We start from the raw sequence: 143,013 nt of genomic DNA, 5'->3' as shown, positions 1-143,013 counted from the left end.
CCCTAAACAACCTCCACATTTCCGTTGTGCACTTCCCCAAGAACATCATAATATAAAATAAAATCAGAAAGTGCTGGAAACCCTAAGCAGATCAGGCAGCATCTGTGGAAAAAGAAACAGTTAAAAGTTTCAAGTCAGAGATCCAAGGGTCTTTGATCTAAAATGTTAACTCTGTTTCTCTTTCAGTGGTGGAGTTGTACACCACAGAAACAGGTCCTTTGGCCCATCGAGTCCATGCCAACCATTCTTACACTAATCCTATCCTAACCCCATTTTATTCTCCCTACGTTACCCTTCACCCACACACTAGGGGCAATTTACAGTGGCCAATTAACCCACCAACCCGCACATCCTTTGCATGTGGGAGGAAACCGAAGCACCCGGAGGAAACCCGCGCAGACACGGGGAGAACGTACAAACTCCTTACAGACAGCGGCAGAATTGAACCCCAGTCGTTGGCGCTGTAATAGCGTAATGCTAACCGCTACACTACCGTGGCGCCAAGGTCAAGAGTCCATCTTATCATACCAGAGGTTCGTTCAGTAGTCGTGTAACAGCGGGATAGAAGCTGTCCTTGAGCCTGGTGGTATGTGCTTTCAGGCTTTTGTATCTTCTGCCTGATGGGAGGGGGGAGAAGAGAGAACATCCAGGATGGGTGGGTCTTTGATTATGTTGGCTGCTTTACTGAGGCAGCGAGAGGTGTAGACAGAGTCCATGGAGGGGAGGCTGGTTTCTGTGATGTGCTGGGCTGTGTCCACAACTCTCTGCAGTTTCTTGCGTTCGTGGGCAGAGCAGTTGCCGTACCAAGCCGTGATGCATCTGGACATGATGCTTTCTATGGTGCATCTATTAAAAATTGGTGAGGGTCAACAGGGGAAACGAAGGCTCCGTTTGCCCTCTCAGGTTGGTAGCAGTTTGGTTTTTATTTTGCACCTCTACCTTAAAACTAAGGGAAATGTGGTTAATCCGGTCATTGTGAGAGTGCGCCTGTGGGATCTTGCTATGCGCAGCCTTACCTGGTTTCCCCACATTCCTACAAATTGGAGGTCACAGGCAGAGGGTTGTGGACTCAGCCAGCTCCATCATGGGCACAACCCTCCCCACCATCGGGGACATCTTCAAGAGGCGGTGCCTCAAGAAGGCGGCATCCATCACTGAGGATCCTCACCATCCGGGACATGCCCCCTTCTTGTTACGACCGTTGGGGAGGAGGTACAGGAGCCGCAAGACCCACACTCAATGATTCAGGTACAGCTTCTTCCCCTGCGCCATCAGATTTCTGAACGGTCCATGAACACTACCTCGTTATTCCTCTTTTGCACTATTTATTTCTTTTTGTAACTTATAGTAATTTTTATGTCTTGCACTGTACTGCTGCCGCAAAACTACGCATTTCACGGCATGTGTCAGTGATAATAAACCTGATTCTGAGGTTGGGGCTATTGGTCAGGGAGCTGATTGTCCTGTGGTGACCTGCTCTGGAGAGTGCAATGGATACTTAAGGGATTACATTGTTTTGCAGTCCTTCCCTGTCTGCTCCACCTCCCTACGCATGGTACCTCAACTGAGGTTCGGGTCCGCTCTGCAGACTAAACTGGTGTGCATGCACAGGTGAAGGGAAGGAATGCAACTCATTGCATTGCCAATCCTGCAGCTTGCATTCACTCCAAGAGACAATGCAAGAGAGAGAAAAGCAAACAAGAGCAGCTCTTCCAAGAGTTGGAATGAGCTGGCTGAATGCATTAGGCTGTGGGGTGGGAGGAGGGACTAATGTATCTGCCTGTGAAGCCATAAACCTGTCTGTCAGCCTAGGAGCAGAGAAGATGACAAGTTGGTCTTTTAAAATTAAAATACTCTTGTTATTTCAGTGCTGCACCCACCCCCCCTTCTCCACACCCCCCCCCTCCCTTTAATGGGCTGTAGACAGCAGATGTGCTACACAGGAGTGTTTGGTCTTGAAGTGGAAGGTGCCATGGAGAGAATCGTCCCCAGATTCCCGCATGGAAGCCAGGAGTTCGATATCTGGAAGGACTACCTGCAGCTGTCGATGAAGGTCGAGGAGATCTGGCGGCCTGGCGTCGACGAGAGGGAGACGGCTCCGTCGGCCGAGCCCAGCCCGCTGGCCCAGGGTGCTCTCTGCCCGTTGGTGGTGGGCGCATGCCCGCCCTCGCCCGCGGGGCCCGGCGGACAGCCCCCGAAGAAGGGGGGCGGCATCTGCACCTTTTGCAAGCACAACGGCGAGTCCCGCAAGGTCTACTCCTCGCACGTGCTGAAGGCGGAAGGGGGAAGGGTGTTGTGCCCCATTCTGCGGAACTATGTCTGCCCCCTCTGCCACGCCACGGGGGACTCTGCGCACACCCTGAAGTACTGCTGCTTCAACCCGGACAAACAGTCGCTGTATCGTAACAACGGACGCAACTCAGTGGGCAAGAGGTCGAGGCGCTGACCCCTCTGCTTAACGTCAAGTGAAAGAGAGACTTTCTTTTAAAAGTTGTAAGATAAACAGTGGTCTTGTAGATAGCATCGATGACACTCATAATGTTCAAGATAAGGACAGGGTTTGTGTCGAATTGGGAATGTTTTTACGTTCGTTTATATTTATGATGTCGGACTGCTAAAGTCTTTGTTTTAGTCTTGGCTTTATAGGAGTTGTAAAATGTCTTAAAAAGAAAGTTTTATCTTTGCTCTGGAAACATTGTACATTAAAGCGCGTTTATCTTTGTGAATTCTGCCTTACCTCTCTCTGTGGTAGGCTTGTGTGGACATTCCTGAGTATGGTTTGTCTCTAACTGTGGTACCCAAGGTTGAGGCCAGGCGCAGGGTTGGAGGAACAACACCTCATATTCCGCCTTGGGAGTCTCCAACCTGATGGCCTTAACATTGATTTCTCTAACTTCAGGTAACCCCACTCCTTTTTCTTCCCCCCCCCCAACCACCGAACTCCTTTGTCTTCCCTTATTCCTGTGGCTCCCTTCCCCTGCCTAGATGACCTGCCCATCTCCTCTCCTCCCCTCCTCCATTCCATGGTCCACTGCCCTCTCCTGCCGGATTCCTTCTTGTTCAGCCCTTTGCCTCTTCTACCGATCACCTCTCAGCTTCTTACATCTTCTCCCCTCCCCCACCCACCTACCTTCCCTCCTCACCCGGACTCACCTCTCCCCTGCCTGCGTGCGCTCCTCCCCCTCCCCCCACCTTCTTATTCTGGCTTCTGCCCTCTTCCTTTCAGCCCTGATGAAGGGTCTCAGCCCGAAACGTAGACTGTTTATTTCCCTCCATGGATGCTGCCTGACCTGCTGAGTTCCTCCAGCATTTTGTGTGTTGCTCCAGATTCCAGCGTCTGCAGAATTTCTTGTGTACCTAAGGTATTGCGATACACAAGGTGCTGGAGGAACTCAGCGGGTCGGGAAGGGAATAGACGCAGTCAACACTGAGGAGTGCTGCTCCGTCAGAGGCGCCATCCTTCACATGATAAGCAAATCTGAATTCAGGTTGGTCCTTTTCTACTTGTTCAGTGGACAGGCAAAAGCTTCAACAACCAAGAAGCTGGAAGAACTTAGCAGGTCAGGCAGCATCTGTGGAGGGAAATGGACAGTTGATGTTTCGGGTCGAGACCCCTCATGTGGACTGAAGGATAGAGGGGAGGCAGCCAGTGTAAAGCAGTGAGAGGACGGGGTGGGGCTAGAGCTGGCGGGTATAGTTGGATCCAGGTGAGGAGGGGTGATGGGGAGATGGAGGAGGGGGGAGTGGAAATAGCGATGGAGGCTGGGAGGTGGTAGGTGGAGGTGACGAAGGGCTGCAGATGGAGGAAGGTGGAGCATGGAACCAAACAAGGGAGGCGGGGAGGGCAGGTGGGAACAGTGGGAGGAGGGGACCCAGTATGTGGGTGATGGGCAGATAGAGTGGGAGGAGGAGGGGAAAGAAAGAGGGTGATGGGGTGAGTGCAGGGAGAACTGGGTAGGTCAGGAGGAGAGATTCCAGTATCTGCAGTCTCCTAAAACATTGCAATTGCCTAGGTACACCACGCAAGCAGAAGGGAGAGGCTACTTGCAATGCAAACCATTTAAATGCTAAATTTGTGGGCTTAGCTCCCACTGCAGGATCTGTTGTGAATTCCTCCCCCATCAAAGTGGAGAGAGAACACTGGGATTGGCAACCTCGAATCCCTGCGTTAGGGGCACACAGAAGCCCAGTGTGAACCATTATTAACAGACGAGATACCCTTATTAGTCACATGTACATCGAAACACGCAGTGAAATGCACCTGTTGCGTGGAGTGTTCTGGGGGGCAGCCCGCAAGTGTCGCCGCGCTTCCGGCGCCAACATAGCGCACCCACAGCTTCCTAACCTGTACGTCTTTGGAATGGGGGAGGAAACCGGAGCCCCCGGAGGAAACCCACGCAGACACGGGGAGAACGTACAAACTCCTTACAGACAGCGGCGGGAACTGAACCCGGGTCGCTGGCGCTGTAAAGTGAATAGTAAAGAAAAATGGGGGGGTTTTGTAGGAGGGAAGGGTTAAACAGATCTTGGAGCGGGATAAAATGTTGGCACAACATTGTGGGCCGAAGGGCCTGCACTGTGCTGTGTCCCAATAGCCAGTGGCAAGGAGAACTACAATCACCAGAATGCAGTGCGCGACGAGGCCGGCGCAGACCGGAAGTGGATGGAACCCTGGCCCGGGGGCGCTCCGGGGAACCAGAGGCCCTGGCAACGGGTGCGCGGCTGTCACTCAAAGTGCAGCGACCCCGCTGCATCCGTCTGCAACGGGACAGCCCGAAGAGAGGTGAGGCTCGGCCGGGGGTGGCCTTACCTCGCAGCGTTTTATTGCAAAGGGCGGGGTGGGGGGAACCCACACTCCCGGCGAGGACGCCTGATGGCATCGGGTGGATGGGCCGAACCGCCTTGCACGCCGCTGCGGGGTGCACGGGCGGTTGCACCCGGTGTATGGCAGGGCAGCCACGCTGCCCCCTCTGCCCCCTCTGCAAGGGGTCTTTCCCTCATGTCTGTCCCGGGTTGGGATTTAGTTGCTGATCTCCTCCGGGCTGCAGTCCGTGCATCGCTGGGACCCACAAGGTGGTGGGCCTCCCCGCCGAAGATGCAAGGGGTGCTTGTTTGGGCGGATTGGTTGACCCATGGCAGAGACGGGGTGGGTGGGTGGATGGGTGGGGGGAATTGTTTTGGACGCAGGTCACGGGGCGAGACCACCAGGAAATTGACAAGTCAGGGCAGGTAACCTAATTTGCTCCTCTCCCCTATTTAACGCTCCTTTCCCTTTATTCCCACACCACTACCCTACCATTGCCCTGACAATGGCAGTTGCACGCCTCTGCCCACCCCACCATCAGCTGAGCCCTCCAACCAAGGAGCCCACATGGGATTGCAAAGGTTCCTGTGGTGTCCTGAACATCTCCTTACTTCCCTCTCTCCCTCTGTGACTGCTGGTGATCTAGGTGCTTTGTGCTTTGTGGGATTTTGCTGTGTATGCCATGCCACGCTTGCCTTTATCCAAGTACCTGAAGTCCCCAAATAGCTGAAGACATTTGGAGTATTGTGTACAGTTCTGGTACAGGAAGGATGTGATTAAGCTAGGGAGGGTGCAGCAAAGATTCACAGGCATGTTGCCTGGACTGGAGGGCTTGAGTTATAAGGAGAGGCTGGACAGGCTGGGACTGTTTTCTTTGGAGTGAAGGAGGCTGAGGGTTGACCTTGTATATAGAGGTTCATAAAATTGTGATAGGGTAGATGATCACAGTTTTTTCCCCTCAGGGTAGGGAAGTCTAAAACTTGAGGGCATAGATTTAAGATCAGAGGGGAAAGATTTAAGAGGGACCTGAGGGGCAAGTTTTTCCGCACAGATGGTGGTGGGTATGTGGAATGAGCTGCTAGAGGAAGTGGTAGAGGTGGGTACAACTGCAATGTTTAAAAGACATTTGGACAGGTACGTGGATAGGAAAGGTTTGGATGGATATGGGCCAAATGCAGGCTAAAGGGACGAACACACAAAAAGTGCTGGAGGAACTCAGCAGGTCAGGCAGCATCCATGGAGGGAAACAAACAGTCGACGTTTCAGGCCGAGACCCTTCATCAGGACTCCAGCACTTTTTGTGTATTGCTCCAGATTCCAGCATCTCCAGAATTTCTTGTGTCTCAGACAAATTGGCTGGTGTGGACTAGTTGGGCTGAAGGGCCTGTTTCTGTGCTGTATAACTCTATGAATTGATGAATCTCATCTATTACCTGTGGGTGGCACTGCCAATAGAGCTGCTGCATGCAGCATCAGAGACTCGGGTTCAGTCCTGACCTCGGATGCGCTGGTTTCCTTGCACGTTCCAAAGACGTGCGGATCGGTGAGTTATTTGACCGCTGTAAATTGCCCCTAGTGTGCAGGTAAAGGGTAGAATCCAGGGGGGGAATTGATGAGAATGTGGGAGGATTTAAAAAAAAGGGATTAATGATAAAAGGGTTGACAGTCCACATGCACTCGGGACGAAAGGTCTGTTTCTGTGCTGTATGACTCTGCTTTGTGTTAGCTTTTTAAAGGGCTATAATGTGATGCAGATCAGCAATTGGCCTTTCAAGGTATCTTCAAGAATGCGATCCAATTAATTCCAAATGTGCAGTTTTCCTGTGGAAATTCCAAATTCCTGGCCCTGCATTTTGAGCATATATCAGACTTTTTTATTGGAGGTTCCTTTTCACTCTGTCTCCTCCACTGTTGCAAGCACCACGTTCCAGATCACAGTTAGTTATCCTCCACCTTTTATCTTAAATCTGCAATCTCTGGTTGATGAATTTGTTAGTTTCTGTGTTCAGTGTCATATAGGGAAAAAAGTATGGATATTTGAATCTGAAATAAAAACAGAAAATGCTGGAAACACTCAGCAGGTCAGGCAGTGTGTGTGCATAGAGAAGCACAATCAACGTTCCTTCAACCTTTAATGTTTACTCTTTCTTTCTATGGATGTTACCTGATCTGTGTTTCCAGCATTTTTATTTTGTTATGTCGAAACGGGAGTGAGGTAGGAACCTATTACAGACACGAGACTGCGGACGGTGGAATCTGGACCAACCCACTAAAAGCTGGAGGAACTCAGCGGGTCAGGCAGCATCTGTGGAGGGAAATGGACAGTCAACGTTTGGGGTCGAGACCCTTCATCTGAACTCGTCTCATCTCGACCCGCAATGTTGACTGACCATTTCCCTCCACAGATGCTGCCTGAGCCCCTGAGTTCCTCTAGCATCTTGTGAGGAACCTGCTGAAACCTGGGTAGGCTCACCTTACCGGAATTCTTACAGGCCATTGTAAATTGTCCTGGGTGTGTGTGGGTGAGTCATTTGTGGTTGCAGTTGGTGTTAACTTGTCCCGGTGCAGGGTCTTGACCTGAAACGTCAACCAGCCCTTCACCTCCATAGATGCTGCTTGACCTGCTGAGTTCTTGCAGTGGTCTATTTTTTTGCTAAGTTATTTCTGCTTGACAGTTATAAGAACATAGAAGAAGTTTGCAATTTGCCCTTTTGTACCTCTTATCTCCCCGTAATCCATTCTCTCTCCTACGCCCATCAACCAACCCGCCCCCCCCCCCCCCCCCCCCCCCCCCCCCCAGATTCTTCTACTACCCATCAACGCTTGGATGATTTACAGTGGCCAATTAACCCACCAACCAGTGCACAACTCCCCGTGACCACACGAGATTCCCTCCTGCCGCAAAAAGACCTGTGGGTCAGTAGGATAATGTAACTTGTCCCTAGTGTGTAGGTGGTAGGACCTGGGGGGAGTTGAAGGCAATGTAGGGAGAATAAGATGGGGTTAGTGTAAATGGGCGGTTGCTGGTCAGTTTGGACTTGATGGGCCAAAGGGCCTGCTTTGAACTAGTCAGTTGCATTAAGGGGTAATTTACAGTGGCTGATTAACCTTCCAACATATCTTTGGGATGTGGGAGGAAACACGAACACCCGGGGGTGGGCGGGGGGAAGGGGGAAGGGTGGGGTGGTGGTGATACACAAAGTGTGGTAGGGAGAACGTACAAACTCCACACAGACAGCAGCGGAGGCCAGGATTGAACCTGGGTCGCTGGAGCTGTGAGGCAGCGGCTCTGTCAGCTGACAAGAAAATAATGGTGGGGTGGGCAGAGGCGTGCAACTGCCATTGTCAGGGCAGTGGTAGGGTAGTGGTGTGGGAATAAAGGGAAAGGAGGATTAAATAAGGGAGAGGAGCAAATTAGGTTACCAGCCCTGACTTGTAAACTTCCTGGTGGTCTCGTCCCGTGACCTGCGTCCAAAACAATTACCCCCCACCCATCCCGTCTCTGCCATGGGTCAACCAATCCATCCCAAACTGAAGCACCCCTTGCATCTTTGGAGTGGAGGCCCACCTTGTGGGTCCGAGCGAGGTACGTGGAGAGGAAGGGGACAGAGGGGTATGGGTCGAATGTGGGCACAGGGGATCACTGTAGATGTGCTTCACAGTTGGCAGGGACGAGGTGGGCTGTCAGGGTCTTACTGTACGTTTCTATGATTCCTTGGCAGCCACTCTGCACACAGCAAGCTCCCACAAAGAGGAGGGAGGGGCGGGGAGGGAACGGGTGCGGGGGGGGGGGGGAGCGGGTGCAGAGGAGGGAGAGGCAGGAGAGGTAGGGTGTAGGAGGGGGTGGGGAAGGATTGGGGAGGAGGGAGGGGTGGGGAGTGGGAGGGAGGAGGAGGGAGGGGTGGGGGGAGGGGGAGGGAGGGGTGGGGAGTGAGAGGGGAGGGTGAGTGGAGGGGTAGGGGGTGTGGAGGGAGGAGGGGGGGAGGAGGATTTGGGGAGGGAGGAGGAGGGGGGGATGGGGAGGGGTGATCCTGGCCCACGGGCCTTGAGTCACCAGGCCGGGCACGAGGGGCCACTTCTAACGGCGCGGCCTGTGCTCTGTTGCAGGGGATGGGCACCCACAGCGAGCATGTCCTGCAGCAGCTCTGCTCCCAGCTGGAGTACGGTTTCCTGTGCGACTGCTCCATCGCTGTGGGCGACGTGCGGTTCCGGGCCCACCGGGTGGTGCTGGCCGCCTGCAGCTCCTACTTCCACAAGCTCTTTGTCAACCAGCCAGCCGACTCGTCGTTGGTGTCACTCAGCACACAGGCTGTCAGCCCCGACCACTTCGACCTGATCCTGCAGCTGATGTACACTGGCCGCCTGGACTCATCGCCCGCCGACCCCGAGCGCTTCCGGGCCTCCCTCCGCTTCCTCAAGCTCTACAATGCCGGGCGTTTCCAGGGGGACCGGGAGGCCGAGGAGGGCCCGCCTCCGGCCACGGGGAAGCCCCTGGTCTTTGGCGTGCAGCTGTACCAGGAACGGGCGGGTGGGGGCGGGGGCGGTGAGGGTCAGGAGCCTGCGGCCTACCCTCAGGCCTCAGTCTCGGTCAAGGCCGAGAGCCCCGAGGAGGCCTCAGATCCCCAGGCCTACCTGTGCCACCACTGCGGCCTGGCCTTCGAGGAGCAGCGCGGCCTGAGGGAGCACCTGCGGCTGCATGCCGAGCGACCACTCCACTGCCCGCTCTGCTGCCTGGCCTTCGAGCGGGCCCAGGGACTGCAGGAGCACTTGGGCAGCTGCCTCGGCCGCCCGAGCAGGCCCGATCCGGCGGTCAAGCGGGAAGATGAGGCGGAGAGACCTGGGCCGGATGGCAGGCCTCGGGAAGGCGGCAATGTCAAGGCCGAGGTGGGAGGAGGAGGCCGCAGGCCTTGGGCCCCGGAGGGTGAGGCCGAGGACTACGAGCTGGAGGAGGGCGAGGTGCGTTTCCCGGGAGACGATGACCTGGTGCTGGAGAACGCCACCGATGACTCCTTCAGCAGTTCGGAGAGCAGCCTGGAGGGGGACGGCGATGGCTCAGCCCGGACGGAGCCCAGTGAAGATGAAGGGGGAGCCGGCGGGCCTAGCGGTAGCTCTGCTGGCGCCGCCTCCTCCTCCGCCGCCAACCAGGCCCTTGCCCCGGGCCTAGGCCGTGCCTCCTGCCAAGCGGCCCGGCGCAAGGGCAAGGCCTGGAGGTGCCGGGCCTGCGAGGGCTGCTGCCCAGCCGAGGAGCGCAGCTGGAGCCGGAAGAAGAAGAAGCGGCGGCGGAGGAGGAGCGAGGAAGGCGAGGAGCCGGCATCCTCCTCCTCCCCCTCCCCGGGCCTGCTGCTCCGCCTCCAGCAGGAGGCCGAGAGACCGTGGCCGGCCTCCAAGTTGGCAGCGGGCCCCGGGGCGGGGGAGGCGGCGGCCCTCAGCGAGAGGCTGGCCTGCCCGGCCTACGCCCGGGCCTTCCCCCGGGAGCTGCGGCTGCAGCTGGCCGGCAGGCCCGAGGGCGGTGGCACCCGCTTCGAGTGCGCCGTGTGCGGCCATCGCAGCCGCCGCAAGCACCCGCACCTGCGGCACCTGGCCTCGCACCTGGCACCGGGGCAGGCTGTGTGCCAGGTGTGCTTCGAGATCCTGGGCAGCAAGGCCGAGCTGCAGAGGCACCTGGAGAGCCACCTGTACTCGTGCGGGGTGTGTGGAGAGAAGTTCAGGCTGAAGAAGGACATGGTGGCTCACGCCAACAGCTGCTGGGCGAGGAAGCTGCACGGGGGCGAGGCGGGCAGGTTTGGTCCCAAGAGCAAGGACTGAGGCCAAGGCCGGTGCGTTGAATTGGAGCCGCAAGGGACACAAACTGCTGGAGGGACTCAGTGTGTCGGGCAGCATCCATGGAGGGAAGTGGACAGTCCATGTTTCGGGTCGAGACCCTTCACCTGGACTTCAGGGACGCAGCGGGTTGATCAGCATCTGTGGAGGGACGTGGACAGTCTGTACTTTGGGTCGAGGCCCTTCACCTGGACTTCAGGGACTCAGCTGGTCGGGCAGCATCTATGGAGGCAAAGGGATGGTTGACGTTGTATTCATTCAGTGAGGCTAAGACAGAGTGATGCGTTTATATTCGTTCAAGGGATGTGGGCTTCGCAGGCTGAGCCAGCAGCTGATTGCGCGTCCCGAGTTGCCCTTGAGAAGGTGGTGATGAGCTGCCTGTTTGAACGTCTGCTGTGGTGGGTTATTACACCAATGACTTGCTGGACCATTTCAGAGGGAAGAGTCAACCACATTGCTGTGGGTCTGGGGTCACCGGAGGAACAGCACCTCATTTTCTGTCTTGGAACCTTGCAGCCTAACGGCATGAACACAGAATCCTCCCACTTTAAGTAATCCCCACACCCACCTGCAGTCATGCCTCTTCTTCCCTTTCCTAGCCCATCTCTCTTCTACCCCCCTTTTTTTCCCTCCTCACTTTTGACCCATCCCCCAGTGGATCTGCTCTCTCCTCCCCCGCACCTGCCTATCACTATCTTTTGCCTGCATCTATCACCACCTTGCACCTACCCCACCTCCCCTCTTTTGTCCACCTATCACTGCCCTGCTTTTCCCTCCTATATATTGGGCTTCCCCTTTTCCTATCTTCAGTCCCGAAGAAGGGTCTTGACCTGGAACGTTGACCGCCTGCTTTTCTCCACGGATGCTGCCTGGCCTGCTGAGTTCCTCCAGCATCGTCGTGCACGTAGACCTAGTAAGGGTGGGAGATGACCTCCCCTGCAGGACATTAGTCAATCAGATGGGTTCTTTAGGACAGTCCCCAGTGGTTTTCATGGTCTTCATTGGACTTTTTAATTCCAAAATTCAAATTCGTCACCATCTGACATGGTGGGATTCAAACCCAGGTCCCCCAGGACTTTGCTCTGGGTACCTGGATCATTTATCACATATACCATTGCATCATCACTTCTGCCGTCACTGAGGCAAGGTCTTAACTGGAAATGTTGACCACCCTTTTTTCCTCCACAGATGCTGATTGACCCCTCCCCCCCACCCCCGAGTTCCTGCAGCAGTTTCTTTGTGTCTTGTGTTAATTGGACTGATTCTCCCAATGCAGTGAAACTCCAATTGTTGGAAAATGTTTTGGTATCTGGCTTGGTATTAGTCTGGAGTGTAAGTGTGGTATCTGGCTGGGGTCTGTACCGACGGCAGGGTATCCGCTCAGAATCTGGGTTGGGTTTGGTAATGTCGGGGTGAGTCTGGAACATGGAGGGGGGGGGGGGGTGGTTTGCTGCTAGTGCCCGGGTCATTTGTTTTGACAAGCTGAAACTCACAGGGACCCTTTTCCCACGTTCCCTTTAAACTGGCCAGGCTCACTGGAAAATTCATTATACTACTGTGTAATATATAAAAAAGTGAACAGAAACTGTTGGGTATTAATGTGAGGAACATGCAATAGTCCAGAAAATCTGCCAGTCTGGTGCACTAAGTACGTGAGAGTGCCAGATTATTGAGGGTGTTATTGTCCGTGGGGAGCACAGGACTTGGGGGTGCCACGTTTCAAAAAAGAAATCCTTAAACCAAAGCCCCATCTGCCATCATGGGTGTTCATACTCAACCAGTGTTACTAATAAGCAGATGATCTGCCCATTGTTACGTTGATGTTTCTGGGAGGGTGCCAAGTACAAGCAGGGCTTTCCATTTCCCCATCCTATTGGGTCAGCCTTCCCCATTTGGATCATAGCTTCTCGGAGATGGGACTGTCCACTTTGGGCCAGAGAGTACATATCTCCCTTGGGCCACCTCTGTAAAAACACCCTGGGGTGAGAGGTTGTAGCCAAGAGGTCACTGGGCTTTCTCGGTGAACATCAGTGAATCTCAGTCCCGATGCCCAGGTCCTGCAGTCTGATGTAGAACAATAATCAAGACCTTGTGGGGATTTGGAGGGTGGAAAGTTGGTGAAGTTAAAAGAATCAGTGGTCAAACTGGGTGTCCCTCTGACTCCAGTCTTGGCTTTAAGGATGAGTAGGAAGGTAGTGGGAAGCAGCTACAGGCCACTGTGGTGCAGCAGGTAGTGTAGCTGCCTTGTGGCTCCAGAGACCCGGGTTCAATCCTGCCTTTGGCTGCTTTCTTCTCTGGAGTTTGCACATTCTCCCTGTGACTAGGTTTCCCGAGTGCTCCGGTTTCCTCCCACATCCCCAAAAGAGGAGCGAGTGAGTTAATTGGCTGCTGTAAATTGCCCCTTAAGTGTAGGTAGAGGCAAAAAAAGAATCAAAGGGGAGTTGATGGGTGTGTGAGAAAGAGGGTATGGATTGCAGAGGTACAGGGAAATAACGGGGGGGAAGTTACACCGCTGGGTGCCAACATGGGCCCAGTGGCCTCCTGTATTATATTAGGGAACCCCTGTCCCAGCAATGATTCTGTGTTGGCCCAGCAGTAAGCGCCTGGTACCATAACTCTTGGCTGTTACCTGGTCTTGTTGGCAGATGGGAGCTGATGGTTTGAAACCAAGAGCAGTTTTATGTTGCACTGACTGGAAAAAAAGTTTTTTAAAAAAATTGTTCATAGACCATGTCTTGTAAATAAATTGTTGATTGGAGAGTCTTGAAGTTTATCTGATTAAAATATTAAATATTAGGCAATGTTCCTTTTGTTCTTTGCCAACCTGTCATCAATAACTTGCTGGAGCCAAGATGAGTTTGCAGCTCGTCACTAGTGATCCCTCTCCCAGTGTGACTGAGATACAATCTGGCTCTCCCATTGTCATTCAGTAATCTCTTTCCCTGATTATCTCCGCTGATGTTCATTCACTTACTCCCACTCTCCACATTGTTTCTGTCCTTATTGATCATAATTCAGTGCACTAACACTTGTTTGTTGGCCCCTTCCCCCATCACCCAGTGTTACTGACCTCTACTGGTGATAATGACCACCTTCCAGTAATCTTAGCTCAAATATTATTAACCTGTTAGTCAATTGTCAGATGCAAGGCAAGGATTTCTGGCCCATTCTTAATTTACTTTGAGAGGCTGGGGTCTGAATCTTTCCCGTACACGGGTAAGGTGTGGAGTACATTGTCCTTTCTCAGGACTGGGACAGCACGTGTTTGTGGAGATAGCTGACTCCATCAAAGTGTACTGTAGAACAAGGGGGACGCCATCTGAGAGAGGGCCTCGTGTCCCTCTGCTTTTGCTGGTAGGGAAGAGATGACAAGGCTAAAGGCCTCACTGATACAGGTTGGTGACTGGATACAGAACACTGAGAGGGAAGAATAGACAGTATAATCACATGGGTGGGTCCCAAAGTTTAGGGAGACTTGGACTCTTTCCATCTTTCCCAGAATTTCCTCAACCATCTGGCAGTGAGGAGAGTCTTTAGTTTTCACCTCTCTACACAGGGACCCTTCCCCCAACCCCTTTTTTTCCCCAAATAGGAAACCTGGATTAGAGCATAATCCACAGGTTCATGGATTTAAATTTCAGTTTATAATTTGTGTCCTGGACATTCATGTTCCATATCTGTGCAGAATGTTGCTTGAAGGGAGGAGTGCATCTGGAAGTTTTAAAATTTTATTTACAGCATGGTAACAGGCCCTTTTGGCCCAACAAATCCGTGCCGCCCATTTTAAACCCCCAAATTAACCTACCCGTACGTCTTTCAAATGTGGGAGGAAACCAGAGCACCTGGAGGAAACCCACGCAGACATGGGAGAATGTACAAACTCCTTACAGACAGCGACGGGAATCGAACCCCGATCGCTGGCACTGTAATAGCGTCGCGCTGCTACGCTACCATGCCACCTTCTGGCAGTATTTAAGCCCCAGGTGTATGTGTGTGAGAGAGGGGTTGGGCAGGCTGGTTGGGAGACTATATCAACCAGTTCATTGAGCTGGACAAAGTTGTCATTCAGTTCCCAGCAGTGAACTGGATGTTGAGGGATGCATCCATTGAAATTGCCTGCCCCTCTTCTGATTGTGGCTGCGTTTCCCTGGAGCAGGAGTGCATGGTGTTCACTGGTTCGAGGGCTTCCACGAGCAGTGGTTGGAATAATTCTGGACACGGTGGACAGCATTCCATCTTTTTAATAAAATAATTTTAACACAAAACATGGAAGCCTGAGCAGAAAGACCCAAGAAAGGATTTAATACAGTACAAAGCTCCCCTCCACACCATCGCAATCAAACACTCTTGCAGCAGGGTTAGAAAATAAACCAGAAACAGGTTATAAACTTCCTGTCCTGTCACAGGGTAAACAAAGAATAAAGTCTACACCTCACAGACTCCAATAGCAGTGACAGCAGAGGGGTACAGAGCAAAGCTCCTGCCTATAAAATTCCATTGTAGTGAAATGGAATCTGATCTAATCCATCTTGGGCAGGAGGGCTGATAAATAGAAGATACTGAAAAGATTTTTAGCAACTGACAAAACCAGAGAATAGGCAAGGAAAGTGTTTTCTCAATGCAGTGAGCTGTCATGATCTGCAATGTGAGCCCAAGCATTTAAAGAATAAAGATTTGAACAGTTTGGGGAAAGAGGTGGGGCTAAATGAATTATTCCTTCAGAAACAGTTCAGGTCAGATGGACAGAACACCTCATGTGTGGTTCTACATGGGATCAAGAACAAGGAGGGAGACATTCAACATTCTTCAGTGACCCCACGTTCAGAAGAAAATTGGCTACAGGGTGCCCACAATAGATAACTTCCAAAGCATCTACTCTATGCAGAGAGGTTCCACTGATATGCTGCCACCTCCAATACACACATCTTGGTTTATGTGGGAAGGAACACAAGAACATGGCAGGCCATTCAACCCCTTCCACTTATTCTATAACTCAGGTAACTGCCAATCTGCTTCAACTCCACTGCCTTGCCGTAGGCACATGACACTTAGCTTGAGAAAATGGCTACTCAGGAGGTATTAAAATCCCTTATACCTGGCGAGAGGCATTCCTAGAGTAGAAGGCAACAATTCACCAGTGCCCCAGCTAGTAACACCCGCACAAGAAGTTTAACGCTAAATTTGGGGGGGGGGGGGGGGGGGAGGAGGTCCTCCACTGTACCCAAGATGATAATGCAAAGGCAAGTTCAGTCACTGAAAGAACATTCACCACCCAGTTCAGGAGAGCAATGGAACAAGGTGCAATCCTACTCTGCTGGGTGGAGAGTCTCTCATAATTGGTGCCACTGAGACCCCATTTGTGACAGGATACCCGATCACTGGCAGGGAGTTACACCATTTGTTGACACTCAACTCTTATCCTTCTTCTTCTTCTTCTTCTTGTGTCTGCAGTCTGATTCACGGGGCACAGCCTCGTGACTCTCACCTTTGCTCCTCTTCTTCCGCTTTCTGTGCTTGGGCTCCGTTTCTGGATCTGACGCTTGGAAGACACCCTCCTGCCGCTCCTTGCTCCTCTTCCTTTTCCTGGAGCCGCCCTGTGTCTCAGGATCCGCAGCTTGGTGGACGGTTTCGAGCCCCCCGTTCGCCGGCTCCTCTCTTGCCCGCCTCTTCCTGCTGCTCGGCGCCCGCTGCTGTTTCCTGGGTGACCAGCCGGGTGGGCCCACCCCGAAAGGCTGGAACCGGAGTTTCAAGTCCAGTGGGATGCCAGGAGCAGGGCTGGTGGGGATGGAGCATGGCTCACAACTGCTGCCTGTGCCCTCCCAGTTCTCGTCGATGGTGATGCACCCGGCAAAATCAGAGTAGCTATCCGTCCTGCCCTCTTCTTCCGAGGGGAGGATCAAACAGACGTCGTCTGCATTGCCCGGTGTGGCAAACACGTTGTAAACTTTGTCCTCGCACGTTTTAGACCGGAGAGTGTCAAAACCAACCAATGGGATCTTCTTTCCAGAGAAACTGAAACAGAAGATCGATACATTGAACCATCCCTTAGTTAGTAGAACAGTCTCACACACCATAAGATATAGGAGCAGAATTAGGCCTTTCAGCCCATCGAGTCTGCTCTGCCAATCATGGCTGATTTTTTAAAAAACATTCATAGAACAATACAAGCCCTTTGGCCCACAATGTTGTGCCAACCTTTAAACCTCACCTAAGACTATCTAACTCCTTCCTCCCACATATCCCCCTATTTTATATTCCTCCATATGCTTATCTAACAATCTCTTGAATTTGACCAATGTACCTGCCTCCACCACCACCCCAGGCAGTGCATTCCATGCCCCAACCACTCTCTGGGTAAAAAACCTTCCTCTGATATCTCCCTTGAACTTCCCACCCATTACTTTAAAGCCATGCTCTCTTGTATTGAGCATTGGTGCCCTGGGAAAGAGGCGCTGGCTGTCCACTCTATCTATTCCTCTTAATATTTTGTATACCTCTATCATGTCTCCTCTCATCCTCCTCCTCTCCAAAGAATAAAGCTCTAGCTCCCTTAGTCTCTCCTCAATGCATATTCTCTAAACCAGGCAGCATCCTGGTAAATCTCCTCTGCACCCTTTCCAACGCTTCCACATCCTTCCTATAACGAGGCGACCAGAACTAGACACAGTACTCCAAGTGTGGTCTAACCAGAGTTTTGTAGAGCTGCATCATTACCTCGCGGCTCTTAAACTTGATCCCTTGACTTATGAATGCTAACATCCCATAAGCTTTCTTAACTACCCTATCCACCTGAGGCAACTCTCAGGAATCTGTGGATATGAACCCCAAGATCCCTCTGCTCCTCCACACTACCCAGAATCCTGCCATTAACTTTGTACTCCGCCTTAGAGTTTGTCCTTCCAAAGTGTACCGCCTCACACTTCTCTGGATTGAACTCCATCTGCCACTTCTCAGCTCAGCTCCACATCCTATCAATGTCCCTCTGCAATCTTCGACAGTCCTCCACACTATCCACAACACCACCGACCTTTGTCAAACTTGCCAACCCACCCTTCTACCCCCTCATCCACGTCATTAACAAAAATCACCAAAAGTAGAGGTCCCAGAACCGATCCTTGTGGGACACCGCTAATCACAGCCCTCCAATCTGAATGCACTCCCTTCATTCTCCTGCTTTCTCCCTGACTCCCTTTACCACTCAACCAATCTCTGCCTTAAATACACCCAATGACTTGGCCTCCACAGCCCTCTGTGTCAACGAATTCCACATATTCACCCTCTGGGTCTTCTTGTAGATTCCTCTCAGTCCCAAAGCCAATAGAGTCACAGCTCGGAGACAGGCCCTTCAGTCCACTGAGTCTGTCCCAACCATTGAACGCTTTACAGAATCCCTTTTTTTTCAAAAAACTCTTCCCCATTCCCATCCACAGGGAGAACATGTAAACTCCATACAGGCAGCACCCGAAGTCAGGATCAAACCTGGTTTCTGGCGCTGTGACGCATCAGCTCTACCACTGTGCTGCAGCTAGACAAGCCTGAATATTTAAAATATACAGGCTTTCAACTCAACATTTTTATCTATTTCAAAACTTCAGAATGTGTGTCGACAAGCAAGGGTTGAAAGTCTCAGCAGCCTTAGGTTAGGGGTTGGGGATTAAATCCAAACTGGGTCCACACCACTCTCAGCAAACAGTAACAAAGAAGGGAACATGGTTGCTCTCAAGCGTGATGCCCCATGCAGTTGAATGACTGCGGATTCTGACTTGTGTATGATACTAAAATAGGTGGTGTTGTAGATAGTGTAGGAGCTTATGAAAAATTACAGTGGGATCTTGATCAGCGAGGATTGGCAAACAGCTTTCAATCCAGATAAATATGAGGCATTTCATTTTGGGAGATCAAACCAGGGTAAGACTTATACAGAGGGGCCCTGGGGAGTATTATGGCACAGAGAACCAAGGAGTGCAAGTGCATAGTTTGCTGAAAGTGGCACAGGTAGATAGGGTGGTGAAGGTGTTTGACACGCTGGCTTTCATCAGTCAGGGCACTGAGTATAGGACGTCACGTTGCAGTGTGGCCACACTTGGGAGTATTGTATAATCCTTGGGGGGGGGGGAAAGGGGGGGGGGTGAGGATGGAGTGGGGGAGGAGGGGAAGGGATGGGGGGAGGAGGGGGATGGAAGGGATGGGGGGAGGAGGGGGATGGGAGGGGTGGGGGGAGAGGGGGGAGAGGAGGGGAGGGGGAGAGGGGGGGAGGGGGAGAGGGGGGGAGGGGGGGAAGGGGAGAGGGGGGAGGGAGGGGGAGGAGGAGGGGTGAGGGGGGGAAGAGGGGAGGAATGAGAGGAGAGGGGAGGGGGGGGAGGGGGAGGGGAGAGGGGGGAGGGGAGAGGGGAGGGGAGGGGAGGGGGAGGAGGAGGGGTGAGGGGGGGAAGAGGGGAGGAATGAGAGGAGAGGGGAGGGGGGGGAGGGAGGGGAGGGGGGGGAGGGAGGGGAGGGAGGGGAGGGAGGGGAGGGGGAGGGGGAGGGGGAGGGAGGGGGAGGGGGGGAGGGGGGGAGGGGGAGGGAGGGGAGGGGGGGAGGGGGAGGGAGGGGAGGGGGAGGGGGAGGGGGGGAGGATGGGGGGGGGGAGGATGGGGGGGAGGGAGGGGAGGGGGAGGGAGGGGAGGGGGAGGGAGGGAGGGGAGGGGGAGGGAGGGAGGGGAGGGGAGGGGGAGGGAGGGGAGGGAGGGGAGGGGAGGGGGAGGGAGGGGGAGGGGGAGGGAGGGGGAGGGAGGGGGAGGGGGAGGGAGGGGGAGGGGAGGGGAGGGGGAGGGAGGGGGAGGGAGGGGGAGGGAGGGGAGGGGGAGGGAGGGGGAGGGAGGGAGGGGGAGGGAGGGGAGAGGGGGGACGGGAGGGGAGGGGGAGGGGGAGGGAGGGGAGGGGGAGGGAGGGGGGAGGGAGGGGAGGGGGAGGGAGGGGGGAGGGAGGGGGAGGAGGGAGGGGGAGGGGAGGTGGGGAGGGGGGAGGGAGAGGGAGGGGGAGGGGAGGTGGGGAGGGGGGAGAGAGGGGAGGGGGAGGGGAGGGGGGAGGGGGGGGAGGGGGGAGGGGGGGGAGGGGGGAGGGGGGGGAGGGGGAGGGCTGAGGGAGGTGAGGACCCTGCGCCCCCCCATCACTGACCTGCGGGGCTGGAAGCCGGCCGGCGCTTTGATCAGCCACAGCTCGGCCGAGGGGTCGCGGAGCCCCCGGGGCGCCGCCTGCGGACAGGCCTGGAACTCGGGCGGGCTCTGGTACCGGGCTCGGCCGCGCACCCCGGCCCCGGGCGGCGGCTCCATCCCTCGGCCCCTCCGTCCGCCCGCTCCCCGGACCGTCCCACGTGACCCCAGGACCCACGTGCTGCCCGACCTCGGACCCGCCCCGGCACAACCATCCCTGGAGGGAGGGGGGTGTAACACTCAATCATCCTTCTCACTCTTCCACAAATCCCGACTTTCTACTCGATTCGCTGAATGCATAAAGCTGTTACCCTTTTATAAATTGTGTTAGTACAATAGAGTTGGGTCCTGCGGCTTGAGAAAGCTTCCTTCACTATTCGACAGATCCAGTTCACCCCTTCAATCCCAATGGGAGATTCCCAATCGAGACTCGTCCACCAACAAGCTGGAGGGGGGGGGCGAAACACATTCTCACCTCTCTGGGAAATCCCAGGCTTTTGCAGTGCTGCAGGCAGACCGGGTGGGTTAATCCAAGTTTATTTATAATATCATATAAATCAAGATTTTTTGAAGTGAATTTTCAATGTATTGCTGTAAATTCTTAAAATATGTACCATCCTCTGGTGTAATGGGTAATTCCTTAAAGGGAGGTGGTCCGCCCAGTCTTTTTAAGTTCACCGACAGTAATTGGAAGGACAGCAGGGGGCGCTGTTTGCCCAGGATTGGCTGCAGAGTGAAAGTCAAGTTGATTGTAGCAGCTTCACAGGCACAAAGCATCATAGAGGCAGCATTCACAGTAAAAACATGAATTAAACATAAATTAAATTTGCAGAGAATGTGGGTGAGGTTCTGAATGAGTATTTCTTGGTATTGGTATTGGAATCGGTTTATTATTGTCACTTGTGCCGAGGTACAGTGAAAAACTTGTCTTGCAAACGGATCGTGCAGGTCAATTCATTGCACAGTGCAGTGACATTGAGTTAGTACAGAGTGCATTGAGGTAGACTATTGAATGGTTCCCTTATACAATGAGATGGACTCTGACCTCATGATCTACCTTGTTGTGACCTTGCACCTTATTGCACTGCACTTACTCTGTAGCTGTGACACTTTACTCTGTACTATTATTGTTTTTACCTGTACTACATCAATGCACTCTGTACTAACTCAATGTAACCGCACTGTGTAATGAATTGACCTGTACGATCAGTATGCAAGACAAGTTTTGCACTGTACCTCGGTACAAGTGACAATAATAAACCAATACCAATAGTACAGAGTGCATTGATGTAGTACAGGTAAAAACAATAACGGTACAGAGTAAAGTGTCACAGATACAGAGAAAGTGCAGTGCAATAAGGTGCAAGGTCACAACAAGGTAGATCATGAGGTCAGAGTCCATCTCATTGTATAAGGGAACCATTCAATAGTCTTATCACAGTGGGGTAGAAGCTGTCAAGTCTGGAGGTATGTGCCTTCAGGCTGTCTTCAGTATTTACCCAGGAAAAGGACATACAGGACGCAGAAATTGGAACTGAGTGTGTAAACGTTGGGCATTTAGAGGTCAAGGAGGAAGTAGTGTTAGGTCTCCTAAACTGTATTAAGGTGGATAAGTCCCTGGGGCCCTAATGCCTTACCAAATGCCTTGCTGAAGTCCATGTGGATGACATACACAGCTCTGCCTCCATCAATCTCTCTCGTCGGCTTGTCAAAAAACTCAACCAGGTTAGTAAGACACGACTTTCCCCGCACAAAGCCATGCTGGCTTTCCCGGTTTCGATCCTGACCTCAGCTGCTCTCAAGTCAAGTCAAGTCAAGCTTATTGTCATGTGCACCAGTATGGTGAGGTACCAGGTACAATGAAAAACTTGCTTGCAGCAGCATCACAGGTACGTGAATACAGAATATAAATTAGACATAAATTATACAAGACAGTGAAGAGAAAAAAAACTGCAAAACAAAGACACATTCAGAGGCAAGTCTATGGTAGTGCAAGAGGTGGTCTGTTGCGTCCTGTTGCTGAGTGTGGAGCTTGCATGTTCTCCCTGTGACTGAGTCGTACCACCATCGACCAGCTTTTTACACCATTCCTGCATTCATTTGTTAGAACATAGAACACAGAAAAATTACAGCACAATTCAGGCCCTTCGGCCCACAAAGCTGTGTTCTTCCCACATTCTCAACAGCTCCCCCCAGATTCCACCACTCACCTACACACTGGGAGCAATTTACAGCAGCCACTTAACCCACCAACCCGCATGTCTTTGGGATGTGGGAGGAAGCTGGAGCACCCGGGGCGGGGGGGATCCCATGCAGTCAGAGTGACAACGTGCAAACTCCACACAGACAGCGCCAGAGGTCAGGATTGAACCAGGGTTGTTGCAGAAGCCCTGGACAAACCAGGAGATTTGCAGTCTGTTGAGGGCTAGATCTGTGGCATTCAAGACCGGCGATCCAGAACCCTTCCAGGTCTGACCTGTGATGAAGTGCTTTGAGAGGTTGGTCATGGCTAGAATTAACTTCTGCCTGTTTAAGGACCTGGACCCGCTGCAATTTGCCTACTGCCACGACAGGTCTACAGCGGACACAATCTCACTGGCTCTCCACTCGGCTTTGGAGCACCTAGACAACAGCAAAACATACATCAAGCTGCTGTTTATCGATTACAGCTCAGCGTTCAACACCATCATCCCCTCAGTACTAATCAACAAGCTTCAAAACCCGGGCCTCTGTACCTCCCTCTGCAACTGGATCCTCGACTTCCTTCTCGGGAGATCACAGTCAGTGCAGATCGGTAGCAACATCTCCTCCTTGCTGACAACACAGGTGCACCTCAAGGATGCGTGCTTAGCCCACTGCTCTACTCTCTCTACACTCGTGACTGTGTGGCTAGGCACAGCTCAAATGCCATCTATAAATTCGCCAGTAACACCACTATTGTTGGCAGAATCTCAGATGGCAGTGAGGAGGCATACAGGAGTGAGATACGTTGGCTGGTTGAGTGGCGTCGCAACAACAACCTCACACTCAATGTCAGCAAGACCAAGAAATTGATTGTGGACTTCAGGAAGGGGAGGTCGGGAGATCACACAGCAGTCCTCATTGAGGGGTCAGCGGTGGAAAGGGTGAGCAGCTTCAAGTTCCTGGGTGTTAACATCTCAGAGGATCTGTCCTGGGCCCAACACATTGATGCATGCCAGCGGCTCTACTTCGTTAGGAGTTTGAGGAGATTTGGTATGTCACCAAAGGCTCTTACAAATTTCTCCAGATGTTCTCCATCCTGGCTGGTTGCTTCACCACCTGGTATGGAGTCCCCAATGCACAAGATCGAAAGAGGCTGCAGAGGGTTGTAGACTCAGCCAGCTCCATCACGGGCACAACCCTCCCCACCATCGAGGACATCTTCAAGAGGCGGTGCCTCAAGAAGGCGGCATCCATCACTGAAGACCCTCATCACCCGGGACATGCCCTCTTCTCGTTACTACCATCAGGCAGGAGGTACAGGAGCCTGAAGGCCCACACTCAATGATTCAGGAACAGCTTCTTCCCCTCCGCCATCAGGTTTCTGAACGGTCCCTTCTGAACCCTTGAACACTACCTCGTTATTCCTCTTTTGCACTCTTTATTTTTGTAATTTATTGTAATTTTTGTCTTGCACTGTACTGAAAACAACAAATTTCATGACTTATGTCAGTGATAATAAACCTGATTCTGATTCACCTGCACATCCTTGGGATGTGGGAGGAAACTGGAGCACCCGGGGGAAACCCACGCAGTCAGAGTGAGAATAAGCTTCACACAGACAGCACCAGAGATCAGGATCCACCTGGGGTTGCTGGTGCAGTGAGACAGTGGTTCTACCTGCTGCTTCACTGTTATACCCTATACTGCCTTTTGCAACTTCAGGACATCCCAAACTGCTTCACAGCCAATCTGGTTCTTCTTTAATGAAAACAGAAAATACTAGAAACACTCAGCCAGTCAGGCAGCATCTGTGGAGAAACGTTTCAGTCTGGGAACCCTTCATCAGAACTGGGAAAGAGAGAAAACAAGTGAAGTGTTCAGTAGAATGGTGAGGAGGGCTGTGCCCATGACGGACCAGGCTGTGTCCACAGATCTCTGCAACCTCTAGCATTGGAACTGCCGTAACAGGCCATGATGCAACCAGTCAGGATACTTTCTACCGTGCACCTGTGGAAGGTTGTTAGAGCGTTCAAATACTTTCTCACAATTCCGACCTGGATATACAGTGCAGCCGCAACTTTTTGGAGTTTTGCCTGCAGTTTACTGAGGGCCTTGATTGTATCATCCTTACTTTGATTTTTCCTTCTCTGACCAGACAGTCTGAAGGGATTGTCCCATCTTCCAGCGTAGCGGTGGACGATAGTGTGGGGTCTCCTTCTGTGCCCTGTTTGCAGAGAGCCTTTGTGTGTTGTTGCACTGAGCTCCAGCCCATCTCGCTCCAACCCGCATCTGTCAGCGGGGGGGCTGTCGGCTGAGGAGGAGATGATACTTCAAGTGATAGATATTTATTTATTAGTCACATGTAGATAGATAGATATATAGATATCTTTATTAGTCACATGTACATCAAAACACTCAGTGAAATGCATCTTTTGCGTAGAGTGTTCTGGGGGCAGCCCGCAAGTGTCGCCACGCTTCCGGCGCCAACATAGCATGCCCACAACTTCCTAAACCGTACGTCTTTGGAATGTGGGAGGAAACCGGAGCACCCGGAGGAAACCCACGCAGACACGGGGAGAACGTACAAACTCCTTACAGACAGTGGCCAGAATTGAACCCGGGTCACTGGCACTGTAATAGCGTTACGCTAATTGAGACACAACCATGCTGCCAAGAAAGTGGCGCCCAACGTGGGGCTCGAACCCACGACCCTGAGTTTCATGCTGTACCGTACAAAAGGAAACTTATACGGTGAAGCTAATTTCGGTGACACAGTAGAGTTACTGCCTCACAGCACTAGAGACCAATGTTCAATCCCAATCTCCGGTGGTGTCTGTGTCTGGAGTTTGCACCTTCTCCCTGTGACTGTGTGAGTTCTTGAACCAACCGGCACAACCCTAATCACTACAGTTCGACAAGACTCTGACTGTTTTGATCACTTTGCACTAAAATGAACATTTTTTTGCTCTACTTGTGTTCTTTCTTGTAAAAACTGTGTGTGATTTATATGTAGTTTATGTTTTTCTTGTCAATGGTGCTATGTGCCTGTGATGCTGCTGCAAGTAAGTTTTTAACTGCACCTGTGCACACATGGACTTGTGCAGATGACAATAAACTCGACTTTGACTTTGGGTTTCCCCCGGGTGCTCCGGTTTCCTCCCACGTCCCAAAGACGTGCAGGTTGGTGGGTTAATTGAACACAGAACATAGAACACTGCAGCACAGTACAGGCCCTTCGGCCCACAATGTTGTGCCGACATTTTATCCTGCTCTAAGATCTTTCTAACCCTTCCCTCCCACATAGCCCCCTATTTTTCTGTCATTCATGTGTCTAAGCTTCTCTTAAATGTCCCTAATGTATTTGCCACCACAACCTCTGCAGGCACTGCGTTCCACACACCCACCACTCTCTGTGTAAAAAACTTACCCCGACATCCCCCTTATACCTTCCTCCAATCACCTTAAAACTATGTCCCCTCGTGTTAGCCATTGTCGCCCTGGGAAAATTGGCCGCTGTAAATTGCCCCCCAGTGCAGGCAGGTGGTCAGAAAAATTAGAGAGGAGTTAGAGGGCATGTAGGTAGCATGGAATGATGGGCCAAATAGACTCCCTTATGTAGTAAGGATGAAATGTAGGTTTATCATTGTTCTCATGGAGTTATAGAGAGTTACAGCATAGAAATAGGCCTTTCAGCCCATCAAATCTGTGCCTAACTTCAAGCACCCATTTTTATATGAATTGCAACCTAACCCATCTTATTCTCTGACATTCCCATCAACTCGCCCCAGATCCGACCACTCACCTGGGGGCAGCTTGCAGTGACCAGTTAACTGACCAACCCACACGTCTTTGGAACGTCGGAGGAGTACAGATAGGGAAGGTTTAGCGGGATATACGGCTGTATGCTAGCAAATGGGATGCTTAGATGGGCATGTTGGTCGGCATGGATGAGTTGGGCCGAAGGGCCTGCTTCCGTGCTGTATTACTCTGTGGCTCGCACTCCCCTTTGGTTCTCTCTATTACTTATCTACACTAAGGGGGTAACTTAATGAATTAACCTACCAGCTTGTCTTTGGGATGCGGGAGGAAACCCACACGGTCACAGGCAGAGGTCAGGATTGAACCTGGGTCTCTGGAGCTGTGAGGCAGCAGCTCTACTAGCCATGCCACTGTGCCACCCTTGTGGGGTCTGAACCCCACAACCTGTCTACTCATGACACTAGGCTGTGGGAACGATAGCCCACACACTGCCATTGCCACACCTCTACAAGTCTAATAGTAACCAGCACACAATTGGCTAAGCATCCGACTATAAAACAATGATTTTGTTCGGACGTTAAAGAGAAAAGTATTTTCTCAGCCTCTGGGAAGAGATAAAAATATTGGAAAATTAAGGTAATAAAATGATGGGAAGAGGCTGAGAAAGTGTAAACAGTTCTGGACTGCAATAACAAGAAGGATTTCAAGGATTTTGATGCATTTTATTGGGATCATGTATGCTATTTGTGTTCACCGCAATGTGTCTTTGTTTCACCATGATGTACTAGTGATAAAAGTAAAGATGTAATTCTGGTCCAGTAATTGCGAGCATGGGGAATGGTGACTTAATAAAGACCTGTGCTTGTGTTGTTCTTATAACAGTGTGTGTGTGTGTGCGTGCGTGCGTGCGTGTGTGTGCGCGCGTGTGTGGAGTTGTCCTTGTGCGTATGGTGATGTACATCTGCTTGTGTGTTATGTACAGTTGGAGTTAATGAGGCACTTCACACCATGGAAGCAGCCCCTCGCTCCTGTGGTGAGGATGCACCACACGCATGTGCACAAACACAGTCATGTAAATGTAGCCCAAACACACAGTCATGTGTGTACACAAATACCACATGTATCACAAGTACAGACGTAAGCATGCACACAAATGTACCGCAAACACAGTCACATGCACACACGCGTGCATGAGCACAATACACATATGCATCACATACATGCATAAGAACGCATACACATGCATGCATAAACATACATGTATGCAATCACACACACACATTGCACATGCTCATAGACACACATGAATTAGCAAGGCTTTTGACAAGGTCCCACACGATAAGCTGGTCCAGAACGATAGGGCATGTGCGATCCAGGGTGTTTTGGGAAACTGGATCCAAAATTGTCTCAGGTGACAGGAGTCAGAGGACGGTTACTGGGAGTCTGTAATCAGTGGTGTACCACAGGGATCGGTGCTGGTACCTTTGTTGTTTGTCTTATATAAATGACTTGGATGAGAGTGTCTGTGGTCTGATAAGTAAATTTGCTGACAAGACAAAGATTGGTGGGGTTGCAGGTAGGGAGGATGGCTGCCTATGGATACAGAGGGACATAGAGCTGCTGGAAAATTGGGTGAAGCAGCGGCAGATGGAATTTAATCCAGACGTGTGAGGTGATGTGCTTTGTGTCACCTAATACTGGACGGGCAGATACAGTAAACACAGGGACCTTAGAAGCATTGATGTACAGAGGGACCCGGGGTGGAGGTTCATGGCTCCCTGAAAATGGTGACACAGGAGGATAGGGTGGTGAGGAATGCATTTAACTTGCTGGCCTTCATAGGCAGGGCTATTTATAAGGGCTGGGATAGAACATAGAACACAGAACAATTACAGCACAATTCAGGCGTTTTGGCCCACAAAGCTGTGCCGAACATGTCCCTACCCTAGAAATTACTAGGCTTACTCATAGCCCTCTATTTTTCTCATCTCCATATACCTATCTAACAGTCTTTTGAAAGACCCTATTGTATCCGCCTCCACCACCGTCTCCAGCAGCCCATTCCATGCACTCACCACTCTGTGAGTAAAAAACTTACCCCTGACATCTCCTCTATATCTACTCCCCAGCACCTTAAACCTATGTCCGCCTGTGGCCACCAATTCAGCCCTGGGGAAAAGCCTCTGACCATCTACCCTATCAATACCTCTCATCATCTTATATACCTCTATCAGGTCCCCCCTCATCCTCCGTCTCTCCAAGGAGAAAAGGCCAAGTTCCCTCAACCTGCTTTCATAAGGCATGTTCCGCATTCCAGGCAGCATCCTTGTCAATCTCCTCTGCACCCTCTCTATGGCTTCCACATCTTTCCTGTAGTGAGGCGACCGGAACTGAGCACAGTACTCCAAGTGGGGTCTGACCAGGGACCTATATAGCTGCATCAATACCTCCCGGCTCCTAAATTCAATTCCCCGATTGATGAAGGACAAGGATGTGCCCATTGCAGCTGCACAAGACATTGGTTGGGCCACATTTAGAATGTTATGTCCGTTTATGGTGACCACACTGCAGAAAGGATGTGGTGGCATGAGAGAGACTGCAGAAGAGAGTCACCAGGATGTTGCCTGGAGCGGAGGGCTTTAGTTAGAAGAAGAGTGTACAAGATGATAAGAGGCATAGATTGAGTGGACAGTCAGAGACTTTTTCCCAGGGCGACAATGGCTAACACGAGGGGACATAATTTTAAGGTGATTGGAGGAAGGTATAAGGGGGATATTTTTTTTACACAGAGAGTGGTGGGTGTGTGGAACGCACTGCCTGCAGAGGTTGTGGGGGCAGATACATTAGGGACATTTAAGAGACTCTTAGACGCATGAATGATAGAGAAATGGAGGGCTATGTGGGAGGGAAGGGTTAGATAGATCTTAGAGCAGGATAAAATGTCGGCACAACATTGTGGGCCGAAGGGCCTGTGCTGTGCTGTAGTGTTCTATGCACTATGTTCTAAGAGATCGGACGGGCTGGGACTGTTTTCCCTGGAGCATAGGAGGCTGAGGGGTGACCTGATAGAGGGTTACAAAATCTTGAGGGATATCGATAGGATGGATAGTCACCATCTGTTTCCCAGGGTAGGGGAGACTAAAACTAGAGGGCACGGATTTAAGGTGAAAGGGGAAATATTTAAAGGAGATCTGGGTTTTTCACGCAGAGGGTGGTGGGTGTGTGGAACGAGCTGCCAGAGGGAGTGGTAGAGGCAGGTACAGTTACTGTGTTTACAAAGCACCTGGGCAGGTACACGGATAGGGAAGAAACAGGGTGATATCAGCCTAATGCAGAAAAATGGGATCAGCGTAAGTGGACGTCTCGGTTGGCGTGGACAAGTTACGCGGACTGAGCACATACAGAAACCCACACACACACACATACATGCAAACACACACACGTGCACACAGACATAGGCATACATGCATACACACAGACACACACACACACACACGTGAACACACACACAGATACATACACAGACACACAAACACACACTGACACACACACACATGCACACACACATAGATAGACACACACACATATACACACTGACACACACACACACACACACACACACACACACACACACACACACACACACGGATCTGTCACACGGATATGATTGGCCCAGACACATCACCTCTCTATCTGCCAGCTGTTGTACTGCAAGCTGCAACAGCTGGCGATTGGGCACTTCCAGCCGGGACAGTGTTGAGCAGAGGACAGGGTGCAAGCTGAGTGTGGGAGCAGAACAAAACTGCTTTAAGATAACCTGCAGACGCTGTGGCTGACCGCTGTTGCTTCAGCGAAGACCAAGGCTGGACAGGGAATGGGAAATGTTACCATTTCTAACAACCAGAGTTAATGTCAAACACTCCCAGGGCAGGGACAGCACGGGTTAGACACAGAGTAAAGCTCCCTCTACACTGTCCCGTCACACACTCCCAGGGCAAGGACAGCACGGGTTAGACACAGAGTAAAGCTCCTTTTATATTCTTTCATCACACACTCCCAGGAGTCTTCATTGAAATGGGAATTTTGATCAGACACAAATGAAATGAGCTTAGAAATTTCCATTGTTTTCTGTTTTATTTCTAACCTTTGACAAACCCTGTTCACCCATTTCACTAACCTCTGGCTCCCAGTCCAGAAGCTCCTGAATACTTTCCCGGTTTCCCCTCGCTCCATCACTGTCAACTGTGCCTTCAGCTGCCTGGCTCCCGAGCTCTGGAATCCCCTCACCAAACCTCGTGGCTCCTCCATCTCTCTCTCTTTCCCTATCTGGGGAGATGCTCCCCAGAGCTATCTTTTCCCCAAGTCACTTGCTCTAAATGTCCTATGAAACTTAGTGTCAATTTTTATTTGATAACATTCCTGTGAAACCCAGTCCTGATGAAAGGTCTTGACACAAAACGTCGACTGTCCATTTCCCTCCACAGATGCTGCCCGACCAGCTGAGCTCCTCCAGCATTTTATTTGTTGCTCCAGATTCCAGCATCTGCAGTCTCTTGTGTCTCCTGTGAAAAGCTTGGAGTGTTTCACTATGTCGAAAATGTCCTGTAGTCGGATATTGTTGATGTTATTTCAGATGTTCAGCAATTTTCAGATTTTTGTCTTCCTGTTATTCCTACTTGGCTCAAGAGACAGTGTTGTAACCTCTGTCTATGATATCTGTGTGCGTGTATTGTCTGTGTGTGTATGTTGTCTGTATGTGTGTCCATGTGTGTATATATGCCCGCACTTGCCTGCATTTTCCCAACCCTGGGAAAAAGACTGGGTGCATTCCCCCTGTCTATGCCCCTTATGATTTTATACACCTCTGTAAGGTCACCCCTCATTCTCCTACAATCCAACGAATAAAGCCCCAGCCTGCTTATCCACACGCAGAGGGGAACAAATGACAGTGAATTAATCTGCTAACCTGCACACCTTTGGGATGTGGCAGGGAGACTGGAGCACCCACTGAGTTACAGGGAGAACCTGCAAGCTCCACACAGACAGAACAGGAGGTCAGGATCGAACCTGGGTCTCTGGACTCCTGAGGCAGTTGCTCTGCCACCTGCGCAACTGTGCCACAGTGTTCCTTTATCACTCTGGGTCTCAAGTTTATTAAATACTCTGCTGGAACAACTCAGTGAGTCAAGTCGCAGACTGACATGCTGAGTTCTTCCAACAGATTGTTTTGTTGCTCCTGATTCCAGCATCTGACGTCTCCTGTGTCTCCAAGTTTATATACTCTGGAACTCAATGTCCGGTCACTGCACACAGCTTCTTGGGGAATAGGAGAGAGAATTGGAAGAAAATTCGTCACTTAAACAGAGAAAAAGTACAAAATGGGGGTAGAGAGAGTGAGAGATGCAGAGGGCGAAGGGGGAGAATGAAAGGCAAAGGAGAGAGATGTGGAAAGTGGGATTGAGATAGTTCAGGAGGTGGGAGAACATGGGATAAGGAAATCTAGAGGAGTGGGGTGAAAATTGAGGGAGGGTGGGATGAGAGAGTAAGAAAGAGAGTGTAAGAGAGGAAAGGGAAGAGGGAAAATGGGAGGCAGAAGAGAAAGAGCGAAGGGAAAACGGGGAAAGATTGAAGGGAGAAAAAGGAGAAAGAATAAATGAAGACAGGAGAGAGAGAGCGAAGAAGAATGTTATAGAAAGGGGGCGAGACATGGACAGTAACCACGCCAGCTTAATGATTTGTTCCCATTAGTGTTTTGCATAAATATTTAAAGTAAGGTAAAATGAAACCTGGCATCAAACACAACAGCTTTGAGCCACAGGAAAATTTGACCCTCCGTTCAGTAAACATTCTCTGATAGCTGTGCTGTCCACTAAACTATACAAACCGTTACGGGTGAGCGGAAGGTCAGAATTGTATTAAAGTTACTTGAAAACCACAGTGTAAAGAGATAAATGTCAGTAAATCTTAAGGCAGGGAGTGTTGGTGGTGGTGGTGCTGTGGGTTTTAAGTTAACCCAGTTCTGGAGACAACTCATGAAGAAGATGGAAAATTCTGCATTTGTTCAGACATATTGTTGCTAACACGTAGCATCTGCCCTATTTTTTCTTTCTCTGTCTTTTTTCTTTTGTACGTCAATATATAAAGCAAGGCATCAAAATCTCGATATTTACAGTCCAAACAGAATTTTAGTCTGTCTCTATTCTATGCCGTCCCTACCCTGGGAGTGTGAGACTGTGACGGCATAGAGGGAGTTTGAATATGAATCTAACCCTTTTTTTGGCCTTTAGGCCCCCACTTTCTTTCTGTTTTTTTCTTGTTTTTGTTTTAAAATAACTTTATTAAAAACAGCCACCACAAAAATCTTTAAGTTCTCTGTGTTCTGGATGCACTCCAGCCCTTGTGGTGTGTGTACTGGTCCCAGAAAACCTCCAGTGAGTCCATGGACCCCACATGTTTCCTCATGCAGGGATGCCGGGGCAGAAATGTAACCGCGGAAGAGGAGCAGACACTCAGCACGGACAGACCTGTGAAAGGCCACCTCGACCAGGAAAGCTCACCAGCGCCGCTACTTCCTCAGGAGGCTAAAGAAATTTGGCATGTCCCCTTTGACCCTCACCAATTTTTATCAATGAACCATAGAAAGCATCCTATCCGGATGCATCAGGGCTTGGTACGGCAACTGCTCTGCCTGAGACCGCAAGGAACTGCAGACACAGCTCAGCACATCACGGAAACCAGCCTCCCCTCCATGGACTTTGTCTGCACTTCTCACTGCCTCGGTAAAGCAGCCAGCATAATCAAAGACCCCACCGACCCCGGATGTTCTATCTTCTCCCCTCTCCCATTGGGAAGAAGGGACAAAAGCCTGAAAGCACGCACCCCCAGGCTCAAGGACAACTTCTATCCTGCTGTTATAAGACTATTGAATGATCCCCGGTACGATAAAATGGACTCTTGACCTCACAATCTACCTTGTTATGGCCTTACACCTTATTGTCTGCCGGCACTGCACTTTCTCTGTAACCGTAACACTTTATTCTGCATTCTGTTATTGTTTTCCTTTGTACTACCTCAATGCACTGATGTGATGAAATGATCTGTATGGATGGCAAGCAAAACAAAGTTTTTCACTGTACCTCGGTACATGTGACAATAATAAACCAATTTACCAAGCCCAGAAGCAAACTGACAAGGTAGTCTTCTGGCCCAGATGAAAGGTCTCGACCCAAAACGTGGACTGTTCATTTCCCTCCACAGATGCTGCCCGATCCGCTGAGTTCCTCCAGCAGTTTGTTTTTGGCTCCAGGTTCCGGTATCTGCAGTCTCGTGTGTCCGTAGAGTTACAGAGTTGGTTTTTAGGCAAAGTGCAGTCTTCCGTACACTGTTGAGACAGCAGTGGTGGCTGAGGGGCCGAAACCCACCATTGCCCTTGCAGAGGCCTCAGTGTTGTATTGGTGGGGAGGTGTGTAACACTTGGTGCTACGTGCACAAGAATAGTGGACACAGCCCAGTCCATCAGGGGCACAGCCCTCCCCACTATTGACAACATCTGCAGGAGGCGCTGCCTCAAGAAGGCAGCATCTATCATCAAGGACCCCTACCATCCAGGTCATGCACCATCGGGCAGGAGGTACAGAAGCCTGAAGTCCCACACCACCAGGTTCAGGAACAGCTACTTCCCTTCAACCATCAGGTTCTTGAACCGACCTACACAACCCTAACCCGACCTCAGCAATGGAACACGACAGACCACCTCTTGCACTGCTGTGGACTTTCTCTAATTGTGTCTTAATTTTTTTTACTCTGTCTTGATTTTGCATGGTTTTGTTTACACTGTATGGTATAATTTTATGTATAATTTATATTCTGTGTGTTGTCTGTACCTCTGTGTCTGTGATGCTGATGCAAGCAAGTTTTTCATTGTACCTGCACCTCACCGTACTTGTGCACATGACCATAAACTTGACTTGATGACATGAGGAGCAGCTGCAGTTGCCAGAGCTGTGAGACGGCCCCATAACGGGGGGAGAACAGAGTGTCCGTGAGACATGTTCACCTAAGGGCAGGCACGGTAGTGCAGCGGTTAGCGTAAGGCTATTATAGCGCCAGCGACCCAGGTTCAATTCCCTCCACTGTCTGTAAGGAGTTTGTATGTTCTCCCCATGTCTGCGTGGGTTTCCTCCGGCCGCTCTGGTTTCCTCCCACATTCCAAAGATGTATGAATTAGGAAGTTGTGGGCATGCTAAGTTGGCACCGGAAGCATGGCGACACTTGTGGGCTGCCCCCAGAACACTCGATGCAAAAGATGTGTTTCACTGTGTGTTTCGATGAACATGTGACTAATAAAGATACCTTAAGCTCGAAACAGTCACATATGGTAAGGGTAGAGAGAGGAGTGAGGATCCGGGAGAGCTGGGGGGGGGGGGGGGGGTGGGGGGGGATGGAGGGGGGAGCAGTTAGGAGAAGTCCAAGGATGTTGACTTCGACTTTGATGGAATTACAAAATCTTTGCGATTCATCATCAGCTGGGGGAGGTGTCTTCACCCAGGTCAGCTGTTCCCTGCGTCTTAACAAAGTCTACGCATTTTCTTCAGCCAGGCTACAGTGGCTGACTTGGGCCAGGTGATTGTGGGGAGGGAGTTTGTGTGAAGGTTGGAGAAACGGAGGTCTCCCCTCCCTGTGGAACTGGTAGCCCTGCCCCTGTGATACAGCAGTCCCTTCTGCAGCTGTCCAACAGTCTTTATGTAATTTCCTTAAACTGATAATGCAAAGGATGTTCTTTTTCAAGAATAAATCTCCTCCTTTTTACTACAAGAAAATGTTGTTAGAAATCAGTCTCTCTCTCAACCTCCATTGACCCTGCACTAGAAGTCCTTGATGCATCAGATAGGGGAAGCTTTACTCTGTGTCTAACCCATGCTGCCACTGCCCTGGGAGTGTGTGATGGGACAGTGTAGAGGGAGCTTTACTCTGTATGTAATCTCCATGTACCTGCTCTGGGAGTGTGTGATGGGAACAGTATAGAAGGAACTGTACTCTGTATCTAACCCATGCAGTCCCCCCCTGTAGGGACACTGTAGAGGGAACAATCATCTGCAAAAATCAAAGAGCTTCAGATGTTGGAAAGCTGAGATTAAAAGAGAAAAAAGTGCTGCAGATAAGATATCTTTATTAGTCACATGTACATCGAAACACAGTGAAATGCATCTTTTGCGTAGTGTGTTCTGGGGCAGCCCGCAAGTGTCGCCACGCTTCCGGCGCCAACATAGCACGCCCACAACTTCCTAACCCGTACGTATTTGGAATGTGGGAGGAAATCAGAGCACCTGGATGAAACCCACGCATACATGGGGAGAACGTACAAACTACTTACAGGCAGTGGCCGGAATTGAACCCGGGTCGCTGGCGCTGTAATAGTGTTACGCTAAACGCTACACTACCGTGCCTGCCCATTGCAAAACCCTCAGCAGATCAGGCAGCAGCTGTCAGTCTTCTGCTGAAGGGGGCTTCGACCTGAAACACGAGCTTTCCTCTGTATCTAACCAATGCGGATGCTCCCCTTGAGAGTCTATGGGTCAGTGTAGAGGGAGCTTTAGTTTGGGTTTAACCTGTATTGTCCCTGCCTCGGGAGTGCATGATGGGACAGTGTAGAGGGAGTTTTACTCTGTATCTACCCCATGCCCTGGGAGCGGGTGATGAGATAATATCGAGGGAGTTTTACTCTGTCAAGCTTGTGCACTAACTGACAGGCACGAATTAATACTTATAACTGATTCCTGAAATTGAAAGGGTTCGATTCCCAGCAAAGAGTATAACCCTAACCCAATCTTTCTTCATAGATTTTCATTTCTGAGAACATCTTTGTAACTGTCCTCCGCACCCTCTCCAGTGCAATCACATCTCTATCATGAAACGTCGACAATTCCTTTCCTCCCACAGATGCTGCTCAACCCATTGAGTTCCTCCAGCACATTGTTTGTTGTTCCAGATTCCTGCATCTGCAGTCTCTTGGATCTCTCTATAATGAGGTGACCAGAACTACGCTCTGTATCTGTGACTCAATCTGTGACCTAAGTTGTATGATGCTTCCAGTGTAACATCTCTGGTCTTGTATTCTACAACCTGACTACTGAAGGAAAATATCCTATTTGAATTTTTATCTACTTGTCATAGAACACAGAACATAGAACATTATAGCGCAGTACAGGCCCTTCGGCCCACAATGTGTGCCGACATTTTATCCTGCTCTAAGATCTATCTAACCCTTCCCTCCCATGTAGCTCCCCATTTCTCTATCATTCATGTGTCTATCTAAGAGTCTCTTAAATGTCCCTAATGTATCTGCCCCCACAACCTCTGCCGGCAGTGAGTTCCACGCACCCACCACTCTCTGTGTAAAAAACTTACCCCTGACATCCCCCTTATACCTTCCTCCAATCACCTTAAAATTATGTCCCCTCGTGTTAGCCATTGTCGCCCTAGGAAAAAGTCTGACTGTCCACTCGATCTATGCCTCTTATTATCTTGTACACCTCTATCAAATCACCTCTCATCCTTCTTCTTGCCAAAGAGAAAAGCCCCAGCTCACTCAACCTATCCTCATAAGACATGCTCTCAAATCCAGTCAACATCCTGGTAAATCTCCTCTGCACCCTCTCCAAAGCTTCCACATCCTTCCTATAATGAGGCGACCAGAACTGAACACAATACTCCAAGTGTGGTCTAACCAGAGTTCTATAGAGCTGCAACATCACCTCGTGGCTTTTGAACTCAATACCCCGACTGATGAAGGCCAACACTCCATACACCTTCCTAACAACCCTATCGACCTGCGCAGCAACCTTGAGGGATCTATGGACGTGGACCGAAAGTTCCCTCTGTTCCTCCAAGTAAGTGTCCTGCTGCCTTTTAGGAGCTGCGGGCACTTACTTGGAGAATGAGAAAAGCTGCGGATCTGGAAATCCAATGAGGGGGCTTGACTTGGGACGTGAGCTCTTGCTTCTCTCTTCACAGATGCTGCCTGACCTGCAGAGTGTTTCCAGCATTTGTTTACTCCAAGGAGCCTCAGTTCCTCCACACCATTCTGCCATTTATCATGTGCCCTTGCTTTATGGCATCTCCCAAGTGCATTACTTTACACCCACGTATCTGCCTCCTTCCGTCCAACTGATCACACCGTCTGTTGTATGAAGCTTTCCTCCTCCACTGTTAACCATAGAGCTAACTTTTGTATCATCTGGAAACTTGCATCATTTCCCCCGACATCTGAATCATTAATACAGTAAAACTCTGTGATCCAACTAATTAGAAATCCCAATGGTTCAGCACCTGTCTCACCGGGTGATGTTCGCTGCTCTCCTCAGCCATTCACAGGGGCCCTCGTTCTTGCACTGACTCGAAACTCACCTGGTCTTGCTTCTCATCCTTCCTTGAAATCCTGTTTCCTACAATTCCTTAAAACTCACCTCGTTCTGCTTCCCAACTTTCCTTAAAACTCAGAAGTGAACGGTGGGGGCCTGCAGAGTGTTGCAGAACAGAGGGACCTAGGAGTAAAAGTACGTGGTTCTCTGAAAGTGGTGTCGCGGGTAGACAGGGTGGTGAAGAAGGCTTTTGGCGCACTGGCCTTTGTCGCTCAAGGCACAGAGAAAGGAAGTTGGGATGTTATGTTGCACTTGTACAAGACGTCAGTGAGGTCGCATTTGGAATATTGTGTTCGGTTTTGGACACCCTGCTACGGGAAAGATGCCATCAAGCTGGAAGGAGTGCAGAGGAGATTTACGAGGATGTTGCCAGGACTTGAGGGACTGAGTCACAGACAGAGGTTGAGCAGGTTGGGACATTTTTCATTAGAGCGTAGGAAAATAAGAGGTGATTTTATAGAGGTGTATAAAATCGTGAGGGGCATAGATAGGGTGAATGCACACAACCTTTTTGTTGGGGTTGGGGAATCAAGAACTAGAGGGCATAGGTTTAAGGTGAGAGGGAAGAGATTTACTAGGAACCTGAGGTGGCCCGTATATGGAACGAGCTGCCAGAGGAAGTGGTTGAGGCAGGTACATTAACAACATTTGAAAGATACTTGGACAGGTATGCAGATGGGAAAGGTTTAGAGGGATATGGGCCAAACACGGGCAAGTGTGATAAGCTTAGATGGGAATCTTGGTCAGCATGGACCAGTTGGGCCAAAGGGCTTGTTTTCGTGCTGTATGACTCTATGACTCACCTGGATCTGTTTCCAATGCTCCCTTTAAATTTACCGGAAAAAAATTACTATTCTGCCATGTAACATCTTAAAAAAAAGTGTTTTGGAGTAGCAATAGAATAACATCTGATACTCCGGAAAATTTTCTAACCCTGCCCCACCAGGCATGCTGGATTATTGGGGTTTTATTGTACATACAATGGAGAGCAAGGTGTCAATGGTTGAGCCTTGTGAAGCCTCACTGATGACAGCCTATCACAATCAAACATGGCAATCATTGTCCTCTGCCTCCCACTTCTGAGACAGTATTACATCCAATTTTTAATACCTTCAATTTCCTTCACAGGATTCACTTAATTCAGGTTCCCAGAAATTAATCTCGAATTCCTGAAAAGTTGAGGGCTTAGAAATTCGATAGAAGTTACTCCCTATTTCTGGAGGGACATGTTAATCTCACGGTGAGCTCTGTAGATGACTATGCTTGATTTTTAAACTGCTTCTTGCTCTTTTGACCCTGTAGACATTGAACAAAAGGGCTATAGTCTGTCTTAAAAATAGTTTTGACATGTTTGTGGGAATCTGCATAAAAATAACATTTACTTCAATAGGTGAAATGTCAGCTAGTACTAATCCTCCCTTTGGAAAAATATAATTCGATAACATTTAGTTTGTTCCAGTATTTGGATTAAATCCTCACAGCTCAGAGTACTCAACCCTTTTATCACCTGGGGATTAAAAGAGCTTGCATTTTTATGGTGCCTTTCGCATCTCAAAATGATTGGCAAACTAAGTGCTTTTGAAGATTGTTCACTCTTATAATGTCGGAAATCGGTGGGTGGATTTATACACAGCCAATATCCCACAATCAGCAGTGAAGATAATCTGCTTGCGGTGTTGGTCAAGGCAAACATTCTCTCTTGCAATGTAGAGCGATGAGACTGTTGTCCTATCATAAATGGTTCCCTTATTTAAGAACAGGTATACCAGCATTGGAGGCAGTCAGAAGAGACTGGGAAAGTTCCTGGGATGAGAGAAGCTAAAAAAGTTTAGAAGAATGGGGGGTGATCTTATTGAAACATGTAAGATCCTAAGGTGTTTGGATGGGGTAGATGTTGAGATGTTTCCACTAGTGGGAGAGTCACGAACAAGGGGACATAGTTACATGATTGGCAGGAGCAGTCATTTAAAACTGAGGTGCATAGGAACTTTTTCTCCCTGAGAGTGGTGAATCTCTGGAATTCTCTGCCCTGGATGGTTGTGGGGGGTGGATCAGTGGAGGTGCTTGAAGAGGAGGTGGATTGGTTTTTGAAAGATCGGGGAATTGAGGGTTGTGGGGAAGTGGCACAGAAGAGGAGCTGAGGCCGGCATAGATCAGCCATGATCATACTGAATGACAGGACAGGCTTGAAGGGCCGAGAGGCCTACTCCTGTTTTCTTGTGTGTTATTTGTGCTGGTCCTTACTGCTTTCCAGCAGGATTCCCAACTCTGGAATCTCCAGGAATTGGAAGGTTGCTCCTGCTAACTGAGGTTGAAATGGTTGAGAGCTTCAAGTTCCTAAGAGTAAACATCACAAATAGGCTGTCCACCAATTAGCCAACCATGTAGACACCATGGCCAAGAAAGCATACCAGTGCCTCTACTTCCTCAGGAGGCTAAAGAAATTCAACATGTCCCTGTTGACCTTTACCAATTTTTATAGATGCACCATAGAAAGCAGCCTATCCGGATGCATCATGGCTTGGTACGGCAACTGCTCTGCCCAGGACCGCAAGAAACTGCAGAGAGTTGTGGACACAGCTCAGCACATCATGGAAACCAGCCTCCCCTCCACGGACTCTGTCTACACTTCTCACTGCCTCGGTAAAGCAGCCAGCATAATCAAAGACCCCACCCACCCCGGACATTCTCTCTTCTGCCCTCTCCCATCGGGCAGAAGATACAAAAACCTGAAAGCACGTACCACCAGGCTCAAGGACAGCTTCTATCCTGCTGTTATAAGACTACTGAATGGACCTCTTATATGATAAGATGGACTCTTGACCTCACAACCTACCTCGTCATGGCCATGCACCTTATTGTCTGCCTGCACTGCACTTTCTCTGTAACTGTAACACTATATTCTGCATTCTGTTGTTGCTTTTTCCTTGTACTACCTCAATGCACTGATGTGGTGAAATGATCTGTATGGACGGAATGCAAAAGAAAATTTTTCACTGTACCTCGGTACATGTGACAATAATAAACCAATTTAAAGGTAGAAGATCACTTGAAAGGTCATCAACCTGAAACAGTTATGCTCTTTCCCTCCATAGATGCTGCCTGACCTCTTAAGCATTTCGCAGCCATTTTATGTTTTTATTTTCGAATTTCCAACAACTGCAGTATAGCATTTGTTTTTGATATTATTAATCTTGAGGTTCACGTTCTGAGCAAAGCCCTGAGACAAAATCACAGACATATTAAAAAATAGTTTTGTTTAATATTATTCTTCTTGAACACTTTTGTTTATAGGCTGTGAAAATACTGGAGATGGGAAACACATTTGCTTCACTTAATGATGAAGATTAATGCAACTGGGCTTAGTAATAATTAAGTATTAGACAGGATTCTGCCTGGTCTTATTGTAGAATTGCTGGAATTTTCAACACTTGGCCCATCCTGTCTTGCTTTCTAAAAAGGATTTTTTGTTTAATCCCATTTCCCAGCTCTCTGTCTGTAGCCCTGTAGGTCACGGTTCTTCAAGCACACATCCAAATATGGTTGAAGTGTGGGGAGGGCTTCTGCCGCTGTCGCAGTCTCAGGCAGGGAGCTCTAGACCCCCATCGCTCGATGAGTGAAATCATTTTTTTCCCCCTCATCTCCCCTCTAATCCCTCCAACCCCTCCTTGTCTACTTCCCCCATTTTGTTCTGCCTGCGTAGAGCTCGATGTTTTTCAAGTTCCATGATGATCTGGGAAGAGGTATTCATGCTCATCGAGTCAATACTGAATCTCAGAACTTTCCCAGCAATCCCGTTCCTCCACTTATTCCCCTGTAACTGATTCTTTTTCACATCACCATCAACTCCTCCCAGACTCTACCACTCACCTACTCACGGGGGGGGGGGGGGGGGGGGCAATTTACAGCGGCCAATTAACACCCCGGCCCCACACGCCTTTGGGATGTGGGAGGAAACCGGAGCACCCGGGGGAAACCCACGTGGTCACAGGGAAAATGTGCAAACTCCACACACAGACAGCGCCGGAGGTCAGGATCGAACCTGGGTCGTTGGAGCTGTGAGGCAGTGGCTTTATTTGCTGTGCCACTGTGTCATGTCAGTTAACTCTCCCCTCAATCTCCTCTGCTCCAAGGAAAACAACCCAAGATGGGACAATCTCTCTCCACAACTGTAATCTCTCAGCCCTGGACAACATCTTCACAATTCTCCTCTGCATCCAGGGTATCACATCTTCTTTCAAAGCGCTATGGGATCTTTCCATTCCTCGTGAGGATAGATGCAGCCCCAGTTTAGTGCTTTATCAGAAGCACATCATTGGCTGTAAAGTGAAAAACACGATGATGCTGGAGGAACTCAGCAGGTCAGGCAGCATCCGTGGAGAAAAGCAGGCGGTCAACGTTTCGGGTCAGGACCCTTCTTCAGGCCTGTAGATAGGAAAAGGGGAAGCCCGATATATAGGAGGGAAAAGCAGAGCAGTGATAGGTGGACAAAAGAGGGGAGACGGGGTGGGCACAGGGTGGTGATAGGTAGATGCGGGTAAGAGATGGTGATGGGCAGGTGTGGGGGAGGAGGGGAGAGCAGATCCACCGGGGGATGGGGCAAAGGTAAGGAGAGAGAAAAAAAATGGAGGCTGGGAAAGGGAAGAAGAGAAGAAGCGTGGGGGGTGGGGGGGGTGGGGGGGTCGGGGGTTGGGGGGGGTTGTGGGGAAGGGGGGAGGGGATTACCTAAAGTGGGAGAATTCAATGTTCATGCCATCAGGCTGCAAGGTTCCAAGATGGAAAATGAGGTGATGTTCCTCCAGTTTGCGCTTGGAATTCAATGGAAAATGAGGTGATGTTCCTATCGTATTGGCTGTAAGGTGCTTTGGGGACAGTCTGAGACAATGTGAATGTCTGAGATAGCACGCAGGTCTCCATACAGCTCAGTGGCACAGAGCTGCTGCCCACAGATCCATGACCTGCGTTCAATCCTGACCCACGGTGCTGTCTGTGTGTGGAGTTCGCACGTTCTCCCTGTGACCACGTGGGTTTCCCTCGGGTGCTCCGGTTTCCCCCCACATCCCAAAGACGTGCAGGTTGGTAGGTTAATCGGCCGCTGTAAATTGCCCCCCGAGTGTGTAGATGAGTGGTAGAATCTGGGGGGAGTTGATGAGAATTTGGAGAGAATAAAATGGGAGAATGGGTGCCTGATGGTCACTCTGGTCTTGATGGGCTGAAGGGTCTGTAATGACTGAGGGAGTGCTACACTGTCAGAGGGGTCTCCTTTAGGATGAGATGTTTAAGTGAGGCCATGCCTGTCTTCCAGACAGTTTAAATGTTCAACAGCAGTGTGTTAACACCATTGTGTGTTAAAAATGTTGAGTAAAGAGTGGATATTGGCTCCCAATCTCGGAGGAAGGGAAGGAGTATCCTGACCAATATTTGGTCTTCGCTCCATGTTGCCAAAACAGAAACAACAAACAAAATGCTGGAACTCAGTGTCCGTGGAAGGAAATGGCCCCACCTCCCTCCATTTCCTCCACGCTCCATCCTCTCCCATCAGATCCCACCATCTGCAGCCCGTTGTTGCCCCCACCTATTGCCTCCCAGCCTCTTGTCGCTACTTCCATTCTCTCCCCCTGTTGTGTGAAATCGTTCTTTTAACTGTCTTAAGGATCAAGGACTCTGGACTCAAGCTTTGTAGACCAAAACTAGCTTGATCACAAAGGCAAGCACGGGACAGAATGGATGGGAACAGACACACACTCACTCACGCACAGGATACCACAAACACGAGAGGGGAAGTGCAATTGGGGTAAAGTACACACAAGCACACAGTAACAATGTACAACTTCAGGATATAACACTTCAATGCCCGTCCCACACTAGCATCGGCCCTTAACGCTCCCTGACCATGTGGTGATGCACTCTTACCAATGATCTCTGCAGCATTGTCTCATTACTCCTGGGGTTGTCAAAAGAGGAAGGGCTAGGGGAGGCAGCCCCTTTTTATGGTGCTAGGAGGCTGGGCGGAGCCTCATTATCGTGGTTTAAAGGAGCCAGTGGTGTGGGAGTCAAAGACAAAGGTTCCTGCCTCAGCCAATGGTCAGGCAGGTTCAGATGCAAAAGGTACTCCTACACCTGAGGGGTGGGTGGAGCTGCACCTTGATTGACAGTAGTATCACTTCCGATCAGAGGAGCAATGCTGTCCTCTGGTCAGCGGGGGTCAGTGTCGTTACTGTCACGTGACAGCCATGTGGATTTCTCACAACATCCCCTCCATCTGCCTATGACCCCTCCTCACCTGAATCCACCTATCACCTGCCAGCCCCACCCTTCGCCCTCACCTCCTTATACTGACGACCTCCCCTCTATCTTTCAGTCCAAATGAACGGTCTGGACCTGAAATGTCGACTGTCCGTTCCCCTCCACAGATGCTGCCTGACCCGCAGAGTTCCTCCAGCAGTAAGCTTGATTGCCAGAACAGGTTGGCTTTAACACATTACTGTTTGAGGGGGCTTGCAGTGGACAAATTAACTCCGAGTTTCCAACATTATGACAGAGATTACACTTCAAAGAGTGCCTGTAAAATGTCTTGGGATGTCTTGAAAGGGACGTGGGATTACAAGCCTTCTTTTGCACAGGCGTCCATGGTTAATCACATTGAAGCATGTGGAGTGTTCTTGACATTTTCCACTTAATTAGTTGAAGGAAGGTTTGGGCTGCACCACTGTGTTGGCAGCTTGGCATAAGAATTTCTCTTATTCACCTCCACTTCTGCAGAGTGATGTGCGCTTGATAAACTACAGAGAAATGTCAGACCGAAGCTCTCAGACTCTGCACCCTCTGCTTATGTCTTGGTCTGCAAAGCAAATCAGGGAAGGATTGGAAACACACAGCGGGAGTCAAAGGTCACCAGGCGCCCAGAGCAATTATAGAGGGATCTGCTGAGCAGGAACACTCTGTCTACAGAGTAAAGCTCCCTCTACACTGTCTCGTCAAGGGCAGGGAGAGTGTGGGTTAGGTTCAGGGTGGCACTCCCTCTACATTGTCCTGCCGCACCCTTCCAGGGCAGGTACCGGCCATGCTCAACTTTCGAAGGTGGAAGGGGCCCTGGATTGAACTGAAACAAGAACAGTCTCACATATCACACAGAGAGGTTGGCTTTTTCAGGGGTGGTGATTGTATCTGCCTCTTGAATATGCAGGCAGAAGGGATTAGGTAACATTAGCTTAATTAGTTCGGCACAACATCGTGGGCCAAAGGGCCTGTTCCTGTGCTGTATTGTTCTATGTTCTATGTTCTAGACCCATTTAGATTCCCATTCCCTGTGGCTCCTCATTCATTCTCTTCTCTGCTGCTTCAGACATGTTTATTTTCTATCTCTACCTAGTCCCGATGAATAGGGTGAGATGTGACTTGTGCAGTTATAGAACATAGAACAGCACAAGAGCAGACCCTTTGGCCCACGATGCTCGTGCTGACCTTGATGCCAATTTAAGCTGGTCCCACCTGCCTGCACACGGTCTGTATCCCTCCATTCCCTGCCTGTTCACGTACCTGTCTAAATGCCTCTTAAATGTTGATGTTGTATTTGCTTCCACCATCTCCATTGGCAGTGGGTTCCACTCTAGTAAAAAACTTGCCTCATAGATCTCCTTTAAACTTTCCCCCTCTCATCTGAAAGCTATGCCCTCTAGTATTTAACATTTCCATCTTGGGAAAAAGACTGTCTACCCTATCTCTGCCTCTCATAGTTTTATAAACTTCTATCAGGTCTCCCCTCAGCCTCCGACACTCCAGAGAAAACAATCTAAGTTTGTCCAAACTCTCCTTATAGGTAATACTCTCTAATCCAGGCAGCATCCTGGTGAACCTCTTCTGTACCCTCTCCAAAGGCTCCACTTCCTTTCTGTAATTCATCAACCAGAATACTCCATATATGAGCTAACTAAAGTTTTAGAGAGCTGGTTGAAGGTCTTGGAAATGGGATTTGCCCAAAGTCCACTTTTGGTTGGCATTCTCATGATGGGCTGAATGGCCTCCTTCTGTGCTCTAAATTTGTGCAATGTTGATGATGAGTGATACTAATGCCCTTGTATGATAGTGCAGTGGTTAAATTACTGGATTAGTAACCAGAGTTCTGGACCATTAATCCAGAGACATGAGTTCAGCTGGGGAATTTAAACTTAAGTCATTAAGTAAATAAATCTCGATTTTAAAAACAAGACAGTCTCAGTAAAAGTAACTGCTGAACCATTAGATTATCATAAGAATGTATTTAGTTTACTGATGTCTTTCAGGGAAGGGAATATGCCTTTCTTACCCACACTATATGTGACTTCAGACCCACCATTAACTCAGGTGCAGTTGGGATGGACAATGTCACAGGACTGTCCACATTTTGCAATTGAATAAAGAATAAACAAAAACATCAGCAGTAGACCAAAATTATGTATAAACTCTTTACTAATCGAGCGTACCAAACTCTTCAATATCAACGCAATTCAAAAGAGGCTTTCAAGGTATAATCTGCATTCAAAGATCTGGATTCAAGTCACTCTTATAGGCTGCATCGGAGAATCATCATTACAGTGCAAAACAAAATCGAACAATGAATGGATCTTACACATCAGCTGGATGTGCTTAGACATACTCAGTGCTGGAGACTCCATGCTCCCTTCAAACTTCTGTACAAACAAGTAAAATAGTCTCTTCCCTTGACTTCATTTGTTGAGGGTTAGTTCAAAGCCAGGGACTGTCAGTGAAAGATGGCCGGTGATAAATCCTATTGAGAATTCTCAGGAGGAACTTCTTTGTCTTGGATCAGGATAAAAATGTGGGACTCATTCCTAATGGGAGGGGTCGAGGTGGACAGAAGAGATGTGTGAAAGGGGAAGGTGGATAAACTCACAAAGGGGGAGAGAGAAAAATAGAAGGATCTAATTTAGAGGGAGTCAAAGGGGATGGCTCGGGGAACAGAGACTGGTGTTGGTCATGGACACTACAGTGGTCTGAGTGGACTGGCTTCTGTCCTGTAAGTGCCATCGGGAGAGGGTTAGCACAGGGGAGATTGGGATCAGGCCATTAATGGCCTCAGTTTCTGCCCTGGCGATGAGATGGGCCAACATTGGTGTCCATCCATTTGAGTAGACCTTCTGGGTTATTTCGAAATTCCAACCTGTTTTTAGCTAATACCAACTTCGTTCTGAGCAGTCGTTCGTGAGATTCTCAATGCTTATTTATTCACCGGCTTTGTGTATTCACAATCCCCAGTTACCTCCTTTGGTCCTCCCTGTCTGATCCTATCCTAGTTTGGGATTGGTCTGTTGGTTGTCAGCCTCAATTTGATTGAATATTACCCATCGGTGGACAAGTGAAGGAGGGGTGTCCTAACAGGGGAGATTTTGTGTTCGGTGTACTCTGTGTACTTCACACAGGGTTCAAAGCTGTTCAAACCACCTTGGCATTTCAATAGTCCCTGCCTCTTTCAACACTGTGCCCTTACAGGTTATATTCGACACTGTGTGGGCTGTTGGGGTCCCTGGTGTCATGACCAACTGGACCATCACAGATGTGCCACAGACCAATGGAATGTGGGTTGGCTCTCAAACAAGAAGGAAACTGAGGTGACTTTTAGGAAAGAGGGGAAATAGAAAAGGAAGCAAGGTTTATCCTGGTATGGAAGGGTGGGACAAAAGGTAGCAGAGGAGAAAGATCTTAGCTTGGAAAGCCAAGAGGGAGGATTGGGTGATTGGAAGAAACGAAAGACAGAAGTCATTGGTGGGAGATGGCTATGGGTCTCCAAACATTCATGGAGATTCAGTACACCTCAGGAGGTGAAGGTAATAAGAGGAATATAATAACTGTGGGGAACTACATGTAGACTAACCAAATTAAACTAGTGTAGAGGATATGTTCCCGGAGTGTATACTAGAATGTTTCTTTTGGTAGGTTAGTATGTGGAGAAGCAGTGAGAAACAGGCTGTTTTAGTTCTAAGTGAAAAAAAACCCTGCGGATGTTGGAAATCTAAAATGCTGGAAATACTCAGCAGGTCAGGCAGCATCTGTGGGAAGAGGAACAGAGTTAGCATTTTTCAGGTTAAAGACCCTTTGTCAGAACAGTCCTGACCTTCTGATTATTTACAGCATTTTCTATTTTTATTCTAGATCTAGTATTGTGTAACAAGAAAGAGTTAACTGATGATCTGGTAGTTAATTAGTGAACAGTGGTTACAATAGCACAGAACTTCATACAAAAATCAAAAGTAATTTAGATCTATCTGAAACCAGGGTCTTAGATCTGAATTAGAAGTGTTATGAAACATGAGCTGCTTGTGGTAGATTGCAAAATTTCATTTAAAAGTATGTCAGCGAACATTTAAAGAATCAGTACATTGTTTACAAATAACATATATATCCTTTTAAGGCAATAAAAGGCCAAAAGGGAAAGTGATCCACTTTGTAAAAGAGAAGTTAAATAATTTGATCAAAGGAAAACATGTATATTATTGCCAAAAAAAACACTGTCCAAAGATTGGGAAAATTTCAGAATTCAGGGAAGGGGCTCCAAGACGCTGATAAGGAAGGGAATGTCGATAATTAGCTAGTTAGAAATATAAAACAGTCCCTAAGAGATGTGGAAAAAGGAAGAGATTAGCTAAAGTTAATATGGGCCTCTTGCAGACAGTGAGGCAGGAGAAATTATATCGGGGAATAAGGAAATGGATCTATCTGAAACCAGGGTCTTAAATCTGAATTTTTCGGTGGAGACGGACACAATATTTTGTGTCCGTCTCCACTGAAAAAGACACAGGTGACCTCTAGGAAGAAGTGAAGAACTACAGATCTAGAACGAAGGAAAAGCTTTGAGAAATTAGTTTTAGTAAAAAGGTAGTTTTGCGGAAATTAAATGGATTGGAGAGGTGTCAATTCCCAGGACCTGATGAGCTGTATCCTACAGTTTTGAAGGAGGTGGAGAAACGCAGTTTGTCATCTTACAAAATTCCATAGATCCTAGAACTGTTCCCATAGATCAGAAGGTAGCAAATGCGAACACACAATTCAAAGGAGGAGGGAGACAGGGAGACATAAATCAGCAGTGGGGAACTCGTTGGAATCTGTTATTAAGGAACTGGGGACAGATCACTTAGAAAATACTTATAGGATTGAGCAGAGTGAACATGGACATGAAATCATACTTTGGCAGATGTGTTAAGAGATTTTGAGGTTGTAAGTAGCAGAACTAGTTGCCGTGGTTTCAGAAGGTCTTCAATAAGATGCCACTTGAGAAGATTATTGAATAAAATAGAGCTCGTGGTATCCAGAGTAATATAATGGTGTGGATTGTGGATGGGTTAACAGATAGAAAGCAGAGAGCAAAGCTGGGCCAGTTTTGGGTTGGGAGGCTATACCCTGTGGGGTGCTACAGGGATCGGTGTGGGGCCCCCTGCTGTTCACAGTCTATATTCAAATGAGGAGTCAAGCAGCCAGCATAATCAAAGACCCCACCCACCCGGGTCATTCTATCTTCTCTCCTCTTCCATCGGGTAGAAGATACAGGAGCCTGAGGGCACGTACCACCAGACTTAAGGACAGCTTCTACCCCACTGTGATAAGACTATTGAACGTTTCCCTTATACGATGAGATGGACTCTGACCTCACAATCTACCTTGTTATGACCTTGCACTTTATTGTCTACCTGCACTGCACTTCCTCTGTGGCTGTGACACTTTACTCTGTAATTGTTTTTACCTGTACTATCTCAGTGCACTCTGTACTAACTCAATGTAACTGCACTGTGTAATGAATTGACCCGTACGATCGGTACACAAGACAAGTTTGTCACTGTACCTTGGTACAAGTGACAATAATAAACCAATACCAATACCAGTACCAATACCAGGTGTAATATATCCAAGGCTGCTTCTGATACAAAGCTGGGCTGCAGACTGGGTTGTGGAGAATGCAGAGTGTCCTCAGGGGGATACAGATAAGTTAAGTGAATGGGCAAGGACATGGCAGGTGGAATATAATGTGGAAAAATGTGAGATCATCCACTCCACTAGACAAAGACGGGGTACTTTTTAAACAGTGAGAGATTGAAAGGCACTGGTGTTCACAGGCACCTGGGTGTCCTTGGATTTAAATCACTGAATGTAGGTACAGCAAGCAATTAGGAGGACAAATGGTATGTTATTCTTTATCCAATGAGAGTTGTATACATGAGTGAAGACATCTTGCTCCAATTATACTGGGCCCTGGTGAGACAGTACCTGCAATACTATGTACAGGTCTGGTATCCCTACCTAAGGAAGGATATACTTGCTATTGGAATGCAGCAGACGTTCACCTGATGGGTTCCTGGGATGACATGTGTGTGATTAATCAGGTGGGACTACACACTGTTGAATTCAGAAGAACGAGAGAAGATTTCATTAAAATGTTCAGAATTCTCAAAGGTCTTAAGAGCGTGGATGCAGGAGTGAGTTTTATCTGTGGCTGGGCTGTCCAAAACCAGAGGGTCTCAAGATAAAGGAGAGGAAATCTCTTCAGCCAGAAGATGGTGGATCTTAGGAACCCCTCTGCCCAAGAATGTTGTAGAGGCTTAGTCACTATATTCAAGCCAGAGATCGATAGGTCTGTAGATGTTAAGGAAATCAATGGATATGGTGTGGTGGTACTGAGGTAAAAGATCATCCATGAGCTTATTGAATGGCGGACCAGGCACAAGAAGATGAATGTCCTACTCCTGCCGCTGATTTCTTATGTTCTTCAAAGACGGAAAGGTTGGCTGATAAAGCTCCCATTAAAACCATGGAAAGTTTTAATAGAGTAGGTGTGGAGATGATCTCTCCACTTATGGGGAGTCCAAATCTGTCAGCCTTAGATACAAAAGAGACATTAGAAGAACCAACAGGGAACCAAGGAGCAATTTCTTTACCCGGAGGGCAGTGGGAGTGCGCACACCCATTGGGATCACTTCTGAAGTTCGGCTTAGAACCGGATTTTGAACAAGGAGTTGATTTCACTTAAGCTGATGTATCGCACTATGGCCAGCGACCGATTTCTAACCACGGCATCGCACTCTTGGGGACTGAGTAGGAGCCCATGCAGTTGATACAAAGCCCTGGGATCTCCCATTATCCTGGGGCCGCTATTTATCCTCCAACTGATGATCTGGCCGCTTTAATCTTTCTGCACGTAGGAGCTTGCTGTGCACAAACTGCTTGCTGCATTCCCTGCATTAAAGAGGATTCACAAAAAACAAAAACGCTTCATTGGCTTTAAAGCTTTTGGGGGGCTTGCTAAGATGGTGAAAGGTGCTATAGAAATGCAAGTCTCCCACCCCTTTACATTAGGTCCTTATTTCAGTTGGACCCCTCAGGCACCTTTCCTGTCTTTTCCTGTGGCTTTCCTGAGGGTTCAAGGTGGCAACGATTTCAGGAAATAGAGGGGAGAGGGGCAATGCCGATGCGTCTTACTGGGTCTGGTGACGCCAACGAAGGCAAATGGACTTCCTTGCCCTCCGTGTTTCTCGTTGTTCCTTCGATCTACTGTGACCGTTGTAGACACTGAGTCTTGTCGTACCCATTCCTGAAGTCAATCAATGAGAGAAGCAAAGCCATGACCATGGTGGTCACAATGGGTTAAAGGTTGGGTCAGGTCACTGGGAGGCTCCCAGCTCAGCGGCAGTGACAGAACTGGCAGCTGGGAGCCCACCTTTATAATTGACTGCAGGCTGGGGTTAGACCCCTACCTCCTGTAACTGTGCCTTGTGTGACAGCCTGTGGGCTCACATCGCCTGGAATAAGATTCCCTGGAGTAACAGCCTCTTGAGTAACAATCCCTGAGTAACAGTCCCTGGAGTGGCAGTTCCCATAGTAACTGAGCCAGGAGTAACAATATTTGGAATAGCAATCCTTTAGTGTGACAATGGCTGGAGTAACACTGCTGGAATAACATCATCTGAGGAACAAGTCCCTAAAATAACAGGGCCTGGCGTGACACTGTCTGGAGTAACAGGGCCTTGAATAATAGTGCCTGGTGTAAAAGTGCTTTGAGAGTAACAGTGCCTGGAGTAACAGTCTCTGGATAAACAGTGCCTGGAGTAACAGTCTCTGGATAAACAGTGCCTGGAGTAACAGCCTCTGGATAAAAGTGCCTGGAGTAACAGTCCCTGGACAAACAGTGCCTGGAGTAACAGTCCCTGGATAAATGGTGCCTGGAGTAACAGCCTCTGGATAAACGGTGCCTGGAGTAACAGTCCCTGGATAAACGGTGCCTGGAGTAACAGTCCCTGGACAAACGGTGCCTGGAGTAACAGTCCCTGGATAGACGGTGCCTGGAGTAACAGCCTCTGAATAACCAGTGCCGGAATAACCATCCCTAAAGGACAGTATCTGGAATAACAGTGTAACTTTGCTTGGTGTGTTCGTGCTTGCGATACCAGCCCTTGCAGTGGTAGTGTGTGGAGTAGCTCTTGCTGGAGTGACGTTGGCTGGAGTAACAGTGCTTGGAGTAACATTTCCAAAGTTCCATTGGGTTACAGCCCCTGAAGTGGGAGTCCCTCTCGGAACACCCCTAGAACTACAGTTCCTTGAGTAACGACCCCTTGAGTAACATCTTCCACTTGCTCTCACCTGCACCTGTCACAACATTTCCCGGAGTAACAGTCCCTCCAGTTATAGTCCTGCGGGTAACAATCCTGAGTAACATGTTCCATGATAATTTTCCCTGGAGCTAGAGTCTGTGGACTGACAAATTCCCGGAGAAGGAGCCTCTGGAATGACATTTAACAGCATAACATACATTGGAGGAACATCAGGTTGGAGTAACATGCCCTAAGGGACATCCCCTTGAGGGAAGTTAATGCAGCAACATATTCTGAAGGAGTGTGTCAAGGGTGACAGTCCATGGAGTAACAGAAACATTCCTTGGGGGTGACAATCTCCAGTATACAATTTTTATTGTCCAAAGTTTCATAAAAAATGGTTCTTATAGTAACAACTTTTTGGAGGTTTGCTTTGTAGGAACCACGTTCCCTGTGATATTATCGAGTGAAGTTTTTCTTCAGGAACAAGCTCAAACTTCAGTTTAGCTATTTTGGGGAGGGAAGTTTACTCTGTCCAACCCCACTGCTACTGGTTTATGGGTTGCTGGGGACTAACTACCCTCCGTGACTTGGTCTGTGATTAGTCTTTATCCATGACAGCAGAGTTTTGATAAGAATTGGGTTTGATTCCCACAGTCATTCAGTATCCTGGTACATTGCAGCAAGAGGGTCACAAGGAGAGAAAGATTGGTTCTTACCCTCCCACCCCTGTCAGAAAGAACAGGCAAGTGGATGGCATCTGTGATGACTCCATGAGTCAAATAGCTCAAAAGGTATTCAGAACTGAAGAGGGGAAGCTGTCAGAAGCCATAGAAATGAACTCTATGCTTCAAAAGAGAAGACAAGGAAAAATGGTTTAAAAAAATGCCTAGGGGGTCCAACTTAATCTGAAAAACATGAACGGGTACTGTGGTATCACTGATTAATCTCCAGATGTCACCAGTATCTTCAGTAAATGCAGAACATCAGAGTTTAATTTCCAAAGGTTATTACAGCAAGAACTCTTACTCCACTGCAAATTTCCGGGTGGGGGATATTCAGCTTTGGTTGCCGGCACTGAGCACATCCGTGAAGATGTAAGAGTGGGAACAATTAATGTTCTCACACCCACCTTGTGTGGGGGCCAGAAAGTTAAGAGAAGAATGACTACAAAAACCTTGTGCTGACCGGGAAAGTTCTCTGTCGCTGGTTCTGAGTGGATATCCTGATCTCCTTCGCTTTACCATTGGCAGCTTTGTCTTCTGCAGCCAAGTCCTGAACCATGGAGGTACACCCCCCCCCCCAAAGTTCTTGCCTCCTTGGCGGCATGGTAGTGTAGCAGTTAATGTAGTGCTATTACAGTGCCAGCGACCTGTGTTCAATTCCCGCTGCTGTTTGTAAGGAGTTTGTACGTTCTCCCCGTGTCTGCGTGGGTTTCCTCCGGGTGCTCTGGTTTCCTCCCACATTTCAAAGACATACGGGTTAGGAGCTGTGGGCATGCTATGTTGGCACCGGAAAAGTGGCAACACTTGCGGGCTGCCCCCAGCACATTCTTAGCAATGCAAAAATTCGTGTTTCACTGTGTGTTTGGATGTACATGTGACTAATAAATAAATATCTTATCTTCTTCTCTGCCTTGCAGGGACATACACTTCCATGGCCCCTTTCACATCCCTATCAACATGTTTTACAGCCAATGTCACCATTATAATGTAGGAAATATGGTGGCCAACAAGTGCACAGCAAGTTCCCACAATAAGCAATGCGATGACCAGATAATCTGCTTTTGTTATGATGTTTGAAGGATAAATATGACACAATGTAAGTTCCACTACAAAGCTCGGGGTCAGTGTGGGCTGTGAGGAGGACGTAGAGAGGCTTCAGGGGATATAGACGGGGTAATTGAATGGGCGAGATGGATTATACTGAGGAGAAGTGTGACATCGAAATATTTTTTTTAAATGATAAGGAAGTTAAAAGTGTCGGAGTTCAGAGAGACCTGGATGTCCTTGTACACAGGTCACTGAAAGATAATATTCGGATGCAGCAAGCAATTAGGAAAGCAAATAGCATGCAGTCTATTACAAGAGGATTTGAGTACAAGAATAGAGATGCCTTGCACCAATTAGATAGAACCCTGGTGAGATATATTGCACACATGTCCGGGGTCTCTACTTAAAGGAAGGATGTACTTGTGATAGAAGGAACAGAGCAAAGATTTACCTGTTTGATTGCTGGGATGGTGGATCAATTGTGTGAGGGATGAAGCAGATTGAGTCTGTACTCTTGAGTTTAGAAGAATGAGAGAAAATCTCAGTGAAACGTTCGAAATCCTTAAGGGGTTTTGACAGGGTAGATGGAGAGTTGCTGTTTTGCCTGGCTGGGAGTCTAGAACCAGAGACCTCAGTTTCAAAATAAAGGGTCAGCTATTCAGGACAGAGATGAAAAGAAATTTCTTCATTCAGAGGCTGGTGACTCTTTGGAGTTCTCCAGTGAAGAGGGCTATCGAGGGGCAGTCACTGAGAACAATGTTCAATATAGAACCATAGAACCATAGAACCATAGAACCATACAGCACAAAACAGGCCCTTCGGCCCACCATGTTGTGCCGTCCATCAAACCACCCTCACACTACCTAACCCTTTCCTCCCGCATATCCCTCTATCTCACGTAGAGATTGATATGGGTTAGTCCAGGGAAATAGAGCTGAGCTAAGAGGTCAGCCATGAAGGATGAAGCTGTCATAGTCGACTCCTGGAGACACAGGAGACCGCAGGTGCTGGAATCTGGAGCAACACACAAGATGCTGGAGGAACTCAGCAGGTCGGGCAGCATCTATGGAGGGAAATGGACAGTTGACGTTTCGGATCGACTGTTCATTTCGGATTGAATTCTCTAATTTATCTACCCAATCCCTCCTTCACCCTCCCCCCCACCACGTCTACCCATCACCCACACACTCCACCCACTGGGTCTCCTCCCCCCAGCCTCCCCACCTCCCTTATTTGGTTCCATGGTCCACCTTCCTCTCCTATCAGATCCCACCATCTGCAGCCTCCACCTATCACCTCCCGGCCTCTCTATCCTTCCCTCCTCCATCTGCCTATCACCCCTCCTCACCTGGATCCACCTATCACCTGCCAGCTCTTGCCCGACACCTTCCCCCCACCTCTTTATACTGGTTACATCCCCTCTACCTTTCAGTCCAGATGAAGGGTCTCGACCCAAAACGTGGACTCTCCGTTTCCCTCCATAGATGCTGCCTGACCCGCTGAGTTCCTCCAGCATCTTGTTTGTTGCTATAGTCCACCCTTGCTTCTATTTCATATGTTCATCTGTTCTTGGGGAGGGCACGAGGGAAACCACTGTGTATGCAGCTCTGGTCATCCCATTCCAGGAAGGATGTGGAAACTTTGGAGAGGGTGCAGATGAGGTTCACCAGGATGCTGCCAGGATTAGAGAGCATGACGGGAGGTTGGTAAAACCAGGATTGTTTTCTCTGGAATGTTGGAGCCTGAGGGGAGACCTGATAGAAGCTTATGAAATTATGAGAGGCATAGACAGTAGACAGAATCTTTTTCCCAGGGTAGAAATGTCAAACACTCGGGGACATGCATTTAAGGTGAGAGGGGGAAAGTTTAAAGGAGATGTGCGGGGCAAGTTTTTTTTACACAGAGAGTGGTGGGTGCCTGGACTGCGCTGCCAGGGGTGGTGGTGGAGGAGGGTACGATAGTGGTGTTTAAGGGGCTGTTAGCTAGACCCATGAATATGCAGGGACTGGAGGGATAATGATGTGCAGACAGAAGAGATTTCGCTTAATTTGGCACCATGTTCAGTGCAGACATTGTGGGCCAAAGGGTCTGTTCCTGTGCTGTACTGTTCTATGCTCTATGTCCTGTGGTCTGTGTTCTATGTTCTAACACCCCAATGCTGCATTTTACTAATGTAATGAGGCTATATAAATGGAAGTTGTTGCACATTGGGTTAGCCTGCCTCTGCCTTGTTCCAACTGTGGTTTGAAATCCAGCTCAAACTGGGAGCTGCTAATTAGCGACAAGGCAGCGGGATGTGATTTACAATGGTGCAAGGGTAGGAGAGGGAAGAGTGAGTGGGAGTGGAGAGGGAGTGGTGTGTTGGGGTAATGAACCGCCACAATAAAATTGCAGTGACATAACTAGTGCGGGGAGTTAGATTGGGGAGTGGCAGTTGGACAGCTGGTCTCCTGGAGGGATAGCTGGCAGAAAGGCAGGAGAGGCAATGGAGGCAACCCCAACTCGAAAGGGATAGGCAAGAAAACACGTCAATAGATAAAAGCAAGACTTGATCAAATGCAAGACAGACCAAAAGATCCCAAAGTTAAAGCCCGGCTTGTGTTGATTTCATTGAGTCCATCTAATGCCATGGTTGGGAAAGTAGGTATTGTCCAACTGAGAAGAGGGAATGGTGGCATAGTGTTCGGGTTCCTGGACAAATAATCCAGAGCTACTGATCCAATAGTTCAAATCCTATCAGGGTGACTCGGTAATTACAACCTGATTAATTGAATAAAAGCTTCGTATCAGTAATGATGATCTCAAAACCTTTGTTAAAGAGCCAATCTGTCAGTGAGGGAAGGAAACTGACCGACTGGCCAATGTTATAATTCAAGACCAGCGATGGTTTGACAGGCCATCTAGTCAGACAACATCCAGGGACAGGCAATAAATAGCAGCCTTTCCCACATTCCATGAGTGAATAAATAAAACAGAGACATCTATGGTACAGAAGGAGGCCATGTGGCCCATCGAATCCATGCCAGCCCATATGAGTTCTTAAAGCTAATCCCACTTTGGTTTGTTGCCCTGTTGGGTGTGGCAGCCCATGTGCCCAATGAGCCTCAGTCCCCAATGCCATCAAGCAACTAACTGGGGCAGGGGTGGGTGGTGACCAGCCATGCCCTTACCCTTGGGACAGGTGTGGAATGGCAGTCGGGGTGGAAGGACCCCACTCTACTGATGCTAAACTCGCTCCCCAGACAGACAGGGTGTGCGTACAGGGTCACTGGATGAGACGCATGTTCGCTGTGAAGTCCTCGCCCAGCTAGGAGTCAGTGATAACTTTGGGTTAAACTACTTTTGGCTCAGAGCCGGCTTAAGTTGCAGGGGAGGTAGATGGAGATTGTACAATACCCTCCGACTCACTCTAAAACATCGGCCAAATCATGTCAAGTGGTGTAGCAGATTCATCTGGCGATGAGAATGCCCCCTGATCCAGAATGCTACCAGACTTCCTTCACTGCCCTCCCTTCTAACCACTCACCTGGGTTCAGGAATGGGATGCCTACAAGCATAACCCATTCTGTTCCCCCCCCTAAATTAGGCTAGGGGTCTCCAGGGATTGCCAAGTAACCTCAAGGACCTAAACCTTTGGAGGTAATGGGGGCGGGTTGACCGACTTTCAAGTAACAATCTAGCATCAAGGGGCCCTGCAGCCTTCTGATAGGCTCAAGGGGACGCTGTGTTGCCAAGGTGGGTGGCTAATAGCAGGGGAGGGGCAGAGGTCATGTGACCTAACCCCCAGGGATGGAGCCCAGAGTTGGCCACCATGGCATTTCCACGGTGAAAAATAGTCACAAGGGGCAGCAAGAGTGGAATCGTTCAAGCGGTTCATGGGTGCCAAGGTGAATTAAATAAGTTTTTTTTTAACGTTAACGCATAAGGGAATGTTATAAAAAAATACATTTATAAATGTAGCAGTCTCACAACCCTTCCATTTTATACACTCAAAGTTTTCATCTGTATGCAGTCCTCCCTCAACACCACCAGCTCGATGTTCAAGTACTGGGATTTTTTGGAGGACAAGGGTGTGTCTAGAGTGACCGACCGAGCAATATCGGTTGACTTGGAGCTGGTGAAGAACTTGAGGAGTGGAGCCAGCCCCCTGGTTACGTCACTGCGGGCACCCTCATTGACCAGGCAGTAGAGGATGGGGTCAGCCACGCAGTTGAGGCTGGTGAGGGCCAGTGAGACGTGGTAGGCCATGAAGATGTTCTCCTCAAAGCTGCAGCCCTGCGGACTGCTCAGGTACATCATGCTACGCAGCAACAGGATGAGATGGTACGGGGCAAAGCAGAGCAACAGAATAACGATGAGGCTGAGAGCCAGCCTCTTGATCTTCACCTTCTCGCCTTTCTCAGTTGACAGGTTCCCCTTGATTGCCTTAAGGATACCCTGGTAGGAAAAGAGCATGAGCACCCATGGGAAGAGGAAACCAATGAAGACCCTGTAGAGGTTCATCTGGGCCACCCACTTCTCCATGGGATACTTCTCAAAGCAGAAAGTGTGGTTGAAGCGGTCCTCGAAGAGTTCGTTGTGGAAGAGCGGCGCGGAGTTGGCCCCGATCTCGATGGTCCACACCACCACGCTGGTGATGACCGCGGTCTTCACCCTCCGGATCTTGGCGAACCTCAGGGGGTGAGCCACGGCCAGGTAGCGGTCAACTGAGATGCAGCTGAGGAAGGCGATGCTGATGTAAATGTTGGTGTAGAGGATGAAACCAAAGAGCTTGCAGGACTCCTGCCCAAGGATCCAGTTGTCCTGGTGCAAGAAATAATTTATCCAAGGGGGGAGGGTGGCAATGTAGAGGAGGTCGGAGATGGACAGGTTGAGAAGGTAGACTCCCAGCTCGTTCTTCTGCTTGATCTGGAGGTATGCAGCCCAAAGAGCCAGGCAATTGGTTGGGAGGCCAATCACAATGACAAAGATGTAGAGGGTGGGCGGGAAGAGACTATCGAGCCTGGAATCCACGTGGCAGCTGTCATCACTAATGTTACCCATTTTACACTCTCCGCTCAAGACGCCCCAATCTCAGAGCATCCCATGGGAGATAAACCCATCGCCTGGAGCTTGTCACTAGTCAAGAGCCGACACTTGTGATCAGATGACTCGGCCAGTTCAAGATATTCCATTGACCATTGGTAACTTCCCAGCACACCGATGGCCGACTTTCTCTTCCAAGCTCTGCCCTCCTGATCTCCGGCGAGTTAGGTCGCAGCGTGCTGGCGATTTGTCAGCCTGTCGCTTGGACCTTGAGCAGCGTTGGTTACCCCTGAAAAATAAAAGAGTGTTACTTATAGAACATAGAACATAGAAAACCTACAGCATAATTCAGGCCCTTCGGCCCACAAAGCTGTGCCAAACATGTCCCTACCTAAGAAGTTACTAGGCTTACCCATAGCCCTCTATTTTTCACAGCTCGATGTACCTATCCAAAAGTCTCTCAAAAGACCCTAACGTATCCGCCTCCACCACCGTTGCTGGCAGCCCATTCCATGCACTCACCACTCTCTGAGTAAAAAACTTACCCCTGACATCTCCTCTGTACCTACTCCCCAGCACCTTAAACCTGTGTCCTCTTGTGGCAATCATTTCAGCCCTGGGGAAAAGCCTCTGACTATCCACATGATCAATGCCTCTCATCACCTTATACACCTCTATCAGGTCACCCCTCATCCTCCGTCGCTCCAAGGAGAAAAGGCCGAGTTCACGCAACCTGTTTTCATGAGGCGTGCTCCCCAATCCCCTTATCTTTTGTTACGTTGCAATGGATCCACGTGAAATTAATAAGGCCTTGTTATTTCACTCACGAAGCTCTTGGAACGTGCTGGATGGAGATAATCATTTGCAAAGCTCCTTCTTTGCACCCAAGCAAGGCTATTCAACTGTGGTATGACCTGGAGGTTACTGGATGTGCACATTGCAGCTGTATTATTTATTTGAGGAAGCTTTGACTGGTTTCTCAACCCCTCTCCATCTTTGTTCATTGACTTTACGTCCTCTCTGGCAGCACTGTGGGAGAACCTTCACCACCACGGACTGCAGTAGTTCACTTAGGTGGCTCAGACCCGCCCTTGCAATGAGAAATGTGCAATAAGTACTGGCCTTGAAATGATCCCGAAAAGTCTGATCACAGCCGAGGTCTTAATTATCAATTTGAAGAGGACAGAACTTTCATATGACATAGAAGGACCCATTTGGCCCATCCAGTCTATGCTGGCGCTCTGAGTAAGCCCCGTAACCCCTCTCACATGCCCATTAACTTCCCCCAGGTTCTAACACCAACCTACATACCAGGGGGTAATTTACAGAAGCCCACTAACCAACATGTTTTCGGGATGTGGGAAGAAACCGGAGCACCCGGGGGGGTGGGGGGGAACGCACGCAGTCATGGGGAGAACATGCAAACTCCACACAGGCAGCACCCGAGGTCAGAACGGTCCTCGGGGATGCTGGAGCTGTGAGGCAGCAGCACTACCTGCTCTGCCCCTCTTCTGCCCTTGCACAACCTTGGGACATAGAACATAGAATACCACAGCACAGCACAGGTTCTTCGGCCCACAATGTTGTGCCGACATTTTATTCTACTCTAAGATCTACCTAACCCTTTCCTCCCACATAGCCCCCTATTTTTCTATCATTCATGTGTCTATCTAAGTGTCTCTTAAATGTCCCTAATATATCTGCCGCCACAACCTCTGCCGGCAGTGAGTTCCACACACCCACCACTCTCTGTGTAAAAAACTTACCCCTGACATCCCCCTTATACCTTCCTCCAATCACCTTAAAATTATGTCCCCACGTGTTAGCCATTGTCGCACTGGGAAAAAGTCTCTGACTGTCCACTCGATCTATGCCTCTTATCATCTTGTGTACCTCTATCAAGTCACCTCTCATCCTCCTTCTTGCCAAAGAGAAAAGGCCGAGCTCACTCAACCTATCCTCATAAGACATGCTCTCCAATCCAGTCAACATCCTGGTAAATCTCCTCTGCACCCTCTCTAAAGCTTCCACATTCTTCCTATAATGAGGCGACCAGAACTGAACACAACCTTGGGACGTCCCAGAGCTTTGAACAACCAACAGTTGCTTCTCAAAATGTCAGCAAGGTAATCGAGTGAAATGTGGGAGCCAATTTGTATACAGCAACTTAAAAACAAGGAGGTACGTGAAACAGAACGCCCCACGGCCCCGCAAGCCAGCTGTGCTATTCAAGAAGATCTTCAACCCTGTCCATTTTCCCACCTGATCCCTATATCTTTTAACTCTGTTAATGTCCAAAAATCCATCAGCCTGTGACTTGGAGATACCCACATCTTAATGCAAACTAGCCCTGATGTTGATTGAACATTAAGTCACTGTTGTCCCTACAATGGCCCTCATCCCGGTACGTTTACCATCACCATGGACTCCAGCCCCTGTGTCCTCCCAACTCAGCGGGCTCTGCATTCATGGCAGCTAATTGCCCGTGTCGAGGTGCTCGCATCGCCTGCATCTTCTGCAGGGAATGTTGCCGATCTGGACGAGCTACTCTGACGCTCTGCTGGTGCGCTGACACCCTCTCAGTGCGCTCTGGAGCCTTGAGTGCAGCGGAGACTCCCATCCCAAAGGTCGCGCTGTTGGTCGCTGTGTTCTTGTGCAGTGTGGGACCTGCCCGCCTGCGGGATCTTGCTCTACTCTCTGCTGCCATAGAGATGTGAAGGTCCCCAGTACTGGACTGTACATGGGTGCTGTTGTGTTAATGGTGTGGGTTTATCTTATCTATGGAGCACAGCAGGGAAACAGGCCATTCAGTCCAAGTTCTCCAGGCTAAATTTATGCACCAACTTCATCCCACTTCTCCTTACTGTTCTTCTCCCTCATGTTTATCCAGTGTGTCCTTAAATTCATCTTTGCTGCCCCGGCCCGGGAACTCCCCATGGGAGCAAATCTCATGTTGTCTTCACTCTTCTTGTTAGGTGACCAACTAACAGCCCTGAAATGTGGATGTTCTCAAAGGCAGAAAAGCCTTCTCTACGTCCACTGAGTCATAACATTAATGATGTCCACACTTGCTTCTCAACCTTCTTACTGCTTGTTCAATCTTAACCGGTCATTGCTTGGTTGTAGAGGGAATATCTCTGATATTCGCTTTCTCCAATACATCCCTCTCCACCTTCTCTGCAACCTCAAACTAACTTGCTTCCCCTGTTCTAATGAAGGGTCCCAAACCTGAAACGTGAACCGTTTCTCCCTCCACAGACGCTGCCTGACCTGCTGAGTGTTTCCTGCGTTTTCTGCTTTTACTTCAGAGGCTTATTTTTTGATTTTCAGTGGTTGTTTGTCAATGATTCCACTGACGTTGTTGATTTTCCCCCCACACGTTCAGCAGAGAGGTTCTCTGAAACCATAAAGGTGTCTACACATCTGTGGAGATCACAAAATACCCTTTAGTGTGAACCCACATTGGAACACTGCAGAGTATCCTTCAAACATAGAAATATTTGAATTAATATATTGGCATTTTCTGATTCTTTTAAGCCATGGTTCTATTTATATGGTAGGGGCACTGGAAAACCTCTGAATTCATTGTATAACCCTAATTGCCCCTGTACTGAAGTCATTTGTTGGGCAATTTCAGAGGTCAGTTAATTGAAGAGGCAGGGCCAATCAGTGGGTCCGGAGTCACATATAGACCAGAGCAGATAAGTGGGGCAGATTTCCTCTCCTGAGGCAAATGGGTTTTAACAACATTACTGTCTTCATGGCCACCAAAACTGATAACAACATTAAGAGCACATGGTATAACCTTATCAAGCGTTGACTAGGCTACGGCGTTCTCCCCGTGTCTGCGTGGGTTTCCTCCGGGTGCTCTGGTTTCCTCCCACATTCCAAAGACGTACAGGTTAGGAAGTGCGGGCGTGCTATGTTGGCGCTGGAAGCGTGGTGACACTTGTGGGCTGCCCCCAGAACACTCTTCGCAAAAAGATGCATTTCACTGTGTGTTTTGATGTACATGTGATTAATATAGATATCTTATCTATTGTGTACAGTTCTGGTCACCACACTACAGGAAGGATATGGAGGCTTTGGAGAGGGTGCAGAAGCCTGGGTTGGAGCTACAAACAATCTGCTGGAGGAACAGTGGGTCAAGCAGCATCTGTGGGGGGTGGAAGAGAATTGCCGATGTTCTGGGTCGAAACCCTGCATCAGGACTGAGAGTGGAGAGGGGAGATGGCCGTTATGAAGAGGAGAGGGGGGAGTGGTGAGAGAAGGGCCAGAGATGGTTGGTGGACTGAGGAGGGGTGAAGGATAATGGGCAGATCGAGCCAGGTTTAGGGGGGGGGGGGGGGTGGTTAGTGGGAGGGGTGGATTTGGGAGCCAGAGGCAGGTGGGTGATAGATGGAGGCAAAGACACAGAGATGGAAGGTGATAAGCAGCTTCTGCTTATCAACCCCAGCAGCTGGTTCAACCCTCCCCTCCCCTACCCTACCCTCCCCTCCCCTCCCCTACCCCTCCTGGCTCCCATCTTCCCCTCTTTTTGTCTGCCTCTATCTATCACCTCTGGCCCCTGTCTCACCCCTCCGACCCACTTGAGTTCCTCCAGCAGATTGTTTGATGCTCCAGATTCCAGTGTCTGCAGTCTCTGGTGTCTCCAATGCTGCCTGGGATGGAACGTTTCAGTTATGAGGAGGCATTAGATAGACTGGGCTTGTCCTTCCTGGAGCAGAGAAAGCTGGGGGTGAACAGATAGAGGTACAAAAAGCTATAAGGGATATAGATAGTGGGAAATTTTTCCTCATAATGAAGACCAGAGAGCATAGGTTTAAAAAAGAACCAAACTACTGGAGGAACTCAGCAGGTCAGGCTGCATCTATAGGGGGAGATGGACAGTTGACATTTCGGGTTGGGACCCTTGAGAAGTTAGAGAGGATCTGAGGAAAACCCTTTCCACACAGAGTGTCCTTGGAATCTGGAATTCTCTGTCTGAGAACATGGCAGAGGCAGGTACCCTTACCGCCATATCTAGATGAGGATTGGAACTGCCAAGGATAGAAAGCAAAGGACTAAGTGTTGGTAAATGCGATTAGTACAGATGATCAGCATGGATACATTGGGCTGAAGGATCTATCTCTGTACTGTATTAAGATTCCCCACTTATTTCCTGGCACATGAGACTTCTCAGTCTCCACGGAGGTTTATTGAACTCACTCCAGATCCGTGTACGTTGGACTGAGAACATAGCCTTGTAACCACCAAACTAGTCATTATGTTCAAGGAATAAATTTCTGGCTTGATTCAAACCACATTCTGTGATAAGGCCACCCATACCAAATTTCCATCCATCCTCTGAGGTCAACAGCTGGGCTTGGAGAAAGATTGGAGATCAAACCATGACTTTGTTAACCCCGGATGTATCCCTGCGTCCCAAGGCGTGCACATTCCACGATTCCCCAGAGACTGGCTTTCTTTGCCTTGCAAAGTCTTCCCATGCTTGAAATGAACCGCGCCAAACAGAGACTCCCTTGAGACTACAAGCTGCTCAGGCCTACCTTGGAATGGATAGGACTTGGCCTGAGTGCCTTTATTGTGAGGACCACGTTTTCCCCATCATTATTACCTCATACAGACAAACTATTTCCTAAGATAACTGCTTAAATTGGCACAAGAATTAATTACACGTTGGGAACTTATAGGAATCCCTGCTCAGAGATTGATTTAAGATGAAGGTGGATAAACACGAGAGATGAAATTAGGCAGCACAGTGGCTCAGTCTGTAGAGCCGCTGCCTCACAGTTCCAGAGACCCGGGTTCGATCCTGACCTCAGGTGTTGAGTTCATACGCTCTCCCTGTGACTGTGTGGGTTCCTCCGGGTACTCTGATTTCCTCCCACATCCCAAGGACGTGCGGATTGAGAGGTGAATTGGCCGCTGTAAGTTGCCCCTCAGTGCGTAGGTGTAGGATGGAACCTGGGGCAAATCGATGGGGGTGTGGGGAGAATAAAATGGGATTGGTGTAGGATTGGTGTAAATGGGTGCCCGATGGTCAGCAGGGACTTGATGGGCTGAAGAGCCTGCTTCTGTGCTGTATGGCTCTCGGACTTATCAGAGGTGTTGCTTACTGATCCATGGCTCAGTGTTAAGTGAGGAGGTTGTGGGTTCAACTCCCGCACCAGAGAGTTGGAATAACGTCTGGGCTGATACCTTTAGTGGAGTACTGAGGGATTACTGTACGGTTCTTTGGATGAGGAGTTAAAACAAGTCCTGAACTACACTTCTACTTGCCTGGATACACTTAACACCATCCAGGATAAGGCAACCGGCTTGATTGGCACCCTGTCATCTCAACCAGTCATTCCCTTCAACACTAGCGGTGTACACCATCTTCAAATTGCACTGAAGTTACTTGCCCAGGCTCCCTCCAAACCGGCAACTTTTACCTCCAAGAGGTAGCAGAGCAGCAGGGGTAGGGGAACACCATCCCCTGCAAGTTCCCTTCCAAGTCCCACACCATCCTGATTTAGAAATATATCAGCGGGTCATCATCGCACCTAGGTCTAACCCCTGTAACATTCTTCCCGACCGCACTGTGGGAACCACTTCACAGCACAGAGGGCAACAGTTCAAGAAGGTTGCTCACCACCACTTTCTCGAGGGTGAATAGGGTTGGGCAATAAATGCTGGCATGGCTAGTGATGCTCATGTCCTGAAAATTGAATACATTCAGATAAAAGGTCGATATTGAAGTATTTTGCAATGGGATTTACTCCAAAGTCCAAGTCAATAACCATTCCTCAAACACTCCCTAACAACAGTAAATAAAAACCAAAATCCTGCAGATGCTGGAAATCTGAAATAGAACATATAGAACATAGAACATAGAAAACCTACAGCATAATTCAGGCCCTTTGGCCCACAAAGCTGCGCCGAACATGTCCCTATCTTAGAAATTACTAGGCTTACCCATAGCCCTCTATTTTTCTAAGCTCCATGTACCTATCCAAAAGTCTCTTAAAGGACTCTATCGTATCCGCCTCCACCACTGTTGCCGGCAGCCCGTTCCACGCACTCACCACTCTCTGAGTAACAAACTTACCCCGACACCTTCTCTATACCTACTCCCCAGCACCTTAAACTTGTGCCCTCTTGTGGCAACCATTTCAGCCCTGGGAAAAAGCTTCTTTTAATAAATAAAACAGAAGATGCTCAAACTACTCAGCAGGTCAGGCAGTGTCTGTGAATTTGAAACGTGAACCCTGCTTCTCTTTCCACAGATGCTGCCTGACCTGTTGAGTGGTTCCAGCATTTTCTGTTACTGTCTATAAACAGATGATCGATTCAAATGTAAGAAGTAGGAGCCAGTCTATATTGGCATATACAGTCTATACCAGCAGTGGAGAGAGTCAGCAGCTTTAAACTCCTAGGTGTTAACATATTGGATGAGCTGTCCTGGGCCATAGATACCTCACAAGAAAGGCGCGCCAGTGTCTTCATTTTCTTAGGGGGGTTTAGGAGGTTTGGCTTTTCACTGAACATTCTGACAAACTTCTATATATTTACTGTTGAAAGTATCCTGACTGGTTGCATCACGGTCTGGTACGGCAATTCCAATGCGCAGGAATGTAAGAAGCTGCAGAGAGTAGTGGACTCTGCCCAATACATCACGGGTACATCCCTCCCCACCATCGGGAGTATCTACAGCAGGCGCTGCCTCAGGAAGGCAACATCCATCATCAAAGATCCCCACCATCCGAGCCATGCCATCTTCTCGCAGCTACCATCGGGCAGGAGGTACAGAAGCCTGAAGTCCCACACCACCAGGTTCAGGAACAGCTACTTCCCTTCAGCCATTCGGTTCTTGAACCAACCTGCACAACACTAATCACTACATTTTAGCAACATTATGACCACCTTGATCACATTGCACTAAAATGGACTGCTTTTTGTTCTAATTGTGTTCTTTCTTGTAAAAACTGTGCATAATTTATGTTTAATTTATGTTTTTCTTGTGAATGCTGCTTATCTGATGCTATGTGCCTGTGACGCTGTTTTTCACGGCACCTGTACTTGTGCAGATGACAATAAACTCGATTTTGACTTTGACAAGAGTAGGCTATCAGCCCTTTAAGCCTGATCATGGCTCATCTCTCCCCTCAGTCCAGTTTCCTGCTCTATCCCCATACCCCTTGATTCCCTTAATATCTAGAAATCTATTGATCTCTAGTCCCGATTGAACAGTGAATGAGCTCTCCAGGTCAGAGAATTCCAAACATTCACAACCTTCTGAGTGAAGAGATTTCTTCTCTCTGTCCTAAACCACTCATTCCGAGTTGACCTCAGAACATTGCTTTGAAGTGCTCTGATGTGTGCGATCTAATGGGCCTTGGTGATTCAAGTGATTGTCTAGATAAGTGTTGTGAGAATCTTTACTCCGCCACCTTCTCAAGCAGTGTGTTCCAGATTTCACCCACTCTCTGGGTGAAAAAAGTCTTCCTCTGATTCCCCCTAAATCCCTTACCCCTCACCATAAACCTTTTAATTTTCAGACACCTCTGCTATGGGGGCAGGCACGGTAGTGAGGCGGTTAGCGTAATGCTATTACAGCGCTAGCGACCCGGGTTCCTGCCGCTGTCTGTAAGGAGTTTGAACGTTCTCCCTGTGCATGTGTGGGTTTCCTCCGGGTGCTCCGGTTTCCTCCCACATTCCAAAGACGTACGGGTTAGGAAGTTGTGGGCATGCTATGTTGGCGCTGGAAGCATGGCGACACTTTCGGGCTGCCCCCAGAACACTCTACGCAAAAGATGCATTTCACTGTGTGTTTCGATGTACATGTGACTAATAAAGATATCTTAATAGTTTTCGACTACCCCCCCATCCATGTTCCTCATAATTTAGTACTCTGTTAATTCCCCTCTTCAGCCTTCTCCACTCCAAGGAAGATATACACAGCCAATCTGATCTCCCCTCATAACTGAACCACTCCAATCTAGGCAAACGTCCTGGGGGATCTCCTCTGCACCTTCTCCAACACATCCTTCCTATAGTGTGGTGATCAGAACTGTACACAGTACTCAGCTAAGGTCCAACCAATGTTGTACCATTCGCTCCCTCTTCTTATATTCTATGCCCCAGTTTATGTAATCTACCATCCTGAATACATAGAACAGTACAGCACAGGAACAGGCCCCTCGGCCCACGAGGTCTGTGCCGACCTTGATTCCAGACCAATCTGCCTGTACGTGACCCATATCCCTCCATTCCCTGCATGTTCACGAGCCTTTCTAAATGCCTCTTAAACGCCATGGTCATGTCTGCTTCCACTACTACCCTTGGCAGCACGTTCCAGGCACCCACCACAATCCACCACACTACCTTGAACACCGGGTTGCCTTTACCTGCACTCTGGTCCAAACCCCACTGTCTAGAATTCCTCTGTCTCATTAACAGGACTTGACCTTTTGTTTTCTAGCCAATAAAAGCTGAAGAAACATCCCTGTAAACCGACAAGGAACATTTACTTTTATTCTCATCAACAGAACTCTGTGCTGGCAAGAAACCTCAACCATGCAGAATCCACATTTTCATTCATTTTGATTTAAAAATACCAGACGTGGCTTTCAGTAAACCACTGACTAACCCTGTTTGGCTCTGCTTCCGTGTTATCTGGTAGACATTACTAACATTTTTACATGAAAAGTGACTTTGGAATGTGTACATATTGTTATTTCAAGTTCATTGCATTTTACGTTGATGCATCTCATAGTCACAGAGTTGGACAGCACAGAAGTGGGTCCTTCAATTCATTATGTCCATACTGACTGTGGAACCTACCGCTACTAATTCCAGCTCTTGAATGATGTTTTATTGCGTCATAGATCATGTAAACTGCCCACCGTGTCCATGTCAACCAACAAGCACCCCGTCTCATTATTTCCCTCGTACCCCCATCAACTCCGACGCCCCCTCCTCTTCCAGTTTTCCTGCCACTATCCAACATTGGGGACATGGTAGTGTAGCGGTTAGCATAATGCTATTACAGCGCCAGCGACCCGGGGTCAATTCCGGCCGCTGTCTGTAAGGAGTTTGTACGTTCTCCCTGTGTCCGTGTGGGTTTCCTCCGGGTGCTCCGGTTTCCTCTCACATTCCAAAGGCGTACGGGTTAGGAAGTTGTGGGCATGCTATGTTGGTGCCGGAAATATGGCGACACTTGCGGGCTGTCTCCAGAATATTCTACGCAAAAGATGCATTTCACTGTGTGTTTCGAAGTACACGTGACTGATAGTGATATCTCTACCTTAATTGACAGCAGCCAGTCAACCTACCAACCTGCACGTCTTTGGGACGTGGGAGTAAACCCGTGCAGTCACAGGGAGAACGCGCAAACTCCACACAGCTCCGGAGGCCAGGATCGACTCCCCTGAAGCCGCGGGGCAGCGGCACGAGCCATTAACTATCTTAATAAGAGAAGGTACCTGTTTTTGTGGAACGCTCCTGTAGACCTCCTGCAGCTGATGTGAAAACAAAACCCCACAATTCAGGCCCCACCTATAAAAGTCTCAAGAGGTCTTCTTGGAAATATTTTACCTTCTGAGGCAAGTACAGGCAAAGTCACACTACTTATGTCACTTCTCTCTGCCTTCCAGCAGCTTTGTAAATGCTGTAAGAACTTATCCCAATGCCAAAATAGCATTAGTTGAAGTGGCATCATCAGGAATCTGACTCACCCACTGTCTGTGGAATAAAACAAAGGCAAGGACAATCGTTGAAAGGATGGGGATTCTGAAACATGAGTGAGAAAATATACAGTGGGAGTTAAAAAGGAATAAAAGAATGTAACTCTAATTATTTTCCACCTCTTGATATTTATAGTGGCGACATTCCTTTTCTCTCTGGCTCCCTTTGGTAAACATCTCTGTTGGGAAGTTTGCCTTGGCTTCCCGGTATTAAGTTACTTTATCCTGGAACCAACATCTAACATTAGGTCACCAGCTGGCCGTGGGATCTTGCTGTGCGCGCGGACCGTCTGCATTCCGGGCCGCCACGCTTCGGAAAGCGGCTCATTAACCACGAGCCCGCGAGAGATTTTTCCACTCTCTGACCTCTTAATTGCCCCAAAGTCAGCTGCCCCAAGAGTGGTTTCCAACTCCTCCTCCCACACGACCACTTATGTGTCAGTCCTCAGCCTCCTCCACTGCCAGGAGAATTCCAAGCGCGTTCTGGAGGAACAGCACCTCATTTTCCGTCTTGGAACCTTGCAGCCTAACGGCATGAACATTGAATTCTCCCACTTTAAGTAATCCCCACACCCCTTCCCCACAACACCCCCCCCACCATGCTTCTTTTCTTCTTCCCTTTCTCAGCCCATCTCTCTTTTTTCTACCCTCCCCTTTCTCTTCCTCTCTCTCCTTCCCTTTGGCCCATCTCCCGGTGGATCTGCTCTCCCCTCCTCCCCCACACCTGCCCATCACTCTCTCTTACCTGCATCTACCCATCACCACCCTGTGCCCACCCCACCTCCCCTCTCTTGTCCACCTATCACCGCTCTGCTTTTCCCTCCTGTATATCGGGCTTCCCCCTTTTCCCATATTCAGTCCTGAAGAAGGGTCCTGACCCGAAACGTTGACCGCCTGCTTTTCTCCACGGACGCTGCCTGGCCTGCTGAGTTCCTCCAGCGTCAGAGTGCTTTTCATCTGGATTTCAGCATCTCCAGTGGTTTTAGCTGCTGAGCCCTGCATAAACTTCTCCAACTCTCACTCTTGCTCTCTAAGATTCTCCTTCGATCCTATATCTTTGACCGAGCCTTTACACAAACCTATCTGGCTCAGTTTTTGGTCCCACAGTAGAGAACGTGAAAAACAGGAGAGCAAATGAGCCATTTGGCCCATCTCCAACATTCAATACATCGTGGCAGATCAGATATTGACCTCAGCCTTCTTCCTCATAACCCTTAAAGAATAAACATCTGCCTATCTCATCCTTGAATTCACCTGTCTCTGCAGCTCCTAGGCATACAGAGTACTGCATATTTAGCTCAGTGGGAAAGCGCATGCTTTGCATTTATGAGGTCCTGGGTTCAATCCCCGGCATCTCCATGCTGGTGACGGAGAATTTTTTTCTGGCAGGCACGATAGTGTAGCAGTTAGCATAACACTATTAAAGCGCCAGCAACCCAGGTTCAATTCCCGCTACTGTCTGTAAGGAGTTTGTACGTTCTCCCCATGTCTGCGTGGGTTTCCTCTGGGTGCTCCGGTTTCCTCCCACATTCCAAAGACGTACGGGTTAGGAGGTTGTGGGCATGCTACGTTGGTGCTGGAAGCATGGCAACACTTGTGGGCTGTCCTCAGAATATTCTACGCAAAAGATGCATTTCACTGTGTGTTTCGATGTACATGTGACTAATAAAGATATGTCATCTTATATTCACCTCCCTTCAAGCAAAGAACCTCCTCCTCACCTCCATCAAAATGAGCAACCCCTTATTCTGAAACTATGCCACTAGTTTGCCCACTAGGAAATATCTACCTAGCATCCGCCCTGTCAGTGGAGGCTGTTGTGGTTGAGAGGTGCCATATCAATGCAAGTTCTTTTGTACACCTTGCCCATTTTACTTCAGTTGCTCAAACACCCAGCTTCTGTATGTTTATCTGATGGTTTGAACCTCTCCTACTTGTGGGTTAATGTTTTCTGTCTTTATTGTATAAAACCCTCACTGCGTCTGATAGCATTGTCTGGTCGGCCCTACTAACAGGGTAAATTGTTAGGCAGAATGAGGTTTAGTTCTAATAAATAAATAAATGAGATGTCCTTATCAGCCAATTTCCTCCCTCTTTCTTGCCAACAGAAGATTCTTGGATACTTTAATCCTGGCTATCATAGGACCACTGGCTCAAATGGGGTAAAATTATTGGCTTAGCATACAGTTACAGCGATGTGTAATTTCTGCACTCAAAACTTTCCTGCCTGTTCCTCATCACCCCGACTTCCCTATGGACTGACAATCTGCCTGTCCTAGCCTTTAACCCAGCCAATGACTCTACCACCACAGCTCTCTGGAGTAGGGGATTCCAAAGATTCACCACCTCCTAGGGTTGTTAAGAAGGTGTATGGTGTGTTGGCCTTCATTAGTCGGGGTACTGAGTTCAAGAGCTGCCAGGTAATGTTGCAGCTCTATAGAACTCTGGTTGGACCACACTTGGAGTATTGTGTTCAGCTCTGGTCACTTCATTATAGGAAGGATGTGGAAGCTTTAGAGAGGGTGCAGAGGAGATTTACCAGGATACCGCCTGGATTGGAGAGCATGTCTTATGATGATAGGTTGAGTGAGCTAGGGCTTTTCTCTTTGGAGAGAAGGAGGCTGAAAGGTGACTTGATAAAGGTGTACAAGATGATAAGAGGCATAGATCAAATGGACGGTCAGAGACATTTTCCCAGTGCGACACTGGCTAACATGAAGGGACATCATTTTAAGGAGATTGGAGGAAGGTATAAGGGGGATGTCAGAGGCGAGTTTTTTACACAGAGAGTGGTGGGTGCGTGGAACGCACTGCCTGCAGAGGTTGTGGGGGCAGATACATTATGGACATTTAAGAGACTCTTAGGTAGCCACATGAATGATAGAGAAATGGGGGGCTATGTGGGAGGGAAGGGTTAGATAGATCTTAGAGCAGGATAGAATGTCGGCACAACATTGTGGGCCGAAGGGCCTGTACTGTGCTGTAATGTTCTATGTTCTATGTTCTGGTCTCTGAAGCGTCCTCGGTCGTATACCACTGCAGCACTGGTGACTGTCTCTAATTCCCAACCCTCTTGCCAAACCTCTCTGCATCTTTGTCATTGAATTAGTATTGGTTATTGGTTCATTATTGTCCCATGTACCAAGATACAGTGAAAGCTTTGGTTCGCGTGCCATCCAGCCAGATCGTGCCGTACATAAGTATATTGAGGTAGTATGAAGACAAATAGAATGCAGAATATTATGTTACAGTTACAGAGAAAGTGCAGTGCAGGTAGACAAATAAGGTGCAAGGGCCATGACCGGGTAGATCGGGAGATCAAGAGTTCATCATTTAGTGTATAAGAGAATAGTTCAAGTGTCTGGTAGCAGTGGGATAGAAGCTGTCCTTGAGCCTGGTGGTATGTGTACCTTCTGCCTGACGGGAGAGGGGAGAAGAGAGAATGACTGGGGTGGGAGGGGTCCTTGATTATGTTGGCTGCTTTCCTGAGGCAGCGGGAAGTGTAGATGGAGTCAATGGAAGGGAGGCTGGCCTGCGTGATGGACTGGGTTGCGTTCACAACCCTCTGCAATTCCTTGCGGTCTTGGGCCGAGCAGTTGCCAGAACAACCTGTGATGAATCTGGATTATTAAGCACAGAATCACTGAACCAGCAATGATTGAAGAACTGTCCAGTTAACCACACTCCCCTGCCCCACTTGCACTGTCTGTAAGTTACCCCTTGAGGACGGAATCCCAGGTCAGGATTGAACCCGAGTCTCAAGCTGTGAGGCAGTGGCTTTGCTAGCTGTGCCACTGTCCAAGGGCAGCAGCGGAGAGGAGGGTATGTGGGGAAGGGACAGCCTATACGCATTTACTGAAATCTGTGTTCCGCCTACATGGATCTACCAGTAGCCAAATGCTACCAGGCAGAAACACAGGAACCAGAGGAGGCCATTCAGCCCTGAGACTTTCCTTCAATGATATCACATCTGATCTGTATTGTGATTCCATTTACTTGCCTTGGCTACTCTTAAAATTTGGAAGATCAGTCACAACAACATTTCCTTTGGGAAAAGGGTGGGATTTCCATCACCCTTCACTTCCAGAGATCAGCCCAGGTCTTCTGGGTCTAAAGATACCCTCTTGTTCTGCACTCTATTGGAAACAGTTCCTCTGCTTACCTACCAAATCAAATCCCTTCATCGCCTTAATAATCTCAATTGTATCACCCTTTAACCTTCTAAACCCAAAGGTTAATACATGAAACTATCCTCATAACTGAAGCATTTTCGATGCTCTGCAGCAAGGGATGTGCACTGTACACTTGGAGGTGATAGCATTTAAATAAAATATGCTGGTGTTTAACATTATAATGCAATGTGGCATGGAACATGTCAGTTTCCAGTATCTGTGAGGTTGATATTCATCAGTGCCACATTACGATGTATATATGCATCAAGACATTCAAAGGGGAAGATCAGGAGTGTTAGCAAGTACAAGTTAACCCTGAGCCACGTTGAATTATATTGAGGCAGGTGAGTCAAAGAGGTAGGCTATAAAAGGAGGAAGAGAAGCAGAGTTAAAGCACAGAAGGAGGCCATTCTGCCCATTGAAAAGGAGCTGTCTTATCTAATCCTCACCTTCAAGGTCTGATTAGTAGAATTGGTAATCCCTACAGGTCGCTCTGCAGGTCACAGCTCATTAAATACATATCCAGAGATGTGTTTTAAATGTGATGAGTATTTCTGCCTTTCTATCCTTTTAGGCAGTGAATTCCATACCCCAGCACCCATTTCATCTCCCTTCTAATCCTATATATATATAAAAATCCTTCGAGAGGTGTATAAGACCATGAGGGGCATCAATAGGGTAATGCACAGTCTTTTTCCCAGGGTTGGGGAATCAAAAACTAGAGGGCATAGGTTTAAGGTGAGAGGGGAGAGATTTAAAAGGGACCTGAGGGGCAACTTCTTCACACAAGGGGTGGTCCTTATATGGAATGAGCTGCCAGAGGAAGTGGTTGAGGCAGGTACAATTAACAACATTTGAAAGACAGAGAAACAGGAATCTGGATGGAAAAATAACAAGATGCTGGAGGAACTCAGCAGGTCAGGATGCTCCATGGATGCTGCCTGACCTGCTGAGTTCCTCCAGCATCTTGTGTTTTCACATTTAGAGGACACTTGGACAGGTACATGGATAGGAAAGGTTCAGAGGGATATGGGTCAAATGGGACTAGCTTAGATGGGAATCTTGGTCAGCATGGACCAGTTGGGCCAAGGGCCTGTTTCTGTGCTGTGTGACTCTACGAATCTAAATATGAAACTGGCTTTTATCATAGAACATAGAACAGTACAGCACCAGAGAGGCCATTTAGCCCATAATGTTATGCCTATCAAATTATCCTTATAGATTTTTAGCAGAAATTTCCACACCTATTGCATCTGGCATGGGAAAAAGTGCCAACCCAAAGTCCTAAAAGTGCCATAGCAAAAGAAATATTTGAGCGAGGTGTAGCGAAACCATACTAAATCTGGCCTGTCGCACATCATTATCAGGCTCGTACCTTGCAGTAAGGTTAGACTGGAGAAGGTGGGAGCAAAGAAGGTTGTGGACACAGCCCAGCGTGTCACGGACACCAGCCTCCCCTTCTTGGACTCTGTCTTTAACTCTCGCTGCCTTGACAAAGCAGCCAGCATAATCAAGGACCCCACCCACCCGGGTCATTCTCTCTTCTCCCCTCTCCCGTCAGGTAGAAGATACAGGAGCCTGAGGGCACATACCTCCAGGCTCAAGGACAGCTTCTACCCCACTGTGATAAGACTATTGAACGGTTCCTTATACGATGAGATGGACTCTGACCTCATGATCTACCTTGTTGTGACCTTGCACCTTATTGCGCTGCACTTTCTCTGTAGCTGTGACACTTTACTCTGTACTGTTATTATTTTTACCTGTACTACCTCAATGCACTCTGTACTAACCCAATGTAACTGCACTGTGTAATGAATTGACCTGTACGATCGGAATGCAAGACAAGTTTTTCACTGTATCTCAGTACAAGTGACAATGATAAACCAATACCAATATCAAGAGGAGATTTGGCAGAGGTGCAGATGATTACGACGGCTTTAGAGAGGATCACCGAAGGAAGCCGCTCCCTTCACCAGATGGTTCAAGAACAAAGGGGCACAGGCTTAAAACTTCGGGGAAAAGATACAAGAGGAAAAACATTTTAACCGGAGGAAAAAATGTATGCTCTGGAACTCACTGCCTCCAGGGGAGATAGAAACAGAATCAGTCAGGGAAATGGATGAGAGAGAATAATTTTCAGGGCTAGGGGAAATAAGTGGGGGAAATAAGATGGACTGGATCCGTCCACCAGGAGACGGCATGGACAAAATGGGCCGAATGGTCTTCCTCTGTGTTGGAAGGGTTTGATCAATCTAATCTTCCCACACTTGCTTGGTGATTTATTTCTTGACGTTTGACGTATATTTAGTCAAGAGCTGAAATGGGCTGTGGGAAAATACCAATCAGAACAAAGGAGAGTTTAACAGGTCGAAACAGGTATAAATGTAGGAAGCAGTCATACAGATCCTTATCGTTATTATGGTTTACATCTACTTGCATCTGTCAGCTATGGTTTAATTGGCAGTACTCTCATGTAGAAGGTCAGGAGGGGAAAAATCTGAGTTAACTCTCCCACTACAGTACTGAGGATGTGCCGCACTGTCAGAGACAGTCTTTTGTCTGGGGTGCCTTCTTCTCTCTGGGTATTGGTTTGGCTTATTGTTATTGTCACATGTACCGAGATACAGAGAAAAGCTTTTGCTCAGTGTGCCATCCAGGGAGATCATGCCATGCACAAGCAGATCAAGGTAGTAAAACGGAAAAGATAATGCAGAATGTAGTGTTACAGTTACAGAGAAAGTGCAGTGCAGGCAGACAATAAGGTGCAAGGGCCATGACAAGGTAGGCTGAGAGATCAACAGTTCTCCTTTTAGCATATGAGAGTCTGATAACAGCGGGATAGAAGCTGTCCTTGAGCCTGGTGGTACGTGCTCTCAAGCTTTTGTATCTTCTGCCCGACAGGAGGGGGAAGAAGCGAGAATGTCCGAGGTGGGAGGGGTCCTTGATTATGTTGGCTGCTTTCCCCAGGCAGCGGGAAGTATAGGCAGAGTCAGTGGAGGGGAGGCTGGTTTGCGTGATGGACTGGGCTGCGTTCACAACTCTCTGCAGTTTCTTGCAGTCTTGGGCAGAGCGGAGTATATGGAGAAGAGCAGCGGGTGTTATCTAGGAATTCTGGCTTCAAAATGTAATACTGAGAAAACATGCTTAAACCAGACTGTTGGTTTTGGGAAGTTAAAGTGTGTGTACATATTAGCTGGTGTGTAATCTTAAGCAACACCACACTGTGTACTTACTAGGCCATAAAGTGGTATGTGAATCCTGAGGTAAGCCACATAAATCTAATTCTTTCTTTCTTTTCTTATACTTTGCTTTATTTGCTGACTTAAACTACAGTGAATACTTCAGACTATTCTCTCCAATAAGATACCAGCTCTAGGTTTATGTACATATTAATATATATATTTTTAAAAAACAGGTTATTTCTTGTCAACACTGCATTGGAAAGAATGGATTGGAGACAGGTTACGTGGCTCAAAGCAAACAATCTACGGTAGAAGAAGTACAGTCAATTTACACAGGAAACAGAGTCTAATTAAAAGGCAAAGGAAATGAACTACAGCAACTTCTCCCAGTTAAAGCAGGATAATTTCTCCAGAACAATTACGTGTGTGGAGGATGGTTACAGACCAATTATGCACATGGAACTGGTTAATTGAAGTCAGGTGATCCAAAAGTAGAGATACGTGGAATAACAGGTCTGCTCCCTGCTGAAAGCCCAGTATATTTTTTAGCAGGGTGTCCTCTCGGTACAGAATCCATGCACTTTAGAGGGTAATGGGCTTTGGTGAGATTAGGGCAAAGAGGGAAGTTTTAAATAAATTGATTAAGTTAGATGAAGAAGTTATGTTAAGACAGATTGGTAATGTATTGCAGCTGTAGTATATGAAAGGTGACGGGAACAATAAGCATAGAATTGATGAGCTGGAGTCTGAGCTTTGGACATCATGATGCTTTTGGGAGATTATAATCTAAAACCAAAGATCAAGGGTAAATCTTTGGAATTCTCTACCAGAGAGAACCGTGTATGTTCATTTGCTGAGTGCTTTCAAAACAGAGATCGATAAGACTTTTAGATATTAAGGGAATCAAGGGATATGGAGTTGATGCAGGAAAGTGTCACTGAGGTAAACAAACAGCGACGATTGTCTTTGGTGGTGGAGCAGGCACGAGGGGCTGAATGGCCTACTTCTGCTCCTCTTTCTTGTGTTCTAATCGATCTCTCACTTACATCAGTCTGGTCACTAAACTTTCATTGACGTGAGAATCACTCAATTACCTTCACTCTGGACTAGTGGTGCAGCAATGGTTAATTTAGTAGGTCAGTTGTCTACAGGGCTGGACCAACAATCTGGTACGAGTCCAAATCTTCCTATAGCAACTATGGACTTTAAAGTCAAATAATAATATGTAATTTAAACACACACACACACACACACACATGCACGCACGCACACACACACAGACACACACACAGACACACACACAGACACATATACACACAGACACTCACACACACACACAGACACACACACACACAGACATACACACACACAAAGATACTCAGATTGACACACACAGACACAGACACAGACACACACACACAGACACACACACACAAAGATACTCACACATAGACACACACAGACACACACACACAAAGCACACACAGACACACACCCACACAGATACATAGATACACGCACAGACACACAAACACACATGTAGACACACACATAGACACACAGACAGACAGACACAGACACACACATAGTTTTTGCAATGATGATCAAAAAACTATTCTATTGTTGTAAAACCAACACAAGAACACAAGAGACTAGGAACAGGAGTCAGCTACCAGGACCTTTAAGCCTGCCACACCATTTAATACGATCATGGCTGATCTATGCTGGCCTCAACTCCTCTTCTGTGCCATTTCTCCACTGCCCTCTATTCCCCGATCTATGAAATATTTATCCACCTCCACTTTAAATGCTTCTAATGATCCAGCTTCCACACACCCCCGCCCCCCCCAGGGGTGGAGAATTCTAGAGATTTACCACCCTCTGAGAAGAAGAGACTTCTATGTAGGTTGGTTTTAAATAACCGGCCCCTTGTCTTGTGGTTATGTCCCCTTGTTCGTGGCCCTCCCACTGCTGAAGACATCCCAGCATCCTCCCTGTCAAGCCCCTTTAGTATCTTACATGTCTGAATAAGGTCATCCCTCATTCTTCTAAACTCCAAGGGATACAGACGCAACTATTTAGTTCTCTTTTGGTAGAACAACCCTTTCCTCCCTGGAATTAGCCCAGAGAATCTCTTTGGTACGGCCTCCAATGTTACTATATTGGGTAAGGGGACCAAAGACCAAGGCTGTACACAGTATTCCAGATGTGGCCTCACCAACACCCTGTACAATTGCAACAAAACCTCCCTGTTCTTAAACTCCGACACTTTTCCAATAAAGGCCAACATGCCATTTGCCTTCTCAACTACTTGCTGGACCTGCCTGCTAACTTTTTTGTGATTCATACACCAGAACACCTCGATCCCTCTGAACTTCTCTCACTTGCAGTTCCCTTCACCTGGATAATAACCTGCCTTTTCTATCCTCTTACTGAAGTTCATGACCTCACACTTCCCCAAATTAAACTCCACTAGCCAGTCTTTTGCCCACTCACTCAATCTATCTAGATCCCATCGCAGAATCACAGTATCCTTATCACCACAAGCACTTACACCTGTTTCTTGCATTCGTGGCAAATTTGGAAGCATTACATACCATTCCTTGCTCCAGGTCATTATGTAAATAGTAAATATCTGCAGACCAAGATCTGATCCCTGCGGTACTCCACTGGTTACCCCCTTCCAGACCAAATAGGACCTATTTATTCCAATTCTCTGTTTACTATGTGACAGCTGGTTTCCAGTCCCTTCTAACACACTTCCTCCAATAGTATGGGCTTTTAATTTATGCACCAGCCTCTTATGTGGCACCTTGTCAAATGCCTTTTGAAAATCTAAATACACTACATCTACAGGTTCCCCCCATCAACTCTCCCAATCATATCCTCTAAGAATTCAAGCAAATTTGTCACACGTGATCTACCTTTCATAAAACCGTGTTGACTACGTTTAATTATATTCAGCATTCCTAAATGATTAGTTATTTCCTCTTTGATTATTGACTCTAGCATCTTGTCAATAATAGCTGTTAAACTAACTGGGCTGCAGTTCCCCGCCTTCTGTTTTCCTCCCTTTTTGAGCAAGGGAGTCACCTTGGCCATTTTACAATCTTCTGGAAGTTCAGTGAGTTATTAAAAATTTCAACCAATGGGTCCACTGTCTCTGCAGCCACTTCCTAGCATGCACTCCATCGAGTCCTGGGGATTTGTCCACGTTTAGTCCCCCCTGAGTTTCTCCAATACTTTATCCCTTGTAATTGGGATTTTTGTAAGTTCTACCCTGAAGGATATTAACAATGTTTTCCATGGTGAAGTCTGATGTAAAAGGTATATCCAACCATTTCTTCGTTTGCTGTTCACTAGCCTCATTCTCTCAAGGCCTCACATTTACCTTAGCTTCCCTTTTACAACCATAGAAACTTTTACTATTTGTTTCTATAATGCATGCAAGTTTTCTCTCAATATCAATTCTCTCCCTTCTAATGAGCTTTGTAGTCTTCTGCTGCTGGATCCTAAAGACTTCTGTGTCCTCTGGTCTGTCAGGTACACTAATCTCCTTCAGGGAATTCAATCTGCCATCCTTACCCAGTCTGATCTATATATGGTTCCACACCCATCAAAAATTCAAAGGAAAGATTCCATTCATTCTGATATCTCTCTGCAAGTGTCCATCAAGCGGCTCATTTTGAGGTCAGTGAAGGATGGGCAACAAATGCTGGCCTTGTTAGTGAAACCGAGGTCCCAAAAAATGAATAAATTAAAAATAATACTGTTGTCAAACCGTGCCTAAACTCTCAATTGTAACAGAGTAGAAGATTTATTTCATTAGAGCACCAAATCTGTGCAGGTGGTTCTTCCAACAAGAGAGATCAGCTTGCAAATTAGTTATGAAGTAACTGTGCCTATAAGTTTTAGATAGCCCTGAAACTCCCCCAAAAGGTTTCAGGAAAATGGATACTGTTTAAGAATTATAGGTAACTGTAGTCTTGAGGTTAACTGCAGGAGGCACTGCAGCCTGGCTGACGACTGTCATCACTTGAGCTGGCTGGTTACAGCAGGAGACGTCTGATAAAGCCATCAGACGATCCAAATGCAGTTTAGCAGATGAGGGATGACTATAGACTTTTAAAGTGGGAAGAGGCTGCTGGAGGAATCAAAAAAGGGCCCTCAGCAACACTGTGTTAAAGAATCATAGAACTGCTCTGGCACAGAAAGGGACCATTCGGTCCATCAACTCTATGCTGGCTCCTCGTAGAGTAACAGCACTCTCCGCTCAGCAAATTATTTTCTCTCCTGTGTCTTCAATTCGCAGTTTGGATCTGTGCACCTGATCCTTGAACCATCTCTCTGCTTACCCTATCTACACCAGCTTTGATCTTACAGTTGTGGAATCACACTGAACAGAGCAGACCTTTGGCACCGATCACCAAGCACCCATTTATCCAAATTCAACAGGAATCCCATTTTAATTCTTCCCCACATTCCCATCAACTCCTCCCAGATTCCAGCACTCAACTTCAGAATGGTCAATAATCAACCTGGATATCTTTGGGATGTAGGAGGAAACTGGAGCACCCAGGGGAAACAGGGAGAACAAGCAAACTCCACACAGACAAGTGCCGGAGGTCAGGATCGAACCTGGGTCACTGGTTCTGCCAGCTACGTTATGGGCTACCCACACGACCATCAAATCTCTCCTTGACTTTCTTTGCTCCAAGGTGTCATGTAGTTAATCTCTGTAACTTCACCCTTCCTGAAGTATGGCAACTATAACTGGACACAGCTCCCCACTTGTGTCCAACAAGTGTTTTATAAATGCTCAGTCTTCATAAAGGTGAACATCATATTCCAGGGCTGTAGTTTCACTTGTGGGTCAGAATCCCTGTCTGGAGACTGAAGAGCAAAGATTTAGGCTTACTGAGGGAGTGCTGCACTGTTGGAGGTGCCAGTGTTTGGTTGAAGCATGAAACTGAGGCCCACTCTCCTGTTTCAAGAACACAAGAAACCATTTGGCACCTCAAGCCTGTCCCACTCTTCAATATGATCATGGCAGATCTACACCGGCCTCAACTCCTCTTCTGCGCCAGTTCCCCACCCTCAATACCTCAATAGAACATAGAACAGTACAGCAGAGGACCAGGCCCTTCAGCCCACCACGTCCGTGCCAAAAGCGATGAGAAATTACATTAAATCTCTTCTGTGTGTAAATGTTCCATATCCTTCCATTCCCTGCATATCCACGCGTCTACCTAACAGCCTCTTTAACGCCTCTATCGCATCTGCTTACACCACTACCCCTGGCACCCACCACCCTCTGTGTAAAAAAACTTGCCCCGCACATCTTTAAACTTTCCCCCTCTCACCTTAAATGCATGTCCTCCAGTACTTGCCATTTCTACCCTGGGAAAAAGGATTCTGACTGTCTACCCTATCTCTGCCTCTTATCATGTTATAAACTCTTATCAGGTCTCCCCTCAGCCTCCTATGCTCCAGAGAAAACAACCCAAGTTTGTCCAACTTCTTATAGCTTGAACCCTCTAATCCAGGCAGCATCCTGGTAAACCTCTTCTGTACCCTTTCCAAAGCCTCCACATCCTTCCTGTAATTGGGTGACCAAAATTGCAGACAATATTCTAAGTCCGACACAACCAAAGATTTATATAGCTGCAACATGACTTCCTGATTCATATACTCAATATTTACCTAGTCATATATTTATCTACTGTATCTCCACCTGAAATATACTGTATCTAATGATCTGTCCTTCACTATTCTTGGGGGCAGAGAATTTCTAGAGATTCACTACCCTCTGGGAGAAGACATTTCGATGTACCTCAAGTTTTAAATGACCAGCCCCTTATGTTGTATCTATGCCCCCTTGTTCGAGACTCTCCCACTAATGAAAACATCTCAACAACTACCTTGTTGAGTCCCCTAAGTATCTGAAGTAGGTATAAAAAAAATCCCACAGCACTATTTCTAAGAAAAGCAGGGGATTTTCTGACAATGTCCTGGTCAATATTTACTCTTCAGTCAGTGTTGCTAAGATTATATGACTTAGACATATACAGGGGACATAATTTTAAGGTGATTGGAGGAAGATATAAGGGGGATGTCACGGGTGTTTTTTACACAGAGAGTGGTGGGTGCATGGAACGCACTGCCGGCAGAGGTTGTGGGGGCAGATACATTAGGGACATTTAAGAGACTCTTAGATAGACACGTGAATGATAGAAAAATAAGGGGCTATGTGGGAGGGAAGGGTTAGATAGATCTTAGAACAGGATAAAATGTCGGCACAACATTGTGGGCCAAAGGGCCTGTACTGTGCTGTAGTGTTCTATGTTCTAACCCATTATTGTGGCAACTGTGCCCATCACTTTGGCGGCTTTCATACAGTCACTGAGTCAAAGAGTTGTACAGCATAGAAGCAGGCCCTTCAGCCCACATTGACTATGCCAACCTTCCTTAATATTCTCTTCAATTTTCCATTAATCATTCAATTTTTTTTCCATGGTTGCTCTTCCTCTCCCAACAAAAATCTGAATTATATCTAATTTTAATTACTCTGCATTCAAGCTACAAAATATAAGATACCTTTATTAGTCACATGTACATCGAAACACACAGTGAAATGCATCTTTTGTGTAGAGTGTTCTGGGGGCAGCCCGCAAGTGTTGCCACGTTTCCGGCGCCAACATAGCATGTCCACAACCTCCTAACCCGTATGTCTTTGGAATGTGGGAGGAAACTGGAGCATCTGGAGGAAACCCACGCAGACACGGGGAGAACGTATAAACTACTTACAGACAGTGGCTGGAATTGAACCTGGGCCGCTGGCGCTGTAATAGCGTTACGCTGACCGCTACGCTACTGTGCTTGCCCTAGGATAAGAATCACCCTCTGAACACTTCAGACTGTTTATATCACCGCATAATGACTAATGAATTATTTGCAGTAGAGTTATAGAGTCATACAGCACGGATACAGGCCCTTCGGCCCAACCAGTCTGTGCCGACCGTGGTGCCCACCCATCTAGTCCTAACTTACTGCGTTCAGCCCATATCCCTCTAAACCCCACCCCTCCATGTACCTATCCAAGTGCTTCTCAAATGATACTATTGTACCTGCCTCACCCACTTCCTCTGGCATCTCGTTCCATGTACTCACATGAAAAAAGTTGCCCCTCAGGTCCCTTTTAAATCTTTCCCCTCCCACCCTAAACCTATGCCCCCCCCCCCCAGCTTTGGACTCCCCCTACCCTGGGGGAAAAGACTGCTGCCATCCACCTTATCTATGCCCCAGTAGCAGTTCCTAGGTTTCAAGTCATGCCTGACGAGGTCTGTGAACGTTCTCTCCCTGTAAGTAGTAATGAGAACTGCCCTGGCGCCAGCTTCCAAGATACTTCCCCCAGATAGGATTTGCAACATGACATTAGAATCATGGAACGAGCAGCCAGAGGAAGTGGCAGAGGCAGGTACAATAACAACACTTAAAAGACAGGTATGTACGTGGATAGGAAAGGTTTCAAGCGATATGGGCCAAATGGGTATCTTGGTCGGCATGGACGAGTTGGGCTGAAGGGCCTGTTTCCGTGCTGTATTATTCTATGACTCTAAGAAGGCCTGAGCTTAAGACAGACCTGGTGATCCACCCAGACAAGCAGAAATATCGTACCAATTAGGTTTCAGTTGACTTAATAAAATCAAAGGGGGACTGATTAAATCAAACCATCCTCACATACACTATTGGACATTCCAGATGGGAAGTACTTTGATACTTACAGGAGTGCTATGCAGTGTCACAGTCCGTTGTCAGAACTAGGTAACCCCCACAGATGCCGGCGCTGTGGAGACTGCGCTGTGATTTGTCCTGAGTGCAATGGGTTGATACAAATTGTTTTGCTTTAGTCATTTCACTCTGAGCGGTTTATCAGCCGATCAGAAGCTGCTTCACCACATCCTGCTACTTCTTCCTGACCCAGGTGGTTACAGCCAGCGTTCGATTATTAAGGCTCTAGATTAACAGCTTGTGCACGATTCGCTCCACTAGCCAACACAGTGCGGCTGGCCTTAAAGGGGGTTTACCGCTGTGCACTTTAACCAGAGATAAGATGAGAAAGAGAGAACAGTGCTTCTCTCAGTTATTGTTTTCTGTGACCCCTAATTGGGTCACTCAGCACCCCGGGGCTTTCTATGGCCTTGCAGAGTATTTAACCTCAGGTCCAAGTTGACTGGGCTGATATCACCCCGAACGTTGTACTGGAGGATGTGGTGGGATGGTGATTATTATGGTAGGTTTGCCAAGGATCCAGGCTGCAGTGCTGACCACTGCAAGTATCGCTTCCTCTTCAGAACGTGCAGCATTAGCAGAAGCTGTATCCTGACGCAGGATCTTTCCTTATCCCAGGAAGGCTCGGTGCCCATTGCATTAATATCCCAGGAAGGGACATTCCAGTTGGAACCTGTATCCCAGGCAGAGACAATCCCCATGGGACCTGTACCCCAGGAAGAGACAATTCCCATGGAACCTGTATCCCAGGAAGAGACAGTTCCCATGGGAACTATATCCAGGAAGAAACTGTTCCCATAGAACCTGTATCCCAGGGTCAGTTCCTATGGAATCTGTATTGCAGGAAGAGACAGTTCCCATGGAACCTGTTCCCAAGGAAGAGACCATCCCCATGGAACCTGTTCCCAAGGAAGAGACAGTTCCCATGGAACCTGTTCCCAAGACAGAGACAGTTCTCATGGAACCTGTACCCCAGGAAGGGACTTCCCATGGAGCCTGTTCCCAAGGAAGAGACAGTTCCCAAGGAATATGTTCCCAAGGAATAGCCAGAGCCCACTGTACACCTGAGCAAACAGTCAGCCGCAATAAACACAGAAAATGCTGGAAACACTCAGAAGGTCAGGCAGCATCTGTGGGAAGAGAAACTGAGTTAACGTTTCAGGTCGAAGATCTGATGAAGGGCCTCAGTCCTGAAACATTATCTCCATTTCCCTCCCCACTGATGCTGCCTGACCTGCATTTTCTCTTTTTATTTCAGATTTGCAGCATCTGCAAGTTTTTGCTTCTCATGAACTGTCATATCCTGTTCTGGGCACAGTGTTGGCCATTATATCAACAGTTCCCTCTCTCCAGATTCTGCGGCCACTCCCAGCTTCATATCTGTTACATTCCCAAACAACCTTGCAAATGACCATTCCATCTCCTGACCTCCCTTTCCTAGGCAAAGTCCTGGGACATCTAGATGTGGCCCAAACCTGTGCCCATCTCTCCCTTGGTTTTGTGTGAATCCCATCCTTTGTGACCTTGGCTGTGGTGATCTAGCCCACGGCATCCTTCTCAACATAGACCACAGACCCTGCGGAGCGCTCCTTCTCCAGTGTTCACTTTGTTGGTTCCCTTGAAGACACAACAACTGCAGATGCTGGAATCTGAAGCAACAAACAAAATGCTGGAGGAACTCAGTGGGTCGAGAAGCATCTGTGGAGGGACATTTCGGGTCGAGACCCTTCATTGGGACTGAAAGATAGAGGGGAGATAAGCCAATATAAAGAGGAGAGGGGTAGGTGTGGGGCAAGAGCTAGCAAGCGAGAGGTGGATCCGGGTGAGGAGGGGTGATAGGTGGATGGAGGAGGGAAGGGTGGAGATAGGCTGGGAGGTGAGAGGTGGAGGGCTGTATCCACTACAGTTTAGATCTCCTGAAATGTACAAAACTCTGAGGGGGCTGGACGGACGGGACATGGGGAGGGTGTTTCCCCTACCTTGGGGTATCTAGTGGTCACAGTCTCAGCTCACAGGGTAAGCCAACTGAGATGAGGAGAGGGGTATAACCCTGTGGAATTCTCTACCACAGAGGGCTGTAGAGGCCAAGTTGCTGAGTGTGTTTGAAAAGGAGATAGAATGATTTCTTGACACAAAAGGCATCAGAATGGTATGGGGGAATGAATGGGGATTTGGCATTGAGATAGAGGATCTGATAGTCAGTATAAAGAGGTGATGGGGTCCATAAGACACAAGATACAGGAGCAGAATTAGGCCATTCGGCCCATCGAGTCTGCTCTGCCATTCAATCATGGCTGCTTTTGCTTAAACCCCATTCTCCTGCCTTAACCCCCTTACCAATCAAGAACTTATCAATCTCTGCCTTAAATACACCCAATGATTTGGCCACAGCCCTCTGTGGCAACGAATTCCACAGATTCATCACCCTCTGGCTGAAGAAATTCCTCCTCATCTCAGTTTTAAAGGGATGTCCCTTTATTCTGAGGCTGTGCCCTCGGATCCCAGACTCTCCTACTGATCTGGTTTCAATGCATGACCATTTCCACGTCCACTCTATCCAGGCCTTTCAGTATCCAGTAGGTTTTAATGAGATCCCCCCTTCATCATTCTGGACTCCATTGAGTACAGGCCCAGAGACATCAAATGCTCCTTATACGTTAACCCTTTCATTCCTGGGATCATTCTTGTGAACCTCCTCTGGACCCTCACATCTTTCCTTAGATACGGGGCCCAAAGTCGCTCACAATACTCTAAATGTGGTCTGACCAATGCCTTAGAAATCCTCAGCATTACATCCTTGCTTTTAAGATCTAGTCCTCTTGAAATGAATGCCAACATTGCATTTGCCTTCCTTACTACGACTCAAGGGGAAGGTGTGGGGCAAGAGCCGGCAGGCAATAGGTGGATCCAGGTGGGGAGGGGTGATAGGCAGATGGACAGTGACAGAGGTTGGGAGGTGGTAGGTGGAGGCAGCAGAGGGTTGCAGATGGTGGAACCTGGAATTGGTATTGGTTTATAATTGTCAAGTACTGAGGTACAGTGAAAAACTTGTCTTGCATACTGATCATACAGGTCAATTCATTACACAGTGCATTGAGGTAAAACAATAACAGAATGCAGAATAAAGTGTAACAGCTACTGAGAAAGAGCAGTGCAGAGAGACATAGTATTTAGATTTAAAAGATAGAACTTTTATAATGGAAGTCATGAGTGGATCTGCAGAGAGCAGCTTGCAATGAGTTGCCACGCCAGCAATCAAATTGGGGCGGTGGGGAGGGGCAGATGGGAACAGCAGGGGGAGTGTGAGGACCCAGTGGGAGGAGTGTGTGGGTGACGGGCAGATGGCGTGGGTGGGGGAGGGGAAAGAGGCTGATGGGGGCTGGGGGTGGGTGTAGGAGGAACTGGACGGATCAGGAGGAGAGAGGAAAGGAACAGAGGGGGAGCAGGTCACCTGGTTCTATTCCTCCTCATCAAATAATAGCCAAAGAAATTACTTTTTCTTAACTATGCATTCATCTACAGGATTAGCCATTGGCCAGCTTCATTGCCTATTCCCCAATGTAACCTCATTTGTGGCTCTGGAGTCACATCTAGATCACACTGGGTAAGGACTGCAGATTTCCTTCCCTATCCATGCAGAGGTTCCAATGCTGAGATTAGCCTTTCTTTTCAAATTCTGGATTTATTTAATTCTTTGAATTTAAATTTCCCAGCGGTCATGGTGGGATTTGAACTCATGCCCTGTGGTTTAAGGAGCCTGGCCTGTAGTCCAGTAACATGGCACTGCACTATTATATCTGAGTGGTTTCCCCTCTGGCTCCCAGACTGTTATCGCATGGTTCTTGCTACCAGCCCCCTCCGTACCTTCACACGTTCCGTGACAATATCATCCAAAGTCACTTCAGGTTTGACTCCATCGGCTGATGACGCACAGTTGTTTCTCACCACCACCCCTCTGAATCACTCCCCTATCTCAGATCAGTCTCACGGTTCATCTGACAGAGACTCAAGCAGTGGAAAAGTCCCGGCTCCAAACTTAGCTCCTTGTACGTTATCTCAGAGACTGGGAAATGTTCTGATCCAGTGTGTTTGCAACCTGAGTGCTTGACTGAGTTGAGTTTCCAACCTCATCCAGGGCTTCTTCCAACTATAACACCATCCCAGCTCATCTGCTGCTGGAACCTTCAACCTTGTCCTTATTACCTCCAGAGTTGTCCATTCCAATGTTTCGAGGCTGGCCTCCTGCCTGGTACTTAACCTGAGCAAATTCATCTAAAACTCTGCTGCCTGGGTCCTAACCCATTCCTCTCTCACCTTGTGCTTGCTGCTCTATGTGAATGTGTGTGTGAGAGTGTGCGCGTGAAAGTGTGTGTGAGTGTGTGTGTGAGAGTGTGTGAGAATGTGTGGGTGTGTGTGAGTGTGAGTGCATCTCTGTGTAAGTGTGAGTGTGTCTATGTGTGTGCGTGCGTGTGTGAGTGTGTGTGCCTCTGTGTGTGTGCGTGTGCATGTGTGTGCGTGCGTGTGTGTGCGTGTGTGTGAGTGTGCGTGTGTGCACGAGTGTGTGTGTCTGTGTGTGTGCGTGTGTGTGTGCGTGTGTGTTTGTGTGTGCGTGTGTGTGTGCATGTGTGTGTGTGCGTGTGTGTGTGTGCATGTGTGTGTGTGTGTGCGTGTGTGTGTGCAAGTGTGTGTGTGCGTGTGTGTGTGCATGTGTGTGTGTGCGTGTGTGTGTGCGTGTGTGTGTGCGTGTGTGTGTGTGTGTGCAAGTGTGTGCGTGTGTTTCAGAGAGAGGAGGCAGACAGAAGACCCATGACCCTGTGGAGAGTGTGGGAGTTATCACCCACCTGAACAACTCCTGATGTTGCGCACACTTCACAAACTGCCGTGTTCGTTGGTCTGTTCCAAGATCAGTTAAAGCAAATTAGGGCTGGTTCCAAACTGCAAATCATGGGAACTTACAGTTTACCCGCTCACAGTGTCAGTCTGGGCTGTCAGCACTGCACTCTAGTCGAGCCCCCAGTATAAACTCTCTCTATCTTTCACTGCGCACTTGATTAAATAACAGATAATTGAAACATATCATATTACTGCCTTTGCAAGCTAAGTGAAACTTTATATAACAGGGGAGCACAGAGAGCTCCGTTTGAACAAACAGCACCGGTAGAACGCAAGGTGAAATTGGTTGTGTTAGACAAGCTGACGACAACTATTTCCGGAGAGTTGCAAATATCATTCCGTTCAAAAAGTTAATGGAACAAGCTGCTTCCCATTTGTTTGCATTAAGGAGATGGGATAAAACAATTCCATTATTCCATGATTCCAGACCCTTTGCTTCCCATACTCAACTCCCAGTTTGCAACATCTACAGCTATGGCCTCTACAATCAAATGATCAGAGCTACACTTCTATAGCACCTTTGACATCATGTATAAAACCATCAGGGGCATAGATGGGGTAAATACAGGGTGTTTTTCCCAGGGCTGTGGAATGAAGAACTAGAGACATAGGTCTAAGGTGAGAGGGGAGAGACTTAATAGAAACCTAAGGGTTCAACACACACGAAATGCTGGAGGAACTCAGTGGGTCAGGCAGCATCTATGGAGGGAAATAAACAGTTGATGTTTGGGGGTGAGACCCTTCATTAGGACAATGTGATCCATATATGGAATGAGCTGCCAGAGGAAGTGGTTGAGGCATGTCCATTAACAACATTTAAAAGGCACTTGGACAGGTACATGGATGGGAGAGGTTTAGAGGGACATGGGCCAAATGCGGGCAAATGGGACCAACTTAGATGGGAATCCTGGTCGGCACAGACCAGTTGGGCTGAAGGGCCTGTTTCCGTGCTGTGTGACTCTATGACTCAGTGACATCCTTGGGGTATTCCAACGTGCTGTTCGATGAATTAAATACTTCCTAATACGTTGTCGTTGTTGTAAATGTAGGAAACACAGCAGTCCAATGTGTGCACAGCAAGATCCCACAAACAGAGTTGTTACACTGACAAAGGGTTGAAACTCCTTCCCATTTAATCCCATTGTTATAGAATTCCAGGAGACCAAATCCCTTCCCGTTTACTCTCAGCTCCAAGCGACTTATCCTTGTTGTTCCCACAGTAATGAATTCCAAAGCACCAAATCCCTTTCTATTCACTCCTGTTGTAAAAAAAAATCCGGAGTCCAAACCCTTCCCATTCACCTCCCTACATAGCTCTCTGTTACCCATTCCCACCCAATCACATTGGAAAGCATTCCAAGGGATCGAACCCTTTCCCATTGACCCCCAATGCACAGCATTCCAAGGGACAATGCATGTTCCCATCCACTCCCATCTTAAAGAATTCCAAGGAACCAATCCCCTTTGTGTTGACTCCCACAGTGCAGAATTCCGGGGGATGAGGACTCCTCCTCTCTACAACAGAGGATGACATTCCATTCTTTTTCATTCCCAGTGTATAAAACTGCAGAAGACTGAGAAAGGGGTAGGGTCTTTTGGAATTCCATATACTGGGATTGAGTGGGAAGAAGCTTTAACTCTTAGTCAGTATTACAATGCTGTTTGTGGGATCTTGGGGTCCAAGTCCATACCCCCCATGTACAGTGGTCACGTATGGAAAGTGGCAGTGTACATGCACCAGTCTACATCAATGGTGCTGAGGTCGAGAGGATTGAGAGCTTCAAGTTCCTTGGGGTGAACATCACCAATAGCATGTCCTGGTCCAAGCACGTAGACGCCACAGCCAAGGAAGCTCACCGGTGCCTCTACCTCCTCAGGAGGCTAAAGAAATTTGGCATGTCCCCTTTTGACACTCACTAACTTTTATTGATGCACCAGAGAAAGCATCCTATCTGGATGCATCATGGCTTATTATGGCAACTGCTCTGCCTGGGTCTGCAAGAAACTGCAGAGAGTTGTGGACACAGCCCAGCACATCACGGAAACCAGCCTCCCCTCCATGGACTCCAAGGACAGCTTCTATCTCACTGTTATAAGACTATTGAACTGTTCCCTTATACGATGAGATGGACTCTTGACCTCATAATTTACCTTGTACCTTATTGTCTACCTGCAATGCACTTCCCTGTAGCTTTGACACTTTACTCTGTATTCTGTTATTGTTTTTACACTGTACTACCTGAATGCACTGTGTAATGAATTGACCTGTACGATCGGTATGCAAGACAAGTTTTCACTGTACCTCAGTACAAGTGACAATAATAAACCAATACCAATACTAATACCATGCAAGCAGACAGGGTAGTAAAGAAGGCATACGGCATGCTTGCCTTCATCGGATGGGGCATTGAATATAAGAGTAAGGAAGTCATGTTGCAGCTGTATAAAACTATGGTTAGGCCACACTTGGAGTATTGTGTGCAGTTCTGGTCACCCCATTACAGGAAGGATGTGGAGGCTTTAGAAAGCATACAGAAAAGGTTTACCAGGATACTGCCTGCATTAGAGGGTATGAACTAAAAAGAGAGGTTGGACAAACTTGTGCTGTTTTCTCTGGAGTGCTGGAGGCTGAGGGAGACCTGATAGGTTTATAAAGTTATGCCAGTCATAGGTAAGGTAGACAGTCAGAATCTTTTTCCCAGGGTAGAAATGTCAAGTACTAGAGCACCTGCATTTAAGGTGAGAGGGGGAAAGTTCAAAGGAGATGTGTGGGGCAAGTTTTTTTTTACACAGAGAGTGGTGGGTGCCCGGAACGGGCTGCCAGGAGTGGTGGTCACATAAGATACTGTGTCGAATGGTTATTTCTGTGGCATCATTGTACCATTGCTTGTAGCGCACTTGGGATGCAGCTACCACAAATAAAGCTTGTGTTGGCCTCAGTGTCTTAGTGAGTCATGTAACATATATACTCAGCTCTACAGACCGGTTGAAGGACAACTCGCAATACACAACTCACTACACATACAGGTTGGTAGATTAATTGGCCACCTTGAATTGCCCCTGTTGTGCAGGTGTGCGGTAGAATCTGGGGTAGGAGTGGGGAAGGGAGTCGATGGGAATGTGGGGAGAATGGGTTATAGTGAAAGTTAGTGGGGGAATGGGATTGGGATTGCAATGTGAACCAGTACAAGACTTGATGGACTGAGTGGCCTCCTTCTCTGTCTTAAGGAAATATGGATATAATGTTAAGCATTCGACGCTCTTGTCCTGCTCTAATGTCGTCATTTTTGGTAACTAATAGAGCTGGTGCTACTGGCGCAATGGGGATAATCATGTCTTGGAGGTCAGTGGGCCAAGGGCATTGATGAATATTCTGGACTGGCGCTTTCTAACTGTTTGCGTCAGGAATATTCATTCAGAACAAATCTCTTGGGGAAGTTAAAGTCCCTCTTGACTGCCTTCACCAGCAAGAGCAAGAATTGTCAATGTGGCGGTGGATGGGGTATGATTGAGATTGACTCAGGACCAAATTACAACAATGTTGTTTGGTTAGGTTCTCCAGTGTTGGAGTCCTTGGATGTAAAAGTAAAGAAAGGCTTTGTATTTCTATGGCCCCATCTCCAATCTCAGGACGTCCCAAAGGATTTTACGGTCAATGGAGCACACTTTAAAGTTTAGTCAGTTTCGCAGTGGAGACAATGCAGCATTCGATTTGCAACAATCTCCCACAAACAGCAGGGGTATACCGACTAATCATCTGTTGGAAAAGAGGTTGATTGATGGGTACTTATTTAAAGGAGATTGAGTTGAACTACACTGCTGTGCTTTATGGTGTCGTTGGATCCTTACGTGGAGGAAGCAGCAGAGGCCTCAGTTTAATCTTTCAGCTATGGTAAACTGTCTGTAATTCCTGTAGCTTGGTGTGTTCCATACCTACACAGCTTGCAAGAGGCTGGGGTAGGTGGGCCACATTGAAATCTACTGGATACTGAAAGGCCTGGATAGAGTGGACATGGAGAAGACGTTTCCATCAGTAGGAGGGTCTAGGATCCGAGGGCACAGCCTCAGAATAAAGGGGTGTCTCTTCAAAACTGAGATGAGGAGGAATTTCTTCAGCCAGAGGGTGGTGAATCTGTGGAATTTGTTGCCACAAGAGGGCTGTGGAGGTCAAGTCATTGGGTGTATTTAAGGCAGTGTGATAGGTTCTTGACTTGTAAGAGGGTTAAGGGTTACAGGGAGAAGGCGGGGAGAATGGAGCTGAGAAGAAAAATAAGCCATGATTGAATGGTGGGGCAGATTCGATGGGCCAAATGGCCTAATTCTGTTCCTATGGATGAAGACCCTCTTTAAGCACTTGAAGGGGTGTTGGCTGCACCTCAGTCCCACACATCCAGTGCAGAGTTGGGATGGGTTGGTCTTGGGACCTCCAAGTCAGACTGCCGTTAGCCTTGACCAAAGTGGCTATTCACAAATCATACCTGTGGGCCATTAGAAGGTCCATGTATCTAACCACCTACCCCTCTTCTGCGGTTACGAACATGCCTGGGTGTCCTTGGAGAAGAAGGCATAGTGCCCAGCGATTATACTTTGATTATACTTCCCTAATAATGGACATCACAGGGGCCACAGTAGATCATTGGTGGCCAGAACAACATTTTAATTTAAATTTTAAAATGGTGTGAATTAAAGTTAATTTAAAAACATCCAAAGGAAATGTTTAAAATGAAAAAAAAACAAAATTGTCAGCCCAGACTTTTGGCTGCAGTGGGATTTGAACCAGCTATCTCTGAACTGAACTACCAACTGAGTCAGAGCTGACACTTGTCCACCTGTCCCACATTCTGCAGGTAGAGTCCCAAGCACAGAGTTCTTTTCCCTTGGCCGCACCAGATTGAGACCTCTGATAATCTCAGTCAGATCAGTTGATTGTTTTGGAATATTGCTTCAACAAATGAAAAAGACAAATAGAGGAATTCATTGCTCTCCAAACTAAAATAAGGGCATCGGCTGCTGACGGCAGCTGATTCTGGAAAATTTCACCGTGGGAGCCCGCAAAAATGATCCCAATTAACAATAGAGTCTCCTGACCAAAATCCCTTTCAAAGAGAGTGTCTAATCTTTGTTAAAAGATTTGGAGTCTCTTTGAGGGTCCTTTAGCAGAAGAGAATATTGCTTAAATGGAGAGAGACTACTGGATGTCCCTCAATTTACACCAATGTCTTTATGGCATTTTTATTTTGTCATTTAAATTTATTTAAATTTATGTTAATTTAAGTTCATGCAATCTATTTTTGTCATGTTTGTAACGTACTGTGCTACTGCTGCAAAAAAGCTAATTTTCATGGCATTTATACCCTGGGTTTGTGTGCCCATGACAATAAACTTGAACTTGGATAGAAGGATTTGGGTGCCCTTGTATATGAAAGCAGAGAGCTAGCATGAAGTTACAGCAAGTAATTGAAGGGAATGTTGTTGTTTATTGCAAAGGGGATGGAATATTAAAGAAGGAAACTCTACATGGTTCCCTAAAAATGGCATCACAGGTAGACAGGGTGGTGAAGAAGGCATTTGGCACGCTGGCCTTCATCAGTCAGGGCTTCGAAGTGTAGAGGTTGGGATATTATGTCGCAGTTGTACAAGACGTTGGTGAGGCCACGTTTGAAATATTGTGTTCAGTTTTGCTCACCCTGCTATAGGAAAGATGCCACTAACCCGGAATGAGTGCAGAGGAGATCTACGAGGATGTTGCTGGGACTGAGGGAGAGGCTGGACAGGCTGGGATTATTTTCCTTGGAGCATAGGAAAATGAGGGGTGATATTATAGAGGTGCATAAAATCATGAGGGGCATAGATAGGGTGAATATGCACAGTCTTTTCCCCAGGGTTGGGGAATCAAGAACTAGAGTACATAGGTTTAGGGTGAGAGGGGAGAGATTTAATAGGAACCTGAGGGGTAACTTTTTCACCCAGAGGGAGGTCAGTGTATGGTAAGGGCTGCCAGAGGAGGTGGTTGAGGAAGGTACATTAACAACATTTAAGGAAGTACTTGGACAGGTACATGGATAGGAAAGGTTTAGAGGGATACGGGTCAAATGCGGGCAAAAGGGACTAGCTTAGAAGGGAATCTTGATTGGCACAGACCAGTTGGACCGAAGCGCCTGTTTCTGTGCTGTATGACTCTATGACTCTACGGGGAATTGTGAGACCACACCTAGAGTGTTGCTTACAGTTCTGGTCCCCTTATTTAATACTTTAGAAAACAGGAGCAGGAATAGGCCACTCGGCCCTTCAAACCTGCCCCACCATTCAATATGATCATGGCTGATCTACCTCAGGCCTCAACACCTGTGCCAGTTCTCCATTGCTCTCAATTCCCCAATCTTTCAAAAATATATCTACCTCCTCTTTAAATACCTCCACTGATCAAGACTCAACAGCCCCCTGTTGTAGAGAATTACAGAGATTCACCACCCTCTTCGAGAAGTTCCCACACATCTCAGTTTTAAATGACCAGCCACGACTCTTGTAACTACGATCTCTCATTCAAAGCTCTCCCACTAGCGAAAACATATCAACATCTACCCTGTTATGGACCCTGAGGATCTTCACTCTTCATTCTTCTAAACTCATAGGTGTAATTTCTTTAGCCACTTACAATAAGCCATCCCTCTCATCCCAGGAGTAAGTATCTTCTAGAATACCTCCTTTAATCACGGGACCATAACTGTGCACAGTACTCTAGGTATGGCTTCACCAGTAGCCTGTACAATTGTACCCTATCCTCTATTAAAGAGGGATAATCTTGGATTGGCAGCAGTTCAGGCAAGGTTCACTGGATTGATTCCTGAGGGAAAAAGGTCATCTATTAAGGTAGGTTGGGGGTATGCTCAATGAAGTTAAACAGAATATAAAATGATCTTATTGAAACATATATGAGGGGACTTGACAGGTAGATGTTATTGCCCCTCACAGGGGAATCTTGTCTTGGAAGGGGCATGGTGACAGAAGAAGGCATCACTCATGTAAGATGGAGGAAAGGAATTTATGTTCTCAGAAACTCCTGAATCTTTGAAGTTCTCTGCTCCAGAGATGGAGTATATTCAAGGATGAGCCAGGGAAATCTTTGGATTATAAGGGAATCAAGGATTGTGGAGGACTGACAGGAATGTGTATCCGATGCCAAGATCCGACCTCATTGAATGGTGGAACACGTTTGACTCCCGCTGCACCTTGTTATGTTTTCAAGGGGGAATTTGTGTGTCGCTCTGATTAAAATGACTTGCGTTTTCTAAGGGCACCTTTGGTGCTGAATGCCTCAAGACATTTGAATGATGTGTGTGGAAAATTGGGCTCCGAAGCAAGGAAGATGTTTGGGGCTGGAGGGTGACAAAGGCTTGGTTGACCCATGGGATCACAGGGAGAGAGATGCAGGGGTTTCTGGAGGGAATTCTATATCTGGACGCTACAAAGGTGAAGCGATTAGCTAATGCTCAATGGGGTGGAGGTAGAAGAAGGAAAGCTCTTTCTTGTAGGTTGTAGAGAGTGAAAGAAAGATTTGCATTTAAACATCGTATTTCATGACCTCAGTGGGTCCCAACAGCTGATGAAGTCTGAATGAAAAACACAATGATGCTGGAGGAACTCAGCAGACCAGGCAGCATCCGTGGAGAAAAGCAGGCGGTCAACATTTCGGGTCAGGACCCTTCTTCAGGACTGAAGGTAGGAAAAGGGGAAGCTCAATATAGAGGAGGGAAATGCAGAGCAGTGATAGGTGGACAAAAGAGGGGAGGTGGGTTGGGCACAGGGTGGTGATAGGTAGATGCAGGTGAGAGATAGTGATAGGCAGGTGTGGGGGAGGAGGGGAGAGCAGGTCCACCGGGGGATGGGTCAAAGGTAAGGTAATAAAAGGCTAGAAAAGGGAAGAAGAGTAGCATAGTTGGGGGGGGGGGGGGTTGTGGGGAAGAGGGATGGGGGGGGTGTGGATTAACTGAAGTGGGAGAATTCAATATTAATGCCATTAGGCTGCAAGGTCACTGCTGTAACATAGGCAATCAATTTATGCACGGTAAGCTCCCACAAATGGCTGGTTAATATTGGTTCAGACATGAAAATTTTCCAGAACAGCATTAAATGGACAATAAAAATCTGCAATACTCTGTCTCAAGGCAGTGGACGCACAGAGAACTGTCGTTTATATGACTGAGATCAACCTTTTTATTGGTTCAGGGGATCAAAAAAGGATAAATATTATCCAGTCAGGAGGAGACGGGTACATTAAGGAATCTGTCTCAGAGGACCTTGTGAGATGTTCCTGCTTGACAACAGGGAACATAGAGCAGCATAGCACAGGAACAGGCCCTTCGGCCCACAATGTCTGTGCTGACTTCAATGCCAATGCATACTAGTCCCACCTGCCTGCACATAGTCTGGATCCCTCCATTCCCTGCGTGTTCATGTCCCTGTCTAATTGCCTCTTAAATGTTGTATTACTATTGTACCTGCTTCCACCACCTCCCCTGGCCCCTGTTTCAGGCACATACCATCCTCTGTATAATAAAACTTGCCTCGTAAATCTTCTTTAAACTTTCCCCCTCTCACCTTAATGCCTCTCGTATTTGACATTTCCACCCGGGGAAAACGATTCTGACTGTCTGCCCTATCTCTGCCTCTCATAATTTTCTACACTTCTATCAGGTCTTCCCTCAACCTCTGATGCTCCAGTGAAAACAATCCACATTTTTTCAACCTCTCCTTGTAGCTCATACTCTCTAATCCAGGGACGTTTTGTTTAAGAGTCTACCACATTACTGTACATTTGGAGTCTATACTGATTATGGAGGTCAGATTGCTCTTTCTGAAGAGCAACAGTGATGTGGTATAACTTCCAGAGATAGTACAATAGTTAATATAACTACCTAGCCATCGGGAGTTCAAATCCCAACATGGGATCTGTGGAGTTTATATTTTTATATGAATCTAAAGCCCATCTGGTTCATTAATATCCTTTAGGATAGGACATTTACCTTTTTTTTGGTCTGACTGATATGTGATTCCAGTCCCATCATTGTGGTTGACGCTGAGAAGGTTGGCAAGCCACTTAGTTCAAAGACAATAAATGGTGGTCTTCCCAATGATCCTGGGAACTGAATAGCATCTCGTCACCATCTTTGGAACTTGGTATTGGGTTATTATTCGACATGCAGTGAAAAGCTTTTTGTTTGCATGACATCCAGACAGATCATTCCACACTAAAGAACATTGAGGTCGTAAAAATGAAAACCAAATGCAATATAAATTGTTACAGTTACAAAGGAAGTGCAGTTCAGGTAGACAAATAAAGTGCAAGCGCCACGACGAGGTAGATTGGGAGATCAAGAGTTCATCTTTTATTGTAAGAGAGGGCCATTCAAGTGTGTTAACAGTGGGATGGAAGCTGTCCTCAAGCCTGGTGGTACATGTTCTCAAACCTTTGTACCTTCTGCCTGACGGGAGGGGGAGAAGGGAGAATGACTGGGGTGGGAGGGGTCCTTGATTATGTTGGCTGCTTTCCTGAGACAGTGGGTATTGGAGATGGAATCGATGGAGGGGAGGCTGGGGTTTGTGTGATGGACTGGGCTGCATTCACTGGTTTCTGCAATTTTTTGCTATCTTGAGCAGAGCAGTTGCTGTACCAAGCTGACTGCTAAGTGTTAAGGGCTACAGGGAGAAGGATAGGGTGCTTTCTATGGCACATCTATAAAGATTGGAGGGGGGTCATTGGGGACAAGACGGAAGTCTTCTGAGGCATTCCAGATTTCAGTTAACGAGAGTCAACTCCTGACAGTGATTTCTAAGCTCCCATCTGCTGCAAGACTGTTTCCTTCACCAATTTGTTAGGTTCTGCAGTAGAGATTTTTAATGGAGGCAAAATTTAGTGAGTGTTTTTTCATCTTGTTGAAGAGTCCAATTGAGTGGAAATTTCCATGTGTTTGAATAAATGGGGTCTATCCCCACTGTGTGGCTACTACTTCACCGACGGTTTCCTAAAACTTGCATTTATGTGGCGTCTTCTACTACCAGTTCTTTACAGACAAGTTTGGAGGTGTTGCCACTGTTTGTATTGAAGGCAAACATGGCAGCCAATTTGTACACAGTAAGCTCCCACAAACAGCAACCAGATGATGAATTCTCAAGTGTTGATTGAGGAATTAATATATCCAAGGAGTGAAAGATTTTACTCTTCTTTCAATGGTGACCTTTAATGTCCTGTTCCAGAGATTTGAGCACAAAGTTCAGCACTGAGTGAGCACTGCAGTGTTGGAGGCCCTTTCAGCAAGATGTGTAGATATGACATCAATTGGGAGTTACCCCCTGTCACCCCTGTGACTAATATTTATCCTTTTTCAACCAGCATCTCTCTTTCTCTTCTCCCTCCTCCCATTGGGCAGAAGATACAAAAAAACTTGAGAACACGTACCAGCAGGCTCAAGGACAACTTTCATCCTGCTGTTATAAGACTCTTGCATGGATCTTTTGCACAATAACGATGCACTCTTGATCTTGCAATCTACCTCATCATGGCCCTTGCACCTTATTGTCTACCTGCACTGCAACCTCCTCTGTAACGGTAACACTATATTCTGCATTCTGTTATCGTTTTCCTTTTGTTCTACCTCGATGTACTTAGGTGTATGGAATGTACTTCGATATACTTAGATGAATGGAATGAACTGTCTGGATGGCACGCAAACAAAAGCTTTTCACCGTATCTTAGTACTCGTGACAATAATAAACCAGTTACCAATTACCAATCACTATAATCAGGTTATGTGGTCACTATTGCAATGCTGTCTCTGGGGACTCACTAAGTTGTCTGCAACATTTACAATACATTCCAAAAATACCTACTAGACAGTGAAATGCTTTAGGATATCCTGAAGTTAAGAAGAATTAAAGAAACTTGTCATCCTTCCTTTATTTATGTGAAGTATCCTCATGGTTGATTAAATCTTTGCTCGGGACTGACAACCTTCCCACTTATGGGAAGTATTAGCCTTTGAATAATATTCACTGCAGCTGAATCATCAGAGATGTAGGAAGGAGGTAGATTTGGCTGAAATGGAAAGGTCAGTTGGAAGAGGGAAGAGGGGTCAAAGCACTAAAAGGGCAAAAGCCTGGCGGTATTTCTTCACACGAACAGCTGGGTCGGCAGCTGGAAGTGGCCGGGTGAGTCTCTGGACTTGGTAGGGTGACAACCAGATGTTCCAGTGGGGAGAGAGGGATGTCAGATTTGGGAAGGAAGATGCCAGACCGTCCCAGTTATTGGAAGAGTATGACTAACATCCACCGGAACAGCCAAACGGGGAAGTAAACACCAACAGGGAAACATTTGAAGACATTGGTATTTAGGCGAATGAAGAATCCTCAACGCAAAGACGCGACACTTGTCATTGCTCCCTCTCCGACGCATTCTCTCTTGAAAACCGCTTCTACATTCTAATTCTGAGGGCTCATAAATGTGGTTGCATCTTCTCAGGACACTCAAAGCAAAGCTGTACCACACTTCAGTTGACCATGATGCTCTAAGTACAATATCACGATTCAATGCAGTGTCTATTGCCAAACTTGGCACGATGTATTCAGAGATAGAGTTGCTCCACAGGGAAACACTTTCGACCTGATCGTCAAAACCCATTTACACCAATCTCAAACTAATCTCATTGTATAGGGAAACAAAGGACTGCAGATGCTGGAACCTAGATGAAAAACACGATGATGCTGGACGAACTCAGCAGGCCAGGCAGCGTCCGTGGAGAAAAGCAGGCGGTCAACATTTCGGGTCAGGACCCTTCTCCAGGACTGAAGATAGGAAAAGGGGAAGCCCGATATATAGGAGGGAAAAGCAGAGCAGTGATAGGTGGACAAAAGAGGGGAGGCGGGGTGGGCACAGGGTGGCGATAGGTTGATGCAAGTAAGAGATAGTGATGGACAGGTGCGGGGGAGGAGGGGAGAGCAGATCCAGTGGGGAATATCATCGTATTTTGCCTACATTTTCATCAACTTCCTTCAAGTTCCACCACCTATCTACACACTAGGGGCAATTTACAGTGGCCAATTAACTTACCGACCCGCACGCCTTTGGGATGTGGGAAACCGGAGCACCCAGGGAAAACCCACACGGTCACAGGGAGAATGTACAAACTCCACACACAGACAGCGCCGGAGGTCACGATTCAACCTGGGTCTCTGGAGCTGCAAGGCAGCAGGTCTACTAACTGCGCTGTGCAGGCCCTGGAGGATTCATCTTCCCTCCAAGTGCCCTGCTTTTGAACCCACGGCATTGGTCACTCTACCTGCCCATTCACAGTGCCCTGCCTCTCCACAGCCAATTGGAAAGAAGACAGATAGTTCAGGACCCGAATGGTGTCAGTCACATAAAGACAGGAACAAGAGGAGATTCTTGATCTCGTTCTATTGCTCAAAGATCAAACAGCTTTTTCTTTTCCAGAACTAACAATTTACCATTGATAAGAAGTGGGTATAATTACAACTTTTAGAAGATGTTTGGACAGGTACATGGATAGGAAAGGTTTAGAGGGATATGGGTCAAATGCAGGCAGTTGGGACTAGTTCAGGTAGGCACATTGGTCAGCATGGACGAATTGGGCAGAAGGGCCTGTTTCCGTGCTGTATAAATCTTATGACTCTATAATCCAAGCATTGAAAGAGAACGATGCTCTTTTGATGCCCCCATCATTTATCTGCTTTTCGCTGACCAGCAGTGTGGGAAAGAATTAAAAATGCATTTCTCTAGCACCTTTCACATCCTTTCATGACATCCTCAGGTACTTCACTGCCATTGAAAACCTACCACAGTGTGGTGGTGACTGTTGTAATTTAATGCACTAGAAAGCAGGAGCAGAGCAAACTCCAATAGACAGCGATGTGACAATGACCAGCTACAAACTCTGTTTGTGGTGATGTTGGTTGGCTGAGATGGTGGAGAGCTCCCTTGCTTCCCTTCAGAGCAAAGGAGTCATTTATATTCATCTGGGAGGGTTGACAGGCCTTTGATTGAATGGTGGCAGCTCCAACGGTGCAGCACTCTGTCAAGGACACTTCATAGACTTTCTCAGAGCCTCGTGGGGCTACACATTGGTGTAGCCAGAAGCTCCAGTGACCGGGGTTCAATCCTGACCTCCGGTGCTGTCTGTGTGGAGGTTACATGTTCTTCCTGTGACTAAACGGGTTTCCTCTGGATACTCCGGTTTCCTCCCACATCCTAAAGACGTGCAAGTCAGTAGGTTAAATGTCTGCTGTAAATAGCCCCTAGTGAGGGGTAGAATCTGGGGGGGAGTTGATGGAAATGTGGGGAAAATAAAATGGGATTAATGTAGGATTAGTGTAAATGGTTGCCATGGGCTCAGTAGGCCGAAGGCCTGTTTCCATGCTCCATGATGTAACATCCTTATGGACTCATGGTAAACTGGAGAAGAATTACCTGGGAAGACATTGAGGACTTTTTTTAGGATGGGACTCCACAGAGACCATGAACAAACAGCAGAAGCAACACACAGCATCTCAAACAACCCACCCATTGTTTCTCACCTACGGTGGAGTCTGCAGATCCCACATTGGGTTCAAAATCCACAGAACTGTGGTGGGAGCTCACCACCCCCTTCACTCAAGAAGTTCATAATTAAGAAGACCCACTCTGTACTGCACTGGAATGTCAGCCTAGATCTTTGGGAGTCAAACTATCAACCTTTAAAGGCCTGGATAGAGTGGACGTGGAGAGGATGTTTCCATCAGTAGGAGAGTCTAAGATCTGAAGGCACAGCCTCAGAATAAAGGGGAGTCCCTTTAAAACTGAGGTGAGGAGGAATTTCTTCGCCGAGGGGGTGGGAATCTGTGTAATTCATTGCTACAGAGGGCTGTGGAGGCCAAGTCATTGGGTGCATTTAAGGCAGAGGCTGATAGGTTCTTGATTGGTAAGGGGGTTAAGGGTTATGGGGAGAAGGCAGGAGAATGGGGTTGAAATGATTGAATGGTGGAGCAGATTCGATGGGCTGAATGGCCTAATTCTGCTCCTATATCTTATGATCTTTTGCTGTAGATTCATCGAGTCAAACAGCATAGAAACAGGCCCTCTGGCCCACGATACTGACAATTAAGTACCTGTCTGCTAAATCTAAAACAGCAAGTGCTGGGAATACACAGAATTCAGGCTGCATCTGTGGGGAGAGAAACACAATTAACCTTTCAGGCCGAAGACAGTTCTGTTGACTCTCCTTCTCTCCCTGATGCTGCCTGACCCGCTGAGTGTTTCCAGCATTTTCTGTCTTTGTTTTAGATTTCCAGCATCTGCAGACTTCTTTGATTTTTACCTATCTCTACTAATCTCATTTACCAGACCTTGGTCTGCAGCTTTCTATGTCTTGGTGATTCAAGTGCTTCTTAAATGTTGTGAGGGTCTCTGTCTCCATCACTTGCTCAAGCAGTGCATTCCAATTCCATCACCCGCGGGGGGAAAACAAAACCCTCGGCTGATCTCCTCTAAACCTCTTATTCAGTGTAGCGGTTAGCGTAATGCTATTACAGCGCCAGCGACCCGGGTTCAATTCCAGCTACTATCTATAAGGAGTTTGTACGTTCTCCCCATATCTGCGTGGGTTTCCTCTGGATGCTCTGGCTTCCTCCCACATTCCAAAGATGTACGAGTTAGGAAGTTGTGGGCATGCTATGTTGGCGCCGGAAGCGTGGCGACACTTGTGGGCTGCTCCCAGAACACTACACAAAAGATATATTTCGCTGTGGCTTTTGATGTACATGTAACCAATAAAGATATCTTAAAATCTTAAATCTTAATGCAATCCATAGAACTACATACAGCACGGAAACAGGCCCTTCGGCCCAACTCATCTATGCTGACCAAGAGCTAGTCCCATCTGTCTGCTTTTGGTCCATATCCCTCTGAACCTTTGTCCCTGTCCAAATGTCTTTTAAACATTGTAAAGGTATGACAGCTTCCTCTGGCAGCTTGTTCCATATACCTATCACCCTCTGCATGAAAAAGTTGCCCCCTCAGGTCCTTTTTAAATCTTTCCCCTCTCACCTTAAACCTATGCCTTCTAGTTTTGGATTCCCCTGCCCTGGGAAAAAAGATTGTGACCATCCACCTTACCTACGCCCCTCATGATTTTATAAGGGCACCCCTCAGCCTCTTACACTCCAGGGAAAACAGTCTCAGCCTATGCAGCATCTCCTTATAACTCAAGATCACCAGAACTGGGAACACTCTCATGATACAGTTGAGATCTGGAGCTGTTCAGTTGATCACAGGGAATACAGCACTGCCCTCACCCCACACACAAATTCCCTTACTGTTCTCCAACCTTGCTGCTCACATGGTGACAGGGCTAATCGTTTGTGGCCAACATTAGCACAGTTCCAACCTAAGTTTGCAACACTGATGTTTTTCCTGTGACCCAGTTGACTCAAACCAGCTCCGCTCAGCTTCCTGCTCGAGCTGACTGCCCACAATTAACATGTAGCTTTCAACAGCGGAATGGCACAATGAAAATGTTGCCTCTTGGCTCCAGCTCCTTGCCTTCAGTTTGGCAAAATTATGGAGAAGAATTTACTGTCGGGCTAGCACCTTCATTCAATCGCTGCTCAGAATTGTAAGCAGAAAGTATGGAATTATTATGATACAGAAGGAGGCCATTCTGCCCAAGAAGTTCATACCAGCTCCTAGTGAGTGCCATTCCCCTGATTTTTTTCCAATCAATCTCTCTCCAGTGCCCATCCAATTCACTTGAATTGAAGACCCTGATTGATTCTCTTTCCACAATACTACTGCATTTCTTAGGGCACTGATGGATTTACATGGTGTTCCGATTTATATCAAGCCTTTAATGTAACAATTGGCACTTCACAGGGGTAATTACCAACATAGCTCCCAGCGATACTTGGGCAAGTGATCTGAGGAGCTATGTTTTCAAGAGTGTCTTGAGGGAGAGGTGAAGGGTGTTCCAGAGATTAGGGCCTTGGTAGCTGAAGGCATGACTACCAATGGTGGAGCAATTAAAATCAGGGGTCGTCAAGAGGCCAGAATTGGAGGAGTGTGGAGTTGGATGAGGGTACAGACCTTAGAGGGATTAGAAAAGAAGGCTGAGAAATTTAAAATTGAGCCAGTACTTAGATGGATCTTGTTACATATACACATGATGAGGGAAAGGAATAGAAGATTCTGCTGATACTTTCAATGAAAGTCCTTGGAGGAGGTAAGTGTGGATCACGCACAGTGGCTCTTCCCGCAGATACGGCCTGGCCTGCTGAGATAGGTACTTAATTTTTCACATAACTTTTTCACGCACAGGGTGGTGAGTACATGGAATGAGCTGCCAGAGGAAGTGGTTGAGGCAGGTACAACAGTATCATTTGAGAAGCACTTGGATAGGTAGATGGAGGGGCGGGGATTAGAGGGATATGGGTTGAACGCAGGAAATTGGGACTAGCTGGGTGGGCACTGCGGTCGGCATGGACTGGTTGGGCTGAAGGGCCTGTATCCGTGCTGTATTGCTCTATGACTAATTATTAGCATGAACATGGTGGGTCAAAGGGCCTGTTTCTATGCTGTATGAGTCTGTGACTCTACAGTTAAGGGTCAACGTCTGATTCCTAAAAATCGAGGTTGATGCTACAGTGCAGTGCAGAGTGAGTTTTCTTAATTCTTAGACAGTCCAACGCCCATCTACGTACTTCTATGTTCTCCCCCAACCACAGGGCCAGAGCATTGCTTCTGTCACACTGAGGTCATGGGTCTCAAGGTTGCAAAGAGTCACGAGCTAAGTCTATCAATGCTGGTAGTGTGATATACCATCTACGGTTCCATAAGGAAGTGTAATGTCTGTGGCTTGACAGAGGAAAGTAAGCTGAGCAGCATTATCAGCGACCAAAAACGTGGCATTTAAACACAGCTAACTAACTAACCACAAACCAGATAATGAGATTGTTGGTGACTTATCTGTGTTGTCCTCTGTTGGGAAGGCAAGAAGCGTTCTATGATTGCCTTGTGATGTCTGAGAGCTCATAAGGTATAACACCAAGTAACATCCTTTTCGCTAATGGTGTATGGTGACAGACAATAGATGTCTGTAGAATTCCCTAGAAGAAATGATCAGCTGATCTGCACATTGGAATGTTTGCTGATTAGAATTCACCCCATTTTCACACGTGGTTTGGGAGTTCAGTTGGACAGATACTTGGCTGGAGACCATCTCATCAAAGCTTCCTTGATTTATGAATATGGAAGTTATGAATTTTTCCTGTAAAACATCACTGAGTCTTTGGAGTGAGTGGCTTTGATTCACAAGTCTATCTTTCATCATAACAAATAGGAATACACTGTACTCAAAATACCCACAATGTATTTTGTCCAGCCTTTTCAATTTACAAAATTTGACTCAACAGCCAGCATCACAAAGGAGACACAAGAGACGGCAGATGCTGCAATCTGGAGCAACACGCAAAAAGCTGGAGGAGCTCAGAGGTCAGGAAGCATCTGTGGAGGGAAATGGACAGTCAACATTTCGGGTTGAGACCCTTCATCTGAACTGAAAGATAGAGGGGAGGTAGCCGGTATAACGAGGTGGGGGGAAGGGGTGGAGCAAGAGCTGGCAGGTGATAGGTGGATCCAGGTGAGGAGTGGGGGAACGGGGTGATAACCGGCATCACAAGATTTCCAAAAATATAAGATATCTTTATTAGTCACATGTACATCGAAACACTCAAATCGAGGAAAGACTATAGACTTTGATGTGAAAAGATTCTGATGAAAGCTCACTGACCTGTAACATTAGCTCTGGTTTTCTCTCCACAGATGCTGCCTGACCTGCTGAGTATTCCCAGCATTTTCTGTTTCTATTATAGGCTTTAGTCTAGCAGTTGATTAAGGGTGGGACGAGAGTGGTGGTGTGAAGGCTGGGCAGGGGTGGAAAGATGCAAAGACTTAAAGAGTTAAATTATGATAATGTTCTTCAACTTGGCCTGGGCAGGGAGAGAAAGGGCAGTGTCTGGATCATCAGACTTCTGATGATCAAATGGAAAGGCGAAGAAGATAATGTAGACACTACCTCCTCTGCTGGGAAATCTAGAATGAGGATGGCAACACAAACTTAAAATTGTTTCAAGCACATTCATAATTCAGCAAGAGATTCTTCAGCACATTAGGAATGCGAAGTTCCCTGCCCCAACAGGTTATAATGGCAAAGACAAGAGCAATGTATTTTGATTTGGTAGGTGAATTAAGAGTTGATATTTGGATCAGCCACCATCTAACTCATAAAATGCTGGAAACACTCAGCAGCTCAGGCTGCATCTGTGGGAAGAGAAACAGAGTTAATTTTGCAGGTCGAGAAGACCCTTCATCAGACACAAGTTCTGACGAAGGGCGTTTGACCTGAAACATTGTTCCTCTTCCACAGATGCAGCCTGACCTCCTGAGTATTTCCAGCATTTTATGTTTTATTTCATATTTCCAGCATCTGCAGTCTTTTGATTTTCATGATCTAACCCATTGGTTGAAGGACTGATTACCATCCTCTTGTTTCCATCTTCCTTGATGTCCATTGTCCTGTTGATAGAACCCTTCTTGCTAAAGTATCAGTGTTGCCTTGACAGTTCAGATCTGATCTCGTCTGTTTGGGTGGGGTCTATTTTTCAGCCTTGGCCAAGTTAAACACCATTTGGCTGCAGTCTTAATAAATACAGTGTAACTTTGCAAGGGAACTTTGCATTTGAGTCTACATCACTTAACCAAGGTTTTGGAGCAAAGCCATTGTTCAATATTAACTCCTGATCTCCTGTTTGAAAATTACCAATACTAGGACCCATGTTGGACACTAACCAAAGCCGGGGATAATGAGACAGAATGGGAAATTCAAGTTGAGATGACCCACTGATGGGTTATATGCACCACAGAAAGCATCACAGCTTGGTACAGTGACTGCTCTGCCTGAGACTGCAAGGAATTGCAGAGAGTTGTGAACACAGCTCAGTCCATCACGAAAACCAGCCTCCCCTCCATTGACTCGGTCTACACTTCCCGCTGCCTCGGGAAAGCAGCCAACATAATCAAAGACCCCACCCACCCCAGACATTATCTCTTCTCCCTCCTCCCGTCGGGCAGAAGATACAAAAGCCCAAGAACACGTACCACCAGGCTCAAGGACGGCTTCTATTCTGCTGTTATAAGGCTCTATAGACCTCTTGTACGATAAAAGACGAACTCTTGATCTCTCAATCTACCTTGCCATGGCCCTTGCACTTTATTTGTCTACCTGCACTGTACTTTCTCTGTAACTGTAACACTATATTCTGCATTCTGTTTTCCTTTTGTACACCTCGATGTACTGATGTGTGGAATGATCTGTCTGGATGGCACGCAAACAAAAGCTTTTCACTGTATCTCGGTACATGTGACAATAGTAAACCAATTACCAGTTATAGCAAGGAAGGAAGATATTTGGCTTTATGCAAGCAAATACAAGCCACGGTCCTTATTGAACGACAGAACAGGTTTAAGTAGATTATAGAGACTAAAGAAAGACTTGCGTTGATAGAGAACATTTCCCATCCCAAAGCACTTCCATCCAATGAAGCACTTCTGAAGTGTAGTCGGTAACATGGCAACCAATTTGCACATAGCAAGATCCCACACACAGTAGCTTGATTTTATTTTAATAATATTGACTGAGGCATAAATAATGAAGAGGACACAGTGCGTAACTTCTTTGAAATAGTGCAAGGGGAATCTTTTATGTCTAATTCAGAGAACTAACAAAATCTCACCCAGAAGATGGCACCAGGTTCCGTTGGCACACTATCCTGGATTGTTGTGTTTAAGGCCTGCAATGGGACTTCCTTCCAATCCAGAAGCAGGAATGTTCCACACACTGACTCTTCTACACTGATATAATCACAGATGACCTGCTCTTTCTGCCAAGTTCATCTTGAATTCTGAGATTTTATGAACAAAATAGGGCATTAGTGATTTCACAGGAAGCCAGAGGACTGAACCTAATTGTCGAAGTAGATGGAATAGAGAGAAGGAGAGACAGCAGAGAGCACGGAGCTCACATCTGTCTCTTCAGAATAGTGAAGGAAACAGATGCAAAGAGGTGCAAGAACTTCTCCAGCTGCCCTGGCCGATGCATTAACCATCTAGGCACCCCGCTGTACTCTGTAATTCCCTGCAATTGTGGTCCTGGTGGGATCCTGGTTGCAAATGAGGACAAGTCAGACTGGTGCAGTTAGGCTGTCTGATATCCTAGGATGGGGTCTCTCTGTTGTTATTGGTATTGGTTTATTATTGTCACAGATACAGTGAAAAGCTTTGTTGGCATGTCATCCATACATAAGTACATCGAGGTGGTAAAAAGAAAACAGAATGCAGACTATAGAACATAGTACAGCACTGGACAGGCCATTCGGCCCACAATGTTGTGCCAAACTTCATGCCAATTTATACTAAATGTCCTCCTCCTGTGTATCATCCATATCCCTCCATTCCCTTCATATTCATGTGTCTATCTAAAAGCCTATTAAACTCCACCAAACTGCCTGCTCCCTCTACTACCCCTGGTAACCCATTCCAGGCACCTAACCCTCTCTGCGTAATAAACATGCCCCTTACATTGCTTTTAAACTCCCCCTCTCTAACCTTAAGAGCATGTCCTCTGGTGTTTGACATTTCTACCCTGGGGAAAAGATTCTGACCATCTACCCTATCTATGTTTCTCATCATTTACAAAACCTCTATCAGGTCCTCCCTCAGCCTCCAATGCTCCGGGGAGAACAACCCAAGTTTCTCTGACCTTTCCTTGTAGCTCTTACCGTCCAATCCAGGCAACATCCTGGTAAACCTCTTCCGCACCCTTTCCACAGTCTCCACATCCTTCCTATAACGGATCGACCAGAACTGCACACAATACTCCAAGTGCGGTCTGTCTAAAGTTTTATATAGCTACAGCATGACTTCCTGACTTTTATACTCAGCACCCCTACCAATGAAGACAAGCATTCCATACGCCTTCTTTACCACCTTATCCACTTATGTAGCCACTTTCAGTGAACTATGGACCTGGACCCCAAGATCCCTCTGTACCTCAATGCGATTAAGGGACCTACTACCATTGACTGTATACTTTCTCCCTTCACTTGACCTCCCAAAGTGCAACACCTTACACTTGCCCGGATTAAACGCCATTTGCCACTTCCCTGCCCATATCTGTAACTGATCCATATCCTGCTGTATTCTTTGATAGTCATTTACACAGTCCACGACTTGATTATAGAGCATGGGATGAGCCATGAGGCACACAATCATAAGGCATAGGATCCATGGAGACTTGGCTGTGTGGATTCGGAATTAGCTTGCCCACAGAAGGCAGAGCATGGTAGTGGATGGAGAGAATTCTACCTGGAGGTCAGTGACTAGTGGTGTTCCACAGTGATCTGTTTTGGGACCCCTACTCATTGTGATTTTTATAAATGACTTGTGGAGAGATGGGTTGGTAAGTTTTCAGATGACACAAAGGTTGGAGGGGTTGTGGATAGTGTAGAAGGTTGTCTTGGGTTACAGTGGGATATAGACAGGATGCAGAGTTGGGTGGAGAAGTGGCAGATGGAGTTCAATCTGGAAAAGTGGGTAGTGATACACTTTGGAAGATTGAACTTGAAGGTGGAGTACTGAAGGAGGGTCCTGACTACCTGCTTTTTTCCACGGATGCTGCCTGGCCTGCTGAGTTCATCCAGCATCATTGTGTTTTTCATTAGGGTAGTTAAGAAGGCGTATGGTCTGTTGGCCTTCGTGAGTCGGGGAATTGAGTTCAAGAGCCACGAGGTAATGTTGCAGCTCTATAGAACTCTGGTTAGACCACACTTGGAGTATTGTGTTCAGTTCTGGTCACCTTGAGAGAGGGTGCAGAGGAGATTTACCAGGATGCTGCCTGGATTAGAGAACATGTTTTATGAGGAAAGGTTGAGTGAGCTAGGGCTTTTCTCTTTGGAGTGACGCAGGATGAGAGGCAACTTGATAGAGGTGTATAAGGTTATGAGAGGCATAGATAGAGTGGACAGCCAGAACCTTTTCCCCAAGGTGGCAATGGCCAATACCAGAGGACTTCAGTTTAAGGTCAGAGGAAAGTTTAGGGGAGATGTCAGAGGTAGGTTTTTTTTTCACACAGAGAGTGGTGGGTGATTGGAACGCACTGCCGGGGGTGGTGGTAGAGGCTGATACAATAGGGACATTTAAAAGACTCTTAGATAGAAACATGGATGTAAGAAAAATGAAGGTTTATAGGCTGTGTAGGAGGGAAGGGTTAGATTGATCATAGAGTAGGTTTATATAGGTCAGCACAACATTGTGGGCCAAAGGGCCCGTACTGTGCTGTACTGTTCTATGTTCTAACTCCACTGATCTTGGTGTTATCCACAAACTTGCTAATAGTGTTGGAGATTACAGAAAAAGCACAGTGCAGGTAGACAAGTAAAGTGCAAGGTCCACAACGAGGTAGATCGAGAGATCAAGAGTTCATCCTTCAGTGTATGGGAGGTCCGTTCAAGAGTCTGATGACATCGGGATGGAAGCTATTCTTGAGCCTGGTGGTACGTGTTATCAGGCTTTTGTACCTTCTGCCCAATGGAAGAGGGGAAAAGAGAGAATGTCTGGGGTGGGAGGGGTCCTTGATTATGTTGGCTGCTTTCCCGAGTCCACGGAGGGGAGGCTGGTTTGTGTGATGGACCGAGCTGTGTCCACACCTCTCTGCATTTTCTTGCAGTCTTGGCAGAGCAGTTGCTGTACCAAGCCGTGATACATCCAGATAGGATGCTTTCTATGGTGCATCTGTAAAAATTGATAAGTCATCGGGGGCAGGCTGAATTTCCTTAAATGGAAGAACTTTAATAGAATCATAGTCAAACGGTGTTGAAACTGTCCACAACATCCATGCCGACCTTCAAGTTCCCATTTTCCAGCGCTTGGCCTGTGGCCTTGTATGTCTCAGTGATTCAAAGTGCAGAGTTCAGCTCACTCATTTCTATCTGCAATGGTAAATGCTGACCTGGAGACTAAATCCCAGTGCTCTGCCTGAGGGAGTGGGGGAGGCAGAGACTCTCACAACATGCACTTGAATTGGCAAGGCTTAGAAGGTCATGGAGCTAGTGTGGGTTAATGGGATTAGTGTGGATGGACACAATGGTCAGCATGGACATGGTGGGCCGAAGGACCTGTTTCCCTGCTGCAAGACTCTATGACTCTACAACAGAAGGGAAAACCATCATTCAGTGAGCAACCTTGCCATCCAAACCCCATTTCAGTATAGGTGGGTACTTGATGGTTGGCATGTATCGGGGAAGAGGAAGAGCCTGCTTCTGTGTTGTATGACTCTATAATTCAATGTAAAAATCTGAGAACCTTTAATGTATTCAATTATTGATCTGTGACCCACTCGCATAGAGGACTCCAGTGGTTCTCAAGCCCATGGGTGAAGGAATATCTCCCCAGCTCAGTCCAAAATGTCTGACCCCTTGCCCTGCATCCAGTTAAGGTATTGTGTGCAATACCATTATCGCAGAGTGTCTCAGATCTGTTTCTCCGCTCCCATGACAATAAGGAGGCAATGAGCCAACCTTGTTCTTGCAGTTTCATCCTGTCTTGTTGCTCTGATTGTATCACCGTTCCTCTGCACTCAGATACAGTTCCTGTAAATCACAAAGCACTGACACTTTGATTGCTCTCCTGGGCACCTCAGGATATTGTTTTGAGGAGCAGTGCAGTCAGGAGTGGCAGAGTATATAATAGTTCGACAAAAGGATGTAAGATAAAGGTCCAGGAATTTTTCCAAAGGCAACTATCGTAACCCTTGCCATGCTGGATGAAAAACAGTACAGAAACGCGGTTAATCCTTTCCCTGTGCAGTTACACCGTCAGTGAACCCTGGATGGATTATACAGCAATCTGGTCAAATAAGTTGCACTGGAGCTTGAGTCTGGACTTGGACTTGAAACCACAACCATCAGGGTCAGAGGCAAGCCTTTGATTCACAGGGCCACTGATTACAACAGCAGAGCAGCAATGAACTGAACCCAACCTCAACCAGATCTGAAGACAGAAGGGATATTACATATTGCTGTGATACTGTTTGCTCCTGTTCAAATCCTGTCACTACCGATCCAATGCAAATAATTTCTGTTTTTTTAAAATTTGTTTCAACCACAGTTTGCGATAGTTGGTAGATGTTTACTTAGCAAATAAGTGTCTGAATTGTGCAAGTGCATGTAGAGCATTTTCAATAATACTATTCTATGTAGTTAAACATTGTTACACCTGTGGCTGGTTACTGAATTGTTTGGGACAACACAAATAAATTCTGCGCCTAGCCTCTATGTCCCTGCCCTGGGAGGGTTTGACAGGACAGCGTTGTGGGAGCTTTACTCTGTATCAAAATCCTTCTGACTCTGCCTTTTTTTCTGAACAAAAAACAGTTTATTACAACAACAACATTACAACAAGTCACTACGAACTACAACAATAACTAAACAGCAGCTGAATTAAAATATTTCCATCTTGATCCAGGACGCAATTTATTCCCCGTGGTGCTCAGCGGTTCCGGAACACTCTCCATGGACACAGTGTGTCCTTTTTCTAGGGAAGCTTGGGCCTGCCCAGAGACTTCCCTGGGAGTGTGTGACAGGACAGTGTAGAGGCAGCTTTCTTCTATATCCAATCCTAACTGTCTCTGCCCTGAGAGTGTTGGTTGGGACAGTGCAGTGGGAGCTTTACTCTGTATCTAACCCCTCTTTCTCTGCCCTGGGAGTGTGTGATGGGACAGTGCAGTGGGAGATTTACTCTGTACCTAGTCCCTCTGTCCCTGCCCTGGGAGTGTTTAATGGCAAAGAGAACTTTTGCCCACATATCTAATTAGTACTGTATCCCCTAATTACTTTAGCACTCTCCTGGTACTGCACTGAAGTGTCAGCCTAGATTTTAAAAGCACAACACTCCCATTCTGTCCTCAGTCTCCAACACTATTATACAGAGGCCCCTCACCTATCAGTTAGTATGTTGTAACAACAATTGAAAAAAAACCCCTCCAGAACCTGGAAAGTGCAATAAAAATTAGTTCAGACCAACAACTGTGGAGAGAGAAAGAGAGTTAATGCTTCAGGCTGATGATCTTTCATCAGAACATTGACCTGAAGCATTGACGGTTTCTCTCTCCACAGACGCTGCCTGAACTGCTGAGTGTTTCCAGCATTTTCTGTTTTTATTTCAGGTATTGAACAACCTTCAGTCTCGATTTGTTCAATAATTTCAATGTAAAATACCTGCATCCTATTCGTCAAGAACTACTGCAGCAATTCATAGTCCAAGACTCATGGTGCCACAGTGGCGCAGCGAGTAGAGCTGCTATCACACAGCTCCAGAGACCCGGGTTCAATCCCAACCTCCGGCGCTGTCTGTGTGGAGTTACATGTTCTCCCTGTGACCGCGTGGGTTTCCCCGGATGCTCCCGTTTCCTCCCACATCCCAAAGATATGTGGGTTGGTGGGTTAATTGGCTGCTGTAAATTGCCTTTGGTGTGTAGGTGAGTGGTAGAATCTGGGGGACGTTGATGGGAATGTGGGGAGAATAAAGTGGGATTGGTGTAGGATTGGTGCACATGGGTGCTTGATGGTTAGTGCAGACCTAATGGGCCAAAGGGCCTGTTTCCATGCTGCAGTTCCGTGGGTGTAGAGCAATGTGGGACATTCCAAGATAGTGAAAGGGACTTTGGAAATGCTAATATTTTGTGCCAGACTTTTTCCTGGTATAGCAAATAAATGAAATAAATCAAGAAGTGCTGGAAACACTCATTGGGTCATGCGGCAACCGTGGAGGGAGAAGCAGCTAACGTTTCAGGTCGACGAGCTCTCATCAGAACCTGGAGAACGCGAGAGATAAGGAAAGCTTGAAGGATGCAGAGAAGGTGGGGTGAGGAGATGATGGCTGTGGAAGGGTGGAGACCACACAAGGTTGAATGACAAAAGGGTTGATAGTGCTATCTGATGAAAGGCTTCAATGAGTAACAAAGGCAAGGTGGGAATACAAACAAATACAAATATGTGAAACTATCACCAGAAAAGAGGAAGTAATTTATTGAACAGTAGAAGTAGAAAAGCTGAAAATATCAACTGCTTCTGTTTTATTTCAGATTTCTAGAATCCAAAGTATGTTGAGTTTCAACAGACTTGGTTTGCTCAGTTCCAATTTTGCGTGCCTGGAGTTTTGGGCTTTGTTGATCTTAATGTTTTGTATATTAGAGTCATAGAGTGATACAGCACCTATGGTAATTCCCAACCATGTACCTGTCCAAGTGCGTCTTAAAGGTTGGTATTGTACCTGCCTCAACCACTTCCTCTCGCAGCTCGTTCCACGTACTGACCTCACTCTGTCTAAAAAATCTGCCCCTCAAGCTCCTATTAAATCTCTCCCCTCTCACCTTAAACCTATGCCCTCTAGTTCTTGATTCCCCAACCCTGGAAAGATTTAACAGGAACTTGACGGGGAACATTTTTACACAGAGGACGGTCAGTATGTGGAATGAGCTGCCAGAAGAAGTGGCTGAGGCAGGTACAATAGCAACTTTTAAAAGACAGTTGGACGGGTACATGGCGAGGTTTGGAGGCATGTGGGCCAAACATGGCCAAATGTAGTGTAGCGGTTAGTGCAACGCTATTACAGTGCCAGCGACCTGGGTTCAACTCCGGCCGCTGTCTGTAAGGAGTTTGTATGTTCTCCCCGTGTCTGCGTGGGTTCCTCCGGGTGCTCCGGTTTCCTCCCACATTCCAAAGATGTACGGGTTAGGAAGTTGTGGGCATGCTATGTTGGCGCTGGAAGCGTGGTGACACTTGTGGGATGCCTGCAGAACACTCTACACAAAAGATGCATTTCACTGTGCGTTTCGATGTTCATGTGACAAATAAAGGTATCTTATGGGACTAGCTTGGATGGGGCATCTTGGTCGGCATGGACCAGTTGGGTTGAAGGCCTTTTTCCATGCTGTATGATTCTACGACTCTCTGCTCTGTAGGAGCTGGCATGCATCCAAAGGGTCCAACAGCCTCTTTTTGTGTTGGCATGAATAAGTAAAGTGGGAAGGTTACTAGCGTATCACTAAAAGTTGGTGATGTTACTGATGCAGCCATACTGTTGGGAAATTAATGTTATTCACACCCCTATCTCAGTGGATGTAAAACTGCAGATGCTGGAAACGCAAAATAAAAGCAGAAAATGTTGGCGACACTCAGCAGGTCAGGCAGCATCTGTGGAGAGAGGAACAGTTAATGTTTCAGGTTTGAGAACTTTTGTTAGAACTTCATTGAGACCCTTTGATAAGATATCTTTATTACTCACATGTACATCAAAACACACAGTGAAATGCATCTTTTTGCGTAGAGTGTTCTGGGGGCAGCCTGCAAGTGTCGCCACACTTCCGGCGCCAACATAGCACGCCCACAACTTCCTAATCCGTACGTCTTTGGAATGTGGGAGGAAACTGGAGCACCCGGAGGAAACCCACGCAGACACGAGGAGAACATACAAACTCCATACAGACAGCGGCCGGAATTGAACCCGGGTCACCGGTGCTGTAATAGCGTTACACTAACCGCTACACTACCGTGCCTGCCAGAGGGAGGGTCCTGGGCCTGAAACATTGTCTCTCTTTGCACAGATGCTGCCTGACCTGCTGAGTGTTTCCAGCATTTTGTTCTTATTTCTTGTTATGAGTAACTCTTCTATCTAATTGTACACTGACCTAGTGTCTGGGCCACTGCATTCTACACAGACTGGCACATCCATCCATTCCCCTCATTATAATCTGGTGTCTCAGAGTAGCCAGTGTACTCTCATTCCACTGCAGAACCTGGAGTGACCACACCCACTTCCTCAAAGCTTCAGCATGATGGTGGTGAGTTTTGTACCAATACCATCACATCTCTTGCACAACAGGAAAGGGTTTGTCCTGAAATAAAGAGAATTAGTGCTCTGTAAGAATGCTTCAAGCCAACGACCCTCTGTCAGAATTGGAGAAGTGAGAAAGCAAGATGGTGGCACGGTAGAGTAGGATTTAGCGTAATGATACTTCTGCGCCAGAGACCCGGGTTCAATTCCCGCCGCTGTCTGTAAGGAGTTTGTATGTTCTCCTCATGTCTGCGTTGGTTTCCTCCGGGTGCTCTGGTTTCCTCCCACAGTCCAAAGACGTACGGGTTAGGAAGTTGTGGGCGTGCTATGTTGGCGCCGGAAGTGTGGCGACACTTGAGGGCTTCCCCCAGAACACTCTACACAAAAGATGCATTTCACTGTGTGTTTCGATGCACACATGACTAATATAGAAATCTCATCTTAAGTTGCAGAGAGCAGGACATAAGGTGATAAGCTGGAGAGCAGGATTGTCCAGATGTTTCACAGCTTTTGGGACCATCTGGTTAAAAGATGAGTGAGAACACCAAAAGGAATGTGCTCATCACAGCAGCTGGTGAAAATCTGAGACAAATGAGGATGCTCGAAATGACCAACAGATCAGGCAGCATCAGCGAAGGTAGAAAAACTGAGAAAAGGTGGATGACCTTGCAGCACAACTGCCCAGTTCTGACGCAAACAGGGAGGCTGGTTATCTGATATTGTTGAATTTAAAATTGAGTCCCAAGGGCTGCTGCGCGTTCAGATAGAAGTTGAGGTGCTGTTCCTCAAGCTTACATTGGGCTTTGTTGAAAGCAGAGTTCAGGAGAAATAAATGCTGGGGTGGATCGAGAATGAGCTGTTAATTCATGACTGACCAGTCGAAACTACACTGAGGAGCTGCTATTATTGGCAACTAGAGGCCAACAGAAATTTATGGGAGCAGGGATTGGAGGTTTATACACATGGGTCTGTGCTGAACACCAACAGTTTGAACTCTCTGCTCCAGAATCAACACAGCAGGCTAGAAATTCTTGCTTTTAAGCTTTGGCCAAGCCAACACTTTAGCCGTAAACAAGAGACTTAATCCAAGAGAAAGGATTAAAAGTTATACTTCTCTTTCGAAGAGTGACTTTGAAATGACCTTGTCCAAATAGGTGGAAAATGGTTGAGTTGTTCTCTTGTTTATAACTAGTCACTTTCTCTGATACAATTCTTGAGTATCTACTCTATACACCAATGGTCCTCCCTGAGTGTTTGAATACTAGCACACTGCGTAGATGTGAAAGATTATACTATGGAATTATAAATCTGGTTTTGTTTTAATCCTTCCTGCTTTACAACAACTTTTCACAATGGGCATCAGTCAACCACCAAACCACAAGCCAAGTTTGAACAATAAGAATTTATATTAAATCGTTCCTTTATTTACACCTCAGCTACCAGCTTACAGGTTCACTTCCTCCAGCACTATTTCACTGTGGTTGTACACCATCAACAAGTTCCACTTGTCAAGGCTACTCTGACAGCACCCATGATCTTAAGCACCAAGAGGTCATGGGGCAACACACTCATGACCGGTAGTCTGTGGCCAGTGACTCTCCTGACTCCCCAAAGCCGTCGTCTTTCCTAACCCTAACCACCTGCCCTGAAGATCCCACCATCTTCAAGGGACTTGGGGGAGTGAGATGGAATGGTCTCCACTTGCATGGATAGTGCTCATGAAACTCAACACCAGCCAGGATGAAGGAGGCCACCTGAGTGGACCCCATCTTCAACTCTAAATATACATTCTCTCCACAATCAATGCACAGGACTGCTGCAGTGTTTGCCATCCACAAAGTGCACTGTGGTGACTCACTCAGGCTACTCCGACACCACTTCCTGAACACAGAACATCTATCACCAAGAGTCGCAGGACAGCAGGTGCATTCGGACACCATATCACTGCTTCTTCACCAACGCTGACTCTAAATCTTAAAATTCCCTACCCAAAGTTGCCATGGGAGGCTAGTGCATCTCGTCAGGATCCCAGGGCACAGCCCCAGAATAAAGGGATGTCCCTTTAAAACTGAGATGAGGAGGAATTTCTTCACCCAGAGGGCAGTGAGCCTGTGGAATTCGTCACCACGGAGGGCTGTGGAGGCCAAATCACTGGGTGTATTTAAGGCAGAGATTACTGGGGTCTTGATTGGTTAAGGGGGTTAAGGGTTACAGGGAGAAGGCGGGAGAATGAGGTTGAAAAAAAATCAGCCATGATTGAATGGCGGAGCATTCTCGATGGGCCGAATGGCCTAATTCTGCTCCTATGTCTCATGGTCATGATCTTTTGGACTGCCTCCAATGCCAGTATATTCTTGCTTGATGTAGCTGCATTTAGCATGTCCACATACATGTATATTATTTAGTGTGTTAGTATTGTTTAATATGCAGAGCACTCCAGGTGTGGCTGCCTCAGTACCCTGTACTTTTGGATGGGCAGGTAATGTTAACATTAACTCTTTCTCTCTGCACAGACACTGCCTGAACTGCTTACTGTTTCCAGCATTTTCCACTTTTAATGCAATTTTCAGGTTCTGCAGCCTATTTTGCTTTCTGTTTGCTTTGTATTATACTTATGGAGAGCTGGGGAACTGTACTCCGAGTCTCTCTATGACCGACGACAGAGGGAAGCAGAGAATTTAAATGAGACAGAAGTCTAAGTGGGATGAATCAGGGGTTCAAGCAATGCAATCACCCAATTTCTCCACGGATGCTGCCTGGCCTGCTGAGTTCCTCCAGCATCATCGTGTTTTTCATCTCGATTCCAGCATCTGCAGTCCCCCATTTATTTGCCTGTAATCTATTCTCTCTCACATGCCTATCAACTTGACTTTAGTTCACCTGTCACTCACTGCTTACAACCTGTTTAGTAGCCCTGAACCAAATAAATTAAGATATTTTTAAGTCTAACCTTATAACATTTCTATCTTTGCCACACATAAAGCTGTCTGATGGCCAATTAAGAGTCAACACAACAGTAAACGAAAAACCTGCAGATGCTGGAAACCTGAAATAAAAACAGAAAATGCTGGAAACACTCAGCGGGTCAGGCGGCATCTGTGGAGAAAGAAAAACAGTTAACGTTTCAAGTCCGGGATCCTTCATCGGAACTGGACTATATTCAACAGTCTCAGCTCCCTCTACAAGGTATTGAGTTCCTCCGTAAAGTGGATACTAGCTCAGACCAGCAGAGGCACAAGAGACTGCAGATGCCTGAATCTGGACCAAAATGCTGGAGGAACTCAGTGGGTCGGGTGGCATCTATGGAGAGATGTTGCAGGTTGAGACCCTTCATCTGGACTGGGTCGACCGTGCATTTCCCTCCATAGATGCTGGCTGGCTTGCTGAGTTCCTCCAGCATTTTGGGTTCTGCACTGGCTCAAACCGATCAGTTCTTTACAAACGTTTAACATATCTTTCTTGCTTTTGTATTTGCCTGCACAATTTACCCTGTCACATTTAAACCCCCAGACATCTGCTCCCACGTCCAAATTGTTCCATTTAATATACATCGCCTTCCTTGGCTTTTGCTAATAGATCCTGCATTAAGCAGCGCTGTAATATATTATTCTCCCCAGCGTTAGAGTATGTCTCTGTGCAACCAACAGAGACGTCACGTGCCCTCACAATACACTTTACAGACCCGATCATCTTGCATGCCTGGGAAAGCTACCAACATTTTGTTATGAGGTCAGGTTACTGAGTTATTTTTATTTTTCTTTTGCCTTCCAGGTGTCAGGTGCAATTCCCAGGCCTGGTTGTAGGGGCAAGGATAATACTGGCTCCGGAGAGGAGGGAACAAGTGCATTTCTGTAGTGCCTTTTTATGTCCTCAGGGCGTTGCAAAGCTTTGGTATTGGTATTGGTTTATTATTGTCACTTGTAGCGAGGTACAGTGAAAAACTTGTCTTGCATACCGATCATTCAGGTCAATTCATTACACAGTGCAGTTACATTGGGTTAGTACAGAGTGCATTGAGGTAGTACAGGTAAAAACAATAACAGTACAGAGTAAAATGTCACAGCTATAGAGAAAGTGCAGCGCAATAAGGTGCAAGGTCACAACAAGGTAGATCATGAGGTCAGAGTCCATCTCATTGTATAAGGGAACCGTTCAGTAGTCTTATCACAGTGGGGTAGAAGCTGTCCTTGAGTCTGGTGGTACATGCCCTCAGGCTCCTGTATCTTCTACCTGATGGAAGAGCAGAGAAGAGAGAATGACCCGTGAGGGTGGGGTCTTTGATTATGCTGGCTGCTTCGCCAAGGCAGAGAGAGGTAAAGACAGAGTCCGAGGAGGGGAGGCTGGTTTCTGTGACACGCTGGGCTGTGTCCACAACTCTCTGCAGTTTCTTGCGGTCCTGGGCAGAGCAGTTGCCGTACCAAGCCGTGATGCATCCGGATAGGATGCTTTCTATGGGCATCTATAAAAGTTGGTGAGTGTCAAAGGTGACATACTGAATTTCTTTAGCCTCCTGAGGAAGTAGAGGCGCTGGTGAGCTTCCTTGGCCGTGACATCTATGTGATTTGACCAGGACAGGCTATTGGTGATGTTCACTCCCAGGAACTTGAAGCTCTCAACCCTCACGACCTCAGCACCAACAAAGAACTTTGTGAGGTGTAGTCTCTGTTGTAATGTAGGAAACAGCACCCAGTGCGGCCACGTAAACACTATGACCAAGAAAGCACACCAGCACCTCTACTTCCTCAGGAGGCCAAGGAAATTCGGCATGTCCCTCAGGACGCTGACCCATTTTTACAGATGCACCATAGAAAGCATCCTATCCGCATGCATCACAGTCAACTGCTCTGCCCAAGATCGCAAGAAATCGCAGAGAGTTGTAGAAGCAGTCCAGACCATTACGCTAACCAGACTCCCCTCCATTGATTCTGTCTACACTTCCTGCTGCATTGGGAAGGCAGCCGACATAATCAAAGACCCCTCCAACCCCAGTCATTCTCTCTCCTTCCCCCCTTCCATCGGCAAGAAGATACAAGAGCTTGAGAGCATAAACCATGAGGCTCAAGGGCAGCTTCTACCCTGCTGTTATAGGACTCTTCAATGGACCTCTTATACAATAAAGATGAACACTTAATCTCCCAATCTACCTCATCGTGGCCCTTGCATTTTATTTGTCTACCTGCACTGCACATTGTCCTTAACTGTAACACTACATTCTGCATTCTATTTCCTTTTTTAATACCTCAATGTACTTATGTGTGGAATGATCTGTCTGGATGGCCCACAAACAAAAGCTATTCACAGTACCTCAGTACATGTGACAATGATAAACCAATTACCAATCACCCACACCGAATTTTGTGCACAGTAAGATCCCATAATCCCATTTCCTTTACAATATAGGAGGCAGTTCAGCCCATTGAATCAATGCCACTCTCAGAGCAATCCATTCAATCCCATTTGCCCTGTTATCCAGTCTGTCTCACATTCCCATCAACTCCCTCCTGACTTTCCCGTCACCCACACACGAGGGGCAATTTACAGCGGCCAATTGACCTGCCAACCCACCCGTCTCTGGGATGTGGGAGGAAACCAGAGCACTGGGGGGAAACCCACACGGTTACAGAAGGAACTTGCAAACTCCACACACAGACGGCTCCCGAGGTCAGGATTGGACTCGGGTCACTGGAGCTGTGAGGCAGCAGTTTTTCAAGCTGCAATGACATGTCTTTCTGAATTGTGCTTTCTTTGAAATGACATTCAAGGAATACTGAAGATAATACCCCTGTTTCTTTTAATATAGGAATCTGTTAAATCCACCTGGCAGAGGAGAGAGGGCCCTATCTCAACAATGCATACGATAGATGGCATCTCTGACATTGCAGCATTGTTGTGGGAGGGTGATCTCAGAAGTGGGGTTTGAACACACAACCTTCTGACAGAGAGACAAAGGTGAGAACCACAGCTGAACAACTCAACAGGGAAGCCAAGACTTCCTATTTGAAGGGCAATTCCCTCAAAATGCAAGTGTGGAAACGATGGTCTCCATTTTAAACCCCCAATGAGACCCTGTTCCATCACCCAGCACCCCAGAACAGAGAGAATCCCAAATCTTCTGCCACTAAGATAAGATACCTTTATTAGTCACGTGTACGTTGAGACACACAGTGAAATGCACCTTTTGCGCAGAGTGTTCTGGGGGCAGCCTGCAAGTGTTGCCATGCTTCCAGCGCCAATATAGCATGCCCACAACTTCCTAACCCGTATGTCTCTGGAATGTGGGAGGAAACCGGAGCACCCAGAGGAAACCCACACAGACACGGAGAAAGCGTACATACTCCTTACAGGCAGCGGCCGGAATTGAAACCGGGTCGCTGGCGCTGTACCTGCCCTACACTAACCTCTACTCCTGCTTTGCCAGGCTGGAACTAATCCAGATCTGGGAAGTAATCCAGATCAGCCAGTTTGAGGGAGACAGTAATCATCTTTCTCCCTTGACGTTGGGGTTTAAAACAAGAGACTGCAGATGATGGAACCTGGAACAAAAAAATCAAACTGCTGGAGGAACTCAGCGGATCAGGCAGCATCTGTGGACAGCTGAGGTTTCGGGTTGAGACCCTTCGTCTGGGCTCCGGGCAAAGGTGTAAGGTGAGAGGTGGGAGGTGTAAGGGGGGGTCTGATGGGGAATTATTTTCGCACCGAGAGGAGCTGGAATCTGGATTGCACTGCCCCTGGTGACTGCCAGAAGCAGATACTCTCACAACATTTAAGAAGCATCTAGACAAGCATTTGAAATGCCAAGACATAGGAAGCTATAAATGGGTAAATAGGATAAGTATAGATAAGTAAAAGACTTGGCGTTGATGGGCCAAAGGGCCTGTTTCTATCCTGTACAACTCTTTTGATTCTGTGACCAATTTAGATAGTTCCTACACAACTCTGGATTCTGGACCCCATTACACCCTACCTGTCCTCCAGTTAATATCAAGGCTAGTGCGGCAGTGAGTGAATAAAGGGCAGAACAGTTTCTGCAGAGAATTGGAGGGAGGAACTGATGCCCTTCACCACAGTGGCAATAAAACAGTCTCCCTTCAGCAACGAGTACTTCTGGTTATCAGATGATCAGATGCAGCCTGCTCAGAAGGCATTGGTGACTTTTGGGCCTATTGATTCGATACTTTTACCACCAGGGTTTCACTTCCTGCAGCTCCCCTACAAGCAGCCAAAATAATCAAGGACTCCACCCCTCCCTCCACTCACCTCAGTCATTTTCTCTTCTTCCGTCCCCCGTCGGGCAGAAGATACAAAAGCCCAAGAACATGTACCACCAGGCTCAAGGACGGCTTCTATTCCACTATTGAATGGACCTCTTATATGATAAAGGTGAACTCTTGATCCTCGTTGTGGCCCTTGCACCTTATTATCTACCTGCACTGCACTTTCTCTGTAACGGTAACACTATATTCTGCATTCTGTTATTGCTTTTCCTTTTGTACTACCTCGATGTACTTATGTACAGAATGATCTGTCTGGGTGGCATGCAAGCAAAAGCTTTTTGTTTTATCTTGGTACATGTGACAGTAATAAACTGGGGGTGTTGATGGGAACACAGGGGGGGTAAAATAGGATTAACATAAGATGAATATAATTGTCGGCATGGATTTGGTGGGCCGAAGGGCCTGTTCCCCTGCTTTATCTCTCTATGACTCTATGAGCTGGCCCAGAGGGACCAACCAACAATGCCTGAGGGTCTGGTGAAGCTATTAGTTGTTTGGAACTCTGGGACGTCCCAAGGTTGTGCAAGGGCATAGCAGAGAGTTCTGCTGTCTCACAGCTCCAGCATCCTGGGTTCGATTCTCTCCTCTGGCGCTGTCTGTGCAGAGTTTGCACGTTCTCCCTGTGACTGTGAATGGGTTTCCCCCCGGGTGCTCCGGTTCCCTCCCACATCCCAAAGACGTGCGGGTTGGTGGGTTAATTGGCTGCTGTATGTTGCCCAGAATTGATGGGGAATGTGGAGAAGAACAGGTTACAGGGAAAATTAGTAGGGGGATGGGATTGTTCTATGAGCCAGCATACATTAGATGGGCTGAACGGCCTCCCTTTCCCCTATACATAGGGCACGTCAGGAGTGAGGAGGGCAGATACTCCCCACTTCCCCAAACAACTCTCAGAAGCTTGATTCCAACCAGGATGAAGCAGCCCATTTGATTGACATCCTTAAACACTCCCTCCCTCCACCACCAGCACACCATGCTTGCAGTGTGCTCCGGCTACAAAATGGACTGTAGATGCTCATCTGGTCTGCTACCTCCCAAACCCACCCCCTCTCACAGCAGGTTCAGGGAAACACCATCCTGATTTGAAAATATCCTTTATTATCACTCAGTCTAAATCCTGGAAGCCCCTCCCCAAAAGTATACGGATGTACTATTGGAAGTATCCTTCTCAAACTATATCATGTTTAAACTTGGAAAAAATTTGGAGTGGTACTGTTGATCCTTTGCTTAAATTTGAAGATATTTGGAGTCCATTTATTCAATATTTTCACATGATGTAGATCCCCTTTCCATAACTTTCCAACTTGGAGGAACGGACTTGATGACAAAATATTGCTCTGTTTCTACTGAGAAATTTTAGCCCAGTTTTTCCCTTTTTTTGTTGTTTGTTTTTCTTTTGAAAAGTTTTTTTTGTTTAGTTTATATTGTTTATAATTTTCTTTGTTGATTTGGGTTTTTAAAAAAATATATATAATAAATCTTTTTCTTTCCTTTCTTTTATATTATATTCATTTACTAAGAGATCGTTGGATCTACAGATTTTTTTTATATTTTATTGTTCTTTATGATTATATATGCTATGATTGTTATCCTGATCTCTTTGTATTACATGTATAAATATTGATGCTATATATCAATCTGTATTAATTTGAAAACTAATAAAAAGATTGAAAAAGAAAAGGAAGTATCCTGACTGGATGCATCACGGTCTGGTACAGCAATTCGAATGCGCAGGGACATAAGAAGCTGTAGAGAGTAATGGACTCAGCCCAATACATCATGGGCACATCCCTCCACACTATTTAAAGTACCGAGGTGCTGCCTCAAGAAGGCAACATCCATCATCAAAGATCCCCCACCATCCAGTACATGCCATCTTCTCGCAGCTACCATCGGGCAGGAGGTACAGAAGCCTGAAGTCCCACACCACCAGGTTCAGGAACAGCTACTTCCCTTCAATCATTCGGTTCTTGAACAAACCTGCACAACTCTAATCACTACTGTTTAGCAACACTATGACCACTTTGCACTACAATGGACTTTTTTTGTTCTAATTGTGTTCTTTCTTGAAAAATTGTACATAATTTATGTTTAATTTATGTTTTTCTTGTGAATGCTGCTTATCTGATGCTATGTGCCCGTGATGCTGCTGCAAGTAAGTTTTTCATCGCATCTGTGCACACATGTACTTGTGCAGATGACAATACACTTGACTTTGACAGTACAAGTGTCTTCACCAGAAGGACTGCGGTGGTTCAAGAATGGAAACTCATCACTACCCTCTCAAGGGCAACTAGTGATCAGCAAAAAGTTACCAGTGACTCATACGCTCCAAAAAATGCATAAATAAAGCAAGAGGTATAACTAGTCACTGAACCCATTTCATTGTAATCTGTACAAATGGTAAAAGGCTAATGCAATGAATGACAGTACACCTCGCCATTGTGATACTGGGGTCAGTCACGGCTGCATTACCTAAAGAGAGACTCCTAGAAATGAGCTGATGCGCTTGGTAATGGGTATAGGTGCCAATCGACTGGGCACAGAGTCAAATTCTCTGCCAGGTTCTCCTGTGCGGCAATCATCCTGGCAACATTCTCACTGTGTGTTTACCTACAACGTCACACATACCTGCTGGGCACTTCCACCTGAGAGATAGGGCCTCCCAGACACTCCCACGACAAACAAACACCAACAATGGAAAGCCTCTCAATCAGTTTAAAACCCAGAAGCTCTGCGAATTTTGTCTTTAATGTCAGTTTATATTAACATAGCACCCCTCAAGTAAAATCAAAATAGTTCCTGAGGTTCCAGAGGTGCGGATGGAGACTCAAGGGAAATGAGGTGGGCAAGAACAGGGCCAGCGACCCCTCAAGACTGCTTGATATTGAGGCTGATTTCATGCCCCAGGGTCACTTTCCCACATCTCGAGGACGGTGATGTACAAAATTATGGGCACTGATAGGGTCAGTATTGAGAAACTTTCCCTCTTGGCAGAAGTATCTGAAAGTAAAGGGCAGGGGTTTAGGGTAAGGGGGTAAGAGGGGATCTGAGGAAGATTCTTTTTCACCCAGAAGGTGTTGGAATCCAGAACTCACTACCTGTGGGGGTGGTGGATGTAGACAGGTGGAACTTGAATCACCAACTTGAATTTATTGGAAGCTATGAACCAATTGCTAGCAAATCAGTATAAGATACAGGCTGTCCCCAGTAATGAACGGCTTCCATTGTTACAGACTTCCATAAGTCGATTTTGTTCATAAGTGGGAAAATACACAAAAATCACTGGATACAGTAACCACACTTCTGCAGTGCTGTTATGAATGAAATCCAAAACACATAACCCTGATAAGGAAGAACAATTACTCAGGTGAAGATAGAGAGAGAGGAAACCAGTTCTGCTGTCCGTAGAAAGATGTACGTTGGACTTCTGAATTTAATAATATTATGGGATCTTGTTCGTACGTGGGGAGTGTCCACAAGTCGGGCGTTCGTAACGTGGCGACGGCCTGTAGGTACTTGATGGTCAGCGTGGAGAGAGTGGGCCAAAGGGCCTGTTCTGTGCTGTATGACTCATAACTTCTCTGGAACTAAATGGGGTCGGGCACAGCCGATGACCAATTCTCACGAGCAAAGGTGACTTTCCAATTGCTACCGATGCTCAAAAGATTAAAGACCTCCGTCCAGAATGTGGTTAGTGGCTGTTGTCAAAGGGATTGGCAGAGGGGGCTGTTGGTCAAAGCCTTGGCCAGAGAGTTGGGCTTTGGGGGCTGGTGCTGTATGTGGAGGTGGAGATGGGGAGACCTCGAGTCGTTACCTGTATAGCTGGAGGAAGAGCCCCTTAGTCCCCCTCTCATACAGGGAGAGAGACCTGGTACTTAATTGTGAGATCAGGAACCAGAGGGAGGCGGAGACCGGGAGCCGGGGGAATGAGAGAGAGAGAGAGAGAGAGAGAGAGAGCAAGAAACAGACGCAAAGAGCATCAGAGAGAGAGAGAGAGAGACAGAGAGGCAACGAGAGAGAGAGGAGGGAGAGAGGGACAGAGGTAGCTAACTGAAATCTATTACGCCTAAGCACAAACGCGTTTGACAATGACAAGCCCCCACATTAAAATGACGCTGTCAATTCCTTTAAACTCTCTTTCCCTTCTCCCCTTCCTCCTCCATCAATCCCTCCATATTAAAAAAAGAAAATAAAAACCTTGGCAGCAGGGTCCTGGTCGAAATCAGCGGCGCTTCCTGTCCGATCGATAATGTTTCGGATCCGATCAAAGGAAGAATTCCTAATCTTCCCAGAATTTCTGGGCTCCCGGTGTCCAATCTCCCACTGAGTGTGCTAACCTGGCGTCTTCAGATCACTAGCTCCAGAGCAGTTCGAGTTGGAATAAAATTGCGAAGGTTTCAAATTTGCCTATTTGCAGAAATCATTCTCAGATCCTGAAGCAAGCTTGAGACTTTCCATCCAAGTAATTACGCGTTGATCCAAACTCCACCATGCTGTGTGTTCTGATTCAATTTATACTTAACTAATGTAATAATCCAAACCCATGGGTCAGAAAACATTCACTTGCTCTACGAAGTCCGTAAGTAAGACTGTTGTCTGAACTGGACAAAGTAACCAATCTTGGTTCCTTTTCTGTTTTACCTTTCCGTCACACTTTTACTTTCTCTCTCTCTCTCTCTCTCTCTCCCCCCCCCCCCCCCCCCCCCCCCTTCTCTGTGTTCGCCTTGAAACCAATTGAGACAATCACAGGCAAAAAGACAGGACTCTGTGCCCAATCTGTTGTGTAGCGTTTGAAAGAGCACTGTCAACTTGTTTCAATGGACACAGTGAAACAGGAAGTGGTTTAAAAGGAGCTTCAGGCGCGGTAAGCTTTTCTTAAAGTCTCTGGGATTCATCTGTTCAGAGGAAATTATTAACTCACTCCTTCCCAAGTGTTTTCTATTACTCCAGCTGCACTTTTCAGTCCTGGGAACATTTGAGTAGAAATTTGTCTTGGTAGGAGGAAACTTCAAACAATGAAGACTAAATATTTTTTGTTTTAGAGATATTGGTTTTATGAAATTGGCCCCCACCCTCCTGTCATTTCAAAGTAGTGTCACAGGATTAATTACATCCACAGGGACGTTGATTTTATGTCCTTGTGGGAAATTCTGCTGCCTATTTGTGCACAGCAAGCTCCCATAATCCGCATTTGTGACAGTGGTCAGCTAATCTTGTTTAGCGATGTCGGTGGTACAGGGATAAAAATGGACAGTTTTTTAACCCACGAGTTAGAAGGGAGATCGTTGGTTAGACAGTGACCTCAATAATACACCTCTTCCTCAGTACTTCATTTCATTGGCTGAGGTTACTGTGTCGGTAGAGAAACAAATGACTGCAGATGCTGTAATCTAGATGAAAAACACGATGATGCTGGAGGAACTCAGCAGGCCAGGCAGCATCCGTGGAGAAAAGCAGGCGGTCGACGTTTCGGGTCAGGACCCTTCTTCAGGACTGAAGATAGGAAAAGGGGAAGCCCAGTATATAGGAGGGAAAAGCAGAGCAGTGATAGGTGGACAAAAGAGGGGAGGCAGGGTGGGCACAAGATAAGATAAGATTTCTTTATTGGTCACACGTACATCGAAACACACAGTGAGATGCATCTTTTGCGTAGAGTGTTCCGGGGACAGCCCGCAAGTGTCGCCACGCTTCCGGCGCCAACATAGCATGCCCACAACTTCCTAACCCGTACGTCTTTGGAATGTGGGAGGAAACCGGAGCACCTGGAGGAAACCCACGCAAACACGGGGAGAACATACAAACTCCTTACAGACAGCGGCCGGAATTGAACCCGGGTCACTGGCACTGTAAAGCATTACGCTAACCGCTACACTACCAGGTGGTGATAGGTAGATGCAGGTAAGAGATGTGTTCATATCTCTGTCGCAGGGCGGGTACCCACAGTGGTCTGAATTAGCAGTTGCCATCACACAAAGACGTTCATGAACATCCTGAGTCTTTTCACAGAGACTAACATTTTAAGAGCAAGCCATTGATGGTAATAGGAAGACGAACGTACCCTGTTAAGGGGGGAGATGGTGTGGAGGCACAGATGAAGGGGCCAAGGTGGGAGTTGTGTTGATTTTGGAAGTTATTCTAAATGGTGAATAAGGAGCAGGTTCTGGGCCTCTCCTGGTGTCTTGGACTTTCCCTCAGTTTTGGAGGTTCTGCTTGTACACTGAAGGGGTGGGACAAGTTTCTTATTGTGTGTACCTCCAACAGTAAGGAGGGCCCTACTCTGATCCAAGATGGTGCAGGGAGGCATTGGCTCATCACCCATGGTTCTAGACCCATTACAACCCAGTGACAGTACATAGAACATAGAACATAGAACAGCATAGGAGAGGGACAGGCCCTTCAACCCACAATGTCTGTGCCAAACACATTGCCAAAATAAACAAAATCTCTTCCACCTGTACATGATCCACATCCTTCCATTCCCTGCACATTCATGTGTCTACCTAAAAGCCTCTTAAATGCTACTGTCGTATCTGCCTCCACCACCACCCCTGGCAGCCCGTTCCAGGCACCCACCACTCTCTGTGTAAGAAAACCTGCCCTGCACATCTCCCTTAAACTTTCCCCCTCTCACCTTAAACGTATGTCCTCTAGTATTTGACATTTCTACCCTGGGTAAAAAGATTCTGACTGTCTACTCTATCTATGCCTCTCGTAATTTTATAAACCTCTATCAGGTCTCCCATCAGCCTCCGATACTCCAGAGAAAACATCCCGTTTGTCCAACCTCTTCTTATAGCTCATACCCTTTAACCCAGGCAGTATCCTGGTAAACCTCTTCTGTACCCTTTCCAAAGCTTCCACACCCTTCCTGTAATGGAGCAACCAGAATTACACACAATATTCCAAGTGCAGCCTAACCATAGTTTTATACAGCTGCAACATGACTTCTTTACTCTTATACTCAATGACCCACAGTTATTCACAGATCTGCTCCCCTCTGCCTGGAGGATGTGAATCATGGTGATAGGTGATACCATATTGAAGGTCGGTTGCACCTACTATGGGCTAGGGACAGTGTTACACCAAGAGACACCTGAATTTGGAAGTCAGCTGGGATTCCTAGTGTTGTCTTCATTTTATGGCCCCAGTGAGAGGGAAAGTTGAGTGCAGTAGAAAAACAGTTTGAGGCAAGGATAATTGGTTGCTATGCCCAGGAAGATACCTTCTGAAGTGGGGTGGAATTATATTCAATAGGAACTTTCCAAAGCAAATTGGATGTAAGGGAGAAGTTGTAAGGCTGGGACAAATGTTGCAACTATATAAAACTTTGGTTAGGCTGCACTTAGAGTATCGAGTGCAGTTCTGGTCACCCCATTACAGGGAAGATGTGGAGGCTTTGGAAAGGGTACAGAAACGGTTCACCAGGATGCTACCTGGATGAGAGGGTATGAGCTATAAGGAGAGGTTGGACAAAGTTGGGTTGTTTTCTCTTGTGTGTCAGAGACTTGATAGGAGTTTATAAAATTATGAGAGGCAAAGATAGGGTAGACAGAATCTTTTGTCTCAGGGTAGAAATGTCGAATACTAGAGGACATACATTTAAGGTGAGAGGGGGAAAGTTTAGGGAAGATATATGGAGCATGTTTTTTCACATAGAGAATGGTAGGTGCCTGGAAACAGGCTGCCAGGGGTTGTGGTGGAAGCAGATATGATCGTGGTGTTTAAGAACATGGAACAGTACAGCACAATACAGGCCCTCCGGCCCACAATGTTGTGCCAACCTTTAAACCTCGCCTAAGACTATCTAACCCCTTCCTCCCACATATCCCTCTATTTTAACTTCCTCCATATGCTTATCTAGCAATCTCTTGAATTTGACCAATGTACCTGCCTCCACCACCACCCCAGGCAGCGCATTCCATGCCCCAACCACTCTCTGGGTAAAAACCTTCCTCTGATATCTCCCTTGAACTTCCCACCCATTACTTTAAAGACATGCCCTCTTGTATTGAGCATTGGTGCCCTGGGAAGATGCTGTTTAAGAGGCTGTTAGATAGACACATGAATATGCAGGGAACGGATGGATATGGATCATGGGTCACAATAGGGACATTTAAAAGACTCTTAACTGGGCACAAGAAAGTAAGAAAAATGGAGGGTTATGGGCTGTGTAGGAGGGAAGTGTTAGATTGATTAGGGACTAGGTGTTTATATAGGTCGACACAACATCGTGTGTTGAAGGGCCCATACTGTGCTGTACTGTTCTATGTTCTATGTGCAGGCAGAAGAGATTTAGTTTAATTTGGCATCATGCTCAGTGCAGACATCAAGGGCGGAGGGGCCTGTTCTTTTCTGCTGTACTGCCCTACGTTCTACGTAAAACAATTGAATTAGTTGGAGAGCTCTTCCCAAGAGCTACCACAAGTTCAATAGATCAAATGCTGTGTGTCTCTATTACATGGAATTCTATACAGATTGCAGGACAGGAAGATGTCATTCAACCCAATGGCGAGGTAAGAGCACTCTGGTCTGCCCTGTCGCAGCTTGTTTGCTGCCTTCATCACGTCTAGGATTGGTCCACCTCCCACCTTCCCAAGCAGTGAAGGACTGGGGCTAAGTCGCAGCCCTGTCACTCTCCGCCCAGGTTTACATTGTTGAACAACAAAGCATCGCCTGATGTAGCATCATGGCAACGTCACGGGAACGCATTCAAATCCGAGCAAGTAAAAATAAATAGAAGCAAGAAGTGGACAGAGTGTTTGTTATTCTGATGTTGATTACATTTGCTGTTTTATTTGATTCTCTTTCTCAAGGACCGACATATCCGTCCCTGAGTACACCAGTCCCTCAGGCATTGCTGGTCAGTCACTCTGGGCCTGTTCATAGGGTCATAGGTACAGCAAAGGACAGGCCCTTTGGCCCATCGAGTCCATGCTGACAATCAGCCACCCATGTACACTAATCTTACTCCAATCCTATTTTATTCTCCTCACATTCCCATCAACTCCCCCCCCACCCCCAGATTTTACCCCTCACCCACACACCAGGGGTAATTTACAGTGGTCAATTAACCTACCGACCCGCACGTCTTTGGGATGTGGGAGGAAACTGGAGCACCCAGGGGAAACCCACGTGGTCACAGGGAGAGCGTGCAAGCTCCACACACAGACAGTGCCCGAGGTCAGGATGACTCTATGAACAAAACAGCTGTTTATTCCTTCTTCATCAGCGATATTAGAACAGTTACCCTATCAAAGAAAATAAAAAGGGAACACAAATTTGTTTAACTCTCCCAGGTCTTGCTGCTGGATTTACTGCTTAAAACTGAACATAAGAAGGAGGAGGAGGCCATCTGGCCTGTCGAGCCTGCTCCGCCATTCAATAAGATCATGGCTGATCTGGCCGTGGACTCAGCTCCACCTACCTGCCTTTCCCCATAACCCTTAATTCTCCTACTATGCAAAAATCTATCTAACTGTGTCTTAAATATATTTAATGAGGTAGCCTCTACTGTTTCCCTGGGCAGAGAATTCCACAAATTCACTGCTCTCTGGGAAAAGCAGTTCCTCCTCATCTACTTCCTAAATCTACTCCCCTGAATCTTGAGGCGATGTCCCCTAGTTCTAGTCTCACCTACCAGTGGAAACAACCTCCCTTCCTCTACCTTATCTATCCCTTTCATAATTTTATATGTTTCTATAAGATCCCCTCTCATTCTTCTGAATTCCAGAGAGTATAGTCCCAGGCGACTCGATCTCTCCTCATAGGCTAACCCCCTCATCTCCGGAATGAACCTGGTGAACCTCCTCTGCACTGCCTCCAAAGCCAGTATATCTTTTCTAAAGGAAAGACCCTGGAGAAACACTGGAAGGTTAGAAATCCCAAATGGCTGAGATGAAAGGGATTGAAGCAGCAACACCACGACCTGTGATGGTGTGTCAAGTAATTGAAAACAAATCAGATACGCCCCTTTAAACCCGAGGTCCTTTAAATGGACACATTTGAGTTATTCCCTGCACACTGCCTCATTATTTATATTCAAGGTCAGATAAAGGTACTGGGAATATGCACGTGCTTGCCTTTAGGAAAAACCTTGAAAATATCTTTTGTCTTACTAAGAACAACAAATATCCCCAGGTCAGAGACACTGTGGGTTATATTGAGAGTAAAGCTCCCTTGAGACTGAAAAGATTTGCAAATACTTTTGGATCTCAAGGCCCTGGCATGGAGCTCACCTTGTGTGCCTGGTGTGGATCTGAGCTTGTGTCCCTAACATGGAGCTGACCTTGAGCCCTGGAGTGGAGCTGACTTCAAGCCCTGGGTTATCGACCACAGGACACTGGCCTGGAGTTGACCTTGAGGTCTGGTGTGGAGCTGACCACAGGGCCCTAGTGTGGAGGTGATCGTGGGGCCCTGGATGGAGCTGACCTTGATCCCTGACATGGAGCTGACCAGAGGGCCCTAGTGTGGAGGTGACCTCAGGACCATAGTGTGGAGGTGACCTTGGGGCCCTGGGATGGAGTTGACCTTGAGCCCTAACGTGGAGCTGACCACAAGGCTCTGGTCTGGAGCTGACCACAGACCCTGGGGTAAAGTTGACCTTGGGGTCCTGGGTGGGTTGGACCTCAGGTTCTATCTATGTCACCCTCAATGCACTGCCATCTTGGCTGGGATTAATCTCCGTCAGCAAACTGCCTACAGCACACGTGGTCCTCTCACTCACTTCAAAAATAGCTGAAAGCACCCACCGAAAGTACACAGCTTCCTCTCTCTGTGGGAAACTATTTGTTCAGCTGTCAACATCCTGTGCTCAATTGGCACGCAGTTTTACCATTTCAGCCAGGTTCCCTTTCAAACTAACCTTATCCTTTCCTCTTGTGCTGAGTGCAGCTGTCTTGTCTGAGGCTGTGTCTGCCTGGGGTCAGGTTAATTGGGAATGGTTTGGCCTGACCCCAGCAGACCACCAATCAGGAGTCACAACAGGTGAAGGTTGGAGGGCAAAGTCTATGTCAGACTGGGTCAAAGGGTGGTTAGCCACACACGGTCATTGAAGGGGACATTCCTAGTGCCTTTTCTCAAAAGGTCATAGGTTCAGGACCCTGGGCCTCGACCCGAAATGTCGACTGTCCATTTATCTCCACAGGTGCTGCCTGACCCGCATCCTCCAGCATTTTGTGTGTCACTACAAGAAACTGCAGAGAGTTGTGGACACAGCCCAGTGCATCACGGAAACCAGCCTCCCCTCCTTGGACTCTGTCTTTACCTCTTGCTGCATAGGCGAAGTAGCCAGCATAATTAGAGACCCCACCCACCCGGGTCATTCTCTCTTCTCTCCTCTTCCATCACGATCGGTATGCAAGACAAGTTTTTCACTGTACCTTGGTACAAGTGACAATAATAAACCAATACCAATACCAATACCAGAAGGCGTACTGTGACATCAGGTGCCAATTATTGAGCAAAACTTTAAACTGAGGTGTCATCTACGCATTCAATGGGGGCAAAAGGTGGTTCTACATTTTACAGTGATGGTTCTACAGATGGATCTGGGAGGTCTCTCCAGTTCCCTGAAGCCAATACTACTCGCACATCTAACTGTGCAAAATTTGCCTGCACCTTTACCTACGTTACTAAAGAGGCAACACTTCAAAAATAGTAAATAGACTGCTGGAGGAACTCAGCGGGTCAGGCAGCATCTGTGGAGGGAAATGCACAGTCGATGTTTCGGGTTGAGACCAGTCCAAATGAAGGGTCTTGACCTGAAACATTGACTGTCAATTTCCGTCCAGATGCTGCCTGATCCACTGAGTTCATCCAGCATTTTGCTCTTTGCTCCAGATTCCAGCATCTGCAGTCTCTTGAGTCAATACCTCAAAAGTACCAAATTGACTGGAAAGCATTTGAATTCATCAGAAGTGTTATTGAAACGTAAATCTTTCTTGAATTCTTTCATTCACAGAGTATGACTTACATATAATCACAAGTGCCTGTGATTCGGAATAAAGATATAAGCAAATGTTGTAGGGACTTTCCTTGTTCTCCAGCTGGGATTTTGGGAAGAATCTTCCAAGAAATCTCAGCTGATTCGTATTTCTTTGCTTCACATCCATGTCCTACATGGTTCAAAGCTTCCAATGATAATCCGTGATATGGAATTTCTGTGTGAGAAAAGAAAGACTTACCTTTCTGTAGTGTCTTTTACTTCTCTCCAGGGATGGTCCAACTGCAGTTTATAACCAATGAAGTATCTTTGTGTAGTTGCTGTGGCAATGTAGGAAACACAGCAGGTAGTCTGTGCTTAGCAAGATCCCAGAGACAACCTTGTGACAATGGCTCAATTATCCATTTTGGAGATGTTAGAAGTGGGATTGATATTGGCTCCTGTACACTGGGAATATCGCTCCTGTTTCTCTTCAAGGTATTGGCCATGGGATTGTCTACCAGAGGGGGTAGATAAGCCTTGGTCATCTGATCCAAAAGCCCGCAGCCAGGTACTGGGTACATTGGCTTAGATTTTCATTCTTAGGCTCTAGGAGTGGTGAATCTCAGGAATTCTCTGTCCCAGAGAGTTATAGAGTTATAGAGTCATAGAGTTATACAGCATGAAAACAAGCCCTTCAGCCCACTGGTCCGTGCCAACCAAGATGTCCCATCAAAGCTAGCCCCATTTGCCCAAGTTTGGTCCGTAACCTACCCAACGTTTCCAATCCACGCACCTGTTTAACTGTCTTTTAGAAGTTGTTATTTTACCTGCCTCAACCACTTCCTCTGGCAGCTCGTTCCACATACATACCACACTTTGTGCATAAAGGTTGCCCCTCAAGTTCCTACTAAATTTTTCCCCTCTCACCTTAAAGCTATGCCCTCTAAGTCTTGATTCCACAACCCTGGGAAGTGTGCATTCACCCTATCTGTACCCCTCATGATTTATAAGAACACTATAAAACCTCTGTAAGATCACCTCTCAGTCTCCTACGCTCCAAGGAATAAAGTCCTAGCCTGTCCAACCTCAATCCTTCAAGTCCTGGCAACATCCTTCCAAATCTTTTCTGCACTCTTTCCAGTTTAGTAACATCTTTCCTATAGCAGGGTGACCAAAACTGAACGCATTACTCCAAGTTGTGGAGGCTAGCTCAATAGAAGTACTTAAAGTGGAGGTAGATACTTTTTTGGAAGTTCGGGACATTGAGGGCTCTGGGGAATTGGCACAGAAGAGAAGTTGAGGCCTGGGGCAGACCTGGCCTGAGGCCTGGTTGTATTGAATGGAGGGGCAGGATTTGAGGGCAGAGTGGCCTACTCCTGCCACTATTTTCTTGTGGATGGGACAAATCCACAAGACTCAGAGGTGAGACTGGTACTAACCGACCCAGAGTTAGAGAGAGCGTGGTCCAATTTATCTCTTCTTGGAGGGGCTAGAGGGCAGGGTATCCAGTTGACTTACATTCTGTGATCTCTCTTACCGGGGGACAGCTGGAATTAATTTAGCAATCCCAATGGTATGGCAAAGGTATGGTAAGAAGTGGAAGTAGTGTGATCTCTACCAGTGACCCCCTTTGTCAAAAGGTGGAGCCTTAAATGGTTAATGATAAGATAAGATAAGATATCTTTATTAGTCACATGTACATCGAAACACACAGTGAAATGCACCTTTTGCGTAGAGTGTTCTGGGGGCAGCCCGCAAGTGTCGCCACGCTTCCGGCGCCAACATAGCATGCCCACAACTTCCTAACCCGTACGTCTTTGGAATGTGGGAGGAAACCGGAGCACCCGGAGGAAACCCATGCAGACACAGGGAGAACGTACAAACACCTTACAGACAGCGGCGGGAATTGAACCGGGGTCGCTGGCGCTGTAATAGTGTTACGCTAACCGCTACACTACCCTGCCTGCCCTAAGTGAGTCCTAAGTGTTGCACCAATTGAGTTGGCTTCCCGGCTGTTTCCCCACTGCCCTTCTCCCTATTATTCATCCTGGTGAATGCTCAAAGCCACTTGTGTCGGAGGACGACCAAGGCAAAGGGCAGGAAAGGAAGGGCTGCCTGCATCCAACATAAAAAGACTACAAAATCTCCTATAGATGTGTAAATAGGAAAAGATTTGGTAAAGTAAACGTGGCCCCTTAATGACTGAGACAGAAGAAATGATACTGGGGAGAAGGGAGAAATTAAACAAATATTTTGTGCTTGTTTACAGGGAGGAAGAAGGTTTAAGATAGTTAAAATATTTATTTATTAGTCACATGTACCTCGAAACAGAAATTAGTGGAGAACTACAGGGGCAAGAGTGAAGGAGAAGCTCAAAGAAATTACTATTAGAAAGAAATTAGTGCTGGAGAAATTAATGAGGCTGACAGGTGATTCGAACCCCAGGATCGGATGGCCTACACATCCCAGGGTTTTGAAGGAAGTGGCGATGGAGATATTGATGGCATCTTGAAACATTCCATACACTTGAGATTGGTTCCCACAATTTGGTTCCCACTATTTAAGAAAGCAGGGAGCAATGGACTAGTCAGCTTGATAACAGTAATAGGGAAAAAGCTGGAGTCTATTATTGAAGAAGAGGTAACAGACACTTAGAAGAATTAACATAGATCTATGGAAGGGAAATCTTGTGTGACAGCTCTGTTAGAGTCCTTTGAGATTGTAAGTAGCAGAATAGATGGGGGTGACCAGTTGATGTGGTGCATTTGGGCTTTCAGAAGGCTTTTTGCCAGGTGTGATACAAAACAGCATTCACTGACTGGGATAGAGCATTGGTTAAAGCTTTGAGAACAGGAATAAGTGAGCCATTTTCAGGCTGTAAGGATTATACCAGGATTATACATCAATGATGTATATGAGGGGATCAAGTTAATGTATTCAAGTTTATTAATGACACTGAATTGGGAGCCAACGTGGGCTGTGAGGAAGATTCAAAGAGGCTTCACACAATCTAGACGTTGAATTGATGAGGAAATGGCAGATGGAATAAAATGTACAACAAAGCAAAGTCATCTACTTCAGCAGGAAGATGGGTTATTTATTAAATGGTGAGGGATTGTGCAGAGGAACCTGAGGGTCCTGGTAGACTCAAGAATAATCCCAGGAATGATCAGCTCAACCCATGAGGAGCGTTTGATGTCTCTGGGCCTGTACTCGATGGAATTCAGAAGGATGAAGGGGGGATCTCATTGAAACCTACTGGATACTGAAAGGCCTGGATAGAGTGGACGTGGAGAGGATGTTTCCGTCAGCGGGAGAGTCTAGGGTCCGAGGGCACAGCCTCAGAGTAAAGGGACATCCCTTTAAGACTGAGATGAACAGGAATATTTTTCAGCCAGAAGGTGTTGAATCTGTGGAATTCATTGCCACGGAGGGCTGTGGAGGCCAAGTCATTGGGTGTATTTAAGGCAGAGATTGATAGGTTCTTGATCAGTAAGGGGGTTAAGGGTTACGGGGAGAAGGCGGGAGAATGGGATTGAAAACAAATCAGCCATGACTGAATGGTGGAGTAGACTCTATGGGCCAAATGGCCTAATCCTGCTCCTACGTCTTATGGTCTTATCACTCAGAAATGATGTGCAAATGAAAATACGATAGAGGTGTTCGAGAGGCTCTTAGACAGGCACATGAATATGCAGGGAGTGGAGGGATATGGATCATGTGCAGGCAGAAGGGATTAGGTGTCATTAGTTTAATTAGTTCGGCACAACATTGTGGGCTGTAGGGCCTGTTCCTGTGCTGTACTGTCCTATGTTCCATGTCCTATGTTCCATTACAGTTAGCAATTTGGAAGCCAATTTCTCTGTAGCTATAACACTGTATTCTGCATTCTGTTTTCCTTTTTATTACCTCGATGTACTTGTGTATGGCATGATCTGTCAGTATGGCTTGCAAAACGAAAGCTTTTCACTGTATCTTGGTACATGTGCAATAATACCAGTACTAATATGTGGTCTTTATTGTAAGAGCTTTTGAGTATACATGTAGAGGTGTCTTGCTCCAATATTATAGAGCCTTGGAATGTTGCTTATGGTTCTGTGGCATTAACTTAAGGAAGGATAATCTTGTGATGGATAGAGTGGTGTGCAGGCTCACCAGAGAGATTCCTGAGATGTCAGCTTTGTTATATGAGGAGGGATTAGGCAGATTGGACCTGAACTCTCTTGTATCTAGAACTTGCTTCGTTCCTGGGCGTCAAAATCTCAGAGGATCTATCTTGGGTCCAACACATTGATGGCCCCAGAGACATCAACACAGTCACAAAGAAGGCATGCCACTGGCTCTACTTCATTAGGAGTTTGAGGAGATTTGGTACGTCACCAAAGACTCTTGCAAATTTCTACTGATGTACAGTGGAGAACATTCTGACTGGTTGCATCACTGCCTGGTATGGAGGCTCCAATGTGCAGGATCGAAAGAGGCTGCAGAGGGTTGTAGACTCAGCCAGCTCCATCACAGACACAACCCCCCCAACCATCAAGGAACCTTCAAGAGGCGGTACCTCAAGAAGGCAGCATCCATCATTAAGGACCCTCACCATCTGGGACATGCCCTCTTCTCGTTACTACCATCAGGGAGGAGGTACAGGAGCCTGAAGACCTGCACTCAACGTTTCAGGAACAGCTTCTTCCCCTCTGCCATCAGATTTCTGAACGGTCCATGAACCCATGAACACTCCCTCGTTATTCCTCTTTTGCACTATTGATTTATTTTTATAACTTATAGTAATTTTTACCATCTCATTTTCCATCTTGGAGCTTTGCAGCCTAATGGCATGAACGTTGAATTCTCCCACACAAGTAATCCCCACCCCCCTTCCCCACAAACCCCCATGCTTCTTTTCTTCCCTTTCCAAGCTGATCTCTCCTTTTTCTACCCTTTTTTTTCTCTTTCTCTCCTTACCCTTGACCCATCCCCCTGTGGATCTGCTCTCCCCTCCTCCCCTGTACCTGCCTATCACTACCTCTTAGCTGCATCTACCTATCATCACCTTGTGCCCACCCCACCTCCCCTCTTTTGCCCACCTATCACTGCTCTGCTTTTCCCTCCTATATATTGGGCTTCCCCTTTTCCTATCTTCAGTCCTGAAGAAGGGCCCTGACCCGAAATGTTGACCGCCTGCTTTTCTCTACAGATGCTGCCTGGCCTGCTGAGTTCCCCCGGCATCATCGTGTTTTTCGTCTAGATTCCAGCATCTGCAGTCCTTTGTTTCTCTAGAAATTTTTATGTCTTTATGTCTTGCACTGTGCTGCTGCCACACATCAACAAATTTCACAGCATATGTCAGTGATAATAAACCTAATCCTGAATGAGAGGTGATCTCCTTGAAATATAGAAACTGCTTAAGTCTAGATCTTGGAGTGACTTTCCTCTGGCCGGGGTATCTAGAACCAAGGGTCATCGTCTCATAATGAGGTGGACTGAGATGAGAAGTAACTTCTTCACACAGAGACTGGTGAATCTTTACAATTCTCTCCCCAAGTGGCTTCACTGCAGAAGTTGATAGATTTTTATATATTAAGGGAATCAAGGGAAATGGAGTTACTGCCAGAAAGTGACATTGAGGTGAAAGACCAGCCATGATTTCATTGAATGATGGCGATGGTACGATGGACCAAATAGTCTTCTCCTGCTTCTGTTTCAAGTATTCTTATAACAGAGGGAGGTTAGCAGAGGGAAGTAGATTTCTGAGCTAATCTAAATAATGAAATTAAATGGTTGGGCTGGGAGTCGCGAGAGGAAACCTAGGAAAGTGACCGTTTGTTTTGTGAACAATTCCAAAATATCCCGCTTCCGGGATGGAAGAAGTTCCATAAATAGAGAGAGAGAGAAAAAAAATTGGATACCGAGGAGTTGCCATCGGCTCTCAGTGAACATGCAACTTGAAAGGGGGCCAGGCAGGAGGGGTTTGAGGGCTTACAGAGTTTGATGTACTTGTTTAAGGAGGTCATTTGGCCCATCGAGTCCATGAAGAGCAATCCCATCAGTCCCATTCCCCCTTCTCTTACTCCCTTGTTCAGGAAAACTCCATTAATCCGGTATCTTGGGACTTTGACGGCACCAGATTGGCTGATCTTCTGGACTATTGGAAATTCAACGTTCATTCCCCAACACACTTTTAATTAGTTTTTGATGATGTCACGGAGTTTGATAATAAATTCTCCAATGAACTCGGTAAGTTTCAAGGGAGTGTGGTAATTGGGGACCTGGTGATTCTCAGGGGAGTGTGGTCCTGGTGAGATGGGGAGCGTGAGTCCCAGTGATTCTCGGGAGGGTGTGGGTCCCAGTGAGTCTTATGGGGACTGGTGGGTCTCGGGGGAACGTGGGGAGCAGTGTGTCTGGGGAGAGAGTAGGTTCAAGTGAGACCATTAGACCATAAGGTTTAGGAGTGGAATCAGGCCATTCGGCCCATCGAATCTGCTCTGCTGTTCAATCATGGCTGAATT

General features: G+C 47.2%; 4 protein-coding genes across 4 annotated transcripts; 2 read left to right on the top strand and 2 right to left on the bottom strand.

Annotated features, from left to right (window-relative positions):
- Positions 1-2,170: 2,170 nt before the first annotated feature.
- LOC127586243 (nanos homolog 2-like) lies at positions 2,171-2,446 on the top strand (the record flags this gene model as incomplete). Its single annotated transcript, XM_052044046.1, has 1 exon — positions 2,171-2,446. A coding segment is annotated over one exon (276 nt), but the record flags the coding sequence as incomplete, so codon positions are not given.
- A 2,207-nt stretch (positions 2,447-4,653) lies between these two features.
- On the top strand, positions 4,654-13,420 carry LOC127586342 (zinc finger and BTB domain-containing protein 1-like). Its single transcript, XM_052044208.1, has 2 exons — positions 4,654-4,783; positions 8,912-13,420. Exons 1-2 carry the CDS (start codon positions 4,664-4,666, stop codon positions 10,607-10,609), a joined length of 1,818 nt encoding a protein of 605 aa, XP_051900168.1. The 5' UTR covers positions 4,654-4,663; the 3' UTR covers positions 10,610-13,420.
- Positions 13,421-14,849: 1,429 nt separating this feature from the next.
- On the bottom strand, positions 14,850-19,981 carry polr1g (RNA polymerase I subunit G). Its single transcript, XM_052044319.1, has 2 exons — positions 19,781-19,981; positions 14,850-16,636 (listed from the first exon to the last, which is right to left on the bottom strand). Exons 1-2 carry the CDS (start codon positions 19,933-19,935, stop codon positions 16,033-16,035), a joined length of 759 nt encoding a protein of 252 aa, XP_051900279.1. The 5' UTR covers positions 19,936-19,981; the 3' UTR covers positions 14,850-16,032.
- A 34,784-nt stretch (positions 19,982-54,765) lies between these two features.
- Positions 54,766-129,230, bottom strand: LOC127586385 (G-protein coupled receptor 4-like). The gene is made up of 2 exons (XM_052044308.1): positions 128,782-129,230; positions 54,766-58,837 (listed from the first exon to the last, which is right to left on the bottom strand). Exon 2 carries the CDS (start codon positions 58,564-58,566, stop codon positions 57,505-57,507), a length of 1,062 nt encoding a protein of 353 aa, XP_051900268.1. The 5' UTR covers positions 58,567-58,837; positions 128,782-129,230; the 3' UTR covers positions 54,766-57,504.
- Between the last annotated feature and the right edge of the window lie 13,783 nt (positions 129,231-143,013).

This window comes from Pristis pectinata, chromosome 35 (assembly GCF_009764475.1).
Source record: "Pristis pectinata isolate sPriPec2 chromosome 35, sPriPec2.1.pri, whole genome shotgun sequence".
Lineage (NCBI taxonomy): Eukaryota > Metazoa > Chordata > Chondrichthyes > Rhinopristiformes > Pristidae > Pristis > Pristis pectinata.
The sequence above is the reverse complement of the archived record's forward strand: the minus strand, read 5'-3'. Positions and strand labels throughout refer to the sequence as shown.

Bases quoted from the DNA above. Each gene is read 5' to 3' on its own strand.
- polr1g (XM_052044319.1), bottom strand. From the start codon at position 19,935: ATGGAGCCGCCGCCCGGGGCCGGGGTGCGCGGCCGAGCCCGGTACCAG. The intron at 16,637-19,780 runs GTCAGTGATGGG...CTTCTGTTTCAG, and splicing joins GCCGGCTTCCAGCCCCGCAG to TTTCTCTGGAAAGAAGATCC.
- LOC127586342 (XM_052044208.1), top strand. From the start codon at position 4,664: ATGGAACCCTGGCCCGGGGGCGCTCCGGGGAACCAGAGGCCCTGGCAA. The intron at 4,784-8,911 runs GTGAGGCTCGGC...GCTCTGTTGCAG, and splicing joins ACGGGACAGCCCGAAGAGAG to GGGATGGGCACCCACAGCGA.
- LOC127586385 (XM_052044308.1), bottom strand. From the start codon at position 58,566: ATGGGTAACATTAGTGATGACAGCTGCCACGTGGATTCCAGGCTCGAT.